This window comes from Mesoplodon bidens, assembly GCF_964165515.1.
Source record: "Mesoplodon bidens genome assembly, chromosome: 7".
NCBI lineage: Eukaryota > Metazoa > Chordata > Mammalia > Artiodactyla > Ziphiidae > Mesoplodon > Mesoplodon bidens.
The window spans coordinates 44,477,596-44,599,491 of record NC_138164.1 but is presented as its reverse complement, the minus strand read 5'-3'; the positions used below and the strand labels follow the sequence as shown (position 1 = coordinate 44,599,491).

General features: G+C 46.4%; 2 protein-coding genes across 2 annotated transcripts in view; both read left to right on the top strand.

Moving 5' to 3' along the window:
• Nucleotides 1–15,665: 15,665 nt before the first annotated feature.
• On the top strand, nucleotides 15,666–69,889 carry SLC6A5 (solute carrier family 6 member 5). The gene is made up of 15 exons (XM_081239866.1): nucleotides 15,666–16,286; nucleotides 18,871–19,009; nucleotides 21,568–21,699; nucleotides 22,047–22,220; nucleotides 30,324–30,465; nucleotides 33,587–33,719; nucleotides 41,852–41,986; nucleotides 43,775–43,878; nucleotides 47,320–47,444; nucleotides 53,192–53,304; nucleotides 54,042–54,173; nucleotides 55,130–55,229; nucleotides 62,378–62,478; nucleotides 66,945–67,112; nucleotides 69,598–69,889. The coding sequence occupies exons 1-15, from the start codon at nucleotides 15,771–15,773 to the stop codon at nucleotides 69,751–69,753; spliced, it is 2,370 nt and encodes a 789-aa protein (XP_081095992.1). The 5' UTR covers nucleotides 15,666–15,770; the 3' UTR covers nucleotides 69,754–69,889.
• A 17,953-nt stretch (nucleotides 69,890–87,842) lies between these two features.
• NELL1 (neural EGFL like 1) overlaps nucleotides 87,843–121,896 on the top strand; it is a gene marked incomplete at both ends in the record, with an annotated part of 833,612 nt that continues 799,558 nt past the window's right edge. Inside the window, 2 exons of the mRNA XM_081240682.1 lie at nucleotides 87,843–87,897; nucleotides 96,250–96,378. Of these exons, the coding sequence (XP_081096808.1) occupies nucleotides 87,843–87,897; nucleotides 96,250–96,378 (184 nt within the window). The remainder of the gene's footprint in view (nucleotides 87,898–96,249; nucleotides 96,379–121,896) is intronic.

Below are 121,896 nucleotides of genomic sequence, written 5' to 3'. Positions count from 1 at the left end.
CATGTTTTGAAGTAGGCAGCTTATTTGAAGGCAGTGCATGGGGTGGAGGAAGCACAGGCTGTAGAATGAGTCCAGTCTGCCTTGACATCACCTAGGCTGTGTTGCTTCAGGGAACTCACTCCACCTCTCTGAGACTGTTTGTTGGTCTAAAAAGTACCATGTACCCTAAGGCTGTGGATATAAAGTACCAAACTCAGAGTCTGGATCCTAGCAAACATGCAAAGACCCATTATCATTATGGGTGGGGTACAACTAATGAACAAATCTGCTGCTCTGCCTCTGGAAACCTAGCTCAACAGCAGCACAGAATAAAGGAGTAGTGGTGACTCACACTCTGCTTTCAATCTGAGACAGACCATGCTTGCCTCATGTACGTGACTTTGGCAGGCTGGGCTGACAGATATGGCTTTCAAGAAAATGGCTCATTGGTCTTCCAGTAAGTCAAGGAGGCAAGGAATCCTTTAGTCGGTTGCATGGGCACTGCCTCAGTTTGACAAAAGACTCTTGCTCCCACCTGGGGCAGGCTCAGGTTGATGTTGTATGGAATGTCCAGTGTGTTAGTTAGGGTAAAGTCTGAGCTGCTGTAACAAACAGCCCCAAATGTCATCAGCTTAAACCAGATAAGAACTTATTTGTCTTAATGTCATAGCAGAGAGATAAGAGGTGCTAGGTTGATAGGCTGCCTTGCCATTCTTAACATGTGGCTCTTCCTTGTAGGTACAAAGTGGTGGCTCTTCATCTCTTATCTAGCAGGGAGGGAGAGCATATGCTCAAGATTTTAAGAGAAGACCCTGAGGTCACACATCATTAGCTTATGTCCTATTTGGCCAGAAGTTAGAGACAAGGGCTCATCGAGCTATAAGAAAGGCTTGGATGCATCATCGTTAACTGGGTTGCCATGTGCCCAGCTAAACTTAATTATTATGGGAAAAGAAGAGAACTAAGAGTGGGGACTACAGCTAGCAGATTGCCTTATCTGGCTCATGGCATCTTTTTCTCATTCTGGGACTGTCCCTTCCTTAGGTAAGTGACCTTGATTATGCTCCTCTTTAAGAAACACCCTTCTCCTGCAACACACACACACACACACACACCCCTGTATGATTCAGCCCAGATGTGTGGGTATCAGGCCCATGAATATTGGAATACAGAAGTTCAAGTTCCCATGACTGCATGGTATTTTACAACCACCTAGCTCTCTCCATTCCATTATCTTATTTGATCTTCACCTCAGCTTTGAGAGTTAGGCACAGCAAGATTGATTATCTCCTTACAACTGCAGAAAGTGAGTCTCAGAGAAGCTAGTAATTTATCCAAGGCTGCACAATTCACTGGTTCTAGACTCAAGGCATCTGACACCTAATTTAGAGCATATCCATCTACAGCCAGGGAAAAAGATGGGAAATTGGAACTCAAGTCAATTGGAACAAATTCATTCATTCTTATTAGTGATTCTAGGGGAATGATGATGGAAAAACAAGAGAGAAAGTTTACGTTTCTCAGGCATCTTTGCACCTCCTGATACCTCTCTTCTGACAGCTCCCCCGTCCAGAATCATCATGTTCTCTTCTGGCAGCATAGATTTGTCTACTGTTGGGGGCCTCTACTACGATAGCTTGTGGTACAACACTGTCTATCTATCCACTCCTATCTTTGCTAACTAGGGTTTTCCTTTAAGGATACTTCATGTGTCAACTAGGTGTAAGGAGGAAAGCCATATAATAAAGTTTACACCAGCATGTAAATGTGTAATTAGTTGTTCTAGGAGCATGTTAAATTAAAAAAAAACTTGGTTATGATACTAAATGGACTTAGAATTGGTGGAATTTCAGGGGGGGTGGTGGCCAAGTAAAGATGGTTGAGTTTGGGAGGTTCTTTTGACATAAGGCGCCAAATCTTTGCCTGGCAGGAAAGTCTGCCTTAAAATAAGGTTAAGGGATCACAGCAACACGTTATCATTAATTAAGCACCTACTAAGTCTCTGGCTCTCTCCTGGGCATATTACCTGCATGACCTAATTCAAGTCTTATAACAATGCTGTCAGTAAGGTGTGATGGTCCTTATTTTACAGACGATAAGAGTAAGAGCTGCTATTTTGTTTAGCATTTACTACATGTAAGTTAAGATATGAGGTTTTGTAAGATTAAATACATTGACCAAGGTCAAATACCTAGTAATAAGAATTAGAATTCAAACCCCAAGCCCTATGACTCCAAAATTGGTGCTCTTTTTAACATTGTTTCCTCTGATGCCCGCAATTCTACTACTAACACTTTTTCCTCTCGGCAGAGAGGCTACTGGGGATTTCGTATATTCATCTTCCCAGTCCACTTTTTTTTTTTTTAATTTGGTTGTGTTGGGTCTTAGTTGTGGCAGGTGGGCTCCTTAGTTGCGGCTCGCCTGCTCCTTAGTTGTGGCATGTGTGCTTCTTAGTTGCTGCTGGCAGGCTCCTTAGTTGCAACTCACCAGCTTCTTAGTTTGGACACATGTGCTCCTTAGTTGCGGCCGGCGGTCTCCTTAGTTGCGACATGCGAACTCTTAGTTGTGGCATGCATGTGAGATCTAGTTCCCCGACCAGGGATTGAACCTGGGCCCCCTGAATTGGGAGCTCAGCGTCTTAACCACTGCACCACCAGAGAAGTCCCCCCAGTCCACTTTTAATCAAATCATTTAGCACAAAAAATTTTAAATATATTGACTGATATATTTGATATATTTCTACAATATATTCATATAAAGTGTTCACTATATATTGAAGTGATTACATATTATTAAGAAAAAAGTGAAAGTATACATAGATGGCATGTTTCCAGTTTGGAAGGAAAAATGTATAAATAGATATAATCTGGGGCTCTCCTGGTGGCGCAGTGGTTAAGAATCCGCCTGCCAATGCAGGAGACATGGGTTCGAGCCCTGGTCTGGGAAGATCTCACATGCTGTGGAGCAACTAAGCTGGTGCGCCACAACTACTGAGCCCACGCACCACAGCTACTGAGCCTGCACGCCTAGAGCCCGTGCTCCGCAACAGGAGAAGCCACCGCAATGAGAAGCCCGCGCACCGCAACAAAGAGTAGCCCCCGCTTGCCACAACTAGAGAAAGTCTGCGCGCAGCAATGAAGACCCAATGCAGCCAAAAATAAATAAAGAAAATAAATAAATTTTTAAAAATAGTTATAATCTGGAAGGATATTTACCGAAACATTCAATGGTTATAACCCTATAACAGAATTAAAGTTTGGAAGTGAATATCTTTTATAATTATGATGATGATGATGTCTATCATCTCTCCTGCACATATTCTGATATCTGTAATTGACTACCTCCCCCTTTGCTTTGGGAAATTTCTTCCCCCTCCACATGCTTTGGATGGAGCTTCCACTCACAGCACGCTGCCCCACTGTGCCTAAGAAATGGACACGAGCCTGGACTAATCAGTGTCCTGTGTGATTGGTCTCAGTGGGGAACAAACTAAAGTGCCGTTTTGATGCCCCATCCACACTGCTTTGTCCCATCTGAGTCTGCTGGCAGTAGTGCTGGAGAATTTCTGGGGTACTGACAGCTTCCCACCTCAGACATCCATGTCTCTCTGTTTCTCTATCTGAGAGTTTTCCCCAGTGCTATAGAAACTTGCCCAGCCCAAGTGCAGAGTGCTCACAAGAGCTGGGGATTAACACCCTCAGGGATCATCCTCAGCCAATTAGGGATGGAAGTCTGTGGACAAATCACCTCCTGGCTTCCCTATCCCCTGGTGGGAGAATTCTGACTTGTGTTCCACATGGTGCCTCTGAGGGACCCAGCAGGCCTGAATTCCAGTTGCCCACAGTGGTATCTCACTCACTAACACTATGCTGACTCTTCTCCCATCTGTTGAGCTTTCCTTTCTCCCTCACCTGTTTTCCCTAGTACCCTTTCCCAAATACTCTACCTGCATCAAAGGCCTTGTCTCAGGGTCTGGCCCTTTCCCCAAACTTCCCAAACTCATGTAGAGATGTAGCTATCTCTTTCTGCTTGGATGATAATCCATGAGCATTAAACCCAGAATTCTGGTGGCATGACTTCTACAACATGAGTCTGAAAACATGAGACAGATGGACCAACAGAGTCCAAGACTCAGAGAGAGGGTCCTCATGCTGTGGGCATCCTGGGATCCAGCCCACCTTGAGGTCAGCTCCCCTCTGACCTTGATCTAGCCATTACTTGTTACCTTGAGCTTCAGCTACTTTTGAATTGGGTTTCTGTCCCTTGCAAGCAAAAGGGGTCCTGGTAGGATGATGTTTATTTTCTTTTTTTTTTTTTTGCTTATATTTTTCTCTAATGTAACATACAGAAACTTTTTAATGCAAAAAATATGGCAGAATAGGGCAGCTCCCTGGTGGTCCAGTGGTTAGGATTCCACTCTTTCACTGCTGTGGCCTGGGTTCAATCCCTGGTCAGGGAACTGAGATCCTGCAAACTGTACGGTGCAGGGGGAAAAAAAAGGCAGAATGACATTCTAAAGGGGAAAAAAAAACACTGGAAATGTCATTTGACATTGTCACATAAATAGCACATGTGGGTGCACAGTTCACCTTCCTCTCTTAGTATCAGTGAAACCAGGCCTTCCTGAAACAATGGATTCATTGAACCATGAGTCTCCACAGGCAATCACACTCCCCAAATGCTCCCATGGTGCTGAATGTTCCTTTGTCAGCTCTACCAATCACCCCTTCTCTTAGAATGATTTGGATGTGGCTTCTCATTTGGCCCCAAAGCTGTGCCCAAGTTAATGACTTGGAAAAACATATCATCATCCATGTAATCTGCAGAAACCAGAGAGAGCCCTGAATCACGCATTTCCACTGCAGAGGAAGCATTCACAAATCCTGCACATTTTAACTATGTTTGTATTATTTCTCACAACTATTTAGTTAAATGCTGTATAAACAGATGGGCTTATTTGTTTGGTCCTAATAGATATAAAATTTGAATATTGTGCATATTGACAATTACAAATATTTGTGTTTGCCAAGTAATATTCTTTCCATTTAAAAATTCCTTTATGCTAAAGAGAAAGCTGGTTTAGTCTTTATAGAAACATACTATGGCTTTATGTTCCCATGACTTTTCTATAACCAGAGGTATTCACAGATTGCTGGGTATCACTGGGAAGAGGAATGGAAATAAACCACAGAACACTGTCACCCTGTACTCAGAGCTTGGTTACATCTTCATACACAGCTCCATGTCTATGTCTTGAGGCAAACATCAACAAAACAAAACAGGTGCAAATAAGATGGCTCTAATTCTCAAAAATGTGCAATTCCTTTAAACTATAATTCCATGTTTAGGAATCTGCACTAAGAATCCAAATTAGAGATGTGAGCAAAGACATATATAGATAGATATGTAATGCAGTAGTATTTATAATAAATATTGGAAACAATTCAAATGTACAATAATTATTAGTTAAATTGTGGTGTATTCATATCATGAAAATCTGTGCAACAATTAAAAACAATAATGTAGATTTCATGGCAGTGGGGCAGAGCTATATCAACAATATAAGTGAAAAAAGGCAGATTACAAAAGACTATGGGGACTTCTCTGGTGGGGCAGTGGTTAAGCATCTGCCTGCCAATGCAGGGGACATGGGTTCGAGCCCTGGTCTGGGAAGATCCCACATGCCACGGAGCAACTAAGCCCGTGCGCCACAACTACTGAGCCTGCATGCCATAGCTACTGAAGCCTGTGTGTCTAGAGCCTGTGCTCCACAAGAGAAGCCACCACAATGAGAAGCCTGCACACCACAATGAAGAGTAGACCCTGCTCTTCACAACTAGAGAAAGCCCGTGGGCAGCAACGAAGACCCAAGGTAGCCAAAAATAATTTAAAAAAAAAGACTATGAACAGCATGATCTCAATTTTATAAAAACAAAAACCATACCTTTATACACATGAAAGTCTAGAAGGTCTTACACCAAAATATTAATAGGATATATTTTGGAGTGTTGGGAATATATAATTTTATGTTCTTCTTTGGGCTTTTTCAAATTTTCTGTAATGAGCATGTATTATCTTTATAATCAGAAAAACAAAATGACAAAGAATAAAAAGGCAGAGTAATATGATTTAGAGAATGCAGTAAGGTGACATAAGAAACCAAGAGGTTATTCTATGACTTTTAAGTCGCTCATTCAAAAATACTAAGGGCCTACTGTATGTCAGTACAAGTAGAAATACAGAGGCTTTAAAAAAATCAAGCTCTTCTGCCTTTGAAGGCTTCACAATTTAGAACAGCACTGTCCAATAGAATGTTCTGGAATGATGTAAATGTTCAGTGCAAGTAGCTGTTGGGTAGTTAGTATGACTGAGGTATGGAATCTTACATTTAATTTAAATTAATTTAATCGTATGTAGCCACATGTGGCTAGTGGCTTCTATAGAAGAAAAGGCATACTAGGAAATAATTATAATACACTAGTGCTAGAGAAGCACGGAGCGTGGAGATATTAACTCTGTTCAGAAAAAGCCTCTGAGAGGAGATATTTGGGCAATGAGTCTAAAGGTGTAGTTAGGAATTCACTCTGTAGGGAGGAGAATTTCAGGCAAAGTATACTGCAGATGCAAAGGCAGAGTCATGACTGTGCCTGGCATTTTTAAGAAAGACAGAAAACAAAAAGCAAAGCAAACAAAAAAGGATACCAGAAAAAGCTCAGAAAACAGAAAAGGACACCAGGAAAAGCTCATGACCCATCAAGAAAGATGGGGAGAATGAAATTTGGCCAACAAATCCAGTAATATTAAGCTCTCGAGGAAGGAGTCATTTTGTTACATTGCTAGTGGAATGGTGTTAATCAAACGCACTAAAACCCACTGTCTCACAGTAGGAAGAGCTCTTACTCTGTGCCAAGCACTGTACTAGACGCTTTCAAATGCTTAATCTTATTTAATTACGACAGAAGCCCCATTTTACTGAAAAAGAAAGCGAGGCTCAGAGAAGTAACTGCCCAAGAACACACAGCTAGTAACTGAACTTGGATTCAAACCCCTGAGTCGTCTAACTCTAAAGCCCTATTTTCACCATATCATGTTACCCCCACCTAGGAATATGTTTAGAAAGAACATAGAAACACTCTGCAATGGAATGCAGACCCTAAGAGATTATTTTTAAACATATCATGGGTCATTTCTAAGCTCTCATGGCTCTAATGGTGACATCCCGGGGGCAACTACCATCATGATCAATGAACTCTGGGTTGTCTATCAAAGATAGTAGACTGAGCTGGACTCTTCCAGGTCATTGATATGATCTCATGCTATATTGAATGCTGAAGATTACTAGAGCTAACAGTACCAAATTTGGTGCCCATGTCCATGGCCCCCTAAGCCCAATTTACAAGGGCACCACCAAATGACAAAATTATAAGGCCCAGAAACCTATCTATGCTGCCTGGCAGCTCCCACTCACATAAAAGATCTTGAATTTTCAGTGTCCCACTTTCTGGACCACTGTCCTCACCATTGTGTCTTTCTGTACCTTGCTCAGATTTGACTCAATAGCCTTGAGTTAACTCCATCAACTGCCTATACAGTAAAGCTTCTATTCTGCTCTACTTGTGGGAATTCCTGCTAGGTTTGCATGACATTGAACTCAAATTTTTTCCTCCACTAACTAGGACAGCAACAGAAGGCCAAGGGAAACAGGCACATTCAAGAAAAAAAAAAAAAAAAAGACTCCTCTTTACTAACATTTAATAAAATGTCAATTCTCTTGTACCCCATGTATTAGAAATCTTCTATTTCTAATAATGAATATATTTGGGACCTGATCTCTCTTTCAAGGATGGTTTCCCCAACTTTGGGTTTGGGAACTTTGAGCAGAAGACTTAAACTTGGAAAGTGATTACTAGGTCGTTTTACCAAACACATGCAACCATTAAAGCAGGGCTACCAAAAGAATGATTAAAAAAAGGGGGGCGGGGAGCAAGGGAAAGAAGTGAATATGTTGTTGATCAGAAAAGTATCAATGTTGTCATTATGGAAAAAGTAGAAATCAGAAAAAATTTCAGTTTAGTGTTGTTTTAGTTTAAATTATTTTATAGTTTAATGGACATTGCAAAGATGGGGGTGGGGGGAGCAGAACATCATCATATTTTCCAAAACTATGTTCTCTAAAGGTTTTCATTAGGCCCTGGTTCCAGCTCAGCAGAGCTAGGAGGCAGAAACAGCAGGACTTTAGGAAGGAGGATTAGCCAAATATCGGTAGCTCTGATCCTTAATTAACTGAATTCATTTTTCTGAGTTCTACTTCTCAGAGAAAGACAGTCAAATAGATGTAGGCTTAATACTTCCTAATGAAAGTAGCTTGTTTGGTGACTATCCTCATTAGTTAAAGCAGTAGGTTCTAGTACTGAATTTATTTTTCTTTTAAAAATTGTTTATACACTTTTTAACAAATTTATACATATGACAATTAAAACCATTTTTTCTTCTTTTTTAATTAATTAATTAATTAATTTATTTATTTTTTTGCTTTATAACAAATTTAATCAGTTATACATATACATATGTTCCCATATCCCCTCCCTTTTGCGTCTCCCTCCCACCCTCCCTATCCCACCCCTCCAGGCGGTCACAAAGCACCGAGCTGATCTCCCTGTGCTATGCGGCTGCTTCCCACTAGCTACCTTACGTTTGGTAGTGTATATATGTCCATGCCGCTCTTTCACTTTGTCACAGCTTCCCCTTCCCCCTCCCCATATCCTCAAGTCCATTCTCTAGTAGGTCTGTGTCTTTATTCCTGTCTTACCCGTATGTTCTTCATGACATTTTTTTCCTTAAATTCCATATATATGTGTCAGCATACAGTATTTGTCTTTCTCTTTCTGACTTACTTCACTCTGTATGACAGACTCTAGGTCCATCCACCTCATTACAAATAGCTCAATTTCATTTCTTTTTATGGCTGAGTAATATTCCATTGTATATATGTGCCACATCTTCTTAAAACCATTTTTAAAACACCTTTATTGGGGTATAATTGCTTTACAATGGTGTGTTAGTTTCTGCTGTATAACAAAGTGAATCAGCTGTACGTATACATATGTTCCCATATCTCCTCCCTCTTGTGTCTCCCTCCCACTCTCCCTATCCCACCCCTCTAGGTGGTCACAAAGCACCGAGCTGATCTCCCTGTGCTATGTGGCTGCTTCCCACTAGCTATCTATTTTCCATTGTGTAGTGTATATATGTCCATGCCACTCTCTCACTTCGTCCCAGCTTACCCTTCCCCCTCCCCGTGTCCTCAAGTCCGTTCTCTATGTCTGCGTCTTTATTCCTGTCCTGCCCCTAGTTTCTACAGAACCATTTAAAACCAGTTTTTTTTTTTACAGTACAGCCTTTTCCTTCTCTTCCTTTTTTGTTTACCTCTTGCCCTCTCTCCTCTCCACTCACATCAATGCCCATGCTGCCCACCAGTAATCCTACATACTACCCAGTGTGTATGCTGGAAAACACACACACACACACACAAACACACATACACACACACACAGGAATGATATTATATACACTTTAGTGCATCTGCTGTTCTCATTCAATACCTCATGAATATCTGTCCAAGCCAACTGTATGGTTCTAAACCATTCTTTTTAAGGCTACAAAATCATTTCATGCTTTAGACGTAATATTGATCTAATGTGGATATTTTTTCCCCTAGACTTCATTTATCAACTGTGCTATAATAAGCATTCTTGCACTGTACTGTTGTTTCTTTGGGATAGATTTCTAAGAGTGAGGTTGCTGCATCAAAAAATAGTGTAGTTGCTCTTTTTTTCTCTCTCCTTCTAAAAAAAGAGATTATGCTAGACTTTCTTATTTTGCAAGTGACCTTGAGCACTCACTTCTCTTCCCTGGACCTCTGTTTTCTCACTGTAAAGCAGGCCTGTGGGACTATAGATGACCTTGAATGTCCTTTGCATCTTGTTTTAAACTTCTCTGCGTCTGCGCCTATGCCCACTGCTCTGTGTTTTGCTGCAGTGAAGTGAAAATCATCACTGCTGCTGACTCAAGAACAAGCGTCCTGCCTGTCTGAGTCTCAAGATTTTGGACCTACATTTTGCACACAGACTATTTACTTAGCTGAACCACTGATTTCCAAGTACAAACTCTTCTGAAATGTTATAGTGAGGGAAGATTTCCTTGATTAGTTTGTGTCTCCTTGACACCCGCGGTTCAAATGAGAGCTGGACAGTGAAGCTGATTGCAGAGTTCTAAGGTTCTGCTGTGTACGTTTCGATTTACCTTCATCTAAACAGGACACACTCCTAGCAGCCTCTTTGAATACTTTTTCAGGATGCTCCCAATTTTCTTTTAATGAGAATAAATACTTGATTGTTGGGTGACCACACCACTGAATGAGGAGGGGAAATGTTGCACAATGGTTATCTACTTTGTCAGGCTTTCTATTCTGTGCATGTCTACCCATAGTAAAGCTTCTGGACCAGGGAGAAAGAACTGTTTTATTTGCTAAATCTACGGGGCTTCAAACAGATAATTCTTGCAGTCTGAATAATAACAATTGCTTATTGCAAGAATACCACGCAGCCGGCCTCAGTGTAGGTACTTCATACGCATACTCTCATTTAATCCACAAACAACCCTTGAGGGAGGTTAATACATATTCTTATTATCCTCATTTTACAGATTGAGAATTTCCCCCCAAGGTCACAGAGCGAGGAGGTGGTGTAGTCTGTCTGCAGAGCCCACATTCTTAACACAGAACAACACGGCAGTGGAACCCGGCAGTAGCAGACAAGTGGGACAAAAATACTGCATGGCTTCTTGACTATCTTATCAATGTCACCTGAAACCCACACTGAGCACCCCTCACCCATCATCTATAGAAGTTTTAGATGTTTATGGCTCCCATAGCAAAATCATCTGAACACAGATACAGACTGTGGACCAGAGTCAACATAGACCGTGGGCTCAAATTCTGGCTCTGCCCTCTGACCTTAGGCAAGTTTCCTCACCTTTCTGTCAAATTGGCCAGGCAGCTGTTTCTCACCTGCCTCCCTGAGGACGAGAGGAAGCTGGCACCACAAGCGGCTGGCTAACACCAGAGCCAGGGCTTGTAAAACGCCGTTTCCTCTCCATTTCTCTCCTCCTCTAGTGCGGAGGAGGAGGGCAGCATCTTGAAGGCAAAAGGCTGCCCTCCAAGCCCTCTCCTGCCTGGGTTCCAGTTTGCCCCCTGTGTCTTGGCACAAACACTGGCGTCAGGGCTGCCACGGAATGGCCTCCTTTTCAGTAGACTCCCCTCCCCCTGCCCCCCATTCTGCTGGGCGGACAGGGGGTTTCAAAAATAGCTATTTATTTGCTTAACTGCGGGGCGGGGGGAGCAGAGAGATCAAGGGCAAAATCAATTACTATTTTTCATCTTTGACAAAGTAATTAAGGCCATAGTGACTGGCTAATTCCGACCGAATGGCTGCTCAGTGATGGATGCGGATTTACGGCCTGCTCGGCGACGGTGCTCAGAGCCCGATTATCACTCCAAACAGGCGGCGGCGTAGGGCGTGGGTGGAGGCCCGCAACCGGAGGACTTGAGCCTTGTCTTCTTGTTTTTCTAAATACTGCGGCTCACTCCTCGGCGCTTCCCGAGCGCTGACACCCAACGGGGCGCAAGGCCGCCCCTGGCCTCCTGCCCCCGCACGCTCTCTCTTGCCTTCGCCCCCTACCCGGCTGCCAGGCTGGTGCCCGCCACTCCGCATCCGCGTTGGCTTCAGAGCAACCCCCCTAGGTCTCCCCGCTCCGCACTCTCCCTCCCCTCTCCACGCGGCCCCTCCTCTGCAGAACCTTGCGGCTGGAAGTGGGGGGAAGGTGGGAAGCCAAAGCAGTGCCTCCGCCACCCCCCTGCAGCCTGCGCGTCAACCGCCTTCGAAGGACCTGACGCACGTCGGGCCCCAGGCGGGAACCGAGTGCGCACTTGGCGAGGGAGGGCCTGCGGGAGAAACGTCAGACCCGGGCGGGGGGGTGGGCTGAGCCGGGGCGCGGGGCGGCGAGGACAGCAGTACTCCACCGTCTCTTTGCACTCCTTCTCGCTCCAGCCCGGGCAGGGACGTCAGTGCGTCCCGGAGCATCGGTGCGCTGGCTGGACGCTCCGCTGGCGCCGGGCACTTGGCGCGGGTGGCTCAAATGCAAATTGCGAAAACTGACTTTCGAAGTCGCGACTCCCTCTTGGAAGTCGGCCCAGGGCCCGCCGAGGGAGGCCTACCCCGACCTAGGGGCGTGCCTCCTGGTGCGGAAGTCGGGGGTTTGCCAGGCCTGCCCTTTACAGTTCTCGCATCCTGGTTTGGCTCCTTGGAAACTGGGGACTGTTTCCGAAGAAGCGCCCAAGCAGAGCCCCTCGGCTTTCCCCGTGGCTCCCAGAGTCCAGGGTGTTCTCGAGCGCCCACCAGGGCCGAAGCAAGCGCCCCTGTAGGATTCCTGGCCCCGCCTTCTCTCCTGACCTCCCCCAGCGAGAGCCCACCGAAGTCCCACCCCATCGCCCTTCCTCCCCGCTCCCTACCTCGCTGGGTTTGCCTTAGAACGGTCCTCTAGGGAGAGCGCGATCGGTCCCCAGACCGCCCTGTGAGAGGGTTTGCGAGATTCTCCAGGGTTCGAACGCGACTTTCTGAGCCTCAGTTTCAAACTGGGAGTTTCTCAAAGGTTGTTGTTAAGGCAGATGGAGTAATTCATGGAAAGCCCTTGCACGATCGTTCAATCTTGAGAGATTAATAAATATTAAAGCTACAATAAAAAGCGGCCTGAAGCCCGCAAGGAAGCTCACAAGGAAGGTCTCTTCAGGGAACCTCCCCTCCTTCCATAATCATGCAGACCGTGGGTCCCTAGCCGGCTGCCCCTGGAGGGGCCAGAGTCAGTGAGCTGTGGCATCCGCGTGCGTTCGCGCGGCTCGGACGGAGGCGGGAGGGGCCTGGCAGCAGTGCTCTGGGCGCCCACCGCAATCTGCCGCCGCAGCCTCGCCTGCGGCCGCCGCAGCATTGTCCTCCCGCCGCGTGGGGACGGCCCAGTCGAGTGTGACGGAGCCGACCCCTAGGCAGTTGGCACGGCTGCGGGCAGCAGGGAAGGGACAAAGTGCTTTCCGTAGCTCCCCATGTCCGAGGCCTGGAGTCCCCTGAACGAGCCCGGCCAGAAAGGAGAGAAGGGAAGTGTTTTGATACGAATCCCCTACTAGTCTCCAAACTACACCTATGTAAAGGTGTTTTCCCTTTCTAATGATTATAGCCATTGCTTTGTACCAGCAGGAAAGTCCATCTTTCTATCGCCACGGCCACCTCCACTCCAGCCACAGAGCAGTAGAACGTCCTCTGGTGGCATCTCGGTGGGCCAGCCCTGCCGCCTGGTTGCAGCAGATGGTGATTTGGAGGGTCTATAACACCTTGTGCGTCCAAATCATTCCTGGCTCTGGTGAATTTTTATTGAGAGGGCTAGGAAGAAAGAATGGGTTTCCTTTGACTTTGAAAGTGACCTAAGAACCAGGTCAGTGTTGGAAATAATTTCCTTTTTATTTGTAATATTTTCAGAGGAGCTTAAAACATACAATGAGAATAGTCCTAATTTTACTCAGGGATTTCTCTTAATTGTATTAATGGAGATAAAATAGAAATGCAAACACTAGACCTCAATTTTTAAGCGAAAACGTAGGATCTCTCCGACACTGGTTGGCTGGGAGGGTGGGCTGTGGGAATCTGAAGTCCCACACGCGAGGCTGGTACAGCCTTATAAACGCAGGAACCGTGCGTACAGCCATTGCAGAACTGTGTCGCTTCGTGAGACCCTCGATCTCTTTATAGTAATATTGCGGAATCCGCTGCCTGCAGGTTTGGAGAGGTGGCAACAGGATCTAGCCGAAGAGAAAGAGGGAACCATGACAGTGATTTAACTCCTTCCTCTGCGCCCACCTCAGCAGCCCAAAGCGCTCCTTTGGCGGCTGCGCCTCAGCTTGGGTGCAGTGGGACGTGTCCCTCCCATGTTTCCCTTAATTAGGAGGAGGCAAACTTCTATCATTCCCTCCCGCCGGCTTCGGTTTAGTAATCAGACCCACATGAGTCACGCCAAACACGCAGCCCCCTCCCGACCGAGTGACAACTGGCCAGCGTACTCTCGGCTGTTGTCCCTTTAAAACTCGAATCCAAGGAGGTAATGATTTATCAAACTTGTCTTATCAAGAAAATGTCAAACGAAGGGCACCTTGCTTTGCGCTGACGCAAACCTGGCCTTTCCCAAGGAGATATAGAAAGCGCCTCTCTTGCTGGAGCCGAACCCAGTCTTGTCCATAGCTGGTTTCACTCTCTGCCTTCAATCTATTGCCCGTTTCAGACATGGTGAGTGTTTGCTTTTGTTCTTTTAAGAGGAGAGGGGGCTGCGAGGGTAGGAAAGGCAGATTCGTTTTGGACATTTCTTTTTGAAATGTTCTGTGCATTCTGGAAGGCGAAGGGGGCTCACATTGTACTTGTGAGCATCACCTGGGGTCGGAAAGAGGTTTCCGAGGCTGTGGAGCTGAGAGGTTGGAAGTGTCTCCCAACCCCGCTCTTCTGGGAACTGTCCTTGGTGCTGAAAAGCCAGGTGCCAGTACTGAGGAGAGCCGCTGTGGGTCCTAGAGGCTACTGAGATAAGAATGCTGGCTAGAACTGAGATACTTAGATTTGGAGCAGATTAATTTAGATTTGGTGCAGATTAAAGAGTTCCGATCTGTGCGTTTGTGAAAGAAGGTTAGATGGGAGGTGTGTGGTTGAGGTGAAGGTAATATGATTATTCTTACAGTATAATAGTAATTGTTGGAACTAATATTTACAAAGCCCTGAAAGATAACACGAGGGGAGAAAGTGGATGGAAAAAACACCGCTGGCAGTTATTTTCATTTGAACCTCAATTGGGAGAAAGCAAATGAAAATTAGTCGTGAGTTTTGGTTCCCAAGCCAGTGTAGGGGCATGGATATTAAACTCTTGTGAATAGTTATTCTTGGGGGGTGGATAAAAACTTCTCACGTTCTTTTACATATCTGGGAATCTAGAAATAAATGTAGGTTGTGTAAGATAAATCCAGTTACTACCTTGTGTTTGAAATCTGGTTTATTACTGTTCTTGTGGGGTTGTTGTTACTGTTATTTTGGTCGTTATCCTTATTCTTGCTTTTGCCACCTGGCGGGCGGGGGTGGGTTTTGGAGTGCTGGGATTCGCACAACCAATTTGGCCTCAAACACTCGCAGGTGCCAGGGCATCAGCTTTTGTGGCCGCAGCTTGTTTATCGCTTATTAAAAAAAAAAAAAAGCAATGTGCATTGTTGAATGACAAAGGAAATGGGGCGGAAAATTAAAGAATCTTTCTACAATGGTGATGGGAACGTGGGCACCCTACAGTCGTGATGTGAAATCCAAAGAGGGCAAGGACCTCATGGCTGTAGGGTTAATTCCACCCTCCACTTCTCCCCCCTCCAAAAAACATTTCTGCATCTTTTCTTAGTTCACCTATCAGGGAGGAGAATATTAGTTTCTTTATGTCATCCAGTTATCCACAAGACGGACAGACTGAGAAATAATGATTACAGTTTTTCTTGGAGAAGGAAAAAAAAATCCAGATTCCAATTTGTTCCCTAGATATTATGTCTGGACCTGAGTTGTGAACGTCTCTATATGTAGATACAGGTATTTTTAAAGCTGCCATGACTTTTTTTTTTTTTTTTTTGCACGAACTTCACATTATGTTTGCAGGATTGCGGTGCTCCCAAGGAAATGAATAAACAACCAGCCAACAGCCTGGAGGCGGCGGTGTCGCTGGGCCACCACGATGGCTCGTGCGCACCCAGGACGAGCCCGGAGCAGGGGCTTACCGCGGCCGCCGCCGCGCCGCCGCCGCGTGTGCCAAGGTCCTCTTCCACCGGCGCCCAAACTTTCCATTTCCCCGACGCGCGAGCCTGCGAGGCCGAGCGGCCGGGAGTAGGGGCTTGCAAACTCGGTAGCCCGCGGGCGCCGGCGGCCTCGGCGGCTCTGCGGGACTTGAGCGAGGTGCACGGAGCGCAGGCCGCCCCTCCTTCGGGGGGCGCCGGGCCCGGCAACGCGCTGCATTGTAAGATTCCGGCCCTGCGCGGCCTGGAGGGGGATGCGAACGTGAGCGTGGGCAAGGGCACCCTGGAGCGGAACAGTACCCCGGCCGTAGGCTGGGTGAATATGAGCCAGAGCACCGTGGTGCTGGGCACGGATGGAATCACGTCCGTGCTCCCGGGCAGCGTGGCCACCTCTGCCGCCCAGGTAAGCAGGTCGCGCTCGAGCCACGCCGCCTCCTGCTCCCCAGCCGCGCGAGAGGCGAGCCAGGCCGAAGCGGGTGCACGTGTGCTGATGGGGAGACCGGTTGGCAGTGCCAGGTGATGGATGCGGGGGACAGCTTTGGGGCTTCGGAAACTCGCACTGCGCTGGGGTCACTAGTTCAGGGCGCGAGGGCTGCAGCGAAGCTGCCAGAGGAATTGCGACCCAGGACCTGCCGCTACCTGCCCTTTCCCAGCCTCAGTGGTAGCGGAAATCCAGGTGCAGACTCATTAAGCAGTTGAGGCATTTAGATTCTTACCCCTTTCTGCAGACAGGACTCCCCCTCTTGCTAATGACTGGGTCTTTTTTTTTTTTTCCAAAACAATTCTTAATTTAAAAAGGGGGAAGAAAATACAGAGAAAAACCTGGGGGAATAATCACTTAATTCCTGTAGGCTTTGCACTGCGAATTACGTTTATCACATGAGAACTCACTTGATGAGAGGTGGCTTACATGAGGCCAGTACTGAAGTTTAAGCCTCAGAGCCTATATTTTCCAAAGCCTGGTACCTAATTTTGTATATATATATTTTTTTTCTTAGAGCACCTCTCTCAATTGTATGAGCCTCAGGCCCCAAAAACCTGGATTCACCTGTGCATTTGATCCTTTACGCTCAACCAGAGGCATGAAAAGCCCACAAAGGAAATCCCAGTCCTGAGTTAGGGATGAGGCAGCTATTCCTGGTGGCCCCCCTCCCATATAGACTTTTGTCTTCTTCCATCTCCCTCCAGTTTCTCTCCCTCCTTCCCTGATTTCTTTCCTCCATCCCCTTTCACATATTTTAGCTCTTCCTTTCCCATTGCCTGCCTCTACTGATATCTCCTCTCCTCCCCTGGGCTCCAGGGCTAAGCGTGTGTAGCCAGTGGTGGGCTCTTGAACCGGAACATCTGCCTGTGTGAGATCTAGGGTATGTAGGGCCCTTCTTAGTTACTCTAGTGCTTGTACACACACACACACACGCATGCCCACACAGCAAGAGCTCAGCTGTTAAAATAACTAGAAATGGACATAAACTTAGGCTTTCCCACTCGCCCTTGCTTTTGGGGTCCACCTCTGGAGCGTTTGGCTGTGTGCATTAGCAGCCAGTGACAGCATGTGCCCAAGAGTGTGACCTCAGGTAGAGGCGGAAAATTCGTTCCGCATGCCTTGCTTAACCTCCGCACTGCGGCAAAAGGAGCTGGAATCCCCACCCTTCGTAGCCCCGGAAGCATTGAAGTGGGGGGGTGGCTGGAGGTGGTCTGTGTGGGGGAGGAGTGTAGTGGGGATATTGAAGATGTTCACTATAGATCAAGCCCTGCCTTTGCCTATTTTCAGCTCTGCCCATCTTTCTGATTCTCGCCTTTCTGACACCCACCTCGACCCTCCTCCTCTCTCCCCAAGACTTCCTTCCCATTTTGGCAGCTGCTTCTTTACCCTCCATGGCCTGTGGAACAGTGTGGACGTGCCAGGTTGCTAGAATGAGGTGGAGGGTGACTGAGGAGGTGAAAGCTGTGCAGTGGCTCGGGTCCCTGGCAGTTTTGTGTGGTGTCCAGGTGTCCTGAACATTTCCTGAGTTTATTTGAAGTGGCTTCACCTACAGTTTTTTCTGCTTTCCAGTGAGGCATTCCAGAACCAGGGACTGCCCCAAGAAAGCATCTTAGTGTGAGCTTGGAGAGGTGAGCTCCAAAGATCCACAGACTGCGGGAGCTGGGGGGGGGTGCCTCAGGGGACAGTGATTCTGAGCCCCTCAGTTTACAGATGGGGACACAGAAGCTCAGCAAGGGCCAGTGGCTTGCCTGGGCTTCTCCAGCTGGGACGATAAAGTTTAGACCAGAACTCAAGGTTTTCAGTGTCCTGTCTCTTTGCATGTCTGTTTCTCCATTCTCCCTGTTGTTTCACCCCCGCATCTCTCTCCTTCCCACCTCCCTTGCCCCACTGCTGAAAGGCGCCCCCTTCAATGAGCTGACCAGGCAGGTCCTGCCCGTAGGCTTTAGAGAAAGTGAGGCAGGGGCTCTGGCTGGCTTCAGGCATTGCAGCTCTCCTTCTGGCCTTAGCATGGTGTCCAAAAAAAGACAGGGCTGAGTAAGGGGTGTGAGGAGTTTTGGGAGGAGGGGTTGGTTAGGGTCCTGCTTGCTGGGGACTCTAGGCATGATATTGGGGGCCTGCTTGCCAAATGAACTCTTGGTCATGGGTTGGGGATGGAGGGACCTGCTTGCAATCAACCTACAGTTCAAGGTTTGGGGAAAGCTGCTTGCTGGTGTGATTTGACTGCAGGGAAAGAGGGGTTCAGGAGTCTATTTAAGATGGCTCTTCAGATCAGAATTGGGAGCCTCCTGCTGAAAGACTCTCTGCAGGGTTGAAGGGTCAGGGCCCTGCTTGTAGATGCATCCTCTCTTCAGAATTGGGGTCCTGCTTGCCGATGCATCCTCGGTTGAAAAGTGGGGGCCTGCTTGCTGGGAAGGATCCTCAGCAGTGGGGGAGGGGCGGAATGGGGCCTGCTTGCGGACCTTCCCAGGGGCTGGTATCCGACCATGTGCTTTTCCGCCCCCAGGAGGACGAGCAAGGGGATGAGAATAAGGCCCGAGGGAACTGGTCCAGCAAACTGGACTTCATCCTGTCCATGGTGGGGTATGCAGTAGGGCTGGGCAATGTCTGGAGGTTTCCCTACCTGGCCTTCCAGAACGGGGGAGGTATGGCTTTTCCGCTCTTTCCGCCTGCGGCGTGGCGGGGCGGGCACTTGTGGGTTGGGGGGTGACGCAGAGCCCCCGGACGGGGATCGAGGCTGAGAGGGGAGGCTCAGAGCAGCCTCTTCACGTTCCGGTTCGTCCCCTGTGGGCATCCCTGTGAAGCCAGAGGGCAGAAGCTATTGAAAGAGGTTGGCAGTAGATCCAGGAGGCTTTTATCTGGAGACGGAGCTCAGAGAAGAGATGGGTCCCCAGGCTTCCTCACTGGTCCAGCTTGGGGGGCTGGGCCCTGAGTCAACTGAGCATTGATGCAGGGAAGTTCAAATCCTAATTTAGCCCACAGGTATTTCGGTACCCGACACACTCCCCGCGCTTAAACAACTTTAGAGCCAGGAGCTGTGCGATCCTGGACACTGAATTAAGGAGGTTTTAAGATCATAACCTGGAAATCCGAGCCTACATAGGAGACTTTGGGAATGGGCGCTTGGGTCGTGCAGAACGCAGGATGCAGGCAAACCAGGAGTGGGGAGAACAGAGGGGCTGGGGGTTGTGCTGTTGAAAATCTATTAGAAGCACCCCCCCACACACATCCTCATGGGCACAAGCAGGGCATATTCTGACTTTAGCAAAAATCGTTTTGCAAAAACGGTTTCCGTTTCATTTGTCCTCACTGGGTGGAAGGAAAACTGTTTCTAAAATGGGGAGGACGCCAGTTAGGCCTCTAGGATCCTCTCCTGTGCCCACCGAGGAGGGACCCGGCACATTTATGGTCCCCTTTGCAAGGCGGAGCTAAACTGACAAGTCAAACCCCCTCTAGGAATAGGAATTTGCACCTAAGATTCCCTTTCACAGCTTCTCAACTGGACCAAGGAGACCAGAGCTGCGCCCCTCACCCCACCGGGTTAGGCGGCTTAAGTTTTGTTTGTTTGTTTGTTTGGTTGGTTTTGATTTTTGATTTTGGTCTCTCGGTGCTCTCCAGGGACAGGGACAAGGGACAGATGCAGCACCACGTGATGATGAAAACGGGAAAATGTGTTAATACCCCTCCCCCTAATTCCAAATTAGGACACGTTGACAAGTATTTATGAGGAGCGCAGAGCGTTCGCAATCAGGGGTGCCCCGGAAACAGAAGAACGCATGCTGGCCACACACATACGGACGCCCCAGCCGTGTTACCCCTTGGTTCTCTGCAGGGAGTCCCCAGACCAGGGTGCCGTGTTAAGCTTTACAGTACCAGGAAAGGGGGCGGGCACTCAGGATGAGGGTGGGAAGGGAGTTCCAGTCCAGGGAGCGCAGCAACTTTGCAGCCCTGCTGCTCTCTCTGCTGGACAAGTCAAAAGGGTCCGTGCTTTGCTCGCCCGGGATCTGCGAAGTGTTGGGCTGCCCAGGAAGTCGGACGCTGGGAGGGTAGGCAACCTCTTCCGCACTGCGGCTCCGGCTCCGGGCCCCTTCGCGCGGGTGGAGAGCTCGCTTCCTCCCTCCCAGGAGCAAAAGAGAAAGATTGCACAATCTACATCTTTCTCGAAAACTCATTCAGGAGAGGATAAAGCAAGAGCCCTGGTTTAAAGCAAGAGCCCTGGTTTTGCCCCGACAGGAAAGGCCCTTCCAGCAGGAGGAAGAGACTAGAGAAAGATCTCCTTCAGTGGAGCCCAGTGTTCTGGGCTCTGGCATCTCGAGTCCTGAATTGGTTCTGACCCTGCAACAGCACTCACTTGTCCAAAGATCATGGCTATTCCCCAAGCCTCTACTAAACAACCTCAAAGAATCCTTGAGGATAAAGAACCCCAGAGAACCCTCAGGAAGTCTGTGGAGGCCTGCCAGCTACTGGTGCCCTAGACTGGGCGTTCTGGGGAATAGACATGAAGGATCAACATCAGGGGCCCTCAGTCTAGATAAGACACCCACATAAATAGTGTCAAGTGCTTAGTGCCTGGGGAGAGGTACTGTGGGAAGACAGAGAAAGGAGGCTTCCTGAAGGAGGAAGCATTTGAGTTGACCTTGAAGGATGGAAGGGACTTCTAATGTGGAGAAGGAAGTTGAGACGTGTGTGATGGCTGAGGCAGTGGGGAAGGGGATGTCCCTGCCACCTGTCTGACAGAGCAGGTCCAACCCTGGTTGGCAGAAGTATGCAGGTAACAGGTTGAGGGCTCCTGGAGTCCTAGCTTAGAAGATTTTAAGGTTTTGGAGGGCTGAGGTGCCAATGAGATTTCACCAAATCTGACTCCAGTAGTGAATCAAAGGTGTGGATTTGTTGAACATTAGAAGAGCTTAATTTGGAGACACTGAGGTACTAGAATAAGAAAGAGAAAAGAAGAGAAAATAAAACTCACCCAGTATGTAACCCCTAGCGACCCATCCAATGGGGAACTGAAAAAAAGAACGTGTTTGCAGGGTACCCTTGTACTTTTTAGAGGGGGGCTCTTAAATGTCCTGGGTACCTGTGGTTGAGATGGAATATCGAAAGCTTCCTAGAGAAGGCAAGGGAGCTTCCTCCCTGAGGGGGAAGGTGGAGCCAGCTGGCCTGGGCCTCCCTGGGCTCTCACCTCCCACTCTCTCTTTCCAAGGTGCTTTCCTCATCCCTTACCTGATGATGCTGGCTCTGGCAGGGTTGCCCATCTTCTTCCTAGAGGTGTCTCTGGGCCAGTTCGCCAGCCAGGGGCCGGTGTCTGTGTGGAAGGCCATCCCAGCCCTACAAGGTGAGTTCCCCCCTGCCTTCCAGCTCCCTCAGCCCTCCCCTACCCTCTATGGCACCACGTGGCCCCGGGGAGGGAGACCTGCTTCTGTGATCAGGAGAACCCACTCCTTCCTTCTCTGTTTGATCAGTTTCACCACTGGGGCCCTCTGGAGAATGGCCCAAGATCACCTCTGGCATTGTTCCATTCCTGGCAGAATGCCTCAGTGTCCCTGGTAGACAGAGTCTATTCCACTATTAGTGTATCCATCTGTAAGAGAGAGCCAAGACTTAGGTCCCCACCCTGTGCCCAACTGTAAGGATTCCACAGGATTTGGAGGAAATGAATCCCTGGAACTTTTGCTTCCACAGGCTGTGGCGTCGCAATGCTGATCATCTCCGTCCTAATAGCCATATATTACAATGTGATTATTTGCTACACACTTTTCTACCTGTTTGCCTCCTTTGTGTCTGTGCTGCCCTGGGGGTCCTGCAACAACCCTTGGAACACGCCAGAATGCAAAGATAAAACCAAACTTTTATTAGGTAAGTTTGGATATACCTACACTAGGTGAACTATTCATTCATTCAGTGAAGACGAATTGAGTACATATTATGTTTGCCAGGTTTTATGCTAGGTGCAGGGGGCACAGAGATTAAAACCATCATCAAATATACTTAATTCTAATATTTAAGGAACTCATGGCCTAGAGGAGGGGTAATCAAATTTTTGTTTGCTCATGAATAGCCGGAGTGTTTGTTTAAAATGTAGAATTACAAGTCCACCAAATAGTCTGATTTACTAGATTTGGCTGGGGTCAGGTCCCCAGGTGACTCATATGCACGGTACAACTTGTAAAGCAATGGGGTCTAGCGTCTAGGGGAGTGATGCTTGTGATCCTGGGTCCACACTTCACAAAATGCTGCCCAGTGCATGAGGTAAACATGAGAAGAGACACTTAAACTGAGGACCTGTGATAGAAAGGTGCATAATGCCGAAGACCTAACCTAGAAGAGGGGAAGGCTGCCCAGGGAGGCAAGGCGTGTGTCTGGGGGAAGGCTGGTTCGGGCCTGAAATCCACTGGGACTTGAGGACTTGGGGGAACTCTCAACTTGTTGGGTCAAGGGCAAGAGCGTGACGGTGAGGAGGAACAGGGCAGAGTGACTGGCAAGGCTCCTGGTCTGTAAGACGTTTTGCCCCTGATGGTACATGTGTTTGTGTCAGGTAACTTCTCCTCTCTGGATCTAACAACATTCTTCATCCTACTTACCTCTGTAAGGAGAAAAGAAACAGAGGATATGATCGTAGTTGGAAAAGCATACAAATAGAAGGTGCTAGTATCAGTTGCCTTTGAAGGTGCTGATCATTTTAATGGACACCAATAAGCAAGTAGTTTCTTCTCTCCCCAGCGGAGCTGTTATTCCCTTTAAGCTGGATCTGGCTGAAGTCAGAATCCTGTGGTCTCTGTATGATTGGCTTTTAGTGTTGGTCCCCCAAACCAGCACTTTTGCCCTGACAGCCTGCACACTGCAGAACTAGGAAGTTACTTAAATGCTTTGAGTGTGTCAGAGAGAAAGATGATCCATCCCTCCCACACCCCAGAGAGATGCACATTCCTAAAGGCAGTAATTCACACTGGAGTATTTTTACACACATGTGCCTGTATGCACACAACATGTCCAGCCTCCACCTTGAGAGGCTTTGAATGAGACTGCAGGAAAGCTAACACTGGAGACATACGCCCATCAGATTCAAACCCAGTGCACCTGAGTGCTCAGGAATGGGAGGATGGGGATTTGTGGGGTTCCCAGGTGTGCGGCCCACTAGTGGAATGACCAAGAGTAAGTGCCTCTAGACTCTCTGGGCCTCAGTGCCCTCATCTTTACAGTCTCCACATGGACGGATTCTTAACTTAGCGCAGTGTTTCTCAGCTCAAGCTGCTACACAGTAGAATCACCTGGGGAACTAGCAAATCAAGACATCACTTAGGGTCCAGCCCAGACCAGTTAAATTGGACTCTCTGGTGATGGAGCCTAGGGATTTATTTTTACAGTTCCCCAGCTGCACCCAAGGGTAAGAACCACCAGGTTGATGTTTGCCCACATCCCTTAATTAAGCTGCCCTTAACAACGTTTGGAATGGAGCGCCCGCCTTCTTTGCCCTGCAGTCCCTACCAACTCAGGGTCACCTCTGCAAAGCTGCTGTCTGAGAGAACCCCACTCAGATACCCCACTTAAAGTAGCTGTTCTCAGATTCACAACCAATAATCTGCTGCTGGAATGGATTCCCAAAAATGTCATTTTGGCAAAGTGCATTTTCTAGGATGTGGGGCTGGAATGGAGAAAAACCTCAAGGTCATCCCAGTGCCCTGCCTGTCCTTCCCAGATTGTGTCTGGGACGGAAGTTACTTTCCAAGGAAGTACGTCTTCCAAAGAGAGCTGTTGCCTTGATCCAGCCTCCAAGGAAGCTTCCCTGGGCACCTCCCTCAGGGGGATCATGTGTGTCCCACAGCTGTTCCTCGCGAGGGACAGGAGTTCAGAAACATGTTCTCCTCTGCTAACAATATCCACGAATATGTGTGCAGCACCTTAATAATAATAGCCAGCATTACTTACCACACACCAAGCACCATGTTAAACCCTTTAACTCATATTACCAATGTTAAGATGGACAACAAGCCAACATATGGTTTAATTATCATTTCCATTTTCCAGGTGAAAAATCTGGAGCTCAAGTTTAGAAAGCTAGCTCTGTGGTAGACCTTAGATTTGACCCCAAGTTTGCCTGCCTCCCAAGGCCATGGTCCTAACCACCATGTTAAATGCTCCTCAGTCTACAAAGCAGCTTCATAAATGATGTCTCTGCTGTTCCTAATAAGAGCTCTATATGTCCCAAGGGGCAGGTGACATGATCACTATTTCACAGGTGACAAAGTGGACTCTAAGCCTTAGAGGGTGGAAGTATCAGGCCACAAGTCTCAAGGTAGAGCCAGCACAAGGATTTGGGTCTCACGACCCCTGATTCTCTGCTCATCCAGGGTTCCTGAAGGTTCTATTCTATCAGCCCTGGCAGAGTGACATCTGTCCAGTTGTTCCCTAACTGATGTTTTTAGCTGAGATTCTGTGGGTTTAAAAGAAAGCTCGTGGGCTTCCCTGGTGGCGCAGTGGTTGAGGGTCCGCCTGCCGGCTCAGGGTACACAGGTTCGTGCCCTGGTCTGGGAGGATCCCACATGCTGCGGAGCGGCTGGGCCCGTGAGCTATGGCCGCTGAGCCTGCACGTCCGGAGCCTGGGCTCCGCAACAGGAGAGGCCACGGCAGTGAGAGGCCCACATACCGCAAAAAAAAAAAAAAGAAAAGAAAAGAAAGCTCTTTTAAACAGTAGTTTGACTTAGTAATTCCACTTCTGGGGATCTATTGTTAGAGGAAAATCAGAGACACAGGTAAGGACTATTCGAGATTGTTCATTGCAGTGACATTTACAATCTAGGAAAACACCGGAAACACTTAGACGTGTAACAAAAATTCAATAATTCCATGGTTCAAATAAATTGTAGTGCATCCATAGGATGAAGTATTCTATAGTCTTTAAAAGTGAATATTCATTAAACATAGGGAAATCATCAGCATATCATGTTAAATGTAAAAGCAGGATACCAATTTATAGTATAATTTCATTTTTACTAACAATATGTGCTGGCTAGAAAACATATAGGAAGGTGATACGCAAAATGTTAACTGGTAAACTTGGGGCCATTCTTTTTTTTCTGCATTTTCTATCAGGGATGTGTATTTATTTTATAGTCAGAATATATATGTATATATATGTATGTGTACATGTATATATATACACACACACATATATATAGTGTGTGTATTTTTTTTACAGCAAGCTGAGCAAAATGACTGGGCCAGGCGTGTGGGTGCAGGCCCCCCTGGTTTTGTGGAATTTTTTGCCTGGCTCACAATATCCCAGGGAACATGAAAGGCAGAGTGAAGACATTATATAGCTAAGCACCTTGTCGACTGGTATAAACCATAAAAACGATGCAAGCTCTGAGCAGAGAGACACAATGGACATTTTTCACTCTATTCCCTGGAAACCTATGGACAGGCTGGGCAGATCTTATTTCATTCTTAGCCAGTGCTTTAAATGTTTTTTGTTTGTTGAAAATGGAGGTATCAATCCTTTCCCCTCTCTTAGTGGAGCCCCTCCATCTGTCCTTCCCTGGGTTATCGGCACTTGACCGGGGCCAGGTATTCTTTGTGTAAGTATTGATCCTTTGGGGTCCTGGGGTGTCTTGGAAAAGGGGATGATGGCCTGACTTACAGAGACATGGGTAGCTTTGTAGCCCCACTGCTCTGCTGGACAAGACCAGAGAGTCCAGACAGTGATGTCCCAGGCTGCCTCCCAAGTGGCCATACTGAGAGGGGCTTGTTTAGGAAATGGAAAAACTCCGTCCCCCAGGGCAGTGTTCCACAAATGACCTTCCAGGCTCACCCTCCCCCTTACAACCCCATAACCAACCACCGTACCCTGTGACAGTGGGTAGCTTGTCCCAGAAGAGGGGGTGGATTCCCACGCCATTACGACCTTCACTCATAGCAGGGAGGGGTTTATCTCATGGCCCCTCAGCTCTGCTAGGGACATACTGCCTGGGAGCCCTACCTCATCATTCAGATGCCAGGACCCTGTACCTGCTCCGGCCATGGGCAAAAGCCCTGGCTCCGTCCACCGTGGAGGCTGAGCTTGCCACACATTTCTCAGGTGTAGATTGTGAGAGAGGCTGTCTTCCTTAGGGGCATTCAACCCTCCAGGTATTTGTAATGTTGAAGGGCTAATCCATGCCCTGCCAAGTAAGACCAAAAACTGTTCTTTGAAATTAGGAGCTAGCTGGGTCATTTAAAATGGGAAGTGCATAAATATCGTTTCTGTTTCTGGAATGGCTTAATTTTCATTAGAACCTTAATTCAGTGATTCCTTTTCTCCCTAGTCTTTCACGTGCTTTCATTTATTCATAATTGCTCGCGTAAAGAGAATCTCATTCGAACAGCTTCCAATTCAGCACGATCGTTATCGCTGTTCTTTGTTCAGGGTTGCTGGGCCGCAGAGCTAGCCGATGACACGGCCCATCGTTCTGTTGCTGGCCGACCTGAAGGCGCAGTGTGCTGGGAAGCACGCCTCTGCCGCCCAGTGGTGGGAAGGGATGTTGCAGGAGGCTTGAGGCTGCAGGGAGCCCTGCTGCAGTGCCTGAGGGACGCTGTGACCTTGCACTGCAGCGGAGAGCGGTGATCCAGAGATGCCCTGTAGGGAAGCTGCCCATGTACTTCTCAGTGCCAGTTTTGGAAGCAAGCGATTTGGCGTTTGCCCGTGTGTTAGCGATCTCTTCTGTCTTAGGGGACGTACTTTTGGGCAGGAGGGCGAGAAATAACTTCTGTGCTTACTTACAGAAAAGGGCTATGGATGGTGCTTTAATTGTCTTCATTCTGGTCCCTGCTGGGGGAAACAAATGCTTCCTCAGTAAATAGTTGATAATTATGAGGTGAGAATTCCCCTGAAAGTCTCTGTTATTTGATTAAAGAAGATAATTTTGAGTAAGAAGGTATTTTGAGGACTCTAATAGTGGTGGTTCTCAAACCTGGGAGATTTTGGCAGGAGACATTTGACAGTGTTCATAGACATTTTTGGTTGTCACAGCTGGGCAGGGGTGGGGTGGGGGTGGGGTGGATGTTCCTGGCATCCAGTGGGCAGAGGCCAGAGATGTTGCTAATACCCTGCAATGCATGGACAGCCTCCCACAGCAGAGAGTTTTCTCGTCCCAAGTGTCAGTAGTACTGCTGTTTAGTCTAAATTCTGGTCTAAAGGACTAATCAGAGGGAAGGGATTCTTTTAATTACTCTTTTCAATTTTATCCAGTATTCTGAGATATTCTGAGGGATGTGTGGGAGGTAGTAGATAATTTATGGCTGGCAAGTGGGATTGAGAGATGATGTTGAGAATTAGAGATGCTCACCCCATGCAAAGGTATAACGATGGCGATTGCATTACGCCTAAGTTTTACTGAATCCAGCTGTGTGCTAGGCATTGCATGAAATTTTTCCATTCATGATCTACCTCACTTAATTTAGTTCTTGAAACAACCTTCAAACTAGATACACTATTATCAGAAAATGGAGGCTTGGACAGATGAAGGAACTCATCCAATCTCGCAGGGCTAGTGGAACCCCCGAACCCACGGTTTTACCCACTTTGCTGTTCCACAGAGGGCATAAATTGGGAGTCCATGCACCAGATCTAGGCTGCATGTGCTTTTTTTTGGTTGGGTTTGGTTTCGTTTTGGCCCACAGTGCTTAAAGACAGTTTGGCCTTATTTCCAATGTTTCAAAATGGAGAGATTTCGTGTAAATATCTGGATTTTCTGCATCTTTTATCAGGACACCTAGAAAAGCATGGCACTGGTTGGCTGGTAAGTCGTCCCTCGGTATTAATGGGATTGGTTCCAGGAGCCCTTTCAGATACCAAAACCTGCAGATGTTCAAGTCCCTTATATAAAATGGTGTAGTACAATGAAAACAGTATTCAGCCAACCGCCATCGAAATTTCAATCCTTGGTTGATTGAATCCATGGATGTAAAACTGCGGATACGGAGGGCAGACCGTACTCTCTGTTTTGCCACCCACTTTTACCCTCCTTTTTTTTTTTTTTTTTTGCGGTACGCGGGCCTCTCCCCGTTGCGGCCTCTCCCGTTGCGGAGCACAGGCTCCGGACGCGCAGGTTCAGCAGCCATGGCTCACGGGCCCAGCCGCTCCGCGGCATGTGGGATCCTCCCGGACCGGGGCACGAACCCATGTCCCCTGCATCGGCAGGTGGACTCTCAACCACTGCGCCACCAGGGAAGCCCTACCCTCCATTTTATATCTTTCAAAGTGGTGTCACCAGCCTGGCTTCTGAAGGTGTTTGAGTTTATGTTCCCTGCTCTCTGCTTCCCAGTAAAGTGGTTAAGAGCATGGCCTCCAAAGAGAGAGTGACTGTTTGCCTCCTGATTCTGTTGTGTGACCTTGGCAAGCAACCGCACTTCTCTGGGCCCAGTTTCTTTACCTGTAACATACAGATAATAACAATACCTACCTCGCGGGCGTGATATGAGGCTCAAGTTAGTTAATGCATATAAGACATTTAAAATAGTACATAGTGGGCTTCTCTGGTGGCGCAGTGGTTGAGAGTCTGCCTGCCAATGCAAGGGACAAGGGTTCGTGCCCCGGTCCGGGAAGATCCCACATGCCGCGGAGCGGCTGGGCCCGTGAGCCACAACTACTGAGCCTGTGCGTCTGGAGCCTTGCTCTGCAACAAGAGAGGCCGCGATAGTGAGAGACCCGCACACCGCGATGAAGAGTGGCCCCCACTCGCCACAACTAGAGAAAGCCCTCGCGCAGAAACGAAGACCCAACACAGGCAAAAATAAATAAATAAATTAATTAATTAAAAAAAAATAGTACATAGTAAGTGCCCTATAAGTGTTAGTTATTGTTGTTATTGTTACTTTTCCTTTCTTTATAAATTAATTTGGCATTAATCCTGGTGGACTCTTTATCTAAAATATCCATCAAGTGATCATGGAAACATTGTAATGTGGTCAGAAAGACTTCAGTATCTTCCTATTTCAAATGAGGATAATCGCAGGCACCTCCCAGGTCTTCTGAGGTTTCCACAAGATAATAATTGGTAAAGCGTCCAGCACGGTACCTGACATGCTAAGACTCACCTGATTAGTTCCCTGTTCCCATCCCAGCCTAGGTCAGGCATTCTCAACCTCAGCACTATTGACATTTTGGGCTGGATAATTCTCTGTCGTAGGACTGTCCTGTGCATTGTTGGACGTTTAGCAGCATCCCTGGCCTCTGCCCACTAGTTGCCAGTACCACCCTTTTCCCCAAATATGGCAACTAAAAATGTCCCCCGACATTGCCAAGTGCCCCCTAGTGGACAAATTCATTCCCAGTTGAGAACCCCTTTGTTCAGTCCTGTTGCAGGCTCACGAGCACACGCGAGTGTGCAGAAAGCACATGGCACATATCTTAGGGAACTTCTGTATGTTGGCCGTTGTGCCAAGCAGTGGATTCAAGGTGGGCTTATTAGTAAGCCTTCTGTGGTAGAGCCCTTCGGAAGTTTTACTTATGTCTGATTAAAATTCATTTCTACAAGCCATTTATTTTTTGTGGAGTCGTAACGATCCGGCTTTGAATCCTGATTCTCTTCCTCATTAACTGTGTGATTTTGGTAGAATGACCTAACCTCTGAGCCTTTTTCCTCATCTGAAAGACGGAGGCAATAGTACCCACAGCAGAGGCTGTTGTGAGCCTTACGTGAGGTAATGCATGTAAAGCGCTTGGCGTGTAGAGCGCGCTCCAGAAATGAGAGCCATTGTTGCCAGGACCGGGCACTGCTGGGAGGTACTGGGGGCTCTGGGATGAATAGCACACAAGTTTGGGGTTCATCTGCATCTAGCTTTGCTCAGTTAATACCCTCGCAAAGTTACTCTCCAATATTTGGCAAATATGTTTGGCTTTTGTTTTTAAGTTGCTAGAGAGATACACTTGTCTATTTTCTGTACAGATTTAACTGTGTTTTCGTTCCATCCTCTCCTAAACAGATTCCTGTGTGATCAGTGACCATCCCAAAATACAGATCAAGAACTCAACTTTCTGCATGACGGCCTATCCCAACTTGACCATGGTTAATTTTACCAGCCAGGCCAATAAAACGTTTGTCAGTGGGAGTGAAGAGTATTTCAAGTAAGATTTAAAAAAAAACTTTTCTAAGAGAAACCCAGTGAATTAGTGACTATCCAACTTGTAGACTAGAGGGATGGGTTGCCTCCCTCTGTACTCTCCCTACCTACTCAGATGCTCAGGGAGGAAGATTTTTTTCCCTGGTCTGGCTTCTGGGAGCGGGTTATCGTGCCCTGTGGGCCTGGAGAGGAGACTTGGCTGAATGCTGGTGGGAACAGAATTGGTGCTGCTGTAGTTCATGATGCTGATGCCAAAAACATTGCAAAACCTTCCTCCGATGCCATCTAAGCAGACCTTCAGTTGACTAGGTTGTTTTTTGCTTTTATTGTTCTGTTTTTTTTCCTTCTGCACTTGTGAGGGGAAGAGAGACAAAAATTCAGGCAAGTCAGGAAACAAATCATGATCAGTGATTTGGTTTAAAGAAGAACTAATTCTTTCCTTTTTTTTTTTTTTAAACAGTTCTGCCTTAGTTTTATACTTTCTTCATCCATTTTACCAGACATTGAGGATTGAGGTTTAGGGATTTAGGAAATCCTCAGCCACCACAGGAAGATTTAATAACGTTCAGGGAATTATTTCATAAGGGAGGTAGATGGAGACAGAGTTCAACAGAGAGTAGATAATGTTCTCTAGCTAAGCCTTAAGTCGGGGGTTGTAAACTCAAATGTACTTGGGGGCTTGGCAGGGAGGGAGTGTTAAGACGATAGAGAATGGTGGGGACTGTGGCCAACGGGAGGGGAGGTCTGCCCAGTGTAAGGGAGGCTGCTGATGCTCAGCTCCAACTGGCCCCTGTCTTATGGGAATGTGGGCAGTGCTGCCAGAGCTTCCATTTTACAAGAGAAGTTGGAAATAAAATAGGAGTTTTTCTGTGTCTCTCCCACTTTAAATGTTAGCAAACTAATTCAGATGAAACACTGGGGTCACGTAAAATGCATGTGTCAGGGGACCCCTGGTTTGTGGCCTTTACTTAGATAATAGGAAGTGGTTACTACTGTTCCCACTAGTTCTTCCAAGCTTTCTCTCCTGTGGACTAAGAGGGCACATGGATGTTTCCTGTAGAACAGAAGGGGCACTTAGGCTGAATGAAGAAATAATCCCCTTTGAAGAAAACGTAGGACCAGTGAGGGTGGGCCTTGATTCACCCTGAACTCTGAGAAAGGAGTCTGACCTCGTGGTGGGCTGAAATCTGATCACATAATCCATGTGGTCAGGTGTGTTACGAAGTGTTTTGCAAATCTGCTTTTGGTGGCTTTGCTAATCCTCTGGGACCAGTCTTCGTTTCCAAGAGGGAATGTTATCAGGAGCTTCCTGGGGCCCATCCAATATCCCTTATTAAATCATGGAGTAGTTGAGATGGCCAAGGGACCATGGAATTGTTGGCTAGATGGCCTGCCCATTGTGGGGTTGGGGCTCCTTTTCAGTGCTTAGAAGTATGGTCCCTAAGGTTTGGTAGCCCAGGCTGGTTCCACCCTTGGTGACTTCTACTCTACTCTAGAGCCCAGGTTGCCCCAGGAGTTGAGACTAAAAGAGCTCCAGGTTGCTCTTGTGAACCGCAAAACAGCCTCTCACAGTGTCGCTGTCTAGCTGGCTGGAGGAGTGCTGCCCCCTTCACTTCCCTCAGCAGGTCAGGACACTCGGCTGTCATGTCTGCAGCTCAGTAGAGTCTGGATGCTGGCTGGCCCTTGATTCAGGTCACAGAAAGACACCCACCTACACGCACAGCACTTTCATCCAGGCTGTGTGACTTTATTACAGAGTTGAGGGGATTGTCCCATCTGGCGTCATGACTCACAGTCTCTGAAGCTGCTTCCTGTCCCCAGGGGTGAGGCTGCCTTCTCGCCCTCTAGCCAGGGATGTGGGCGTCGCCACCTTCAGCTTACACACAGGTGCCAGCAGTCGCTACAGATGAGCGCCATCCCCCTTCTGTTTGTGGCTGGTTGTCTGTCTTCGAATACGTTCCTTGAGTAAGGCCCAGCCAGCCCTGCTTTTACATTTCAGCCAACCTCAGCCCTGGGACATGCTCATCGGCATTTTTAATTCTTTTACCATAATGACTCTGTACTGATTTTTTTAAATTTAAAGTTGTACAAAAACTATTGGGATACATTCTCACAAAAGAGTAGAACAATACAGAAACACACAAAAATCATCCTTGACAGTTTAGAGTTTCTGTTAGTGATGTGTCCTTATGTAAAGACAACAACCTCCATAATGCCCATTCCGGGGGCTGCTACACCAGGACCCCCGACGCTGTTGGATTTGTTGCACTGCTCCTGGAGCAGCTCCAGATGACGGTAGAGCTGACATAGCCTTGTTCAGAGCCCGCCCAGGGCCATAATTAATTTTTTTTAAGTCGAAGTATAGTTGAATTACAATATTGTGTTAATTTCAGGTATATAGCAAAGTGATTCAGTTACACACACACACATATTCTTTTTTAGATTCTTTTCCCTTATAGGTTACTACAAAATATTGAGTATAGTTCCCTGTGCTAATACAGTAGGTCCTTTAGGGCCATAATTTTTTTTTGTAATTAATTTATTTTAATTTTTGGCTGCGTTGGGTCTTCATTGCTGTGCACGGGCTTTCTCTAGTTGCAGCGAGCAGGGGCTACTCTTCGTTGTGGTACGCGGGCTTATCATTGCGGTGGCTTCTCTTATTGCGGAGCGCAGGCTCTAGACGCGCAGGCTTCAGTAGTTGTGGCGCGCGGGCTCAGTAGTTGTGGCTCACGAGCTCTAGAGCGCAGGCTTAGTAGTTGTGGCACGTGGGCTTAGTTGCTCCGCGGCATGTGGGATTTTCCCGGACCAGGGCTCAAACCTGTGTCCCCTGCATCGGCAGGAGGATTCTCAACCACTGCACCACCAGGGAAGCCCCTTTAGGGCCATAATTAATTAAAAGCCGGGTAAATTCAGTGGGTCTCACCGCAGACAGCTGTGGGAGGGAGCCTGTGAGCCTAGAGCCAATCCCTCACAACCGGATCTGATCAGGTCCCTGATCTGGAGGGTGGGGATGCTGGGATTTTGTCTGAGGCTCTGCAGGAAGGTAAAGCCTGCAGACTGTCACCTCCGCCAGCTCATCCTTCCCTTCCTTCCTCCCCTCCCTCCTCTCTCCTTTCAACTCATAGGTACTTTGTGCTGAAGATTTCTGCAGGGATTGAACATCCTGGCGAGGTCAGGTGGCCACTAGCGTTCTGCCTCTTCCTGGCTTGGGTGATTGTGTATGCATCCCTGGCAAAAGGAATCAAGAGTTCAGGAAAAGTAAGAACTTGTATTTATCTGAGAGAAAACTCTGGGGCCCCCAGGGCTGTTTGTGTCATAGAGCAGCCAAAGGGCAGTGGGATGAGAGTCGGGAGGTGTGGGTGGAATTCTGATTCGTCCCTGAGTAGCTGTGAGGCCTTGGACAAGTGACTTCACTGCTGTCTGTAAAATGGGATAATAATGCCTTTCTCCCCGGGAGGTTTTAAGGGTTAACTGAGACAGATGTACTCAGGGCTCCTAGTGGGTGGCGGGGGCTCTGTGGTGAGTTTCCTTCCTTCCCTATCGGGGGCCCTTCATTCAGCAGATGGCACTCGCCGATATGATGCCATCTCTCCCGAAAGTCTAGAATTGGTGCTGCCAGCTTTTTGCTTCTTGGTCTGGCTGCCAGCTCAGTCACTGCTCCTCCCAGGAAGCTGGAAGAAGATCAAAGTTGTGAAGGGGATTCCTTCTCCTCACTCCTGACCACCCTGTTCTCCACCTTTCGTGCCCTTTCTCCAACCCCATCCCAACACTCTCCCACCCCACGTGCCCCCAGCATGACAGGGCGATAGTCCTGCCAGCGGGATTTTGGTCGAGCACGTGCTTGGCCCCTCTTGCTAGATAGTCACTTGGCAGGTCCTTTGGAGGTGGTGGGACACCCACCCCAAGCTCAGTTCCAAGGCACCGCAGGCACGGTGTGCAGGGTCCCTCAGGGCACGCTGGATGTTGTGGTAAAGGTCCCAGTGTTTTCCCCTCCTCTTCCTGCTGCTTTAGAAAACCCCCATGAAATGGTTAACCAACCACTTTGATGATAACCAGTACGAGGTCATCATCTGGAGAGTCATTTGCATGTCTCAGCATGAAACCCCACATGTCTTTAAGGCCCAAGGAATAGAATGTGATGGTGGACTCTGAGACCATAGGTTGTGGAGTTTGGCTTGGTCCAGTTGTCCAGGCCAGGGTTTACTGTGGTCACAATAGCAAACAACCCGTTTGGAAGTATCCGGCCTCACAGGGGTGAGGGTCCATGCCGCCTTCACCTCCCAGGCGTGCTTCACAGGCCCCACCAGGCACCCACACCTGGCATCCATCAGCCACAGAGAGCGGTCTGTCTTCTCCCCGGACGCATGGACAAGCTCACGAGGGCCTTCTGATAACAATTCTTTCTGGTGCTCTCCATGTAATCTGGTTCCACACAGGCTTGAATGGTGTATTCTGGCAGCTTGGTCAGGGTCACCTGAGCCAGTGGTGCCCTTAAATGACATCAGGTGGGGAGAGAGCCAGACTGGGGGTTAGGAGACCTGGGTTCTAGCCCCCCAGCCCTTCCGTGGTGTTTTCTGTGTAGGGACATCTCTGCTTGGACGATGAAACCTGGCTGAGCTTCGGATTTGCCCTTAGCTTTTATTTATTTAGCCAATAAGTGGAAAGCAGATTTTCTTTATCTTAGCTCTTTCAGGAGCCTTCGGTTGTCTCATTTCTAAAGTGAAGGCAATTGGATTGGGCGTTGTCTAAGATCTGCTGGCTCTAACACAATTCTGTTGGAACACTTGCTGGGTGAGCTGGGTGGGGATACTTTTCCTCTCTGACCTCTGTTTCCCCCTCTGTAAAATGAGAGCTGGGATTGAGGACCCTGCTAGCTCTGAATGAGTATTATGAGACTGGAACAATTGTTTTTCTAGGGCAGCAGGAAGATGAGGAAATGTTAACATGACCCTCACAGTAACGCCTGTGAGTCCTGAGGTTTCCTGGGCTCCTCACCTTCCGTGACTTGGAACTGAGCTTGGAGTGGCAGTAAAGGGCCAGCCAGGTGATTGTTTAGCAAGAGGGACCATGTCTTTGCTCAGCCAAAATGGGACTGCAGGACCATCACGTATAGCTAGAGATGGAGAGGGGGCACCTTCAACCACAATCGAAGTGGCCGGACAGGTCTCTAGCAGGATAGGCTAGAAGGTGTGATTGGCAGGAGAAGAGGTGTTAGGTGAGGAGGATCAGAACAGCAGCCTTGTTGGCGACATGAGGAAGGATGGCCTGGTGGCTTTAGAGTCAGACCAGTCTGAGTTCAAATCCCGTCTTGATCACTTTCTAGTTGTGTAACTCTGGACAAGCTATTTAACCATTGGAACCTCAGTTTCCTCATATGTAAAATGGGGATAATAGTACATCCCTCGTAGAGCTGTTCTAAGATTAGGTGAGAGAATATATATATATATAATACCTGGCATATGGTCAGTTCTTAATTGACATTAACTCTTTTCATTTTTGTCATAATGATTGACTGATGTATTGAGTGGATATTGTGCCGTGCTGACACCTTGAAAGCAGTGGCTCTGGTGGGAAAATGGAAAGAGTAAGGGAACTTGGTTGAACACTCTGTGTGCCAGGCACTCTGCTAACTACTTCACCTGCATTAGTGCATTCAATCTGCCCAAAAACCAGCTAGGTAAGGACATTTTTTCCCATTTTATAGATAGAGAAGCTGAGGCGCATCAAGGTAGAGTAAATTGCTGGAGGTCGCACAGCTTTTTTTTTTTTTTTTTTTTGCGGTACACGGGCCTCTCGCTGTTGTGGCCTCTCCCATTGCGGAGCACAGGCTCCAGACGCGCAGGCTCAGCGGCCACGGCTCACGGGCCTAGCTGCTCCGCGGCATGTGGGATCCTCCCGGACCGGGGCACGAACCCGCGTCCCCTGCATTGGCAGGCGGACTCCCAACCACTGCACCACCAGGGAAGCCCCAGCTTTTTTTTTTTTAACGGTGTAGTATTTACATATAACCTACTCACAAACTCCCGAATACTTTATTTTACTTTATTATTTTTATATTTATTTATTTATTTATTTATTTATTTGGCTGCGCTGGGTCTTAGTTGTGGCATGAGAACTCTTAGTTGCAGCATGTGGGATCTAGTTCCCTGACCAGAGATGGAACCCAGGCCCCCTGCATTGGGAGCGCAGAGTCTTAGCCACTGGACCACAAGGGAAGTCCTGGTCACACAGGTTTTAAGTGGCAGCGCTGGGATTTGAACCCAGGTCTGTCTCCCTTTAAAGCCTAGACTCTTTCCACTACATGACATCCTCTCCCAAGGAGGGGCTATTAGAAATAGATGGAAATGCAGAATTCTGGAGCCTTCATTTGCATCTGGGGGGATAAAAGTCCCCCCACTGTGAATCAGGACCCTTGCACTGCTACCCTGTCCTGCTGTCAATAGCTGTCATTGCCAGCTGGGCAAGTCCCAGGAGGCATCTGGGTCCCATCTTCCACATCTGCAAATTCAAGTGTTAAGATAAATATTCTCTAAGATCCTTCTTTGCTTATCAGTCTGCAATTTGGGGGGCATGGTGTTAGAATCAGTTCTTGGCATTGATTTAGAATTTAATCCTTGGTGCTAGATTTTATGGGCTCTCTCTCTTTGAAATGGGGATTTTTATTTTTTTTTTACATCTTTATTGGAGTATAATTGTTTTACAATGGTGTGTTAGTTTCTGCTTTATAACAAAGTGAATCAGTTATACATATACATAGCTCTTCCCTCTTGCGTCTCCCTCCCTCCCTCCCGCCCTCCCTATCCCACCCCTCTAGGTGGTCACAAAGCACCGAGCTGATCTCCCTGTGCTATGCGGCTGCTTCCCACTAGCTAGCTATTTTACGTTTGGTAATGTATATATGTCAAAATGGGGATTTTTGAGTAGCCCTGAGCAAGTAAGCTTTTCTTTTAGATCTGCTAAGTTATCTTTCTGCTTCATTGAGAAAGGTTTCCAATTAGGGATCAATGATTAATTTTCTTTTAATGAGGAATACCACCAGAAATAATGCATCCCAGTTTATTATCCTGCCCTGGCTTGTGCAGACATTAATCATGGAGCTTTGTTTGGAAGCACGGCTGCAGTACCTCATTATGACAGGCTCCTTTGTGATCGAAGTTCCACCAAGACTGTCATTTCTAAGCAACAGAGATGTCCTTCTTCTGTTGCAGCAAGATAAACTCAGTTCCTCTTGTTCAGGGCCCTAGGAGACAAGAGTGGCCGCTTACTTCCTATGAGACCTGAGTCTCCCTTTGAGCAGCTAGAATTCCAGAGGCAGGGGCGACCAGGAGGCAGCCTGAAGGTCAAATGCAGCCCATCTGACCTCAGGGGCCGCTCTGCCTGAGAGTTATGACAAGGACACAAAACTAGCTTAATTAGCTGGCACTGGCTGGGGTGGGGGCAGTGGCCTTACCACCTGTTCAGGGCTCCCGTTGTGAGGACTATGCTGCCAGGTGTCAGGCCAGCAGGCTCAGATCAACTCGTCATTGTCACTCCTGCCAAGTATAATTCATTACTGTTCAAGTTTAATTCCGCTGACAGTCCATCCTGAAACAGGTGCATTCTGAAGCCCCCGTGACACAGGAGAACTAGCTGTGAAGAAACCTCCCCAAACACCTGACTAACACTTGACTCACACTGGAGGCATCCCCAGGATTTTGAAATGAAACTGTGTGCCCTTTCAGTTCACCGCAAGCCCCATTGAGAAAGTGAGTGCATCATTCCACATACCAGGGCCGGACCTGGTGAGGCAAACAAGTGCCTAGGGTGTGAAATTTAAGGCGGCGCTCATTCTCAGGTTCCTGCATGTGCAGGCTCGGCCCCATGAGAGTGAGTGCTTCCTTAAATTGTGCACCCCGGGGTGTTCCCTTGCCTCACTCTAGTCCCCACCCTGCCTCACACATTTCTGATCATGTGGCCCAGTGAGTGGCATTAAAGGTATGGAAATAGGCTTTGTAGTTAGAAAGCTTCAAGTCTGGATCTTGGCTCCAGCTGGGAGACCTTGAGTGAGATATTTAACCCTTTGTGAGAGGCTTAACCTGAGCCTCAGTTTCCTCCTCTGTAAAATGGGACTGCAAAGAGCTGATCCATGGAGGTAACTCCAGAAATGGGCTGTCTCCCGCACTCAAACGGGGGCAACGTCTCAGCCAGTTAGACTGGTGCCACTCTTGGGGTCTTCTTCCTGCTGCACCCCACTATCTATGTCATCTCCTCTCCCTTGCCTCCTTCCATCCTCATCTCCCACCAGCTCCACATGGTCAGGAGGTGAAGAGGATATCCCTTAGTTGTCACCCTGCCCCTGCTGTCTTGGCGGGGCCCCGCCCGGCCCTGTAGCGTTCCTCTCCCCAGCCGCATCCGACAGCTGGGAGGACAACCCAGATCATCCTGTGGTGGGTGATTTTCTCCTGAGACGTCAGATGCCTTTGGGTTTCCTACCGTCTGTGTGTGGAAGGGTTTCACTTAAGGGGAAGGAGAGAAGCAGGTTTAGGGGTGGATAGGAGGGAGCAGGGAGCCCCCCCCCTCATGGTCCCTGGTAATTCCAGTGCCTCAGGGCAAAGAGTGAAGGGGGCTGCGTCCCGGGGAACGGGGAGGAGACTCCTGGTCGGCGGTGGTAGCAGTGTGGAGAAAAGGAGACCAGCCCGTCTCTGGTCTGTAGACAGGAAGACTTTGGCCTTGACGAGTAATTGGGTTTAGAGGAAGAAATAACTCCTTATCTTTCCTTGACCTGCAGCCTGTCCCATTTCAGCTGACGGAACCTCTGCCCACCAGCTGCTGAGGCCACAACCTTTGGGGTCACCCTTGACTCCTGCCTCCCGCCCCCCTCACTCCACATTAAATTGGTCAGGAAGTTCTGTTGCTCTTCCTGCACGGTGTATCCGGTGTCTGATCATTTCTCCTAGCTCCCCTGAAACACCCTGGATGAAGCCATTGCTGTCCCTTGCCTGGATTGCTGCTGTGGCCTCCTAACCGCTGCCCCTGCAGTGTAAACGTGACGCAGCAAGCCGGTAACAGCTAAAATGTTAGATCGTATCCCTCCTCTGCCCAAATCCCTACAGTCGTACCCCATCCCCTCCCCACCCACACGGGCCCACAAGGCTCTGCAGGATCTGTCCCTGCCTCCACCCCTACCCCTGCCTTCCTCTCCCCCCGTGCCCCTGCCCAGCCACAGTGGCTGCCTGGCTGCTCCTAGAAGGCTGGCACACTCCCTTCTTAGGGTCTTTATCCAGCGGTTCCCTCTGTCTGGAATGTTCTCCCGGATATCCAGTTGGCTTCATTCTCACTCCCTTCAAGTCCTGGGCAACTTCTCAGTGAGGGCTTCCCTGTCCTCCACTTTATTATGGCCATTGTCCCAGCCACCCTCCTCAGCATGTGCCTGGAACATATTAGATGCTCAAAAATATGTGTACCTATGTATGCATATGTGTGTATTTATTGGATTAATAAGAAGTAACCCCGAGAGATTTATCTTCATCTCAACCCTAACTTTCCCTCAATCCATCCTTTGCAAGTCCTTGAATCAGTTCTCATCTCTTAAAAATCCCAGTGCCTGCCAGTCGCTGCCAGGTTGGAGCCCCTGTCAGGCCATGGGGTCTGTGCAGCCAGTGTGTGATGGGGACTCTATCTCCCTCCCGGAGGCTGGTGTTCTGGGTTCTCCAGGATGGAAGGCTGTGGGTGAGCACAGAGGGGCTCTGAACCAGCAGTGCTCCGCTGGCTGTCTATGCCCATCCTGTGGATGAGGGAGGGTTTGGTGGTCCAGGACAGGAGCTTAGCCTTATCTTTCCAAGTGTCTCCTAATGTATTTTTGGGATGTAACTGGCTTATGAGCTGAGGGTTGCCAGGGTTATTAAATTTAGGACCGGTGAGTCATTGGCAAGACAGAAATGGCACTTCCCTTTCCAGGGTCCCTGACCTGTTCCATGTCGTATGCATTGTCCCATTGTGCTCTTCCAACAGCCCTGTGAGGAATATGCTTTTGTTATTGCCACTTTGCAGATGTGAACACTGAGACTCAGTGAGGTTAAGTCACTTCCCAAGGTGGCCCAGCTCATAAGTGATGGAGCTGGTATTTGAACTCAGGCCCATGGGAGTGCAGAGCCCAAGCTCTCCCAGTCTGCTCTTCTCTCTGTCTACTGAATCCTGGTCCCAAGCCCTTCCTCCACTCTGAGATTTGATTGACAGATAAGGAAGGTGCCTCTCACTCATCCCCATTCAACCACAGCCCCCAAGTTCTGCTGATGATATTTCCCAAATATTTCCCAGCTCTGGTCCTTCCCTCTCGTTCAGAATCTAGGAGCCTCCTTCAGCTGGTACTCAGGGCCTCCACGACCTGTCACCTCCCATGTCTCTAGTGCCCCATTACTCTTAGCCTCAACTGTGTGCTGTGCTCCTAGTGAATTTAGGGCCTTGCCCTCACCCCTGCCTTTCCCACTTTCTTCCCTCACCTTCCCACCTCACCTCACCTCCTCTGCGTTGCACTTGGCCTCTAAGATCTGACTCGCGCGTCATCGCCATGCATCTTTTTGTAATCTGGATTGAGCCCAGTGCCCTCCCCTGGACTTCACAGTGTCCTGTTTGGAACTGCTTAGCCCATTATTCAGACATTGTCTCTGGGTCTTCGAGGTCGAGTTCCTTCACCGTTATGCATCTAAGCCCTGGCACAGCTCCCAGGTCATAGTAGGCCATGATAGATGCTTGTTGAAGTTAACTGCATTGAATGACCATCTGGTACAAGTTAGGTGCTGTGCTAGGGGCCCATTTAATCCTCAATTTTTTTTTTTAAGAAACGTGCTATTATCCCCAGTTTACAGCTGCAGAAACTGAGATTCAGAGAGCTGATTAGCTTGACCTAAGTCTCATAGCTACTCAGGGCCAGAGATGTGATTTTATTTGAACCGAAATATGTCTAATTCTAAGACCATGGTCCTCTCATGTCACTGGGCTGCCTCACTTAGGGTGTGTGTATAAACAAGGATGGAAACCTTAAGCTAAAGAAATTAATCTCTAATGGTGGGTTTTGGGCCCTGAGGCAGAGGGTGGGCTAGGAGTTAAGGAGGAGGGGGGCACATAACCTTTCTCTTTCAGTTGGTCCTTAGGGAGTTGTCCACTTCTGCACCGCAGGCTGACTCAATCCACAGCCTTTGGTGTCCCCCTCGAGACTTCATTTCTGGCTCTCTCTGATTCACCTTTGGTCCCAGTGCCGTCCTTGTGTCCCCAGACCTGGAAGAGTTTGGGGAAAACTACCCTCTCAGGCACTTGTGTCCGGGTGGCAGATCACACTCTGCCTCTGTCGATGCTCCTTTGGTCACATCCTGTGTGTCTACTCATTCCTGCCCCCGTGTCGGTGGCTTTTCCAGGTGGTGTACTTCACGGCCACGTTCCCGTATGTTGTGCTAGTGATTCTTCTCATCCGAGGAGTTACCCTGCCTGGAGCTGGCGCTGGGATTTGGTACTTCATCACACCTAAGTGGGAGAAACTTACGGATGCTACGGTGGGCTTCTGATTTCATTTATGACGTGCCTGTGGGGGGAACGGCACATGGGGATGGGTCCCGCTCCGGGACACTGTTTAGCAGGAGGGGTCAGACCTCCGCCCACAGGGCATCTCACTGTTTGCCTTTACAAACTCCTGATAATCTTGAAATGTTACACACTCAGGAAGTTTTTAATGAGAAGTGAGCAGCTGGGGGTTTCAGATTCCTGGAATAGTTGTCCTACATCTGGGAGGCTGTGGAGGCTGAAATGAAGAGTGAAATTCCCTTAATAGCTTTGGGCCACCTCATGCCACTTATCTGTTGCTAATTATAGTGTGTTGGAAATGGAGTTTTGCTGGTTGGAAAATAATAGCACTTAGGCACACCACAAGCAATTATAATTTAAAGGGCTCAGACAGATTTGAATAATTCTGGCACACCGAGACACAGAGCCAGCACACACTTACACTTTCTCTTGGCATATTCTGTACAGGCATATCTTACTCTAAAATTCCCAACCCCCAGAACTTCACATGGGGGGGTGATTGTTTAATAAGAAATGCATTTTCTCACCTTAAAGAAAAATCTGCTTTTCCGGAAGATTTTAAGAAATCATAACTAGGATTGAGTTTGCACATAATGAAAAAGCTCCAGATAATGGCAGCTTTAACAAAAGTTTATTTCGCTTGCAGCCCAGTGGTAGATAGTCAAGCACTGGTTGGGTAGCTCCATAGTGTCCCAAGTTCCTGTCTTTCTGCCCCACCATCCTCAGTGAATAGCTGCCATGTAGCTGCCAGAGCTCCACCCATCATGTCAGCATTCCAGGTGGCACAAAGCAGTGAGGGAAGAGACAGAGATAGGCATTCTCCTTCTCTTTAAAAGAGGAGAAAGCCCAGAAATTCCACATAACACTTGATTTTCTCATCATTGGCCAGAAACTAAGTCATATGATGATTTCCTCTCAGCTGCACCTCTCCTTGATTCTGGAAGGTGGCCATTTGGCTGGACATATGGCTGCCTTTAAATAAAACCACAGCTTTGCTAGTAAGGAGCATGGGAGAATGGAGGTTGTGGTACAGACTTTGCCAGCACACACTTGAACTTTCTCTTTGCATATGTTAAGCACAATTTAAAAATGAGTTTTAATTAATAAAAATGATAGGAAGTCCATATCAAATCATATAAATCTATAGCTCAAACTCTTGAGTAGCTTTCTGGAGTTTAATGAGGACAATTAAAAGACATCGCCAAGATGACCAAGAGGTGTTGTCAGCCAAGTTCGAGAATGAGGTGGCACTGTAAAATCCACTCAGCTGTGGCACAGAGCTTGCTTTACTTTGATGAGGGGCTACAGAATTTCAGATTTTTAGTAAATTGTCGTAATCTTTAGGAATATCAATTTTATTTTTTACTTTTGGGGAGGGAATGTCAATTTTAAAAGGTTTTCGTTTTGTATCCATGAATATTTTTGCTGTTCCAAATTGTTTTTTTGAGTGTGTTTCCAGCTAAAGAAAGGGCTCTCCCCTTCTGTATAGTTTTACATTGTAGGGCTTGCAAGCATGAAATGTGTACATTGCTTATTGAGTTCCTCTCCTTTGATTAGAATGAAGTTAGAGTCTCCCAGGTCATTTACTGCCTTTTTGGCTTCCAGTGCAAATGATGTATGTTTCTCTTTTACGTTGGTGCCAAAGTCATCTTGTCCTGACTGCCTTTTCCCCGGGGGAGATGGTGTGGCTTTGGGAGACTCCCCTCCCCTGGGCCAGCCTCCTTCAGTGACCTTAAATCTTCCCCTCTTTTGCCTCCCAGGTGTGGAAAGATGCTGCCACTCAGATTTTCTTCTCTTTATCTGCCGCATGGGGAGGCCTGATCACTCTTTCTTCTTACAACAAATTCCACAACAACTGCTACAGGTATGTGGAGGAGGCACTTCAAGTCCCAGGGGTAGCAGGTGAATGGGACTAGGGCCTGGGGACAGAATCATGGGCTGTGTCATCAGACACCTGAGGCCATAGCCTCACACTTCACCCAAGGCAGAGCCAGACAGTTAGCTCTGGTGTAGGGGAAATCGCCTGCTAAGGCCTAGCTGCTGGCTTCTGGTGGCCTGGCTTGGACCCCAACTTGCACCCTGATTCTGACGCGTGGGATGGAATTGAGTTTCTCTGGAGGTGCCATGCAGCTGGTTGTGTCCTGGAATAGTCATTTGTGAGCTATCTAGTCCATGGATACAGTGGTATGGTAGTCGCTCATGAAGTATGGTCATTCAGTCACTTGACAAACACTTTTCTAGAGAGCCCTGTAAGAAAGGCAGCATGGTACAGTGGAAAGAATACCTTGGTGATGGATGGGTTAATTAACTCAGTGGTGAGGCTCCTGTTTCAATGCATATGTACATCAAATCATCACGTTGTGCACTTGAAATATGTTAAAATGTATTACAATTTTATCTGTCAGTTAAACCCAAAGTTATGCCAACTTTGAGTCCCCTCCCAGATTTAGGAAACAGAACATCAGGAGGTGGGCCGGGCCCGGGAATCTACATATCGAGACAGGATCCTCAGGTGATTCTGGTGCAGGGTGACATTTGGATAGTGTGATATTAGGGGACTCTGGAACCCCAAAGATGTGAGAGAGCCTGGACAGCTTCTGGAGGAGGTGACATCTGAAAGTTAAATCCATCTGTGACAAACAGTAAGAAAATACTGAGGGGCTGATTAAAAAAAAAAAAGAAAGAAAGAACCTTGGAGTCAGAGAGACTTGCATTTGTATTATGACTTCACCATTTTCTAAAACTCCAAGACATGGATGGGTAAGATACTTCACTTCTCTGGATCTCTGTTTTCTCATCTGTAAAATGCAGATTATAATATTTTGTTGAAGGGTAAGAGGTGATGTATGCAAACGTCTCACAGCAATATTTTGTACATAGTAGGTGCTCAGTAGACAGCAGTTGCCATTCTTATTATTTTTAATCATGCATGAGATATTTCGTGAACCAAAAGGAAGAAATTATAGTTAAACTGTGGCCTAGCCTGGCTGGGATGGCCTCACACAAGTGACATCTATGCTGGGCCAAATTTCAAAAGGGGAGGAAGGGAATGTTTTCAGGTGGGGATGAGTGTGGATGGGTGTGATGGAGACGTGGTGGGGAGCAGGTTGATGGGACTGGAGCAGGTGTGTGCTCACCGGGCAAGAAGGAAATGGGGCCTGAGAATTGGCTGAGGCCAGATTGGAGAGAGCCTTTGTGTTAGTCTCCTGGGGCTGCTGTAACAAATAGCACAGAGTGAGTGACCTGAACAACAGAAATTAATTTTCTCGCAGTTCTGGAGGCTAGAAGTCCAAGATCAAGGTGTCAACAGGGCTGGTTTCTTCTGAGCCCTCTCTGCATGGCTTGTAGCTGGCCGTCTTCTCCCTGTGTCTCTACATGGTCTTCCCTCTATGCGCCCTGATCTCCTCTTCTTATAAGGGCATCAGTCATATTGGATTAGCGCCCACTCTCATGATTTCCTCTTAACTTACTCACCTGTTTAAAGACCCTATTTTCAAATGCAGTCACATTCTGAGGAACTGGAGGTTGGGATTTCAACATTTACATTTTGGGGGCACACAATTCAGCCCGTAACAGCTAGAATGCCAGACTAAGGTGTCTGAACTTCTTTGGTCATAGTTGCTTATTAACTTATGACCCGCGTGAATCAGTCTGATCATCGTCCAAGGTGGAAGCATTGCTCTGTGCTTTGTTAGAAATGAGGCTGTGTGGTGTGGCTAATGGACAGGAAGTCTGGGTTCAAATCAGAACCTACCATTATGAGCCCATTACCTTCCCCTGGGCCTCAGTTTCCCCATCAGTAAACTAAGGTCCTGGACAAAGTGGGCTGTATCCTGAGCACTTGCTCTGTGCCAGGCTCTTTGCGGTGCAGGCCTCATCTGGTTCTGTCCTCACAACAACCTGTGAGGGAGGTGGAGTCACTGCCACCACTTAAAGTTGGAGTGGAAAGAAGGGAGGCCTCCTGAACTGGTGGTGGGAATGTAAGTTGATGCAGCCACTGTGGAGAACAGTGTGGAGGTTCCTTAAAAAACTACAAATAGAACTACCATACGACCCAGCAATCCCACTACTGGGCATATATCTGACGAAAACCATAATTCGAAAAGATACATGCACTGTTTACTGTGGCACTATTTACAATAGCCAGGACATGGAAGCAACCTAGATGTCCATCAACAGAGGAATGGATAAAGATGTGGCACATACATACAATGGAATATTACTCAGCCATAAAAAAGAACAAAATAATGCCATTTGCAACAGCATGGATGGACCTAGAGACTGTCATACTGAGTGAAGTAAGTCAGACAGAGAAAGACAAATATCATATGATATTGTTTGTATGTGGAATCTAAGAAAAGGGTATAAATGAACTTATCTTCAAAACAGAAGTTTTTGTAGAGTTACAGATGTAGGAAACAAACTTATGGTTACCAGGGGTTAAGAGGGGGAAGGGTAGATAGGGAGATTGGGATTGACATATACACACCACTATATATAAAATAGATGACTAATAAGGACCTACTGTATAGTACAGGGAACTCTACTCAATACTCTGTAATGACCTATATGGGAAAAGAATTTTAAAAAAGAGTGGATATGTGTAAAAAAATTAATAAATAAAGTCAGAGTGGAGAGGAGGTGACTTGGTCAAGGTCATGCCTCTAACATGTAAGAGAATTTGGCCTCATGGCTCCATCTAGCTGTGACCCCTCTCTTGTGTCTGGGATGGACAGGGCAGGCCGGGAACGGCAGCCATATGGCCAGCAGAGGGCGCCAGCACCGAGGTGCTGGTCTCTCTCCTCTCCCCGCCTCCCCTGCCCTTCTAGGCCCGTGTACCCCAACCCCAGGCTGTTCTCATGCTTGGTGGCATTTGTTGGTCCCACCGCCTTCTCTTCTCTCATACGTCGTTCCTGTCCCGGACTCTGCAAAAGGCCTCATCCGCTCAATTTCTGCTCTGATAGACAGACTTACCTCTGCGACTGTCAGGAGGGGAGATCCAGTTCTCGGGCAGGTGGAGCCAGAGCTCTGTCCCAGAGGCCCTGGAGCAGGGCAGTTAGGGGAGGGAGAGCTTTTTGAGTCTTTTGGTGCTTATCCACTTGGCCCAAGAGAGCCTGTGGTCAGGACTGGTGGTTCCTTTCCTTGTGAATGAGAGAGAACAAGACCAGCCTACAGTGAGTACCTATTTAGGAATGGGCCTGTGGACGCGGGCACACAAACACGCGAGCACACTTTCATGTGTCCCTCCCCTATCCCTTCCTCCTCACAAATCACGCCTATTGGCAAACTTGTCTCTTCCTCCCAGGGACACCCTAATTGTTACCTGCACCAACAGTGCCACGAGCATCTTCGCCGGCTTCGTCATCTTCTCAGTCATCGGCTTCATGGCCAATGAACGCAAGGTTAACATCGAGAACGTGGCAGACCAAGGTACAGTGTGCTGGTCACCCTGCTGTCGTAGGGCAGGTTCCAGGTTCACACCCTGAGCTCCTCATTTATGCTATGCTAGGAAGTTGGCCTTCTGGAACAGGCTGGAGAGGGGGACAGCCTAGGTCCCCCTTTGCAGAGGGACCCAGAGCAGCTGGAGTCTGAAGCTCATGCTTCAGCTCAGGGTTAGATCTGGCCGGTCCTTCCCCAGAGGTGTGGCTATAAAAGCCCCTTTCCTGCTTCCCTCTCCTTTCCTTCGTTTTCCCGTCCTCTCTTAAATCAAATCCAGCAGAAGTAAGGTCTCTACCTGTTGGGCACGGGGAGAGGATTCTCTAGGCAAACTAGTGCTCCTGCAGTGGATGTAGGCACAACCTGCTTCAGGGTGGCATTCCTTGCCGAGGGCTCTGTAGGCACCAAACGCTAATGCTTAGCAAGCGCAGCCTTTTCCTGATGAAGCACTTTCCTGGTTGTTAGGTCAGATGTGCTCTCAGGGTCTTCTGCTTAGTTCTCAATGCAGACCCTGCAAGTTGTTTCCCCAGTGGGTGGAAAGGTTGGACGGTGGTGGTGGGAGGGATGTAGAATAAATGTTTACCTTCTGCCCAAGTGATCCCTTTATTAATGGCTAACATTTGTGTGGTCCCTCTGGAGTGTACAGGGAGTGCTCCTTTTTTATCTCATTTAATCCATATTTCTAGCACAGAATCTTGTAGAGAGTGTGTAATACTTTTAGTTAACTTTTTACTTCCACCCAGCCTTATTCTACAGAGGATTTGGGTGCTGAGCAGGTCTCAGTGATTGAGGGATTTCATCATGGCATTGTCTATCATGACGGGCATTCTCTCATCAGGCATTTATGGGCTGCCTTGGTGTAGGGACTGTGCCAGGGACTGTGGGGACAGGGCTGTGGGGCCGGACGATCCAGAGTGTGGACCTGTCTGTGACTTCTCTGTGCAGTTATCTTTCTTCAAGGAGCTCACTGCAAGTCTCAGATAATGGCTCAGACGCCAGCACGAGAAAGAACTAGGCCCTAGCAATGTCACCTTCTTGGTGGGCTGCTGGCTGTCTTCTGGCTCCCTAAGGATAATTAATTACTGTTTCAGCGGCGCTGATGACGCACTGCAGGCCTCAAAGGGTTAAAGAGCCAGCTTGTTTGTGCGGGGGAGCTATCTCTCCCTGCAGAGGGTGCTGAACCCCCAGGGATTTTGGTTCTGCAGCAGTGCACTAAATTAGGAGTCCCAGAGCTGAGCAAATGCCCTTCCCTGGTTGAAAAATTTCAACCTTCTGGGGAGCAGGGAGGTGGTGAGGGGGAGGGAGAGAGTGGCGGAGGCTTTGTTTTCGGGGTGCCTGTACCACCGCGCTGTCCTCATTTCCTTCCAGCAGTGTAGCTGGAGCAGGTAGGCCCTGCTCCACCTGCCAGCAGATCTGAGGTGTTCTGTTATTTTTGTGACATTACTGAGCTCCTTGTGAACCAGTGGCCAAGTGGCCAGAGATAGTGATTCTTAAGATGTGGGACACATTTGTTAACTCTTCTGAGCATTTCCTGCCCCAGGAAAGGGATTTGGGGGCACAAGTTGCTAAAACCCAAATTAAATTTTGTTTCTCGTTGATATAAAAAACATCAGACAAATGGCCTGTGTTTCCCTCTGAAACTTCCTCTTTCCAGAATTTTTTCATTTCCTCTGATTTTAACAGGGAGAGAGGAGTACTTCTCACAGGTTCTAACGTGTTGTGTTCATACAGTTGACCCTTGAACAATGCAAGGGTTTAGGGGCACCGACCCTCCACACAGTCAAAAATCCGTGTTATAATTTAGAGTCAGCCCTTCGTAGATACACTTTCTCTGAATCTGCATTTCCTCTGCATCCATGGATTCGACCAACTGCAGATTGTGTTGTACTGTAGTATTTACGATTGAAAAAAATCTATGTCTGAGTGGACTCGTGCAGTTCAAAACTGTGTTGTTCAAGGGCCAACTGTACTTGGTAGTTTCTCATTGTCAGCAGCACAGGGACAGTGGGTCTCATCTCCCACAGGGGAGGAGCAATGGCCTGGGAAGTCTTCTCCCAGACCCGTGGGCAGCTAAACCTGCTCACCTGAATTCGCATACATTCTTTTTTTGGTTTTTTTTTTGCGGTACGCGGGCCTCTCACTGTTGTGGCCTCTCCCGTTGCGGAGCACAGGCTCCGGACGCGCAGGCTCAGCGGCCATGGCTCACGGGCCCAGCCGCTCTGCAGCATGTGGGATCTTCCTGGACCAGGGCATGAACCCGCGTCCCTTGCATCGGCAGGCGGACTCTCAACCACTGCGCCACCAGGGAAGCCCTCGCATACATTCTTATATATGATTAGCAGGCTTGTCTGATTTCCCCCGTTGTAATGGAGGCTCTGCAGAATACAGAGATTGGGGTCAGGCCTGCATTAGGTGCCGGCCCCAAGCTCTCCTAGCTGGGCGACATTGGCACGTAGACATTCAGTTCATTTTTGCTGACCCAACATTAGTAACTGTGCTTTGGTATTCAGTCAAAAACACGTTCTCTTTAATGACCTAACACTAGTCCATTTCGTTTACAGCTCCCTTGTAAGGGAGGCTCAAAGTCATTACCCCAAACCTTGGCTGTATCAGAGCTTCTGGGGGCTTGAGGGTGGGATTGGTGATGAGACCAAGCTGTCCTCTGCTTTTACGATGGGCACAGGGAAGGGGGTGTGGTCTTCTCAGGCATCTACTCCAGAGAAGGAGCTTGCTGTGAAGTCAACGTTTTAGAGTCATCTCCCAGCCAACTGCTGCCTGGGGAGCACTGACTCAGGGTCAGAATCCAACTCAGAGCCCTATCAAGATGCTCACCCACTAGCGGCAAGACTGGGTTACACCACAGCAGAGGAACACAGAGGTGTGTATAGCATATAGAGTCCCAGGTCTAGGTGGTAACTGTCAGGTAACCAGGCCACTAGGAAGTTCTGCCCTGGGTCCCTCACCCCCTCATAGTTCAGAGACCCCGCTGATGAAGATGAACGCTCTCAAACTGGACTGACCGTCCCACCAGCTGTCTGTCACCTGGATGCCAGTCCTTCCAAAGGCACAGGAAAGGGTTCCAGTGCTGCGTCCTCTGAGAACGCATCTGCATGTAGTAGGTTTCTCAGCAGAGTAACGACTCCCCGTGTGCTGCGGGTCGTGATGGGTCCATTGACCGGAGCCCCTGGTTGTGTCTTCAGTGGCTCTCTAGGACCAAGGAGGCTGTCACTGTAGGTCTCTGGGGGTTCCGCCCAAGATGCTGGCATGCAGAACCCCTTTGATCCCCTCTCATGGGAAGAGTAATAATGGTCTATGCTTACTGAGTTCTCGCCATGGCCAGGCATGGTTCTGAGCCCTTTACTTGTATCAACACACTTAATGCTCACAGAAACTCCCTGAGTGTAGGTGCTATTATTATCTCCATTGTACGGATAAGGAAACTGACGTTTGTCCAGAGTCTTACCTACAGTCCCGCAGCTAGTAAGAGGCAGAGCCAATTTTCTGGCCCATGGGGGAGCGAAGCCTGCAGTCCACCCGCGGGGACTTGCTGCCTCCCAGAGGGAGAGGAAAGAGGCAGGACTCAGCCTCCATCAGACACGAGGGCCTAGCCCGGGGAAAACTCCGCTGTGGCTCGGACAGTCCATCTTTCTGAACTCTACAAAATGTTCTAAAAATGTATTTAAAAAATCCACTCTCTAGCCATCTTGGATAAATGGAGTGTGCTGAAGATGATGCCTTTACCCTGCATACTTTAGGGAGGCCGCTGAAATGGAAACAGGCCGAATATTTTGAAATCATTCCCCTCCCCGAAAAAGCAGTAAAGCCCAAACAGCCAGAATCCTGTTAAAGCAATGAGCCGAGGTCCTCCGGCAGTGGCCATTTGAAGACCTTCTTGTCCACTTTATGGGCCTAAACTGAACTGGCTTTCTCGGTGTTCAGGGCACTGAACTGGCTTTTTCGGTGCATTGCATTTGAGACCTATTCTGAACTGTAGCTTAATACAGATTTTTCTTTTATGGTTCACTCAGGGAGACTTCAGAGGCTCTCTCTACTGTCTGTTCAATAAATGCATAGAGCAGGGGTGTCTTACGCATTCCAGGCTTTATGTTTTTAATACCCAAGGCCCTAGGCAACATTGGGAGCTAATAACCTGATGAATTCCAGTTTAAAAAAGTGTCATTATGCTTGAGTTATAAAAACTCCAGGAGCTACGATTTCTGGCTTCCAGACGTGTGCTGGCCGTGGATTACCCCGACGTTCCCTGGTCTCTGCCCCTTATCATCTAGGTTTTTACCTACAGGGGAATTCACAACTGCCAGGTCTTTAGCCATCTTCCCAGTGAGGCTGTGAGGAAGACAGGAACGGCTGGTGGGGCTTTATGTTAGCAGAGAAAACTGCAGCTCAGACATCCTCCACCAAGACCACACGCGATCTTCTTGGGAAAACCGGAATCAGAGCTGCTAATTTCCAAGTTCATTGTCCCCCCCTAAGAAAAGCTAATATTCTGTGAGTGCTGATGATGTGCAAGGCACTGGTCTCAGTGCTTTACGTGCGTTTCCTCATTTGTCCCTCATAACCGCCCTGTGAGGAACTATTATCTCCATTTTACAGATGAGCAAGATTGAGGCTTACAGAAATTAAAGAACTTCTCTAGGGTTGCACAGCTGGCAAGTCATGGAGTCTGAATTTGGACCCAGGTCTGTCTAACTATTAGAGACCAAACTCTCTTAACCCTTATATCATGCTTCCCTCTTCCCCACTTAATTACCTGTGGACTGATGTAGCCCCATTTTTACCAAGCCTTTATAGGGCAAGTTCCTAAAAGTGTTAGATTGATTCATGTTTTATGTCCATGGCTTCTCCTGGAGGAGTGACTAGGAAGAAGGGTAACAGAATGGGGAAACGATGTCATTCTGGGCATGTTTAACCCTTACAGCAGGGTTTCTCAACCTCAGCACTCTTGACATTTGGGTCAGATAATTCTTTGTTGTGGGGACTGTCCCATGCATTGAAGGATGTTTAGCAGCATCCCTGGCCTTTACATACTAGACACCAGTAATCATCCCCCATAACATCCCAGTTATGAGAATCAAAAATGTCTCCAGGGGCTTCCCTGGTGGTGCAGTCATTGGGAGTCCGCCTGCCGATGCAGGGGACACAGGTTCATGCCCTGGTCCGGGAAGATCCCACATGCCACGGAGTGGCTAGGCCCGTGAGCCATGGCCGTTGAGCCTGCGCGTCCGGAGCCTGTGCTCCGCAATGGAAGAGGCCACAACAGTGAGAGGCCCGCCTACCGCAAAAAAAAAAAAAAAAAAAAAAAAAAAGTCTCCAGACATTGCCATATGTGCCCAGGAGGGCAAAATCACCCACTGTTCTAGAGGGTAATTATTACATTCTCCCCCACCTTATAAATACAAAGATGGAGGTTTTCATGTTATTTGCATGGGATACAGCCTGGCCTTAGAGTCGCGTTGGCCCCGAGTCTCTGCTTTGGCACTCTTTTTGAGCATCTCCTCTGAGTTTCCTGAGGTGTGGACCTAATTCCCCTGGTCTTTCCCTGCCGGGAGCTTGAGGTCTAATTGGGGAAATGGATAGAGAGGAGTAAAAACATAGCAAATAACAGGAGCAGCATGTGATAGCTAACAACTCGGGGCTTCCATGGAGAGAGGACCCTGTGGGCTTCCAGGAAGAGGGGGCCTTGAGCTGGACCTGTTTGCAGCCATGTGTCTTGTTCCTTCCAGGGCCAGGCATTGCATTTGTGGTTTACCCGGAGGCCTTAACCAGGCTGCCCCTCTCTCCGTTCTGGGCCATCATCTTTTTCCTGATGCTCCTTACTCTCGGACTTGACACTATGGTGAGCCCCTCCCCGCTTCGATCCCTGCTTCTTCTGAAGACTCCTGTCCTGGGTCCTGCATCCAGCCTGCAATGGGGTTGAGCTTAGTGGTACTTAAACATTTCCCTGAGGGATGTAAGGATGGTGTGGTACCTGTCCAGGGCTCAGGATAACCTTGCATTTCTGGGTGACTCAGGTGATGGGGCAAAGGAGCCGTACTCTCTCCCTCTCTGTTCTCCATGCAAGTTTTAGCCTGTGTGCTTCCTGCTTTTGGTGTCATTTTGCCAAAGCAAGTCCTTTGGGGCTGAATAAGGGAAAATAATATGAGGTCAATTTTAGGGGAATTGCTCTGGGGCTGAGACTACTATAGATCATGGTGACAGGCACTCAGAGTTTAGTAGTTGGGTGCAAAGAGGGTTTTTCCTCAAGCAGAAGATCAAATGCGATTTAAACGGGAGGAGGGGAATTTACATCTCATGAACACAAAGTGAAGCTTAAAGTGTCCTGATGGATGGGTATGAGTGCAGCCTCTGGGGGCTGGAAACACTGCTCTAAGGCCCACATCCTGCTTGGGTTCCCCTCGCTGGCCTTGTGGGTTGGACCCCAGCAAAGTCTTTCAGGCCCATCGAGGGAATGCAACCCTAAAACCCAAACCTCATACAAATACCACTTTGCCTGGTGGGAAACACAAAGGGCTTTTTGGAGCCTTTGGGGTTGGGCAGTGTGTCTCAGGTGTCACTTTGCTGGCATCATTCCAGTTTGCCACCATCGAGACCATAGTGACCTCCATTTCGGACGAGTTTCCCAAGTACCTGCGCACACACAAGCCAGTCTTTACTCTGGGCTGCTGCATTTGTTTCTTCATCATGGGCTTCCCGATGATCACTCAGGTAAGCTGCCTGCTGGGCACAGGCTTGGAATGGGGGCAGGTTGCAGGGGCACAACCTGATGGCTCTCCAGCCTTTTACTCTTAGCTCCCGGACCTTATAACAACAGCCAAATCATTGCCATTTCCACGTAGATGGCATCAGTTCATTAGGGATTCTGACCACAGAGGGAAATATGTCACCTTGGCTACTAATGATACTTGTAGCATCTTAGTAATTGAGATGTAGCCTTCTTGAGCCAACGAGACAGGTGTGTCCTACTTTAAGAAAATGGAATACATGAAAATACTGACCAGAGAAATTGATTACCTGTAATATATGAGATTTGTAGCTACTTGAGTTCCTTCTAGTCCTGAGTGTCTGGTAAGTTGAGTATTAGCTTACCTGATATATATATATATATTGCTGTCCCTGTGACCTTGAGCGAGTCACTACTTTGGGCCTTGGTTTCTTCATCTGTAAAATGATAGATTGAAAGGAGATGGTCTCTAAGCCTCATCTATTGTAGAGAGACTTAAAGAGTGAGCTGAAAATGCAGGGGGTTGCTTGAGGAATGCCCAGAGACACCTAAAGGTCATATGAAGGTCAGTCACATGCAGGTATATGGGTAGAAATGGTCATCTATTGCTTAAAGCAAAAATGAAGCAATCTGGCTACTTTCACATATATATACGTCTTCAGATGCTGACCTTTGCCTTTCAAGAGTAAGATGTTAGATCACTTTTCTGGGCTTGTTCTATTGATTAGCTTGGAGTCTTTCCAGGGACTGCTTTGCTAACATGGCAAGGCCCCCAGCTTACATACCTGGCCAGTGTTAGGTTACTGATGTCAAGGGGAGGGGAGATCTTTTGACTCCTGTTTGCACCTGGCCCTGCTCAGGATGGAAGGATTGACTGCTAGAAGTGGGAGAGAGCCTAGATCCAGGCCTATTGATGTCGGTTGTTTCTCTCCCCTACCAGGGTGGAATTTACATGTTTCAGCTTGTGGACACGTATGCCGCCTCCTACGCCCTCGTCATCATTGCCATTTTTGAGCTCGTGGGGATCTCCTATGTGTACGGTAAGGGAACCACTGTGCCTGATGCTGAGGCAGAACTTAGTGTCTGTTGCCAAGTGTCCATGGCAAGCAGGTTTTCAATATTAAGTAAGGCAATGAAAGGGCTTCATTGCAGCTATTTAGGAAACATAAGAGAGCTGCACCTTTATTTCCAACTTGCCTCAGGACCGCTGGGGTCTAGATTTAATAGAGAAACAAAAGACAGCTGATGGTGAAACTCAGTAGTCTTTGTACCAGAAACTACTAGGACCAGGACATGCCTTTGGGTGTGGTCTGGCAAGTGAACTGTTGTTAAAGCCTGAGGACAATGGCCAGATTGGGTGGCGGGGGAAGGCTTCTTTTGTATTTTGAGGTCTTGGTAGCTGCAGTCTTCCTGTAGCTTGAGGTGAGGAGAAGCTTCATGGCTGGTTCCCGGATACTTTAGTGAGAAAAGAGAACACAGGCCTCACAGATCCTTAGGAGACTTTGTTAGCATCATGGGAGCCTGTGATACAAGATCTCAACCCCAGATTTTCCCAGGAAGAAACTGCCTGTTCCCTTACAGATTAGCCCTTCTTAATATCACCATAGCAACCTGCATCCCATAATCAGCAGGGCCATTATCTAGAAGAATAGGAATGGTAAGTCAGCAGATGCTATCTTTGCCCTTCACGTGGAGGTGTCTGTGCGTGCGGGGAGGGGTCTCACCGGGTGGTCTCCTGGGCTCCATGTGTGCCCCGACAGTCAGCACAAGCAAGTCCTATTGGGTTCAAGGCACTGCTGGCTTCCCTGTGTCTCGAAGTCTCAGAATCATTCCTAATATAGATAAGGCCTCCTTAGCAAATACCAGGAAGGTGAAAAATGCCAACTCAGATGATCCATCTGTACTTCAAAACCAAAAAGAGATGGTAAAAAGAAAGGCAGGGTATCACTTGGATGCAGGATGTCCTTGGTATGAGCATCTTGCTTTCAATGTAATTGTTAGCCTCCTGTCCATCAGGGTTCAGCAGCTTCTTGCTTGCCTGAAAAAGGAAACCTCTCATGTAAACGTTAGGTGCCCTAGAAAGAGGAAGATACTGTAGTTCATTGTTAGGTGTTAGCAGAAGGGAGCTTTGTCTCAGCTGGAGATTACATCCCCACTGCAGGGACAGTTTAGTTTCTGGCCAGAGAAGTGGGCAGGCCTGCCAGCTGTCGTCATGGGATCAGAGGCCAAACTGCCAACACTTTGGGCTGATGAGACAGCCTGGAGCCTGCAGTGACACTGTGACTGAGGACCTGCATTTAGGGTGAGGCTTCAAAGAGCTTCCTACCTGAGCAGAGAGTGGCAGAAACCCAGCCAATCTACCACAATCCTAACTTTCTGCCCAGATACCAAAGGCTTTGCCATGGAGAGGCCTCTGGGGCCCTCCTTTGGAAACTCAAGCCCTCATGGGTCTATATATAAGCTAAAGTCACCAGATAGTCTGTTGGCAAAGTCAGGAAAGCTCTTCCTTGCAGCTCTGGCCCAAGTGCAGGTGGCCATATCATTGACCTCCTCTGCGGTCGGTATCCTCGCTGCTATTTGCCACAAAAGACACATTTGCACAATTCTTTCCGATAAAACAGGGCTGTTCAGTGTGGTTTACAAGCATCATTAAAACAGAAACCTTTTAACATCTCTATTTTTAGAACTTAAGTAGCTCCCCCCAGCCTCCATATAAAACTGGTGGTAGGGCTTCCCTGGTGGCGCAGTGGTTGAGAGTCCGCCTGCCGAGGCAGGGGACACGGGTTCGTGCCCCGGTCCGGGAAGATCCCACATGCCGCGGAGCGGCTGGGCCCGTGAGCCATGGCCGCTGAGTCTGCGCGTCTGGAGCCTGTGCTCCGCAATGGGAGAGGCCACAACAGTGAGAGGCCCGCATACCGCAAAAAAAAAAAAAAAAAAAAAAAAAACTGGTGGTAGATTTTTTGGTTCTGAAGGAAAAAATAAGTCCTGAGCGCTTCAGTCCCTGGGCTCTGCTAATCTTCCTGGGGGACCACCCAGGAAATCGCCTGGCCTCTAGAGAGCTGGTGCTGGGCCAGCTTCCAGGTCCAGGTGGACTCTGTGCTGAGCTTAAGGTGAACTTGACTCCTACTGTGTTGGATGTGGGTGTGAACCTCTGATTTGGACCTGGATGGAATTCTAAGAAGGGACTCTTAGAAGAAATATTTGAAATAAGCTAACATAATTGTTAGAGGTGAAAGCAAAAGCCTGCACAAATATATAATGTACGCTCCAGAGGACACTGGATTCTTTATTGAGATAATGAGGCCTCAAACAAATGCAAGGTTAGTTTAAGGAAGTTGAACATGAACCTGTGAAGAGTGAAAATGAACCTGACTGATTTGATTCCCCCCATCCTGGCTGCTGAATTTGAAAAATAAATAGGTGGATTGCAGAGATTTGTGTTTTCTTCTTAGTTCTAATGATCTCTAGAGTCTAGATTCTAGAGGTTGCCATTCAAACATTTAAAATACAGTAGGTACAATTTTCAAGTTTTATCTTTAGATCAAAATATCTGATTCAGGTTCTCAAGGCAACACTCTTCAAAGGCCAATATTTGGGTTTGAGGTAGCTAGAAAAGTGGAACTCCCTGAGTTTGGTGTAGGAACAATCCCTTTAACAGACTGTTACCGAACAGAGTCGCTTTGAAGAAGTGATTTGTATTTTCCTAGGAGCCAATACAGGGACTTTCTGGCTGGGGGGACCATAGGATTGACCTGACACCACAGAGCCCTGCTGCCTGCTTATCTGTTGGCTCCACACTGTGCATTTCCCCCAAATCACTATATGCTCAGTTGTCTTGATCTGTTTTCTTCCATGTTGATCAGTTACTTGTTTCACATCCTACCCCACTCGTTCTCCACATCCTTGTGAGGGATGTTAGAGTCACACAGGCAATGACTTTTACAGGATGGAATATGTCATTCTCCAGTTCTGGTTGTACATCCTGCAGGCTGAACACCTCAAAGTTTTTTTGTTTTTGTTTTTAGTATAAAAGAAAACAAAACAAAACACGTGATCTCTCTGGAACCCCACAAATTCAAGCTTAATTTTGTTCCTCTCTGGTCCCCCTCCGTGAGCTCCATCTTCACATATGTTCTTGGCTGAAATGTCACTGTCTCATTCAGGGTGTAAGTTCCCCCAGCTCCATTTGCTGAGGTTCAGAAAACATTAGGAACAAGAGGTTTCAGTCCATTCATAACTCACATAGGTAAATGCCTGTGTTTAAACAATATTTTTTTAATTAATTAATTTATTTTTGGCTGCGTTGGTTCTTCATCGCTGCACGCAGGCTTTCTCTACTTGTGGTGAGTCGGGGGCTACTCTTCGTTGTGGTGCGCAGGCTTCTCATTGCGGTGGCTTCTCTTGCTGGGGAGCACGGGCTCTAGGCACACGGGCTTCAGTAGTTGTGGCACACGGGCTCAGTAGTCATGGCTCACGGGCTCTAGAGTGCAGACTCAGTAGTTGTGGTGCATGGGCTTAGTTGCTCTGTGGCATGTGGGATCTTCCCAGACCAGGGCTTGAACCTGTGTCCCCTGCATTGGCAGGCAGATTCTTAACCACTGTGCCACCAGGGGAGTCCTCAACAGGTATTTATTAAGTGTTCACTGTATGCCCTGCATGCTTCTAGGAAAGTGGAGAGGGCAGAGGTAGTTTTCTATATTCACGGATATTTCCAACTAGCTGCCAGGAAGAGCAAATCTACTTCGTATATTGAGAAGAAGGCCAGTACTAAGCTGTGCATCCCAGCTGTGCGCTTTTGCTGCCCAGAAATAAAGGAGGGCCAGGGTAGCCAGAAAAACTTTGAGAAGGTGGAGTTTTGGAGATCAAAGAATATAAAGACAAGACTTAGTGTTGAGTTTATTGCTAACCAAGGCAGGGAAAATCTGAGCCCACACATAGGGTTTTGGCTCCAAGAGATGCAGCCAAAACATTACATTAACTGTAAGAGAATAATATTTGAGATACACACAGGACAGGAGACCTAATTTGTGGGACCTAGTGCAAAATGAAAATGTGGAGCCCTGTGTTAAAAAATTATCAAGAGGGCTTCCCTGGTGGCGCAGTGGTTGAGAGTCCGCCTGCTGATGCAGGGGACACGGGTTCGTGCCCCGGTCCGGGAAGATTCCACATGCCGCGGAGTGGCTAGGCCCGTGAGCCATGGCCGTTGAGCCTGCGCATCCGGAGCCTGTGCCCCGCAACGGGAGAGGCCCCAACAGTGAGAGGCCCACATACCGCAAAAAAAAAAAAAAAAAATTGTCAAGAGTTTCAAGATGGCGACAGGAGAGATTAAGATTAATCCAGGGGTGGTGCCCTTTTGAGCACCAGGCCCTGTATGAGTACTTGGCTCACAGGCTAGGAGGCTGGCCCTGGACACACAGTGGGGAGAGCAGCCCCTGGAAGATCATACTCAGACCAAGGGCAAGGGTATGGTTCATAAAGACAAAAGCCACAAAGTTGCATGGGTGAAAGTGATCGGTTGGTTGAAGGAGGTCCTTGACTTACAGTTCAGGATTGGCTGGTTATATGGAGGTTGTGGTGGGCACATTTCTGGACACCAAATCTGTTGGTTTGAATCTAGAACAGTTGCTATGAGTTCACCACTTTTTTTTTTTTTTTTTTTTTTGCTTTTTTTGCTGCTATTTTTCTGCTAATTCAGTGAGACACAGTTGCTCTGATCCCTTTTGGAGCTCTCTTACCCCTCCAGGTTCAAGGTCATGTGGCAGGCAAGTCTCCATGCACATGCCCCAGGCCTCAAGGTCAAGTCCTCTGTCAAGAGTTAGCCTTCTAAATGGGAAGGAAATCCAAAAACGAGGGGCATGTGTATATGTTTAGCTGATTCACTTTGCTGTACAGCAGAAGCTAACACAACAAGGTAAAGCAGCTATACTCCAATAAAAAAATATAAAAAAAATAAAAAGAGTTAGCTTTGGGGCTTCCCTGGTGGCGCAGTGGTTGAGAGTCCGCCTGCCGATGCAGGGGACACGGGTTCGTGCCCCGGTCCGGGAAGATCCCACATGTCGCGGAGTGGCTGAGCCCGTGAGCCATGGCCGCTGAGCCTGCACGTCCGGAGCCTTGTGCTCCGCAACGGGCGAGGCCGCAACAGTGAGAGGCCCGCATACCGCAAAAAAAAAAAAAAAAAAAAAAAGAGTTAGCTTTGAAGAGGGATCTGGACCAGCAGGAAGGATAGAGCAGGCAGAGGAAGCCATATGAACGAAGGCCAGAGGGGAAGGTAGACACTGAAGCTGTAAGGGACTCAGGTGGGGACTCTGGAGTGAGTCAGGGCGTGGGCGGGCTGTGCTGGGTGGGGGCTGGAGCAGCCAGAGGATGGAGGGACGGGACAGCCTGACTCAGGAATGAGCAAGGGGCAGGAGGCTTGCCTGGTGGCTCCCCGCTGGTGTCCCTGGGCTGCGTCTGGGGGGCCACCTTTGTGGAACAAGCAGAGCAGTCAAGGGACCTGGAACCTGTTGAAGGCAGAGGCCTCTCGTCCAGAGCCCTCGCGGAGGCCCACGGGGAGAGCTGACTTCCAGGGCTGGAGCTGACTCTGGAAACCAAGCCATCTCCCCTTCAGTCCCAGCACTGCTCTTCAGCATCAAACTGCCTCTTGCTGCAACTGGGCCCCCATCATCCACCCCTTCCTACAGCTCTGGGTCCAGCTCTTGGTCCCCTCTGGGGGAGCTTGAGCACTCCTACTACCACCCCCCTCCTCCCATAGGAGGCTATCTGTATGTCTTCCTCTGTCTAACCTTGAACCCTGTCAAATTGATTTCCCCAGGTGAGCTGCGCACCGTCATCTCCTGGGGATGATTTAGTAGCCTGGTAACAGGATTGATACTGATAATAGACATTTTTAGAATCTTTTTTGTTTTTTGCGGTACGGGGGCCTCTCACTGTTGTGGCCTTTCCCATTGCGGAGCACAGGCTCCGAACGCGGAGGCTCAGCGGCCATGGCTCACGGGCCCAGCCACTCCGCAGCATGTGGGATCTTCCCGGACCGGGGCACGAACCCGTGTCCCCTGCATCGGCAGGTGGACTCTCAACCACTGCACCACCAGGGAAGCCCCATTTTTAGAATCTTTTAAGAACTGAGGCCTGCTTGCAGGATCTCATGTGTGTTTCTGAGGGCCTCATCTTTGACCTTTGTCTCTGTTTTTGTTCTCACCCCTCACTTATGCCCAGAGGGTCTACTGTCCAGAGGCCACTCGCTTGAAGGTGTTTGATGACATGAAAGGAGACAAACCAACTAACCCAAAGATGGTCAGTTCAGCTGCTCAAAGTGTGCAGTTCTTGCCTGTGGTGGCCCATGATTTGGGGCCACCAGTCAGAACCGCCGACTATGAAAGGGCTTGAACTTGGGGCCCTTTCAAGTGCCTTCAGCATAGCGATCCTGCAGTTCTGAGAAAGCCGTGCTTCTGATGAGCTCAGGAAACAATACAGGAAACCGTTCCCTCCTCAAACATCCTCTGTCGCTTTTCCTTTCAGAGAGTGGATTCCGGTTACGTGGGGTCCTGAGAATAACTCTCTTGTCTACTTTTTACTTTACGTAGTTATGTCGATCAGCAACCAAGAAGATCACAATCCTCTGAGTTCCAACAAAGTGGGTGATGGCCACGTGGCATTCACTTTGGTTCTTGCCTGCCTGTAGCATCTTACATAGAGCAGAGATGAACTGACTCATGGGAGAGTGTCCTTGTGAGGGTGAGGGGTAAAAAGCCACATACAGTGAGTCTCCCTCAAAATCCCAAGGCTTTCCTAACACACTGTGCTTATCGATCACAGTCTTAATTGGCTATGTCAGAGTTGGTTGCTGAGCCCATGAGCCTACCTCCAAAAGCAGCTGCATGGGTGACTATGCCAGGCTGTGGCAGTGTGGAGACTCCCGGGGCAGGCCGAGATGAAGCTTTTTAGCTGTCATGGTGGGATGACATCTCACTTTGAACATCACTGCAGAGGGTGTTTACTATCCATTTAAATGTCCCATTTGCCTTAATCTCCCCGGCAGCGAGTCATCTGTCTGATTGTTTCCTGCATAAATAGGGGTCACGTTGACACCAGGATGGGGCCGTCCCAGCCAACGGCCCTCGAGTGAGGGGCTCTCACGCCGTCCCCTGCCATGGCACCTCATGCTTGATCTCCGTTGGTCTCTTTGCAGGCTTGCAGAGGTTCTGTGAAGATATCGAGATGATGATTGGATTCCAGCCAAACATTTTCTGGAAAGTCTGCTGGGCATTTGTTACTCCAACCATTTTAACTGTAAGGACCGTGTGCTTTATTGCGTGGGTAGCACCTTGCATGCGTATGTGATGCTTTATGTTGAACAAGACCTGTGCCTACATTCAGATGAGCCTGCGGAGCTAGTAGGATGAGTATTACTCGTGTCTTTCAGCTGAGGAAATGCAGATTTGAAGAGGTGAAGCACCTTGCCTGAAGGTGCTTGACTGATTGGGTGCAGAGCTAGGATGCATGCACAGTTTGGAGCATCCCTATGGAACATTTCCCATTATATCGGTCTGCCTCACGTGATCCCATTTCCCATGTGCTAACTGGGGTCCACGCTCTGTGCACAGTGCTTTATATCAGGGGTTCCCAACCCCTGGGCCAAGGACTGGTAGCGGTCTGTGGCCTGTTAGGAACCGGGCCACACAGCAGGAGGTGAGTGGTGGGTGAGTGTGCGAAACTTCATCTGCCGCTCCGCATTACTCCCCATCGCTCACGTTACTGCCTGAACCATCACCCCCATCCGTGGAAAAATTGCTCTCCGTGAAACTGGTTCCTGGTGCCAAAAATGTTGGGGGCTGCTGATTTATATGTATCACCTCATCTCTCCCTCACAGCAGCTCTGAGGGGTTGGTATTATAATCATCTCCATTTTATAGACGGGGAAACTGACACCCAGAGGTTATGTGACTTGCCTAGGATTGTACAACTATAATTAGCAACAGCCTGGGTTCAAACCCAGGCAGTCTGGCTCCAGAACACTTAATCCTAAACACTGCTCAACACAGCTACTCTACAACTAATATGTATAGCAGAAGTTAGACTTTTATTGTTCATTTTTATTGCTTTTGAGGACTATCTTATCATCCTCAAGTGTGATGATGACATTTTGAGATCATCTGACATTCATCTTCTTAAAGATCAGAGCCCTTCATGTGCCAGTAAATCTGCATAGGGACTTACAAGCATATCCTGTCACCTCCTTTATTGTGCCCCAGCTCCTGGCTTTGCCTCCATCTACTCTCCAAGCACAGTAATTGACAGAGACCTTGCCTTTCCCTCTCTTCCTCCCTGGCTTGTGGTGTCATCTGGGCAAAGGCTGCAGGAAGCTGGCTGTAGTTCCTTCTGGGCCCAGCAGGTGACACTAGAAACCAGATTAAGACCCTTTTACTACACCGTACCAGCTTCTTTAAAGGAAAACAAGACAGTAAAATTGTAGAGAAAACATATATTTTCCTTAAAAAAAAACCAAAAAAACCCAAACTGTCACAGAGTGAGTTTTAATCAAAACATCTCAATTTCTTTCTGAAAAGACAGAAGTTTAGACAGAAAAAACATTCAGCGTTTACCTCCCTCCTCATCGACAGGAAGACATCATACAGAAGCCCACATCTGTACTCACATTTCAGAGGCTGTCATTTGTCTGAAAAGTCCCACCAGATTTGGGGCATGAGAGTTGAAAAGGACCAAGGTAGACTTTTCAGTTTCTTGAATCCAGGACTGAAGTGTGTGTGAAGGATGGAGGATTACCCATCTCCTGGGAGGAAGACGGGAGACCCCCTCCCCGCTGTTCCCCATCTCTGCTGAGCTTTGCCACGTCCCTCAGTTCCTACTACACACAATTTATTCTTGGGTGGAATCAAAGTTAGAATCTGTTCCAGATTCTACCGACCTTTCCCTCCTGTCTTGGAAGAGATTAAGCTTCAGAGAATCTTATTATATTCTGCAGATGCAGACCACATAATAATAATCAGCAGGATGACTTGTGGTAGCTGCTTTATTAACTATGCCTCTCAAGCTCCCAACCACTCTGATTGGTGGGTGATTCCTCCCCCATTTTACAGTTGCCTGTGCTGAGGCTTGGAGAAGCTAAGGAGCTTGCCCAAGGCCACAAAGCTTGCAGGGGGCAGAGTAAGAATGGAACCCAAGGCTACCTAGGCTTCAAGATAATACATTTCTAAATACATTTCTACTACAATTCTAAAAGCCTAGTTGCTTTCATCTCCAAGTGGAGTTTGGCCAATTCTGGATTAAAATAATCCTAATCTTTAGGAGCAGAATGTCAGGGGAAAGGGATTCTAGGGACTTGCTGTGTTTTTTTGAGAAAGTTCCTCAACTGTGCTGTGCTTTACTCGATTTCCATTATAAAACTCACCTCAGAAACCTGTGGAGAGGGCCCTGGCTCGGTGGCTAAATTATCCTTTCTCATGGCCAGGTTCATCTGAGGGCAGGGTTTTTGTCAAACCTGACTTGGCAGAGGGAAATTGATGGCAAGACCAAGTTTGCACAGATAAATTTGATGTGATATTTGTGTAATAGGAAATGGGTATCAAAGGACCAAGGCTAACCCTTCTTTTTTGCCATTTGCCCTTCTGTAACACGACTATCTTGTAGTAGGCTAGAATGAGCTGAGATTATGGGTTTAAATGACTTCAAAAACCCTGAAATAGGGGGCTTCCCTGGTGGTGCAGTGGTTGAGAGTCCGCCTGCCGATGCAGAGGACACGGGTTCGTGCCCCGCTCCAGGAAGATCCCACATGCCGCGGAGCAGCTAGGCCCGTGAGCCATGGCCACTGAACCTGCGTGTCCGGAGCCTGTGCTCCACAACGGAAGAGGCCACAACAGTGAGAGGCACGCATACCGCAAAACAAACAAACAAACAAACAAAAAACCCTGAAATAAAATTGATCATTATGTGCCTTCGTGGATTTATAGAGCTATAAATATTCTGCATGCAATTATTTTATACATAGGCAGATCACGTTACTGAATTATGCACACACATAAGCAGATGTATTGCTATTTATATAGTAAATGAAATGGAGCAATTTACCATAATTACATTAGGCCATACTTCCAATAGACTGGTTAATAAAGCTTATAACTCTAGGGGCAAATATTTAAAAGGGGGCCTAGAGTAGATATCTCGTATAGGAGCAGTTTTCTCAACCACTGTCTTCAGTCTCATGTTGCTTCGAATCCATATAGTGAACTGCTGTTGCATTGAAATAATCACTTGCCCCGGCAGCCTGGGCTTTACAGCAATCATACAGATGCCTTACATTTGTCTAATGCTTCACACTTTCGCAAAACACTTCCATATATGATCTTGCCTGACATAATTCCCTCTAATCATTTTCAGGCAGTTCTTTTACTGCTTAAGATAGAATGAGGGAGCTGAGGAGGAGGAAAGTACTCAGGCAGGTACATTGCTCTAGGCGGAGGCCGCCATAGGCGGGAAGAACTCAGTTTTCTGAGGGCAGTGCCCCCTCCCCCAACAGAGGCTGAGCTAGAGCGTTAGGACGCCTCTTCTGTCCTTTTCAGTGCCTCTTTTTCCAGCATATCTGTCGCCTTGTTCCTCCTCAGCTGCACTAACCAAGACTTCAGAGGGTTCGCATCACTGTTGCCAGCCAAAGTGTGCGGTGATGGGGGAAAACAGGCAGACGATGCATCATCACCTCTCTTAAAAGTGGGGGGGAGGGCTTCCCTGGTGGCGCAGTGGTTGAGAGTCCGCCTGCCGATGCAGGGGACACGGGTTCGTGCCCCGGTCCGGGAAGATCCCACATGCCGTGGAGTGGCTGGGCCCGTGAGCCATGGCCGCTGAGCCTGCACATCCGGAGCCTGTGCTCCGCAACGGGAGAGGCCACAACAGTGAGAGGCCCGTGTACTGAAAAAAAAAAAAAAAAAAAAAAAAGTGAGGGGGTGCTCTTGAGTAAATACCAGACTGTTGTTCCCAGAAAATCCCTGTGTTGTATACCTGGTGTGAAGTGGATCTGTTATATAGCAGAGAAGTCTGAGACATACAGGTCCCTCAGCCAATTAGTGGTAGAGCTGGGATTAGCCTGCCCTTCCCCGGCCTCTCGGCTCATGGGTTGCTGACGAGGCCCGTTCACCTTGCATCAGCTGAGGGGTGGGCTGGGCCTCCACTCTCTTTGTCCCACAGCTGATTATAGGACCAAACTTCCTGCTCAGCCACTGCTTGGGGACCTCTCAGCCGGCTTTAGAGGCAGCTCCTGCAGATGGGCTCTTCCCCATTCAAGGTGAAAGCAAAGTAGATTTTATTCATTTTTCACATTAATCTAATGGATTTTTTCCTTATAACAAAAGCTTGATTATCCATTATAGACAGTAGAGACACCCCTCTCCTTAAACACACCCACCATCCCCTCTCCTGCCTCCACCCCTCCGTCACCTCGGTGTATAGCCTTTAAAATCGTCCTCTCAGCCAGTCTGTGTGTATAGACACCCATATGCATTGCTCAGCTTTTATGGGATGGCAAATTAAGCATCAGTGGCTCAGTGTGTGTCACGTTCATCTCTGTGAAATCCAGTTTCTTCATTTAGAAAATGAAGTAATAATACTTCCCTTTCAGGGTCGTTATTGGGGTAAAATGAGATAATAGACAAAAAAGCAGCCAACTCACAGCAGCCATCCAGTACATGACTGTTGAAGGAATACTTCACGTCCCCACCCTAACGCGTGTGTTTCTCTTTTCTTCCCAGTTTATCCTTTGCTTCAGCTTTTACCAGTGGGAGCCCATGACCTATGGCTCTTACCGCTACCCTAACTGGTCCATGGTGCTCGGATGGCTAATGCTCGCCTGCTCCGTTATCTGGATCCCGATTATGTTTGTGATAAAAATGCATCTGGCTCCTGGCAGATTTATTGAGGTAATTGTATCAGCTCCCTCTCCTGCCGTCCCCTCCCAGGGCAGAAGCTCTGAGAGCTCTGTGCTTTAAAAAAAACAAAAGATTTGGTGCACTTATTCTAAGGGGAGACATGGCGATTAAGTGGTTACAGTTGCTACCGTTTCTATTAAACCCATTTTTATTATGTATTACTCCTCTAATGTAGGGACTCAGCCAGCCCACAGGCCAAGCTGTTATTATGCTCTTCCTCAGAGCAGTGACGGCTCTGGGGGATAAACGATCAGAGTGTCTCCTCTCTCCTGGTGCTTCCCCCTCCTCTCCCCTCATCCAAAGCTTAAATCCCAGTGTTTGGTTTTTAACCACACATCAGATTCCCCCTTTCCTGACGTTCCTCTCTGTCCGAGGTGCCTCCCCGCAAACACCTATTACGATTACGTTTAAAATCACCCCCCCTTCCTGCTTTGCCTGTGTTAGGCATGGCTGAGGGGTCCAAGCTGATTAAAATGTCACCCTCCCCGAAGGATGTAATGAAAGGTCCAGGGCATGCCTGGTATAAGGCATGTTGGTTGTCTTTGTCGGTTAGTCCCTTGCTGGACCCATTTCCCATTTCTAATGCAAAAAACTCCCCACCCTCCGGAGAGGATGGTAAGGGGATTGCCACTTGCTGAGCCACCAGTGAAGTGTGCTCAGGCTTTTGTTATTCATGAGAAATCACGTGCTCAGATGTGTTAGGAAGAGATCAGCACTGCCTTGTCTTGGCGGTCCAGAGGGCTGCCGTTTAGGACCAGACCGGTGCTGCTCAAGGTCTGGCCCAGGGACTAGCAACATCAGCACCACCTGGGGGCTTGTTGGAAATGCAAATGACAGGGCTCCAACTCTGCCCCACTGAACTCGACTCTCAGAGAAGTAGGACTCTGGTGTCCCTTGTTTAACGAGCCCCCAGGTGATTCTGATGCAAATTCAAGCTTGAGAGGCATTGGATGAGACTCAGGCAAAGAAACACCTACTGATGAGGGTAATGAAGAACAGCTGGGTGGGTTTTGCTCTTGGTCAGCCATATTGAGGAGGAGAGGGCCCCGGAGCATCTCTCGCAGCCTTGGGAGGGGAGAAGCCGATGGGAATAGAGCATGTGAGTAAACGCCTTACACGAATGTCCACGCGATGAGGAGGTGGCCTTTGTTTTTATTGGACTAAAGATGGAGGCAGAGTTGACAAAGGGAGATGCAGGAGTCTTCTTACTGAAGCAGTGTTCCAGTTTCCATCCTTAGGAAATTGTCTGTTATCTCCTTAAGGTAAATGGACTCAGCCCCCTTACCGCCAGGGATAGCTTGCCCGAGCCTCAGATGGACCTCCTCCTACCCACTGACCCAGAAATCTCTTTCCCTCTGAGCAGAAGCTGCTTTAGCCTCTGCTACTTTTGTCTTAGGCTGAAATCCTCTAAACTGATGAGTCAGCAATATACATTTATTATGGTTGTTTCGGGACACAAAGGTTGCAAACTGATGATTAAGGGGAGATTAAACTAACAGTTAGGGCTTCCCTGGTGGCGCAGTGGTTGAGAGTCCACCTGCCGATGCAGGGGACACGGGTTCGTGCCCCGGTCCTGGAAGATCCCACATGCTGCGGAGCGGCTGGGCCCGTGAGCCATGGCCGCTGAGCCTGCGCGTCTGGAGCCTGTGCTCCACAATGGGAGAGGCCACAACTGTGAGAAGCCCACGTAATGCCAAAAAAACCCCACAAAAACAGCTATAAGAAGCAGCTTCACTTTAATAGGTAATAAACACATACTTGTTCCCTCTTATGTAGTCAGAAATATGTTTTCTTTCCTTTTTCTAGAAAATGCTCCAGTCAAATTATGTTTTCCATGAAAGGTTCAGTTGATGAATTAGAGACATTCCCATTATTTTTAGCTTGCCTGCAAGAACCCACACTTCTGAACCAAGTCAGAAGCGTATATTTTTGTCAACAGATAATTAAAATCTTTGCTCACTCTTGGCAATGTATCTTTGTGGTTGACGGTTTTTTTTTCCGGCCATTTATATACTTTGGGGAAATATGCTAAACAAAATCCAATTATTTTGATGTAACAACTCACTGTTGAGGCTACAGAACAAAAGTGAGTACATGTCCTTTGCAGACTGCATTTGGCAGTGGAGAGAGCAGCTTGTAGATCTCCATTTGGAGGGAAAAAATGTATAATTAAAATCTGGGCCCTTTATTCTCTATTAATCTTGTGCAAGGCAAACCCTGGGCAACTCTAATATTGCTTGCAGGGTGATGTAAATAATTTCCAATGAACTAAACTAAGTCTCCTCTTAACTGCATCCCTGGCCCTGTTAATTAATGGGGCTGATCTTCCTAACTGCTTCTCTTGGTGGGGGACCTCTTGGTTCCAGGAGGCGTTCTGGCGAATGTGGTCACACGCAGTTTGGGGATGGGTGGGTGGTGCCTGGGGGAAGAGGGTGCTTTGCTTCTGTGACCCTGTGTGTCTTTGGCTTCTTTGCAGAGGCTGAAGTTGGTGTGCTCGCCGCAGCCGGACTGGGGCCCCTTCTTAGCTCAGCACCGTGGGGAGCGTTACAAGAACATGATCGACCCCTTGGGAACCTCTTCCCTGGGACTCAAACTGCCAGTGAAGGATTTGGAACTGGGTACCCAGTGCTAGTCCAATGGCATGGGGCGGCCCAGACTTGATTCCGTTTCTCCTCTCTGCCTTCCCCTAGCGTTTTCCCCAGCTTTCTTCCCATTTTTCTTCTTCTCTCTCCCCACATCTCGGTTCATACCCGTGCACAAGTGGTGACTTAGAAGTAGGACATAGTGTCGCATGCTGTAGCCAGGAGCTAGATGGACCACTTGAAGAATGGTTTGCCTGTGTCCATGCTGTCAGTTTCTGGTGGGGTTTACCCCGCAGGCTCGAATCAACTAGGGGAGCGCTTTCCAGCGAAGTCACAAGTAGATGTGCGTGCATTGGTCAATAGAGAAGCATCCTCTGTGGTTGTCACTGGTGGTGCCAGTCAGGCTTATGCAGCAGAATGGCAGGATAACCAGGCTGTTAGTTTGGACTTACCTGAGCAATGTAGTGATTTCATTCTGACACACAAAGTTCAGGACTGGGTACCTTTGGAGGGTCAGCAGTGGTCAGAAAATGGTTTTGAGTAAGACGAGCCGGTGGATTTGGACACCCCCGAGGTGGTGAAGTTCCCATTTCCATTCATGACTGGGGCTCTGTTTCCTTCATCTGGACCAACTGCCTCAAGTGTACCAAGGACTCAGATGCTTTCTCTCTGCAAATTGCAAATCTCAGTGAAGAGTTGGTTCTCTCCCCTCAGTTGTCTTTTTTTTTTTGAATAACTGTATTTGTGAATTCTTTGGATCCTTTCCTCCACCTCTGCATCGTATTATTTGTGCCCAAAGTTGTACATTCATAGCAGAGTGCCCTTTTTGTTTCTCCATGATGTCTAGCACTGTGGTTCAATGTCACCATTCCATGTTTCTTCTCTTCTAAATGTCTTTGTATGAGCTGTAGCTACCTTGTCTTTCAGCCTCTGGGAAAACAAGACTTACCCTGGTTCTGTCTATATATTATATATATAAGACACAAACTCTTAAAAAACATAATGTCTCGGTTTTTGCTCTTCATTTTTTCATTCACAGTCAATGCCGATTGTGGCCATAGAATCAAAGAAATGGAGAGTTGAAGAGAAAGCAACCACAATATTCACTGCACTGGTAGTACATTATAGGTCACTGTATTTACAGAGATTTCTGATAAGTACAGGTTAGGTCAGTAGCAAGTGAGCTAATTAAAGCTATAGCTTTTAAGACTACATTTAGCTAATTCAATTTTAAGAGTCCCCAATTCACAGTACTCATAACCACACTCTAATGAGAGCGAATCATATGTCTGCAGAGGTTGGTGAAGCCGTAACCTTTATTACCTTCTTGTATCCTGAACATACATATATGAGATTTCTATAATGTGATACGTGTTCACGTAGTGTGTACTCGTAGTGGTGTTTTCTGTCTTTATAAATATCTTATTAATCACTGTAGAGATGGTGAGTATAGGATAGCGTAGTCTGGGTTTTGTTTTGTTTTTTTCCCTTACAGTGATAATATCTAAACCTAAAATTGTTTCCTTAGGGGAGACCATTTCAATCATTTTCTTATTTGTTTGTCTTCATATTACAGGGTCTCAGGCAAAGTTTTCAGTTCAAATCTTGTACATTGATGTGACATTTTCATCCTGTTGGACAGTAATGAAACCCAACAACAGACCTTAAAATAACACTTTTTAAAAAATGACTTCATTTGTTAAGGAAAAAGGAAAATCTCAGCTCATCTTACTGAGCTCTCCCTTTTCTGGGGCAAATATTGTTGTCATTTGCCAACACCGACATGAACCTCCGGTTTTCAAGAGTAGCCTGTGGAAACTTCAGAAAAGGAAACAAAGATGGGTTTTGAACTTTAGGTTTTTCATCTCTTTTGTCTGCAGGGCACGTTTGTTCTTCCCCCTCCTCGTTCTCTTCTTCCGCTTACCTCCCAAAGCTAGAACTTACTAGAATCCATCACAGAGACTAAATCCTAAGCTTCCCCTAGACTTAGCTTTAGGAAGCTGAGTTGTGGCTTCCCCTGTCCCAGTGTTTCCCATAGTGACCTGTCCGCCATTAACACTGGTTTCCCCAAGAAAGCCATATTGTAGAGAAGCTCCCTTTGTTGTAGCAGATTCTGCATAGTGGTACCAAAAATTAGCCTCTCCAGTTGATATCTGATGAGGTGGGAGAGGAAGGAAGGACTAACTTAGGTCTGGAAATGTTCTGCAGCCTTTCCAATTTGAAGGTTGAAGAAGAGAGCTGAAATCAATTAGCATTCTCCCATAGGACTGGTATGTTTGTGTCAGGATGAGTGGTTTTTGGCTTTCCTCTCTTGCCTCTTGGCTAAAACTCGAGTCTGATGCTGGATGCCAACCCAGTTTCTGTTAATTATTGCTGTTGTGATTAAAAGAAAGGGGGAAAAACTCATGGATGCTGCCAGATTTGTTTTGTACGCACTGCAAGTTAACTTAATTGTCAGAATGGGGACAGCCTCACTAGCTAGTGTGTTTTGCATTTGGGGGCAGCGACATTTGTATTCATTACAATTTGTCCAGTTAAGACCCAGGACCTGTTCCCTGAGCAGCTGGGTTTTTGTTTGTTTGTTTTTCCTTTTTCCTACAACTTTCAAGTTTTATGTACAGTTTCCTTAAAGGTGGAAGGTTCTAAGGTTATCTGGAAATAGTTACCTTGTGAGTTTAGTTTTGCCAGTTTCTACAGTCATGTTTAACTTTTGAGGCTTTCCTTGCCAGAGATGTGTTCAGTATCTGAGCTGTTTCTAGTCATCACCAATCTACTCGCGCTGCACCTCCCCTAGACTTGGCTGGGATGCTAAGAGCTGAGATGCATATGACCAGATGGATGTTTCCATGCTATTAAAATGCACAGTCAAGTGGAAGGGAAAAAAATGAACAAATAAAAATAAAATGAGCAGCATTGTCATAAAGTGCCACTTGAGAGTTCCCCTTCAAACTGAGGCAAAAACCGAGTTGCTGAGGAAAGACTTTCATTGGTTCACTGTGCAGAATGGCGGGGTATTTTCCACTTGTGAGATTATTTCCTAATACCAACAAATACCAGAAACCCATCCAGAGAAAAAAAAAAAAGCCATATGTTAACAACAGTAACGCTGTAATATCCTTAAAGGAGAAAAAAAAAATGTATATGTCTTAACAGTTGGTGTTGTGGCTTCTTATGCAAATATTTCTCTTGCATATTAGTAACTTTTAATCTCTTTAAGGCTGTGTGTTTGCCATGTACAAATGTGTCCAGTCTGGTCTTTTTTCTCTTTTTCTTTTATATTTATTTATTGCATGAAATCTGTGGTCAATGCAAAATCTCGACGACCTCAACGTCTTTGAAATTTCCAAGGTGTTTTTAATATGTCGGAAATGGAATCAACTTGTTTTTCAGTGAGCGGCACTTTAAAAGGACACTGAACACAATGACCCGGAAATGGATAAGACTTGGGTTGTCTTTGCTAATGTTGCACTGGAGTGGGGTTTTCCTTTAATTAAGTTCTAATTTTGTTATCTACATGTGCCTCAGTGCTTCCTGATAACCTTAACCTGTCAGCATGGTTTTCCCATGCCTAAAAGTAAGATATTTTTCTTTCCTCTTTTTTCCCTTGGCTATCGGTCATCATTCTCTTCTCAGAGACTTGCACAATAACTATTGCTTAAAGTAAGCGTGAGGGCAAGATCATACTGCTGCTGCACTTGGATTTGGGTCTGTGACACACTTCTTTGAGGCAGATGACTCGAGGAAGGGCAGGCTGGGTGGTAGGTTATCTTGCAGAGAAATAAAGACCAAGGCCAACGAATGGAATGAGCGTTACCTATGTTTCATACCAGGCATCATGCAGAAAACCTCCAGGCTGGGAGCAAAGGTTTGGGTGATTTAATCTTGATACTAATTTCTCTGCAAAGTGACCCTAGGATTTGCAAAAGTGAAGCTTCCTGTCTTTCCTGGATTTTGCTTCAACTGTACAGAAAGGCCAAGTAATTTTGAATTGTGGTCTCTGCTCGGGTCACCTCTGAGCAGCCTGCAGCGAAAGAGAAAGTGTTCTCAGATTGGGCATTCATCGCCTCTGAAGAGCAAGCAGTGGTTAGATTTGCCTGCTATGGATTAAATACATCTTCAGGTAACCATTTGCCTTATAGGTGTATTTTATTGTTAGGGTGATACCTAGTAACTGACTAGGAACTGTTTTTTCTTTCATTTTTTTGGTCTTTTTTTGCACTTTATATGGACCTATCATGGAATAGGTTTATTCTTAAATTGTGTACTTGGCTAATGTCCTAAATGCAGGCATCTTACATGGTCCTGTTGCCTATGAATAAAGATATGTTCCCTAATCAGGTCCTTATATTTTTTCATTAACTGTACTTGAAGAAAATATATTACATTATAAATGATGCATCATATATATATCTTATAGAGTACATATTATATACTGTGCATTATTCATTTAAGAAGTCATTATTCTTGAGGCCCTACCTCAAATTTTGTATTTATGTGTACAAATGCAATTTATGGTATTATATATTTGCCTATTATATACTGATATAAATTAGAATTTATCCTAATAATGTATGAGTTCACAAAACCCTAAATAAATGTCAGTGTTTAACCTGATGATTATAGAATTGTGTCTATTTCAAACCCGTTACCCACATTCTTTCTTTCTTAACAAATGGCCTTCAGGTATTCCCAAGAGTGATCTGTTTTGTTGGGAGAAACCTGGAACAGAAATGGAAAACTGCCTTCTTGGGAAAATGAGATATTGCACTGCTGCAGAAACAAATATCAATTAAATTGTTATATTCTTAGCCATCGGAATACACTATTGTTTGCTGATTTATTAATCAGCCCTCCTGGAGAAGGAGAGAGAGGGGGAGGGAGAGAGGATCTGAGTGAATCTGAACAGAAGGATTGGGCAAGTTAAATCCTTGGGTGTGTTTTAATGACCATTTTTGTCAGTCTTCAATTCAACTTTATTTCAGTTCTGCAAACATTTACGTTGCTCCTCCACTGAGTCGGACCCCAGGCAACACTGAATAAAATATAAAACAGTCCCAGAGCTCATGGAACACAGAGCTTAGCAGAAAGACTACTCATATTAAACCGACACACAAGCAAATAAATAAATGTCATTCCTCTCCTTTTAAGTGTGTGGAGCCCGCACATTCCCTGCCCAGAGAGGGGCCCTGAGCTCTGGTGTCATGTGTAGAGACTGGCAGCTGGGCACTCCTGTCTGATCATGTTAACCCGGAAGCTTGACCCTGTCCTCCTCCAATAAACACAGACACTCGCATTCCACCTCCAACTTCAGCTGCCACGTGGGCAGGCTATGGGCATGAGCTCTTGCTGGGAAAAAAAGATGCCCTCAGAAGCTGATGCTGCAAACCCCAGGCCATGAGCATAGGTGTCCATCCTGTGGTAAGGAGACTTCCACCCATCCCCTCAGGCTTGTCCATAATACTCTGCTTCAGCAGGCAGATGGAGCCTCAAATACCAAACTCAGTGAAGACCTCATCTTGAAAGAAGAACGCTCCATGGCATCAGAATTTGGTGCTGGCTTGTCATCCTTGATTTCCTTCCTGTGATGTATTTGCTCAGTTGTGTTTTAACTTTTTCTGGAAAATTCTCAAGCATATATAAAAGTGGAGAGTGTGGAATAATGAACTCCCATGTCCATATCACTCAGTTTCAACAATTATCAACCCATGTCCAAGTTTATTTCATGTATCCCTCTCCCCAGTCTGAAATGAAACTTTATTTCTTTGGTGTATTTCAAAGTAGAGCCCAGACACCATGGAATTTCACTTGGAAATGCGCTGTTGTGTTTTTATAGCCCTATATTATTTATTTTTTAATGGAAGTATGGTTGATTTACAATGATGTGTTAGTTTCAGGTGTACAGCAAAGTGATTCAGTTATACGAATGTGTATGTTTATATATATTCTTTTTCAGATTCTTTTCCGTTATAGGTTATTAGAAAATGTTGAGTTCAGTTCCCTGTGCTATACAGTGGGTCCTTGTTGGTTATCTAGTTTATATATAGTAGTAGCGTATATATATGTATGTACCCCTTTAAACAGTCTTTCCCTAAATGGGGATGATGATGATGAAGTGTGGGAAGCTTAGCGCCCACACATCTGGAGCAGGTTGATCTACTCTGGGCTGTTAAAGAGGGTACAAGGATCTGTCTGGATGGAGCTAACAGTGTTTGCTCTGATACCTCCCCTGGCTTCCCGCGTCCAGTCTTTCATCTTGTTTTCATTTGTTTGGCAACTATTCCTCCCCCTGGACTTTGTGGCTATTTTCCTAAGGAGCTCACTCCTGCCCCTTTGTTCTCTGCTTTTGTTCATGCCTCCTTCCTCCGTCTCCCCAGATGTCTCTCCTGGAACCAGACATTCAGAATCTCACAGCTGCATAGAAGTCCAAGGTCATTTATTCCAGCATCTCTGATACACAGATTCTTCTATGACAGTCTGTTTTGTGGGAACTGGATTTACAAGGCAATGCAAGGAGGGTGGGTAGTCGCTGTCTGAAAGGTTCACCATAGGAGCCTTTTATAGGAGAAAGCTCCTCCAGTGCCTTTCTCAACTTGACAAAAGTGGATTTACTTCTCTGAGTTACACATTCTACTGCATAAACTGAGGCTGTGTGTGGTTTGGGCTGCTCCTTTCTTGCCTTTTAGTGTAATCTGTAATTTTATGAGAATTTTCATATTGTAAGTCATTGAACCCAGCCCCATTCCCTTTTGCAGAAAACTTCTGTTGCTTGTAGGATGAGGAGAAAATAACATCTGGAATATAGTGTGGATCGGCATTGAAACAATCACATTTTCATCATTATTGATCCATTCACTCATGTATTTATTTTTACCCTCTACTCAATGTCTTAATTATGTTAAGATGGTAATATAGTTCCAGTACCTAATAATTTGTGACACAGTAGGTAATAAATACATTTTTTAATCAAACGAGCAAATACTCAGTACTGGCTCTGTACAAGGAACAGAGCTCAGTGTTATAACATGTAGGAAAAACACGAGTAAGACTTGGTCTCTCCCTCCAGGTTACTCAGAGTGAGTGGGGCTTTAAGACAGGTACACACGTTGCCATGACACACAGTGGCAAGTACCAAGTGTGGCCACAGGATTTAGGACAAGAACATACTGAGGGGATGCAGAGGAAGAAATGCCTTCTGGCTGAGAGGATTAGACAGGACTTCAGGAGATAGGGCCATGGGGAGGGCTTTGACCATGAGGAAGGTATTAGGATGAGCTTCCCAGGTGGATGAAAGCAAGTGAGTGATGGTATGAGGATAGGACTCTTTCAAGGAAGAGTGGTGGGCGAAATTGGAAAGTATCACATATGCTTGTGGAAGTGAGAACTAAGGCTGAAAATAGAGTGTAGGGCTTGACAGTCAGGTGCCTTCAGTGGCAACAAGAAGAGTTCAGAGGCTACCAGGGACGGTTATTGAATCATGGAGAGATATTTCCCAGCAGAGGCATCCATGATGCCAGAGACAAAGCACTGTCCTGAGTTCGAGTGCCAGCTCTATATCTTATTAGCACAGTCTCAGTTTTCTTACTGGTACATTTGGAAAAGTTATACCCATCTCACATAATGCTATGAGCATTAAGTTAAAATCTGTATGTGCAAATTTAACACCACAGATAAATGTTGGATATTTACTGTTAGAGTCAGATCTGTGCATTCGGAATATTGGCCTGGTCACAGTGTCAAGGATGGGTGGAAGTGGGGAGAGACCTGGGGCAAGAACACTGGTTTGGGCAAGAAACCAGCCTTTTCAAAATGTTAGAAGGAACACCAAGACACCAGGTCATAAACCTAGAAACATAGGGGTCTGTTTACAGGTAATCTCCTTTCTGACTCATGTGACGGGGGCCATCAGGGGTTATATTTAAAAATGTGAGCAATCAGCATGGAGATGACACGAGCCAATAGGGACAGAGGCTGGAGCATGGTCCTGGAGACTCTTGCCCTGCCAGGTGCTGCCATGTTAGTTTCTGGATCTTGGCAAATTCTCAGAGTCCAGGGGAGGTGCTGGGACAGGTGGGGCCTTGAGGTGGGACTCAGGATTCTCAGGACAGCCTGGATATTCTTATCCCATTACTCGGTTCCTCCTGCTTTCTCCTCTCACTCAGGAAGGGGAGGCTAAGGCATTCTGTGGTTATTTATGAGGGATACTCACTTGTACCATTTGCATCTAGACTGCATGCCATCTGCATCCCATGCTGGTGTTGGGGAGAGATGCACCGAGAGAGCTTTGGGTGCTACCTTCCACGGTTGTATGAATTTGATCTTTCTTGGCTGTGGGTTTTTTTTTTTTTTTTTTTTTTTTTGCGGTATGCAGGCCTCTCACCGTTGTGGCCTCTCCCGTTGCGGAGCACAGGCTCCGGACGCACAGGCCCAGCAGCCATGGCTCACGGGCCCAGCCGCTCCGCGGCATGTGGGATGTTCCCGGACCGGGGCACGAACCCGTGTCCCCTGCATCGGCAGGCGGACTCTCAACCACTGCGCCACCAGGGAAGCCCTGGCTGTGGGTTTTGAGAAAAGACCATAATAAAAAAAAAAAATCGCTCTGCCCTACCTGCTTGAAAGTGGAGAGCACTGCTAAGCATAGGCTTGTGACAATCTCGGTGTGCGGTCCTTCTCTTCTCCTGCCTTCCGGTGAGTGCTTCTTATACACCCTGTGTCTTGGGGTGAGGGTAAGAATGATGATGAACTTGCACTAGACCGGTATTGGTATTTTGCAAAGCTGGAACAATGTGAGGGAGTGCCATAGAGACTGAATTTCTCTGAACTTCTTTCTTGCCTTCCTCAGTAACATTTCTGACTTTAGCTAGGCTTGTTGTCACCCATTCAAAACATGACGTTCCCTAGTTCCCTTGCAGCCAGGTATGGTAGATGGACTACTGGCTCTACTTGTTCTCACCCCAATCTGAATCACATCCGGGTTATGTCCTCATTGTGGACAGATTGTACTTGTCCCTTGACTTTACTAGCATGTAAGCAGAAGTGAGAGTGTTCCAGGTTTGAGTCTAGACCTTAGGAGACCTGGCCTGTTTCCACCTCCTCTTTGTGCTTTGAGAAGGACATGTCCTGGCTAGCCCAGTGGTCCAAGGAAGATGCAAGACGTGGGACAGAGTCATTTAGCTGACACACAGATCTGCTGTGAGAAGTGGGATCAGCTCAGCCACTGTAGCCTGAAGCACACATGCCTGAATGAGACTGAATGAGCTGAATCCTCGCCAACCTGCAGATGTGTGGGAGTAAATGCTTAGTGTTGGATGCCACTGAAATTTAGTGGTTGTTTGTTATGTTGCAGCAGCTAACAGATACATAGGGAGTGACCATGTGACTAGGTTCTGCCCAAGTTTGAGTGGAAGTGATACATGGGGCTCCTAGGCATACCCTTCTCCTTATTCTCTTCCATATTTGCTGTCTGGAATATGGATATAATGGCTGGAGTACCAGTAGCCATACTGAATCATGAGGACAAGAACTGCATTCTAGGAATGATGGAGCAGAGATCTGGGAAGAGCCTGGCTCCCTGTGGACTTCATAGAGCCACTAAATTAAACCTGGTTCACTCAACTCTAGGATATTCTTTTTTGCCTGAGAGAGTCTTAAACGTCTCTTATGTAAGTTATTACTGGGGAGTTTTTCCTGTTATATGAAGGCAGATAGAATCCTTACTGATAATAGGTAATAAAATGAACTGGGCTGACTAGAAGGAGACCCAGGGAACCGCTGGGAGATGTGGGAGAGTTTAATGTTACTTTGTTGGCGAGGAGAATTTTCATGGCCTGTGACTCTGGAAAGCAGTCTTAAAAGTGTTGGAAATGACCATTTCTGTTTTATGTATTGTAGATGGGCAGAGCCAGGCTCAGGAACTGATGTGATAGGTTGTTGCCTAAAGTACCTATAGAGCAGGTTATCCCTGTTCAAAAATACCTCTCCAGGGGCCTCCCTGGTGGCGCAGTGGTTGAGAGTCCGCCTGCCGATGCAGGGGATACGGGTTCGTGCCCCGGTCCGGGAGGATCCCATATGCCGCGGAGCGGCTGGGCCCGTGAGCCATGGCCGCTGAGCCTGCGCGTCCGGAGCCTGTGCTCCACAATGGGAGAGGCCACAACAGTGAGAGGCCCGCGTACCGCAAAAAAAAAAAAAAACCTCTCCCACTATAGTATCCCATGGCCTGAATTTCCTCCAGTAGATATTCATTGCTTTGTGTCAACAGGCCGGCTCATTGATGTGGTACTTTCGTGAGGGATGCTCCATCTTCCCTAATTCAGCGTAAGTACCAAAGGATGCCTTCCTCCTAATTTTCCTGCAGAGTGACGGAAACACTGTTGAGAACATGGGCCTTCTACCAGGAATAAAGGCTCATTTTCAGTCCTGGAAAAGAAGGCTGGTGAGAACTTTGTGGGCAGCTCAGGGCCACGGGACAATAGAAGGAGGCTTTATGGAGGAAAGTTTGAGAGTTGATCAAGGGGATCATTTCTTCCCCAACCTTTTGGTTTCCAAGTGAGGGATTTTCCTTAGACCCTCCTGGCCCTTTACTATACTCCCTACTCTCTCCACTTTTATAGAGGAGGCAGATGGCCACTGGTCCTCATTTCTCAATGAGCTCTCTTTCACTTTCTCTCTCCACCCTGATCAGTGAGAGCAGACGGCTGTGCCAAGGTCCAGCCTGGAGGGAAGGCAGATGGCCAGTCCATTCTGGCTTTCACACGAGGCTGTGCTCTCCCAACACTGTCTCTATATTCACAAAGGCCATGTTTGGCCTCCTGCTAACTCTTTTATTTCTCAGTTTGTCAGAACTCATGCAGGAGATAGGGTTGCTGTGTATTATTAGTCTCCCACAAGACCTCAACGAGGAGACTGAATCCACAGGCTTTAGCCCAGGAGAAGTGGTATAGCTCAACTGTTAAGTGCACAGATTCTGCAGTCCTACTGTCTGGGTTTGAAGCTTTGCTCGGGCACACATTTGACAAATGGCTCAGTTTCCATATCTGTAAAATGGGTATAATAATCCCACCTACTTAATTGAGCTGCTTTGAGGAATAAATCCATAGAAAGCACTTGGCTCAGTAACCCACACCTACTTACACTTAATAAATGGAGCCATTATCATTCTGGTTAGTGTTGGGGCAAGGTCTGCTTCTAGGGCCTGTTAGAGGATAGGGTTTCTGCTCTCCCCTGGTTATAGGAATGGACATGTACTTATATCACACTTAAAACCTGGATATTATGTACACCTTGGTCCTTATCCTTAGAAACTCAAAACTCAGATTATTGATTTTATGGATTAGGAGAGTTTCATCCAAAAGAATTATGAGATGCCTTTATCTATATGTCTATGTACAGATTTTTCTATGTCTTCCTACGGACTTACACCTAGCTTTGTTCTAAAATGTCTTTGAAGCTGCAAGACAGAAGGACAATAGTTATCTTCACAAAATATGGGTCCCTCTAATCTGGATGTCATTGAAATTGATTGTAGTAATTGGAGTAGGGAATACATTTTTTGTGTGTAGAATCCTTATATCCATATTGAAACAGAGGTATGGGTGTGAATATATTCATTTACCCCTCTTTACGATTGCATGTGCATTTCAGGAAATGAAAATACCCACCCAGGCCCAGGCGTGCATAGTTCTAGAGAGTTTGGGGCTTGCTGGGTTTGTGAAGGAAACTTGGGAGTTTTTGCACTTCCCTGGGCTCTGTCAGCAAATTGGCACTTGTGTTAGTTTCCTAAGGCTGCTACAAAGCACTGTAAACCGGAAGGCTTAAAAATAACAGACATTTGGTCTCTCTCAGTTCTGGAGGCTAGAAGTCTGAAATCAAGGTGTTGGCAGGTCCACGCTCTCTCCAAAGCCTCTAGGGGGAGGATCCTTCCCTGCCTCTTCCAGCTTCTGGTGGCCCCAGGCACTCTCTGGCTCGCAGCCCTTCAGTGTCTGCCTGTCACATGCTGACATCTGTTACGTCTCTGTCTTCACATGGCATTTTCCTCTTCCTATAAGGACACCAGTCACATTGAATTAGGACCCACTAATGACCTCATCTTCACCTGATGACATCTGTAAAGACTCAATTTCCAAATAAGGTCACATTCATAGGCACTGGGAATTAGGACTTCAACATATCTTTTTGGGGGGACACAATCCTATCCATAACAGCACTATCCTCTATTCTCTCCAGTTTTACAAGGAAATGTGTTGTGCACCCATAAATATGAAGGTAGTTGGAAGGCTGTCTGGACAAAGGAGAGTGACTTATGGAGGGGGACTGGAGGGCAGTATATGAGATGGAGAGTTTCTCAGCCTTGGATACTAAGAAGGAGTCTCCCTCATTCTTCCTCTGTGGAATCCGCTGCCCTCCATAGAGTCAGCAGTGGAGCAGCTCTGAGGGCCAGTGGGACATGGCAGTCTTACTGTTGCCTTGATGATGGTCAATGAGAAATGTCAGTTCTCTATGCTGCTTCCTGGGAGAACATCCATTGATTCATTCAACAAAGGTTTATTGAGCTCCTAAAATGTGCCAGGCACTGTTCTAGGTAGAGAGATATGGCGGTGAACAAGGAAGACGAAAATCCTACTCTTGTGGCATTCTCTGGGGGGAGACAGAATAAAGGTCAACAAATCAATTGATATTTCAGATAGTAGTAAGCACTATAAAAAAATAAAGCAGGGTTAGGAGACAGAGAGCCATGGGCGTGAAGTGAGAAGCTTCTTTAGGCAGGTCTCCCCGAGGAGTTGACATCTGAGCAGAGATTTAAGTCAGGTAAAAAGTGAACCACATGGGGCTTCCCTGGTGGCGCAGTGGTTGACAGTCCGCCTGCCGATGCAGGGGACACGGGTTCATGCCCCGGTCCAGGAAGATCCCACATGCCGTGGAGTGGCTGGGCCCGTGAGCAATGGCTGCTGAGCCTGTGCGTCCGGAGCCTGTGCTCTGCAACGGGAGAGGCCACAGCAGTGAGAGGCCTGCGTAATGCAAAAAAAAAGAAAAGTGAACCACACAAAGATTTATGGAAAGAATGTTCCAGGCAGAGGAAGCAGCACATACAAAGACCATGAGGAGGGTGTGAAGTTGGAATGTTTGAGGAATAGCAAGATTCTGGAGTGCATGAAGGGGAGAGGGAGAGAGAGCTGGGAAGGTGGGCAGAGACCTTGTAACATGTTTGGATTTGTTCAAGATATGATGGAAAAATGCAGGGGATTTTTGAGCAAGGAAACGTGATCTGATACATGTTTTAAAAAGCAGACTATGCCTGCTGGGGGATGGCTGAATTGTCAGGGGCAAGAGTGGAGGCTGAGAGAATGATTGAGAGTCTAGGGCAGTAGCCGAGGGAAGGGGTAGTCATGGATTGGAGGAAGGTGGGAGGAGTGAAGGGTGGTGAGAAGTAGTTGATTTGGGATTTTTCTCTAGGTCTAAGGGAAAGCAAGTCAAGGATGACCCCACGTCATTTGGTTGGAACACCTGATGAAGGCTGGTGCCATCTCCTTAGTAGGCAGTGGGAAGGGAGTTTGGGGGGTGGAATCAAAAGTCCTCATTTGGCCATATTACAATCTTTTTCATGATCATTAATGAAGTTTTTTGTTTTTTTTTTTTCTTTTTGCGGTAAGCGGGCCTCTCACTGCCGTGGCCTCTCCTGCCACGGAGCACAGGCTCCGGACGTGCAGGCCCAGCGGCCATGGCCCACGGGCCCAGCCGCTCCGCGGCACGCGGGATCCTCCCGGACCAGGGCACGAACCCGTGTCCCCTGCATCGGCAGGCGGACTCCCAACCACTGCGCCACCAGGGAAGCCCATTAATGAAGTTTTTTAAAAACAGGTTTATTGATATACAATTCACATATTATACAACTCACCCATTTAAAGTGTACAGGTCAGTGGCCTTTAGAATATTGTGAATATCTGTGAGAGTTTTGTGTCCATCACCACAATGAATTTTAGGACATTTTCATTACCCCCCAAATAAACCCTGCATTCCTTAGCTGGCACCTGCCAACCCTTCCCCTTCCCCCTGCCTTAGGCAACCAAGCATCTACTTTCTGTCTCTATGGATTTGCCTATTCTGGACATTTTATATAAATGGAGTAATGTGACATGTGGTTCTTTGTGACTGGCTTCTTTCACTTGGCATAATATTTTCAAGATTCATCCCTGTTTTAGCATGTATCAGTACTTCATTTCTCTTTATTGCTGAATAATATTCCATTACATAAATATACTGCATTTTACTTATCCACTCATCAGCTGATGGGTATTTGGGCTGTTTCTACTTTTTGGCTATTATGAATAATGCTGTTATGAACATTTGTGCACAACTTAGTGTGTGGCCATATGTTTTCTGTTCTTGTGTATGTACCCATGGGTAGAATTGCTGGATCACATGGTAACTTTATGTTTAACTGTTCGAAGAACAATTTTACATTCTTGCTGACCAGCAGTACATGAAGGTTCTAATTCCTCCACTTCCTTGTCAATATTTATTACTGGCTTTGTCATTTTAGCCATCCTAGTGGGTGTGAAGTGATGTCTCATTGTGGTTTTGATCTGCATTTCCCAGCTGGCTAATGATGCTGAGCATCTTTTCATGTGTTTACTGGCTGATTGTATATCTTCTTTGGAGAAATGTCTATTCAGATCCTTTGCCCATTTCAAAATTGGGTTATCTGTCTTTTACTATTGAGTTATAATAGTTTGTTTTTTTTTTGCGGTACGCGGGCCCCTCACTGTTGTGGCCTCTCCCATTGTGGAGCACAGGCTCTGAACGCGCAGGCTCAGCGGCCACGGCTCACGGGCCCAGCCGCTCCGCAGCATGTGGGATCTTCCCGGACCAGGGCATGAACCTGTGTCCCCTCCATCGGCAGGCGGACTCTCAACCACTGCGCCACCAGGGAAGCCCTATAATAATTTTTAATAAATACAAGTTTCAATCAGATATAGGACTTGAAAATTTGTTTCCCATTCTGTGGGTTGTCTTTTCACCTGTCATGATGTCCTTTGAAGCACAAATATTTTTAATTTTGATGATGTGGCCATATTACAATTAAGGCACCTGATAGGTAGTTGGGTATGTAAGCCTGGGGTTCAAAGGAGAGGTGGGGACTGGAGATATGCATGTGAGAATTATCCATGTGTAGATAGTAGTTAAAGCCAGGAGGCTGGATGACAACACATAGGAGTAAGTGTGGCTGGAAGAGAAGAGGACTGGGGACTGAGCCCTGAGTCTCCCCAATATTTAGGGGTCAGGAAGAAGAGGCAGAGGGATGATCAAAGGAAGTCTCTGGTTCTTGGAGAAACCATGGAGGGAGGCCATTCAGATGGGCAGGGTGGACTTGGGACATGGTATTGGGTAAACCAAGCCTCATCACTGCTTTCACTGAGCATGGATCCCATTGCAATATCCCAACATCACAGCCACGTGGTCCCTTAATTGACACCACAGAAATTTTTTTTTTTTTTTTTTGCTGTATGCGGGCCTCTCACTGTTGTGGCCTCTCCCGTTGCGAAGCACAGGCTCCGGACGCGCAGGCCCAACGGCCATGGCTCACGGGCCCAACCGCTCCGCGGCATGTGGGATCTTCCCAGACCGGGGCACGAACCCGTGTCCCCTGCATCGGCAGGCGGACTCTCAACCACTGCGCCACCAGGGAAGCCCAACACCACAGAAATTTGATAGACGAATTCTGTAAAGGTTACCTTAGGCTACACACTCCAAATCCCTACTCAAATGCATTTATAGGAGGAGATTGAAGTACTTAGTCATCTAGGAAGATTTATGACCTTGTTAAGATTAACACTTGTTACTGCTAATGGATGTGATGCTGCAAAGCTTTGACAGAACATATGCCTTGCTTTATTTTTTAATGGAACATGCTAAAAGCTCCATCCCACAGGACCAACTAATTACACAGAAGCTTTAAGAGAGGGAAAGCTCTAAAGGTCTGACTCAGACTACCTTTTCCCTTTGTTGGGGTCCCTGTGACTTCTAGGATTTCTGAGATCAATAAAAGGGCCTTTAAAACAACAGTTCAAAGCCACAAAGGGCTGCTCCTGCTGAGGTGTATTTAAAATCCGTGGAGAGACAGGGGGCATGGGTCTCACAACACAACGTGGTGTAGGGGAGTTCTCATTCATTAGGCCCAACTAAACTTGGGGAATCCAATTTTCTGAAAGATGTGTGATTTTAATGTTAGCTTTAAATGTAACATGCTCCAGGTAGAAGGAAAAAGTCCTGACTCTGTAATGAAAACACACAGAGAGAGTCAAGGCAGACAGATCCCCTCTGGGCTGGAGATGAATCCCAGAAGAGATGGAGAATCAGTTCAGCCTTGACGTCAGTTTACCTCTTAGTCTTTCAACTCCGCTTTGCAGTGGCAGAACGCTTCCTTGTTGGCTTCCCTTCCTCTACCTCAGCTGTTAGGAGCTGGAATTTATCTCTTGTTCATTTGCCTTTTCATCTGCTAAGGGACCACAATGCAAAGGGCCTAGTGGGACAGTGGCTTGCATACAGAAATATCCAGAAAAATAGGGCAGAGGTCAGAAGAGTATGTAGATAAAACCTTCTCTTCATAAACTGTGTTGCTAGTTTGGTGACCTTCAGTGGCAGATCCTGGGATCATAGCGATGTAGGGGTTAGCAGTACAGGGAGTGAGAGGGGGCGCGAGAGGTGAGAAGAGCAGATCCTTCTTAGTGAAGAGGATTCTGGAACGTTGGAATTGTCTCCTGGGAAATGAGGGAGGGTTGTGTTCAGAGAAGTTTCCCTTTCCTTCTCTGGGATCCCTGTTGCCAGTATCAGAGGTGTGGGGTGGACTCGGAGAGGGGACCAGTGTGGGCAAGCTGAGGAGTTTTAAATCACGTGGGGCTCTTTTGGTACAAATCAAAGGTTCTGTCATGTCTGTTTTCAGGACTCTGCATCCTGGTTATAAATAACATTCCTGGATGGAAGTGCGACAAACCTGGGAGCTATTTCTAGGGAAGGCTCGGTTCCAGAAGGGGGTCACATAGAAGGAGGAGGACTTGACTTCTTTCCCACACTCCTAAAACAAAGCCCAGCTTTTCTCTCCCGGGAATGGTGTTCACTAGGGTCCCAGAGGGACTGCGGGACAGGCCTAAAAGTGACTATGATGGCTTTTGACAAAACCATCAAGAAAGTCACTCAAGGAAAAAAAATAAAAAAGGTTAGGAATTTCCCCTAAGTGGCAGCATCTGACCTGCGGAACCGGAAGGCTTACAAGTAGACCCCCCAAACCCCACCGTGGCTCGCTCGGGCTCAGCGACCCTTCTTCTGGGCCCCCTGCCTCAGCGCCCTCTCCCTGAACCTCCAAAGCGTGTACCCAGTCAGAGGGAACCACCGGGGAGAGGGGACAGGAGGTGCAGGTGGCGAGCCGCGACTCGGCCGTCATTCCCCTCAGGGCCCTACTCGCCCCTCGCCAACCAGTTGCCTAAGCAAATCCCGAGTAATTGTTTTCCGGGGAGGGGCTGGGCGCGCTCTTTGGCGCCACCTGGGTCGGGATTCCCTCTGGAAAAAAACCCACCCGCGGGGGCTCCGCGGTTCTTAGTCTCGACCAAGATGAACTGGGGCAACTTCTGCAGTCTCCAGCGCGGCACGGAGGCAGAGACAGCGGCGGTGGCGAGGCCGGCTCGTCTGGGCTGGAGAGCGTGAAGCCGAAGGGGTGCTTCCGCCTCCAGCTCCTCCCTTTTGCCCGCGGGTCCTGGGACTCCAGCTTCGGTGCTCCGAGTGGTAGCGGCTGCTGCGCCGTCCGCCCGGGTCTTTGCAGCGGAGGGGAAGCCGCTCCCAGCGCCGAGCGCAACCTGCCGGAGTGGCCGAGCCCCGCGCTCCCGCTCCAGCTCCGAGGAGAGCGCAGCCGCAGCGGGGCCCGGGGCCCGAGCAGGGTGCCGCCGCCCGCTCTGGGGGACGGGCTGGGGGCGGGGCGGCCGGGGCCGCCTTCCTGGGCGCGATCCCCGAGCGCAGCACCCGGCGCTGCTGAGCCACCTCCCCCGCCGCCCGCTAGCAAGTTTGGCGGCTGCGAGCCCGGCGCGCCTCGGGATCGAGGCGCATTTGTTTCCTCCTGGCTTCCGCGCGCCCAGTTCGGCGGGGACCCTTGGGAGCGATGCCGAAAGATGTGATCTTAATTGTGTGGTTTTGTGTGTGCACCGCCAGGACAGGTAAGCACGGCTGGGGCTGTCGGAGGGATCCAGGGATGGGGGGAGCCCCGCCGCTGTGCCCGGCGCCCACCTAGGCGTGAGGAGAGCTGGAGCTGAGCTCCGCGCTGGCCCGGGGAAGGGCGTGGATGGGTCCCTCGAACCTCTCTGCCCCGGTCCAGGTGAAAGGGCGAAAAGTGGGACTCACAGGCTGGAAGATGCCCCCCGAGGAGTGCCCCCTTCCCGGAGGACACGGCCTGGCGGACGCAGGAGTGAGGGGCGCGGCCATTCGGGCGCACCCTCCTGCTGCTAGTAACCGGCTTCCGGGTCGAAACCCACAGTAGGGCGGGCCCGCGAGCCCCACACCCGTGAACTGGACAGGTGCGGTGGAAACCGCTCTCCCTGCGCCCCGCCTGGCCGGGAAGGGGCAGCGGCGGGAGGCGCACCCGCAGAGGGAGCGCTTCCTGCCGGCGGGCGCTGCGAGGGCCGGGAGGACGCGGCGCGGGGTGAGGGCTGCGGGCGATCCTGGGATTCCGCGATCTCTTCCTCGTCCCCTCCTGACTCTTCTCCAGGGGAACTCCAGGAGTGGTCTCTCTTGCCACCCCTATTATCCCCCCCCACCAGAGGGCAGGACAAACTGGGGGGAACTGGAACTGTGGGAGCAATCCCGGGGAGATTCTCTCAAGCTCCGCACTAGTTTTCCCGTGCTATACCTGCACATTGGGGGTTGTGAAGGGGAGGCAAGGATAATTGGCGTAATATTCTGAAGTCCCCACTTCTTTCTGCCACCAGAGACGCAGTTGTGAGGACTCTAAGCGCGCCTCCTTCCTTCAGCTTCTACTCGCCCCCAGCCCCCATGTCCCCTGGGGTTTGGAGACCCTCTCTCAGCCGCCTTCTCCAGGGGACTAGTAGTAGATTTGGGAAGGTGGGGGTGGGGTGGGATGGAGGAGGAAATTGGCAAAAATAGGACCCTCCCCCGCGAGGTGGGGTGGGGCGTCGCGAGGTTTCATCCCTACGCTAGCCATCCTCGCCACGCGCGGCCGACTTTGCACCCCAGAATCGGTGTGTAGTCATTCCCTCTGCTCTTCTCTTTTTCTCTTTTATCACTCTCATTTCCCTTCTCTAGAGGCATAGCCTCCTTCCCATGCAGGGTTTATCTGTAGAGGGCTGGGGAGGGATGCCCGGCCTTGGTCCGCTCAAAAGTTCCCTCCGCTGGCCCTTTCCATTTTCCCCAGGACTGAGCGGGAAGCAGCTTTTCCTTTGCTTAATGAAAGAGCGGCGGGTGTGGATTTCTCCGCGGACAAAAGGAATCCCCATCCCTTTCCTATCTCCATCCGAGCTCCCCAGGCTGCCGAGATGCCAAGACTCGGTCCAGCCTAGAATAGGTGCTTCTTGAGTTCCAGCCCATCTAGATGGGTTAGTCTTTTAAAACCGAGAACACACTGGAAAAAACGCGCCCCCGGAAGATCAGGGCAGGCGAGGCTAGTGCAGAGCCTGGGCTAGCAGCCCTGCGTGCAGAGAATTTGGTGCTGGTGGGCATCTTACAGTGGAACCAAAGAGAGAGAAACTAGGTGGGGGAGAGGGCAGCGCATCGGGCATTTCACGTCTCAAGTGCGCGTCACTACCAAGTATACTTAACGCCCTTTGTTCTCATTACTCTTTTGAAAAGTCGGCAAAAAGTGCTTCCCCCAGAAGTGGACTGTGTCTCCAGGGCGCGTTGCTTTTGGAGATCTTTAACGACACTGTCTTTTCCCCTTCCCCACATCAAGCCCCTTTAAAACTTGTAAACATTCTCTTGTAGGGAAGATTTACTCCTGTATCCATTCATTCAGCGAAGAGTTGAGTGTCTTGCTGGGTGCCAGGATTGCTTATACAAAGAGGAACCGGCTTGCTTGACTTCCAGAAACTTACAGCTTAGCTGAGAATCTAGATAGAAACCGAAGAGCATTTTTATTGTACCGCTTGATGGGGGTGGGGGTACAGGAGTTTGTATTGAGGAAACAGAGGAGGGGCGGTAGGAGTGAATTCTGGGGAGGGGTGGTCGGTAGTCAGGGAAGGCTTTAATCAGGAGGTGATGTTTGAAAATTGTGTCTGGAAGGCTTTGTAGGGAGTTTTCCAGGTGCACAGAGTAGGGAAAGCATTCCAGGCAGAGGGCACAGCTTGTCCAAAGTCAAGGAAGCGTGGAAGGATCTGCCCATTGGTTGTGGCAGTTGCTTAGGGAGCTTGAGTTTTCCATGCCACTTGGTACTTTTTGAACATCAGAGGCTACCTATTTCTTCTACAAAAATTATCAGAAGAATGAGAAAGACGGGGGGAATTATATCTCACTTCTTTCACTTACAATTTCTTGCAGCTTGAGGTGGTCTGATGAGCAATTTTTTTCTTTGATTTTGCCCAGGAACCATCATACCAGCATCACACATCCATCCTCTGAGGTAGCTAAGCCTGGCTCTCAATTAGTTTATCAGGATCCAAACAGCCACTTGGAAAGTTTATTTGTCAAGTGGGACAATTGCTGTCTGGGCTGTTAACAGTCCAAGATGAAATAAACACGTGGTTCACTGAGTGAGCTGCTCAGATATCACTGCCTTTTAATGGAAATGAACAGATGGTATCAGGCACATTTTAATTAAAGCAGCACTGCAGTGCAGTAGCAGTTACATATGAAAAGATCTAATGATAGGTGTCACAGGAAGCTGCTTAAATTACTCATTGTTCAGAGAATTTGTTTTAAAGAGTAAAGTGGAGTCAAGAATAGGTCCTGTTCTCCAGTTCTGGTTATTTCTGGGTGAAAAAAATCTGAGATTTCCAGGTACATCACTAATAATGAAAATTTAGAAGGCTACAATAACAACAGTAATAATACATTATGTCCCTGAGTTTTCTCCAGTAACCTGAAGTGTGAATAATGTAAAACTCAGTGATTACTCCCCCATGGCTTTCAAGTGTGGTTTGGTCACCAGGGCAATGGTTAGAGGGAGCCCCTGGGGCTGAGCGAATGCCGTTTGCTGCCACCTTCTGGAAAGGAGAGCTTTTCTTTTAGAAGCACCTCCCAGGCAGTTCATTAACTATGAATTGAATAATAGAGCTGTGAACAAAAGCCCCCAGCCTCCAGTGATCATGTGAAACTTTGGCTGATTTGGAACAGGCATAGAGCATATTCTTTAAGGATGTTGCTTTTGGGGTAGTAAGAAACTTTGTAGGAGTCCAGAGGCCCAAATCCGATCAAATGGTTGTGAAATCCTGCTGGTAAATGAGGTCTTGGAGCATCTCTCCAGCATCGTATTCCCCTGCATGGGCCAGAGGAAAACAGCTGCCATCACGGACAGTGAGCTGGATTAGATTTGAAGTGCGCCAGATCCAGGAGGATTTGCTTGGGAGCTTAGGCCTGGGACCCTGAAGGTGGATTGAGTGGGCTTTGGGCCTCAACGCTCTCTGGGCTAGACCGAGGAGTGGCCAGCAGCAGGTGTCCTGGGAGATTAGGGTGGAGATTCTGAAGCTCAGAGCCAGGCCTCAAGTGCCTCTGCGACATTGACATGCTGCCTTTCAGGTTTTTAAAAATATTTTTTTTCCCCAGAAGCTTTTTATCCTGCTTAATTCCAATACCCAGCTTCAGCCATTTGAGAGCAGTTATGGCCAAAGTAGAAAACTTCAGTAGAGTTTCCTTGGAAAGGGCAAGAGCTCCATGCTTGGATAAGAAGCAGAAACATTAAAATACAAAAAATATTTTTATGGAACCAACACTTTCATACTGTATAAGGTTCAGGTGAAGCCTTGCAAATGCTGCCTTATTAATAGATTTTCTGATTTTTTAGGCAGTGGGCAAAGTGCTGTCTTTTACTCATCCAGCTATTGGCACCAGGTATTTTCATCTTGAAGGGGACCACTTAGAGAAAAGAATACAGTTCTGTTTCTGGAAGCCTAATTGATTTCTCTTGTTCTGTTTTAATGGGATGTTTTCATGACTAGAGCAATACAGTTATCTTAAAGCCAGGGAAGCCCCTTAGCTTGCAGGATATAGGGGGAGGGGTTAATATAGATTTAATATATAGACTTCACAAAGCACAGCCAGGGACTTCCCTGGTGGTGCAGTGGTTAAGAATCCGCCTGCCGATGCAGGGGACACGGGTTTGATCCCTGGTCGGGGAAGATCCCACATGCTGCGGAGCAACTAAGCCCGTGCACCACAACTACTGAGCCTGCGCTCTAGAGCCCGCGAGCCACAACTACTGAAGCCCACGTGCCTAGAGCCCATGCTCTGCAACAAGAGAAGCCACTGCAATGGGAAGCCCGCGCACCGCAATGCAGAGTAGCCCCCGCTCGCCGCAACTAGAGAAAGCCCACGCACAGCAACGAAGACCCGACGCAGCCAAAAAATAAATTAAAGAAAAAAAAAAAGCACGGCCAGAGTGAGAAGCCCTTCTAGGTCATCTGGGCATGTGGAGGGGTTGGGAAAATGGGAGCCACCTGTACCGTTTGTATGATTCCAGTGGAGTTGACCAGGGAGCTGGAATGGTCTGGAGAGCTGGTCCTATGAAAGACAGATGCAGCAGACCCCAGCTGGGCACCAGATATGTGCTAGAAGTGTTCATACAGTTATCACTGAAACCTCACGAGGCTGGGGGGCGGGTATTATCCCCATTTTACAGTTAAGGGAAATGAAGCTCGGAGAAGTGAAGTGATTTTTCCAAGGGCACAAATTTAGTAGGGAGAAGAGACAGGACTGAAAGTGGCTCTTAGTTTAGTGTTGTTTCCAGATTGAGATGTTCTCGCATGAAGATGGGAATCCAAGGGCACCATTGGGGTGTTCTGCCAGTTCTACAGAATCTGTGTGGGAGCCTTTTAGGCTTGTCCGGTTGCAGGGCTCCAAGTTTGGGAGATTCAAACATCTTAGGGATAACCATTATCGTGGGTCTTTAGTCCCCGCATTGGTCAATTACTGCCACAATAATATTGTATAACAAGCCACCCTAAACTCAAAGCAACATTTCTTTTGGTTCATGTGTCTGTCGGTTGGTTTGGTATTAGCTCACTGGGGCCAGGTTTGGCTGGGAGTCGTTCCAAACCCAGGTAGGGTGTCTGCTCCGTGTGTCTTAGTCTCCTTGGAGCAGTGGCCCAGTAGGGCCATGTTTTTCTCACTGTGATGCAGAGGTACAAGAGAACAGGCCCCACCACACAGGCACATCCAAGCCTCTGCTTGTGTGACATTGCTAACATCCTAATGACCCAAACTAGTTACATGGCTGGGCTCAAAGTCAAGGGATGGGGAGGTTTACTCCCATCCCTTGGAAGGACATGCAAAGCCACATAGCAAAGGGTGTGGCTATGGGAATAATAAAAAAAATCTTTAGATTTTTTTTAAAAATTTATTTTTGGCTGCACTGGATCTTCGTTGCTGCGAGCAGTCTTTCTCTAGTTGCCCTGAGTGGGGACCACTCTTGAGGCGCGCGTTTTGCGGTGGCTTCTCTTGGTGGAGAGCATGGGCTTTAGGCGCACGGGCTTCAGTAGTTGTGGCACACCGGCTCAGTAGTTGTGACTCGTGGGCTCTAGAGCGCAGGCTCAGTGGTTGTGGTGCATGGGTTGTGGTGCGTGCGCTCTGCAGCGTGTGGGATCTTCCCGGACCAAGGATGGAACCCGTGTCCTCTGCATTGGCAGGTGGATTCTTAACCACTGCGCCACCAGGGAAATCCAGGGGTAAAGATTTGAAGCCAAGAATTCAGTCAACCATATTCCTTTTAGAAAGTTTCCTGGGCTTGAATGCCCTCCTGTCCTCTCGTGGTATTCCCCAGGTATGCATATTGCCCTGAGATCACTGCCCCCAAAGCAATGATCATACATCCACTCATCAATTAATTAATCAGGTCCTAAATTCAGGGCCTGACATATATGAAGCCTTGTGCAAGACACTGAGGCTACAGGGATGCTTCCTTCCTCTTGTGTCCAGCTAAGGGCACATTTCCCAAACCACGTTTCAAATTCCTGGCCAGAGATAGACTAGTGTGGAGGTCCTCTGAGATCACTCTTCATTTAATTTCTGCCATGCACTATAGATCAAACTGAAATATTAGTTCCTTTCCTGCCTTTTCAAGGTGATCATAGAACTGCTGGTATCTGAGCTCACTTGGAGAAAAACATTCCCAGTCTCAACAAGAGGCTCATGGTGCTGTGACCTGGGCTGATACATGCCTGTTAGCGCAGTACTTCTTTGCACAGAGTAGGTACTCGGTCAGTCATCAGTCTTTGTGAATGGAGTCTGTGTCAAGCAAGTAGGATGTAACCTTAAGTGAGATCATAATCAGAGCACATAAATCAGAGCACATCCCACTCTTCCTCCCCTTAAACACATACCTTAAAGCCCTCCAGTGATACTCCATTGCAATTAGAATACCGTCCCTCTCCTTGTTGCGGCTCACAAGGCAGGGCCTACTCTGGGGCCTCATTTTCTACCACTCTCCCCCGGGCTCACTCTGCTCTGGCCACACTAGCCTTTTCAGTGTTTCCTCTACACGCCAAGTTTGTTCCTGGTTTGCATTTGCATTTTCTGTTCTCTAAACCTGGAAAGCTTTCCCCTCCAGATCTTCCCTTCCGGAATAACTGCACTATCGCCAGCTGCTATAGTCATCAGGTGTCTGCTCAGAGGAACCTTCCTCTACCACCCTTTTCAGCCTCCATCCAAGCTGCTTTCTGTTTCATAATTCTGTTTTATTTTCTTCGTGGCATTTATTGCCATCTCAAGCTATCTTATTTATGTATTTGTTTATTTTTTGCCATCTCCTCACCCGCTGCCCTAGGAATGCATGCCCAGGGAGGCCATCTCCAGTGCCTCGCAAGGCAGTGTGTGTGTTACATAAAAAGCACTCAGTCATATCTGTTGAAAAATGACTGAATGAATGAGTTGTCTTTGGGTAAACTGGTCTCGCATCTGGCTGCATTTCAGAGGACAAGGGGAAGCCTGACAAAAATTGAGAAGGCAGCTCTATGCACTGTGCCTTTAATTTAACCCTTTGTCCACCTTCGGCTCCAGAGACCCTTCCCAGAGCCACCTTCTGTTGACAGAAGCCTAGATTGCTGCAGCAGCCCCTGTTTCCTAACAGGAAAAGAGTGAGGAGAGGGTACATTTCCTTCTCCAGACCTGTGGGGAAAAGGGTGAGGGCAGGACAGATGAGATTGTCACAGCGCTTGATGCCCTGATGAAATGCACTCCATCTCTCTGGAACAAATTGGGTGTAAGCTCTCCAAATCTTGCCTCAGTGACTGCATTACCACCAGACAAACGTTGACAGTTGTTGCTGATTAAAAAATGTCCAACTGTGCAATCAGAATTGCACTACTGAGGTGCTAAGTGTAGACAGGCACAGCCTTTAGGAATGGCATAAACATAGTCCCTTGGAGTGATCGCTAGCCTTATTAATATATATAATTGGAAGCCACTTTGCAGTCATGAGTGAATCATTCTGCGGAACACCCTGTAGATGAGAGACAGGCTTAAGGATTTGCCTTTTTCAGATGAGGCAAGGGGGGCTCAGGGCCCTGTTTCTCTGTGCTAAGGTTCTCCAACAAGAGTTGTCAGGGTGTCTAACTTTTCATGAATCCCCTTGAAATCTGCATCCATTGTTCTGGGGATTCTCTTTCCTGGCCAGTCCCTCTGCCACCCTTATCCATCAGGGACAGGATCCCTCCCGTTTTCTTCCTCTTCATCGCAGGTGGTGTTGCCTCGTTCATAGTGCTCTGTGGAGGTGTTTCCTGGTGACGATGGTGTCAGATTTAACTACTCTATCAGTCTCTGAAGCAGGTAGATCAGGGCCACAATCCTGTATCCACAGTTCCCAAATCTAAAAAAGCTCAGAAACCCAAAGTTTCTTCTTAACTCACCTGACAGCAAAACCTACCCTGAGCTGAACTCCTTTGGTGGCAAAACCTGACCTGAACAGATATGAGGCTATTTATAGTCTTTATGTACACCAATTAGAGGACAATATCAGACTTTTTGCTCTACAAATATCGTGTTTGGTTATGGGGTACTGATGCAGACTTTGCTGAGGGTGTTACATAAAATGTAGTATATGGGCCATATTAGCTTTCCAACAGATGATCCAGTCTGAGTTCTGAAATATATTTGGCCCCTAGGGTTTTGCATAGGGATTATCAACCTATAATGGGGAATGGGAGAGGGGGAAGGGATGAAAAACCACAATATCAGTGGGGTTGATGGAGCAAAGAGTTGCCTTCATTTTCCATCCAGGGAAAGAGCATCTCTAAGCACTCATCACTGGGTTCCTTGTATTCCCTGCCACGCCTGGCCTCTGTCATTTCTGTTCCGTGTTGCCGCAAGCAAGTCAGCGTTTTAAGCCAAGATGGCTCTTTGTTCCTTTTCAGTGGTGGGCTTCGGGATGGATCCCCACCTTCAGATGGAGATTATCACTGAGCTCGACCTCGTGAACACCACCCTTGGAGTCACTCAGGTGTCTGGACTGCACAATACCAGCAAAGCATTTTTATTTAAAGGTAAAGGCATTTTTCTCCTTCGCATGGGGGCAGAACCTGGGGAGGAGGGTCTGTCTGGGGACTGTTCCTCTGGTGTGTATTTGTCGGAGGATCATCTCTGCTATTTCTCTTGTGTTACCGTCACGAGGAATGTTCAGAAATGCCGAGGGTGTTTAGATATTTGGGGGGTGTTCTGAGGGTGTGGGAGGGGGCAGTCGGGGGCGTGGTGATGAAATGTTTGGCTTGGCAGTGACATATTTCCCAGGGGATTTTGGTGGGGATCTGAAGTGGAATGAATTTGTAAAGTCCTTGAAAGCCATTGGCCAGCCACATTATTTTTACAGGATATTCCTTCTACTGTTATTCATATCTTTACCTATACCTATGCCCATTCCTGTTCCTATATCTTTATCTCTCATTTAATGGGTGGACCATGCACAAAGAGGATGTTTCATGGCTGCATTTTCTTAGAGGTACAGCTTACTTGTTTCTGCCCACTATAAACTTGACTATAATTCATTAAATTGTTCAACAAGCATTCATAAAGGCAGTATAGTGTGCTTCTTAAAAGCCTGGGCTCTGGAGCCTGACTGCCTGGGATTAAATTCCAACCCTACCACTTATTGACATTGCGACTTTGGGCGATTCCTTAGGCTGACTCTGCCTGTGTCTTCATCTGAAATAATAGTACCTAATGGGGCAGTTGCAAGGATTAGAGGAGCTAATCCATTAAAGTGGTTCAAACAGTGCCTGATAACATACTAAACCCCTGGTAAGTATTAGCTATTATTATGGAACTCCTATTGTGTACCAGGCAACATGCTAATAGTAGGATTATTAGTAAGAGTAAATAAATGTAGTGAGAGAAACAGTCATTACACAAGTAATTATTGACTTCCAATGGCTATACTAACCATGAACGGGGTGTATAGGTTGCCAAATAAGAGTATACAGGGAGATCTGAGTTATTGAGAGTGGGGAGATGGTGGTGGTCAGGAAAAGGCTACCCTGAAAAAGTGATATGTCAGCAGAAAAGTGAAAAATGAATAGAAAGCTTGGTGTGGGAAGAGGTGGCGGCTCAGAGCATTCTGGGCAGAGAAAGTAGTATGTAGGAAGGTCTTAAGGCAGAAACAAATGGAAAGACATTTAGCATGGCTGAAAGGTGGTGAGTGGCTGGAGAGGTAGGCAAGGGCTAGGTCACACTGGGCCCTGAAGGCAGAATTGATCTTTAGCTTATATGCGGGGGCTTGGGTGTACTGATGCTTTATGGCCAGTGTCTATTTTGATAGGTGGGAGGCCATGTACTTGTTAACTATTGCAAATATTACCCTTGCCCATAGGCCATGTTAGTTTTTTACTTTACTCTCAGATTAGTGGGGGCCTTTGATGAGTTGAAGAAGGGGAGTGATCTGATCAGATATGGCAGCCTAGCTATTCCTCTATGAAAATGCCTGGCAGGCTTCTTTTAACCCAGTCTTTTGTGAAGATAACAAAAGGATTATTTTAGAATGACTGAACCAACATTATGGGATGAGATATATATATTTCCTGTGCAGAGAATTTAAGCCTTCTTAATAATATACAGCACATCTACAGATATTATATAATAATATATAACAAAACTACGGATATGTTAATTTCCGCTTACTCTTACTAAGGAATTGGTGAAGTAAGTAAACTGGGCATGGTTAAGAGAATACAAACAGTAGATTAGTTTTCTCTTTGCATTGTGCAAGGTCTCTTCAGTTACTGTTGAGAGGCCATCCCATTCTTTTTTTTTTTTAACATCTTTATTGGAGTATAATTGCTTTACAATGATATGTTAGTTTCTGCTTTATAACGAAGTGAATCAGTTATACATATACATATATCCCTATATCTCTTCCCTGTTGCGTCTCCCTCCCTCCCACCCTCCCTATCCCACCCTTCTAGCTGGTCACAAAGCACCGAGCTGATCTCCCTGTGCTATGCGACTGTTCCCCACTAGCTATCTATTTTACATTTGGTAGTGTATATATGTCCATATATACACTACCACTCTCTCACTTTGTCCCAGCTTACCCTTCCCCCTCCCTGTGTCCTCAAGTCCGTTTTCTAGTAGGTTTGCATCTTTACTCCCGTCTTGCCCCTAGGTTCTTCATGACCATTTTTTTTTTTAGATTCCATATATATGTGTTAGCATACGGTATTTGTTTTTCTCTTTCTGACTTAACTTCACTCTGTATGACAGACTCTAGGTCCATCCACCTCACTACAAATAACTCAATTTCATTCCTTTTTATGGCTGAATAATATTCCATTGTATATATGTGCCACATCTTCTTTATCCATTCATCTGTCGATGGACACTTAGGTTGCTTCCATGTCCTAGCTATTGTAAATAGAGCTGCAATGAACATTGTGGTACATGACTCGTTTTGAATTATGGTTTTCTCAGGGTATATGCCCAGTAGTGGGATTGCTGGCTCGTATGGTAGTTCTATTTGTAGTTTTTTAAGGAACCTCCATACTGTTCTCCATAGTAGCTGTATCAATTTACATTCCCACCAACAGTGTATGAGGGTTCCCTCTTCTCCACACCCTCTCCAGCATTTACTGTTTGTAGATTTTTTGATGATGGCCATTCTGACCGGTGTGAGATGATATCTCATTGTAGTTTTGATTTGCATTTCTCTAATAATTAGTGATGTTGAGCATCCTTTCATGTGTTTGTTGGCAATCTGTTTATATCTCTCCCCAGTAAGTGGAGAGATATACCATGTTCTTGGATTGGAAGAATCAACATTGTGAAAATGACTATACTACCCAAAGCAATCTACAGATTCAGTGCAATCCCTATCAAACTACCACTGGTGGGGCTTCCCTGGTGGCGCAGTGGTTGAGAGTCCGCCTGCCAATGCAGGCAACATGGGTTCGTGACCCGGTCCAGGAGGATCCCACATGCCGTGGAGTGGCTGGGCCGTGAGCCATGGCCACTGAGCCTGCACATCCGGAGCCTGTGCTCCGCAACGGGAGAGGTCACAACAGTGAGAGGCCTGTGTACCACAAAAAAACCCCAAAAAACAAAAAAAAAACAAAAATGGATTAAAGACCTAAATATAAGGCCAGACGCTAAAACTCTTACAGGAAAACATAGGCAGAACACTCTATGACATATATCACAGCAAGATCCTTTTTGACCCACCTCCTAGAGAAATGGAAATCAAAACAAAAATAAACACATGGGACCTAATGAAACTTCAAAGCTTTTGCACAGCAAAGGAAACCATAAACAAGATGAAAAGACAACTCTCAGAATGGGAGGAAGTATTTGCAAATGAAGCAACTGACAAAGGATTAATTTCCAAAATTTACAAGCAGCTCATGCAGCTCAATATCAAGAAAACAAACAACCCGATCCAAAAATAGGCAGAAGACCTAAATAGACATTTCACCATCCCATTCTTGATTTGAGAAGTGCTGCTGACACTGTGCCAACAGAGTTGCTATGGAAGCCTGGCTCATCTGTAAGCTTCATGAAAGCAGAAGTCTTCCTGTCTAAATACCCCTACATCTCTAAGGCCAAGTATTGTGCATGGCACACAGTAGGTGACACGTAAACATTTTGAATTGAATTAAAATTTTCTCTGTCCAATGTGCTCTATGAAAGGCTTGTTGCCTACTTTATATGCTGGTCATTCACTCATTTATTTATTCCCTGGGCTAGATCTCTGCTTTCTAATTTGTGTGTTCTCTGCTTTAGCAGCTGCTTTTGGGATGTCTACCATCCCAAATCTCTCCAACAATAGGGAGAGCTTTTCAACTTCTTTGCTGGGAAGAGTAACTTTATTATGGGACTTTGAGGAGGGTTTTCCCTTTCAAGGTCTCTTGTGATTACCTTACCTGGATAATCTCTCCATCTCTGGATCTGTAATTTAATCACATCTGCAAAGTCCATCTGCCATGTAAGGTAACATATTTCATAGGTTTTGGCAATTAGGACATTGACATTTTTGGGGAGCCATTATTCTGCTTACCACAAAGTCTGCCCACTGGCCCCCAAAGATTCATGTCTGCCCCACATGCAAAATACATTCACCCCATTCCAATATCTCCAAAGGTCTTAACCAATTATAATATCAGCTCAGAGTCTAAAATCTCATCCACTCATCAGTTGAAAAATTCCACTATCTAAATAATCTAAATCAGGTATGAGTGGGACTCTGAGTATTTGCCATTTTGGAGCAAAATTACTCTTTATCTGTGGATCTGTGAAACTAGAAAACAAGTAATCTGCTTGCAAAATATAATACTGGGACAGGTATAGGATGCCTGTTATAGAAAGGGAAAATTGGAAAGAAGAAAGGGGTCACCAGGCTCAAGACAATGTGAAATCCAGCAGGGCAAACTCCACTGGGTTCAGGGCCTGAGGATCATTCTCTATGGTCCTTGGCTCTGCCTTCTGGGCTTGTGACTCATTCCTCTGAATCATTCTTTTTCACGAACAGTAGCATAGGTTTGTAGTTGAATAGTTTTATCAACCTGTTTCTTGCTTATTGAATTTTGGGAGTCGATCAGCCTTCTTTCATTTCATGTTCTTTCTGTCCCCTTCAGTCCAAATTGGCAGTGTTTCTGCTGGTATAACATTCTCACGAGCCCGGAGGGTCTGCTGTCCATTAGACAAAAGGCTCATTTACAGATCTTTCCGAGATAATCTAATCTCTGTTTCTGACTTCTGCTGGGATGGCTGAGGGGATCCATGAATTCCAACCATGATCTCTTCAAAGAACCCTCTGTGTGATTGAATATTCTGACACTTTGGTCCTTCAGAGTCACTAGCAAAAGGTGGTTCAGCCACACCCTTGGCTTTGTTCCAGAGTAGACTTTGCTGACAGTGAATCTCCTAATTTTATTGTCTTTTCCCATCTGGATAGGCTGGGAATTCTGCATATAATCAGTCCTGGTTCCTTTTTGCTCAACAGCTCTTCCCTCAATCTGTCTTTTTCTTCTTACCTTTTACTATAAGCAGCAAAGAGAAACCAGGCTGAAACTTCAACACTTTGCTTGGAAATCAGAGTCAAAAGTGGGCTTTAAAAAGGGCTGAAATCAAGGTGTTGGCAGAGCTGTGTTCCTTCTAGAGCCTCTATAGGATAATCCGTTTATTGTTTTTCCAGCTTCTAGAGGCTGCTACATTCCTTGGCTTGTGGGCGCATCACTTCAACCTCTGCTTCTGAGGTGACATTTCCTTCTCTATGTTTCTGTCATGTTTTCTTCTCTGGTACTGACTCTTCTGCCCCCTTTTTCCCTTATAAGGACCCTTATGGGTCCTTTTCCCTATATTGGGTCCACCTGGATAATCCAGGATAATTTCTTCATATTAAGATCCATAACTCAGTCACATCTGCAGTGTCTCTTTTGCTGTGTAAAGTAATGTATTTATAGATTTTGGGGATAAAGATGCAGACATCTTTTGGGGGTAGGGCAGAAATGTGAGCAATATGATATTTCCGGTTTCCTCCAGATAAGTACTCCTTTCCAGTGCAGCACTGCCCCACAAAAATATAAGTAAGTGAGCCATATCTGTAATTTTAATTTTTGTCGTAGCTGCATTAAACATGTAAAAAGAAACAAATGAAATTAATTTTAACTATACATTTTATTTAACCCAATATATGAAAAATATTATCATTTCAACATATGGTCAATACAAAAAAATTATTAATGAAATATTTTACATTTTTTTCAAAGTCTTCAAAATCTAGTCTATAATTTATAGTTACAGTTACAGTATACAGTAGATTTGCCAAGTTATTCCATACATAGTTTTAAGTATCATTAAAAAATTTAACAGCTTTGTTAATGTGTAATTGCTTATAATAAGCTGTGCATATTCAGACTGTATCGATTGTTAATTCTGATATGTGATTGCACCGGTGAAACCATCATCACAATCAAGATAATGAGCATACCTATCACCCCCAAAGTTTCCTCTTTTTAAAATGATCCCTCCGTCCTATATTTCCCAACCCCCATCTGCAGGCAACTACTAATCTGCTTTCTGTCACTATACAGTAGTTTGCATTTTCTAGACATTTTATATAAATAGAATTATACAGTGTCTACTATTTTTTTTGTTTTTGGATCTGAATTCTTTCACCTATCATAGTTATTTCGAGATTAATCATATAATAACATGTAAAGTGCTTTTCTTGTAGCCAGTATATAGATGGGGTCTTACTTTTTTTTAAAAACCAGTATGATAATTTCTGTTCATCGAGGTATTTAGATCATTTATATTAATGTGATTATTGACACTGTCATATTTAAATCTATGTTTTTGTTGTTTGCTTTCTATCTGTCTATCTATTCTTTGTTTCCTTTTTTCCCTCTTTCTGGCTTCTTTTAGATTAATTGAACTTTTTAACTGATTTTTTAAAAACTCTTTTGTTGGCTTACTCATTGTTTCATTATTTTAGTGGTTGTCTTAGGGTTTATAGTATACATCTTTAAATGGCAACAGTGTACCTTCAGGTGATACAACTTTATGTATATAATAAGTATATTTCAAGAGTATACGTCTCTCCCCCGACATTGTACTATTGTTGTCATACATTTTACTTTTAATTCTGTTATAAACTCCATATTACATTGTTGTTATTTTTATTAATTAATCAATTACCTTTTGAACATATTTAGATAATAAAAAAATCAATCACATGTTTACTCTTTTTTTTTTTTTTTGTGGTATGTGGGCCTCTCACTGTTGTGGCCTCTCCCGTTGCGGAGCACAGGCTCCGGACACGCAGGCCCAGTGGCCACGGCCCACGGGCCCAGCCGCTCCGTGGCACGCGGGACCCTCCCAATCCGGGGCACGAACCCGCGTCCCCTGCATCGGCAGGCGGACTCCCAACCACTGTGCCACCAGGGAAGCCCGTGGATCCTACTTATAAGATTTGTTAGATGGCTCAGAGCAGTGCTAGTGCTAGTATATAGAATAGAATTAATTATTTCCCATCACTGAGGCAAGACCTTCTGTGTACTCTACCCAGTGCCCCATGAATCATGGGGTTTTCCAGTTTGAGTGGTGAGAATAGGTACTCTTCTTGGCCCTGTGTGTATGCCAGGCACTGTTGCCTTTTGGGCAGTTTTTCTATGTCAGCTGAGAGAGTTCCATATTTTTCTCTCTGCCGTTATCTCTCATGTGTGCTGTCCTGTGAAATCTAGGTGCCTTGGTCTCCCCACACTCTCAGCTTCTTCACCTCAATTTGAGTGAAGACTGCTGGGCTTTGCCCGCATTTCTCTTCCCTATGGCACAGCCTGGAAACTCTCTCAGAGGGGTAAACTTGGGTAATTGTAGGGCTCATCTCTTTTGTTTTCCATCTCTTGAGGGTCACTGTTCTTCATTGACTGATGTCCAGTGTCTTGAAAACTTCCATTGCATTGAATATTCATTTAAATTCAAACTAATTCAAATTAAATAAAATTAAAAATTAATTTCCTCCACCACACTAGTCATATTTCAAGTGCTCTAATGCCATATGTGGCTTGGGGTTACTATATTGGACAGTGCAGGTCTAGAGAGGCTCAGAGATGTTAGCGTTTCACCACAGTTCAGTTAATATGAGCAAGTTAAGAAATTCTATCTTTCAAGTTTAATACATGATAGTAAGTAGCAAACTACTTAATCATTCCTCTATCTCAAAGTGCCTCCATTTACTCACTGATAAAATGGGGTAGTAATAATACTTACTATATATGGTTGTAGTGAGGATGAAGTAAATTAATACACATAATAAATGAATACACATTAATACACACAATACACTGTATTTGGTACATGGCAAACTCTTGTTAAATGTGAGTCCATGCATTTTTAAGTAATAGGGTATAACTTTGGTCTTCTTCTCCTATGTGTATCATCTGTCTTGTGTGTTATTAATGTCAGATTTTTAAAAAAATTTATTTATTTTATTTATTTATTTTTGGCTGTGTTGGGTCTTCACTGCTGCATGTGGGCTTTCTCTAGTTGCAGCAAGTGGGGGCTACTCTTTGTTGCGGTGCGTGGCCTTCTCATTGCAGTGGCTTCTTTTTTTGCGGAGCATGGGTTCTAAGCACATGGGCTTCAGTAGTTGTGGCACGCGGGCTCAGTAGTTCTGGCGCATGGGCTTAGTTGCTCTGCGGCATGTGGGAACTTCCTGGACCAGGGCTCGAACCCATGTCCACTGTAGTGGCAGGTGGATCGTTAACCACTGCACCACCAGGAAGTCCCTTAATGTCAGATTTTAACTTGCAGAGGTAACTTGGGATAGTGGGAAAAGCAGAGGATTGGGGAGGAGGCAGGAGATCAGGGGTTAGCACTTTCTATGTATTAATTTATTTTACCTTACTACAACCATATAAGGTAATTATTATCATGCTTCCATTTTAACAGTAAGTAAATGGAAGTACCTTGAGGCAGTACTTAGGGGGACCAGTGGATATGTCTCTTAATGTCTTCCAGCCTCAGTTTCCTCATCTGGAAATGGGATTGATTGTAAGAATTAAATGACAATGTGTGAGAAAGTACTTTGAAAAATAAGTATAACTGATGCTGCCTGGGTGGGAGCTAAGCCAGAGCCAGAGCCCCAGAGACACGGAAACATGGAAGTCTGAGGCGACATGTATCACCCTGGCTGTCCTGCTACTGTGGCTTGTTCTGTTCCCCTCTGCCACGCACTCATTTTCCCATGAGCTGGAAGTGGATCTCCCCACTGCCTGAGACAGGTTGCCTTGTGGAAATGAAAAAAAAACCTATTATATATAGTATGGATAAACAATCAGGTCCTACTGTATAGCACAGGGAACTATATTCAATATCCTGTAATAAACCATAATGGAAAAGAATATGAAAAATAATATATATAGATATATAACTGAATCACTTTGCTGTATACCAGAAAATAAGACAACATTGTAAATCAACCATACTTCAATAAAATAAATTAAAAAAAAAGAAAAAAGAGAAAAATAGAAAGTATAAAAAACAAATTCATTCTTCTTTCCTTCCTTTATTTTTATTTCTTCTCCTATTTTACCATCCTAAGTCCAGCTCTGAGTTGATGTGTATTGAGGGAGTGAAAACCTTCATTTCAATGCTAGCCTCTTAATATTGATAAATTTAAGTAGAAAGCTCAGTTAACTGGAAGCACTCCTATCATACCAGCTCCAAAGCCTGATAGGATTTATTTTCTGGCTACTCAGCTTTTTAAGGTTATCTTTGTCACTGCTGTCCTTGTAGAGTGTAAAGGCTTGAATGAGGAAGATTTTTATTGTCTTCTTACCTGAAATAAATCATATTTTAATAGGGATTGGTGATGGGGGTGGGGAGAATAAATGGCTATGTGTAAGACTGTCATAGATCTTCTCTAAGCTGAAAAACATCCTAAATATTGAATACCAGAATCAGAGTTTCAAAAATCATTCTGGAATATTTTGCTTTGCTTTGAGTGGGACTCAGAGAAGCTCTGATGGTTTGGGACTGTACTTCTCCCTGGCTGGCCATGTCTTAGCGTTGAGTAGTTGGGAGGATTTGTCTGTCTATTGGTGTTTCATTTATAAAAGTGAATTAGAATATACATGAGTGCAAATTCTTTAATGCGTTACTTTCTTTTTCCTGTCAGGAAAGTGCTACCTTTTAGGAGTCCTACATTAGGAGAATTTCTAAAGAAAAAGTAGTATCTTTCCAGTAGCTTGTTCTATGTGACAAGATAGAACAAAGGCTAATGTGGGATACTTTGAGGAGAAGATTGAGGCTTTTAGCACCTATTTGCATTCTAGGCTTTGAGCTAGATGTTGGGGAAGACACAGATGAATAAGGCAAAGATCCTGGCTGCAAGAGGGTACAGGCTAGAAGGCAAACACAGCATGTCGTCAGACATTGTAACGTAGAGGACAAGAGGATTGGCTTGCAGCGGGGTGTGGATAAAGTATGTTGAAGAGAGAAATTTCTTCTCACTGGCTAACCTGGGGAAGGCTCCCTGGGGAAGGTGGCACCTGAACAAGAACTTGAAAGATGGATAGGAAGTAAATCCGTTTCTGTTTCATAGGAGCACTGCCTATGTATAATCATTTTTACAAGATGGTGCTTGAAGTTTGAGCCATAGCTCTTAATACTTAGAAAATCTGAGTAAGATGGAGTTACCCAAAGGGTCTGTTTAATGCTGATCTTCCAGATTTCCTGCCACCCACTATTGCCCAAGTCTAAATTGTTTTTTCTGTTGATTGGATGCGCCTAGTCGCTAATTACCTCTGAGAGCATTTCCGAGTCAACCGCACTTTGAGTGGAGTGATTTAGTATAACTTTGCATTTAATCAATTAGTGGAGTGATTCAATTCACATGCCAACGTCTCCCAAATATAGGTATTTTTTTGCTCTTGCCAAAAAACAAAAAGCAAAAACAAACAAACCCTCAAGCAAGCTGTAGGAGTGGAGTGGGTTTACAAGTTCCTCTCTGGGGCAAATTAACACCTGCACTGGCATATTCTGCAAAATCATTCAATGGCTATGTGAGTAAATGGATGTCATAGATCAAATAAGCTCTGTCTTTGTTTCCCAAAACTGCCCACTTCTAACATCTGCACTAAAATCTATTTTCTCAGTCATGCTCCTTTTCCTATCAAATTGTACATTAAGGAAAGCAGAGATAGAGAGAGACAGCATAGAATGTAAAAAGATAATAATTCTTTTAGAAACTATTAGGTATAAGAGCCAATTCCATACTAACAAATTGACCTTGGTCAAATTACCTCTTAGGATTTGTTTCTTCTCTGGACATTAAGTAATAATGGTAGTGTCTATGATACAAGATATTTTTAAGGGTTAATTTAGATAGTATAAATTTATTGTAAGCCATAAAAAGAAATTGAAAATGTTAGTCAATATTATTATTAAGAGTATTTATTCAGAAAAATATACTTTTAAAAATTAAATAAATATTTAACAGGTACCTACTATGTTTTAGGCACTCTTTCAAACACCAGGAATATAGCAGTGAGCAAATCAGAAGTCTGGCTCTTAAGGGTAAACAGACAACAAGCAAATAAATAGGTATAAAGTAAGTTCAGATAACTTTAAACAATTAATGTATTTACAGTCAGAAAAATATTTCTGTTTCATTTTCTCTCAAGGAGTATATATTTGCAGTTACCTACTTACTTAATTCCTAATAAGGATGGATAACTGTTGTCTGACCTCCATTTTTTTTTTAAAAGAAGGGTTATCTCAACTCCTAAAATTTATCTGCCTTTTAATCCTTCCACCAACATTCTTGTATATGTACTGTTTTCATGTCCATTATACAGATGAAGAAACTGAGACCCAGAGAGTTCCAGTAACTGACATTAGTTGTAGTGACAGACATAGGATTTAAATTCAGGAGTCTATACCTGCAGAGTTTGTGCAGGTCCCAATCTGTCTCATGGCTGTTTTTCCCTACTTCATGATGGTGGGAAAGACAAAATAGGTGCAATATGCTAGAGATATATCTTCTTCTAAGAGACACCAAAGGACAATCTGCCAAAATATATTTTGGCAGGTATTTTATTTATTTATTTATTTATTTATTTAACATCTTTATTGGAGTATAATTGCTTTACAATGGTGTGTTAGTTTCTGTTTTATAACACAGTGAATCAGCTATACATATACATATATCCCCATATCTCCTCCCTCTTGCATCTCCCTCCCACCCTCCCTATCCCACCCCTCTAGGTGGTCACAAAGCACCGAGCTGATCTCCCTGTGCTATGCGGCTGCTTCCCACTAGTTATCTATTTTGCATTTGGTAGTGTATATATGGCCATGCCACTCTCTCACTTCGTACCAGCTTACCCTTCCCCCTCCCCATGTCCACAAGTCCATTCTCTACATCTGCGTCTTTATTCCTTGGCAGGTATTTTAAATCAACCAGGACAGATGGTTGTTTTGTAAGCTGATGAATTTCATTTAATAGAGTTTTTAATAATTCCTTCACTTGGAGGGTCCTGCTGAATATCTGGAGATGAATACCTGGTAATCTGTTTGGCTGCTTAAAGAGAACATGCAAGAAAATCAGAATTAACCATGGAGCTACAGTTTAATATGTGTCCATTTAAAATGTAGTAGTCTCTGTGGCCATTTGACCAGCGCTTTCTTGAGAGGGCATTGTGGGAGAATTAGCTCCACCTTAACTGCTGTGCTCTTTAATGAATGCTGTGATTCTTAATTGGGGTTTATTTTAACATATTGGGACTAAATTCTTTTCTGTGGGAACACATCTCCAAAATTAGAATGTAAATCAGTGGAGAAAATATGATTTGATATGCAAATATTTTATTTAAATACAACTTTTCAGGGATGCAGCCAGTGTATGAAGGGGAGCCAAGATGTTCTGATAAGCTAGGCTTGCTCAGCCCTCATGCTTACAGTCTGTGAAAAAATAAGGCACACACACCATCTGGCAGCATGGGGTCGCAGAGCATGCACTGCCCCGGGAGCCTGGGAACCCAGGGTGTAGCTTGGCTCTTTCACTGTTGATTCCTGGGTATATCCCTTGACTTCTCTGGACCTCAGGTCTTTAAAGTCATAGAATATTTAGCTTGACAAGGAATTATTTTGCAAAAGAAAAGAAAAATGTGGACAAGCACAAGGCGACAACACTGTAGCTGTTTTCTAGAATCAACAAATGTTAATATTTTGTCATATTGTTTAGAGACTTACAAAACATTAGACTAAGTTGAAGTCTATATTCCCCTCCCTGTTCTTTCTCTCTCTCAACCTCCTTAAAGGCCATCACTAACATGGTTGATTAGTATTTAGTCCATTTGTGTATATGTAGGTGTGTATGTATGTGTTTGCACGTTTATATATTGCCACATTTATGTTTTTGTATGTGTCCATACACAAAATACATAACAGAGGGGGTGTAAGTGTAGGGGCTAACTACAGCCTTTGGAACCAGATGGCCTAGATTCAAATCCCAGATATGACTCTCAATAGCTGTATCACCTTGGGGAAGTTCTTTAACCTCTCTTTGCCTCATTTTGCCCAGGTGTAATATGGGGATAATAAAGCATCTATCTTCAGATTGTTCTGTGGGTTGACTTGATTCATGTAATATATTAGAATATTATTGGGCATATAGTAAACATTTGGCAAATGTTAGCTGTTGCTTTGTGTGGCTTAAGACATATAAATGGCATCATATAGTATGGACCTTTCTGAAACTTTTTATAGTCACCATTATTCTTTTGAGGATGAATAGATCTAGTTCATTAGTTTGAACTGGTGTATAACCCCACAATGTATTCATTCGCCTATTGGTGGAAACTTGGCTTGATTCAGATTTCTGACAAACAATACTTAAAGGTACATCTTTGTGCATGCTTCCTTGCCCATGGTTCTTAAATTCTTGAAATACATACCTCACTATAGAGAGGCTTCTTTAAGGGAATCCTTAATTGTCCAATAATCCATTAGTCCAATCCTATGGTTGGTCGCCTGGTGATGGAAGTAACACCACATCGTGATGCAGCTCATATTACTTTTGGAATTCTCTGTTAGAAATAATTTAAAGGAAGACCAATTTTGGTTTAATGCTGTGCCCTTGCATTGATCCCATCTAAATCACTTTAGTCACATTGGCCACCTCTTGGTTCCTTGACTCCCCCAAGATTTTCCCTGACCCACGCCATCATTCCTGCTTGCCTTTTGCCTGGAAGACCACCTTATAGCTGCATTTTCTCTGTCTGGCTCCTACTCTTATATATCACTTCCTCAAGGAGGTCTTCCCTGACCATCTTACATATGAGGGTTCCCCATTTTGTTATGACTCATCACTTCCTGGTGTTTAGTCCCTCAGAGTTCTTTTCATAAGTTGAAAGTATGTATATATATACACACACACACATATATTTTTTTGTTTGTTTCCTATGTATGTTTTTGTCTCCCAGAAGATCATAGGTAACTCCATGACTCCACTGTTTTTTTCCGTCGTAAGTCAGTGCCTAACACAATGCTTAGCACTTAGAGTTGGTACTTAAGAAAGAGTTGTTTAGGCAGTGAATAAAGAAATGATTTAATGAGGCACTATGACCACAGAGATAAAGTCTAAATCCCTTTCTCATGAGACATCCTCTCAGATATTTGCAGACAGCTTTCAAGGACTCCCTCCTTTCCTTTCTCCAGGGTTGACGTTTCTGGTTGCTCCCGCAGTTCCTGATGGGGCATCATTTTTTAAAAATTTATTCATTATTATTTTTTTATTTTTGGGGGGGACATCATTTTGAATTTCCCCATCATTTTCTCTTTTTCAACTACCTGGCTAATTGTCTCTGCTCCTAATGATGTCTGATGTCTTGAATTGAACATGGTGTTTACAATCTAGTCTGACCAGGACACAGCAGAGCATCCCTCTTTGTTCAAGTTTATATTCAAGTTCATATCAAGTTTCTATTACTGCAGCCCCATCACAGAATTAATTCATAATAAACTTATTGTGGACCAAGACCCCATAGAGATTGGTTTGTTTGCTGTTTCACTTGCTAAGCTCTGACTTTTCCCTTCTTGATCTTATGCAGTTGGTTTTTTGGACCCATGTTTATGTCCTTATGTTCATTATGATTAAATTTCATTACTATTTATAGAGGGAGAGGGTTGGATTAAACCACCAAGGTCACTCACAGCTCTTAAAAATGGAATTGGTTGTTACAGAACAGCATTGTCCAATAGAACTTTCTGTAGTGATGGAAATGCTCCATATTGATGCTGTCCAGTATTGCAGCCACAAGCCACATGTGGCTACTGAGCCCTTGAATTATGGCTAGTGTAACTGAGAAATTTTAAATTTCATTTAGTCTTAAGCATTTTAAATTTAAATTTAAGTAGCCGCATGTGGCTAGTGGTTACTGTATTGGACAGTGCAGTTCTAGAGAAAAAGTTTCAAATTTTGAAAAGATGAAATGGTATGTATAACATTTAGGGAGAAACCAGTGTGGGATCGAATGGTCTGTTCAGGGTCAAGATTCATTTATTCAGTGTTCTTTTATTTTATTTAATAGATTTGTTTTCTTTCTTTACTGAGCGTTAGAAAAGTGCCAGGCACAATACTAGATGCTGGAGATACAGCTTTGAAGAAAGTAGTTATGACCCCTGCTCTCAACGAACTTCCTGTCTGGTACAGTGTTTTCAGCCCTGGTTTCATACTAGAATCACTTAGGGAACTTGAAAAATTCAGATGCTGAGGACCTACCTTTAAGAGATTATGATTTATTTCATCAAATGTGAGGTTCATGTTAGACTTTGATAGTCTTGTAAAAACTCTCTGGGTGACTCTAATTGGCTGTTGGGGTTAAAAATCTTTGGTCCAGGGGAAAGTAACTGCCCTTCGCGGTAAATAGCTGGAGAGAGTCCTATTTAAAGTTACACTTTGGTGGGTAGGTTTTCTGCATATTCTAAAGTCCTCTACTTGATACTCTGATGTGACCTAATCGTCCCTCCCCAAGTAAGAAAGACTGCCTGAAACACGATGGTCCTCGGAATCGATTACATGGTCTTGTTTGTTGTGTAGTGATGTCAAACATGCAAGTATATCCTCAAGATAAGCTCTGAACTCCATCTCTTGACAAAATGTATTATTAGTCTTCAAACTGGATTTCTCTGCCCGTGCTTTTTTCATCTATAGTCTTGACCAGGTCTCCAGATTCTAGAACTTGATACTTTAGAATTCAGCCCCAGTAGAATGAGAGGAATGAGGAGACAAATGTTCATGAGGTGGAAGGAATATTGGCTTGGACTCTTCAAGCAGGAGGATATTTATGATTGTGTCACTCAATCTAGGCTGGGTTTTACTGTGTCTCATAACAAGGGCTGGTTTCTCTCTCCATGATCATCGTGGGACATCTGGGGCCTCTGGAACAAGCAGACAGAGCATTCTTTATGTAGAACTTTGCTGATTATTGTGACAGAGGGAAAAGAGAACATGGCAAAGCATAAGCTGACCTTTAAAACTTCTGCCTAGAAATATGTCACTTTTGCTCAAGGCAAGTTCCATGACAAAGCAAAGAAGTGGCCTTCCCCAGGGAAAGGCAGCAAATATTTGTGAATGATAATATAGTTTATTATAGTCTTCCCTTCTCATCACAAATATTTGGTTCAATTTCCTTTCAGCTTGCAAAACACACCCTTCGCCTGCCTCCCTCTTGGGAGACCATACGGAAAGTCTATCCAGTCATGCCGGTCCACTCAAAGCCCAGGACCCTGTGATGGACTTTACATCCGTTATTTATTTGTCCTCTCTTGCTTCTGATACCCATGCACTAAAAATTCTGCTTCCCATATACCCAATATATAATGTTAGAACAGGGCTAGAATAACTTAAATAAATACTTCTTTTTGGAAAGGGAAAGACTGATAGATACACAATTATAGCAATTTTGGGATTTAATGGGAGAGATGCTACAAAGGCCTCTTACCTTAGGGATTGGGCATGTTCTGTGGCTCCCCAGAAGTGGATCTCCTGTCTGTTGTTTTCCATGGCTCTTGCTTTCACTTTCTTGGGAGTCTCTCTTCTTCCATTATCTTTTTTGGCAGCTGAAAAACTCTGTCAATCCACTTCCTCCCCATAGAAGGTTGGGGGCCCAAGTGTTGTTTTGTTTCCTAAATGGTCACCGTCTCTCTTAGTTTAAGATAGTATTCGTTTAATTCCAGTCAGTTTTATGTACCAAGGGCCACATTCACAATTACTTTTCATTACCTTGAACATATCAGGCTTTCATGGAAGAAGAGCCAGACCCTTAGCCATTTTGTCCAGCTGAAGGGATTCACTGGAACTACTTTAATTTGTTCAGATGTTTTAACAAAGGGTGGATGTCCAAACCCTTGATGCAATCCTTGCCTCAAGGCTGAGTTTTGTTTTTTTTTTTTTAAACTGAGTTTTGATTGGCTCGCTCAAAGTATTTCTCAGTTGTATCTTTTTTTACAGTTTGGAGATGAAAAAAAGTCTCTTTCAACAATACAAGTCCTGGAATTTCTAGACTATGTTCCCTTTCATTTCCATCCACAAGGTGGCCAATTCTTTTGTCTCTCATCTTGTATTAGTTTGCCAGTGTTGCCATAATAAAATACCACAGACTGAGTGGCTTCAATAACAGAAATGTATTGTCTCATAATTCTGGAGGCTAGAAGTTCAAAATCAAGGTGTTGGCAGGGTGAGTTCCTCCTGAGGACTGTGAGGGAAGGATCTGTTTCAGGCCTCCCTTTTTGGCTTGTAGATGGTTGTCTTCTCTCTATGTCTCATCATATCATTTTTGTTCTATCTACATTTGTGTGTCCAAATTTCCCCTTTTTATAAGGGCACTAATCATATTGGATTAGGGTCCACCCTAAAGACCACGTATTAACTTGTTACCTTTGTAAAGACCCTATCTCCAAATATGGTCACATTTTGAGGTATGGGGTATTAGCACTTCAATGTAGGAATTTTGGGGGGACACATTTCAATGCATAACACATCTCTTTCCCCTAGTCCTTGTCAAATGCAGCCAATAGTAATTGAGACATATACTAACTTTCGGATCAGTGTACCTGAACTCACCCTGCCAACCTTGATTTTGAACTTCTAGCTTCCAGAATTGTGAGACATATATATACTCACCAGGTACATTTATGTCTTCCAGTTTATTTCAGATGACAGCTTTACCAAATATTCCATCACTGTATAATAGAAATAAACATCTTTCCAGTCTCCAATAATACAGTTTCTTTCTGCCCACTGCCAGAAGCCAATGCCACATATTTTTAGTTTATCTCTTGTTGTTGTGTTGTTACAGCAACACCTCATTTCTTGTACCAGTTCATGTATTGACAGGAAGGCTAGGTGTTGTTGCAATAAACACCTAGTGATTTACAAGATCAAGAGTTTATTTCTTGCTCATGCCATGTGTTCTTCATGAATCGGCTACCTCTCTCCTTCATATTTTTCGCTCTCTGAGATCTAGTGCAACCTCTGTCAATAGCCTGGCCATTGCTGTGGCAAAGGGAAAAAGAAAGGTGAAGTGTCCACTGGCTCTTAAAGCTACTGGTCTGAAGTGATATGTGTCACTTCTGCTCAAATTTCATTGGCTGAAGCAAGGGGTATTGCCAAGCTTTAAATGAAAGGAGGTGGGGAGTACAATTCTCTTCTAGCGACGGGCAGGAAATATTTGTGAGCATGTTTACAGTCTAGAACAACGGACTGAATATTTTTAGAAAAGTTCAGAGAGATAGAGGACAGAGTTTGACACCTTGGGACTAAGCAGGTGGGAAAACTAGAGCAGTTGGTGAAGAGAAGGACTTTGGCCTTGGGAATGAGAGGAGCACCAGAAGATTCTATCTTTCATCAGAGACTTAACAGGTTAATATGTCAGAGCTGAAAGAATCCTTGGAGGGGGCATAGTAGGCTGTATACTCCAGAATTTCAAGTTGCAGCTCTACCACTTAATTACTGTGTGACTTTTGTCAACTGACTTGACCTCTCTCAGGCTCTGTTTCTCACTTGTCAAAGAAGATAGTGGTATCATTCATCCCATAGGAATGTTTTGAGTATGTCACTTCCCCTGTGTAGTAACTGTGTAACCTTGGATAAGGTACTTGACTTAGATATACCTCAGTTTCTTCATCTGTAAAATGGAGATGATAACCGTAAGTGTTTTGGGGGGTGGATAAAGGATTTACTGGTTTAAGACATTTACGCCAGTACCTGGCTGGTAGTACATGCCCAATAAATGCTAATTATTGTTGTCGTAGCTGCAGTTAGCCCAGGTGATACACAGTGCTAGACACACAGTGGACAGTGGGCACCTGGTATTACGAGATCAACACTTTCTGCACCAACACTTTATTGAGGAGTGCGAGTCTTAAAAGATGAAGCAGAGGAGGAGGGAGTATAAGAGAGAGTGTCACCAAGCAGGCCATGGGCTCCTGGCAAGCTGATTGTTCCGTCTCTCAGGATGTTCTCATAGAGGTCATGTATTGTCACCGCCTCTCCAAATAGTCCATACAGTAAGGGGGGATGGGAGAAGAATGTACCTGTTGACTCCTAACTCCCATGGGTCCAAATTCCTACCACGAAGCATCTATGTTTCAAGACATCTGGGCTGCATGTGCGTGGATGCCATATGAGTCCTGAGGTGTCTCCTGCCTCTGTGGCATCAGGGAGGTCCCAGAGCATGAGATGAAGGTGAGTGGTCTGCTGAGAGGGGAGGAATTGTTTGAGCATGCATCTGGGCGACAGGAGTAACTGGAAGCATCTCCATGGCAGATGTGTTGGGGGCAGCAGTCGTCTGGCTGCATCACCATGGGACTAGTGTAAATGGCTGCCAGGGCCCTCTCTGGCTTGAAAGCAAAGCAAGCTCATGAATCTGGGTGTCCTATAAACATAATCACCTTTTTAGCCCCGTTTTCTCACTTTACAGGTGAGGAAACAGATATCCAGAGTGGGCAAAGGATTTATAGAAGGTGATACTGCTTGTTAGTTGCAGAGTAAAAATTAGAATCCAGGTCTTATGAAGAGTTAGTTCTGAGATTTCCTGATCTCTGGTTCAGGCCTTGCTCATCTCCATCCATCCACCCATCCTCCATCCATCCATCCATCCATCATCTCTGTGCTTGACATTTACTGAAGTTCTCCCTTGTATCTGGTGCTGTGCTGTGCTGGGCACTTCTCACAAGAGAATGCAGTCACCTCTTTCTCCTAACTTTATGTCCTCTTCTGCCATGGTGGTGGAGAAGGCAAGCCAACAGGGAGGAAGTTGGATGCACTCCGGATGCCTGGTAGATGGAATGACTGAGGTTGTCCGGGCCAAGGGAAAAGGAAAGGAGCTGTTCCATCTCTGGCTTGAGCTCCAGTGTAGTGGCAGCAACTCCCAAATGTAGGGAGAAGATGGATTTCCAAGGAGGATACCCAGCTTCTCTGAATTTCACAGGACCTTAAGACATACAGCCTCCCCATTGGACCAAATCATCAAAGGGCCTAGTGGCTCACTAACTGCAAGGCACTGTGTAGGAATTGTGAATTACAGGCAGGTCCATGTTATGATTCCTATCCTTTAGCAAATGAAAATGTAGTTGGGAGATAAGCAAATATATAAAATATTATTAATAGTACTATGTTATTAATATTAATAACTAACAGTTACTGTGCTTGGCTAGGAGGCATCTGTTGTATCTCAGTGATCTCAACTTGGAGTTCATGGACAAGCCTGGTGAATCTGTGGACCCCCTGAAGTTGCATGCAAATCTATGTATTTTTCTGGGGAAAGGGTCTACTGCTTCCATCATATTCCCAAAGATGTGTGTAGTCCCTTACAAGTAGAATTCACTCTATTGAATTCATTTTCATAGCAGCCCTAATTTTTCAGATGAGAAAACCAAGGCCCAGAGAGGTTAAGAGGCAGAGTCAGTACTTGGACCCAGAGCTCTTTGACCCCAGACCCTGTGCTTGACCCACTTTGCCGTGGTGTATTCCTACAGCATTAATAAGGGGAAAATGAGGCAAGCACCTCTGATTTGTGCCTGGGAATGGTGTGTGATTGCTGCTTTGAACAGAAAGTACATGCTTTGGGGCAAGGCCCTGAGACTTGGGATCATTCATCTTGGAGAGCGGGGGTCCGAGGGTAGCACGCCTTCCATTGGGTTCCTGGATGTGCACAATAAGGGTGGTGGCAGCCAGCTGTCCCCATCCCCACAGAGGTCAGGGCCAGTGCCTGGCTGCATGAGGAGTGTAGTTTATACCCAAGGAGGAACTTCCTGACTATAAGTGGTTGATTGAAGGAGGAATTAAGTCTCCTGAGTGGTCAGAGTTGGCTCTGTCTTGAATAGTTTTATTTAAATTTAGGGGAAGGATACATCATCTTTGAAGGCTTCCTATGATCACCATTTTTCTTTGTGGTTCTAAATCCACTATAATTTCCTGACATCAAGTGGCCACTGGTGAGTTCATTGGTATGTCCAGGCCCGGGTTCTCTGGTATCTTCAAGCTACAGCCCCAGCAGGGGCATTCACACCCACATCCCTTAACTCTGCTCTTCACCTTGAGAAATGCAGTTCTGCAGATACCCGGGGAGGTCTGCACCTGCATGAGGCACTAGGGGCTTCAGATGCTTTGTGAGAACTTTCACAGCTTGGCAAATTGCAAGACTTTGGAGATGACCTGGTGAGTTTCTGTTGCATGACTTGAGACCACGCTGGGAAATCATTCTGTTGGGTTTAACGGGCTAATGGTTGTGGCCAGATGAAAGAGGAGGAGAAAGCTGGAGCTTCTGGAATTCATGGCTGAAAGAACCTTCTAGAACTACAGAACTGCAGGTGAGCTAGGCCAGAAAGGGGTTCACCATGAGGGTGTGCATAAGAGGTGTAGAGTGGTGTGTGTGAAGTTATGTGTGTGAATGTACTCCTATGGCTTTGGGAGTGTGATGTGGGCATGGGTGTGAGTGTGAGTATGTGCTTGAGGAGGGGCTGTGTGTGTATGTGGTAACGAAGACCTGGGTTTAAATTCCAGACCCACCGTTTACAAGTGGGGGGGGGTTAGTTAATTTACCTCTCTGCATGTCAGTTTTCTCACCTGTCAAATAAGAAGAATAATAACCACCTCACAGTTACTATGAGAATCAAAACAAAAAGCATGCATGAAAAATGCTAAGTACATGCCTGGCATTAGTAAGTGTTGAGTCAATGGCAGATGTTAGTGTCTGTAATGGGAGTAGGTGTGTGCATACGTGTGTGGTAAGCTGTGCATATGTGCATGCACACACATTGGGTTTGTCCCCGGCTGTCTTAACAGACTCTCTTTAACTAAGGGGCTTCCCTCATCCAAAATCACTGGTGTACTCTCCGAAGCTCCTTTTCTAGAGAAACATTTCACAGTGAATCTCTACTGGGACCCATCCTTCCTAGGATTTGCCCTGATTTCCCACTAGGATTGTTCACAGTTTTTGTGCTGCCTTTTTGAGTCCTTTTCTCACCAGCTGTCATTTCCCAAGTTCTTTCCCTGTCGTTGGTGGAGGGAGGAGGTGATGGGGGTGCTTAGGTGATCTTAGGTACATCGGGCTCACTTACGTCCACTTGAGACCTACCTACAGTGTGCCCTTTCCTCCTGCCTGTTCCCTCTTGGTTCTCGTGCTTTGTGGATCTTAGTGAGTGGAAGATGGTACTTGGGTTCCTCTTGTGTTAAGTTCCCCCTTCAATCCTCATCAGCTTTTTGTGGTCGGTATTACCATATTTTCTCTATTTTGAGGTTCACATTTTACCTTTTAACATGGTGTGTCTTACAGTCAAGGTATACATATCGTCACTGAAGGTGATATTGCTTGTTTCTAAAGCTTTTACTAAAATAATAATGCAACTTAGAGGGGATGGCTTCTTTGACCTTCATCTCAGCACTTGTAACCTTACATTTCAATGATCTGTTTCTAGGACTGGTTCCCCAACTACATCGGGAGCAACTGTGGGGCAGGAGGGACTGAGTCTGGCTTCTGAGCAGTGTCAGGCACATTGTGGATGCTCTGCTCAGGCTGGTTTGAATGAGTGTGTTGATAAGGTGTGAATCCTCCCTGGAGGAGCCCGCAGGCTGGTGGGTCTTAGTTGCTCCCTTTACTATGGCTTTTGTCCTTTTATTCTGCATTAAAAGTTTGGGGTACTCCTGGTAGTTTTGCTGCCAAGGTCACTACCAGAAGAGTCTAGTTAGGGAGGCAATACAGGTGTGTGTGAAAAGATGATGAGCCATATGGGGCATCACTGGTGTTCCTGAATGGCTCCCCGATGGTGGGTGCTGTTGGAGGGGTGAGGTTCAGAGATGCTTCAGGGCTGGCGGGATCCGGCAGGACTTGCAGCAGGAGCGGAAGGATGAGTAGGGCTGGGTTAGGCTGAGAGGGGGAGGAAGAGGCATAGGATGCTGGGGGAATGGCATGAGCAAAGGGACGGGGACCATGATCAAGGGACAGTGAGAGGACAGTTCAGCTTGAATAAAGAGTTCATGTGAGAATACATGGGAGAGAAACCTGGAAAGGCAGGTTAGGGCTTGGCTGTGAGAAGCTTGGAATGCCAGGCTCAGGAAGTTATGGTGGAGAAGGCATGGACTTTGGTATCATTTAGACCTGGGTTCATTCGTTCTTTCTTTCAGTAAGACATTAACTGAAATGCCAAGTCTCTTCCAAGTGCTGGGAACACAGTGGAGAACATGAAGACCAGCCCCTACCCTTGCAGAACTTACATTCTAGTAGATTCAAGTCCTAGTTTTGTTAGTTACTTCCTGGGTAAACATCAAGAAGTTCCTTAAACTTTCCAGGTCTCAGTTCTTCATCTGTAGGATAGGGATAGCCGTCACTAAATGAAATCATGTAAAAAAAATAACAGCTCTGTATCCAAGTGGTGTTAGCTCCTCCCTTCCTCTTCCTTCTTGCCATTTCCCTTTCCTCACTTCTCTCCATAGGTTCTGGGGAGCCATTGGCTCCGCTCTATGCCTGCTGCTCTGAGAGAAGGACATTGCACCTTTTCAACTGCCCCTGCGACGGCCAACTACAGTTTAGCGCTCTCCATAGGCTCTTGGCCTCATGCATTTACCTCCTGGGAGTGACTGTAAATTGTCATAGACTGAGGTAGTTCATCAGCAGTAGAAATTAACCTACACGTGCCTTGGGAGTTTCTCCAGGATGACTGCAATTTCAGGGTGTGGTCTGAGCTCAAGCTGAGGCATACCTAGAAAAAACTAGATTGGGAGCACAGGCCAGAAGGGGCAGGAACAGGTGGAGGTACGAAGCAGAGTTGGAGGAGGGGAGAATGGGAGATGAGAAGAGATAAAGGGCCCTAGGTGTAGGGCGAGACTCTACTGGGGAGGGGTGGACCCCATGCAAAAGTGTAACTCCTGTTAAGTATTTGTTGAGTGCCTGCCACTGTCCAGCTGCTGAGGCTACAGCAGTGAATAAGAAAACAAATTCCCTGCCCTCATGGAGCTTGTGTAGATCAGAAGAGACAGATCATAAGCACACTAACAAAGAAATTACAAGATAATTTTGAACAGAGATGAGGACCATTCATTCATCAACAAAATTTTGAGTGTATTCTATTTGCTAGCTATTATTCGAGGTGCTGAGAATACAGCAAGGAAGGGGACAGTCTTTACCCTCATGGACTTTGCATTCTAGTGGAGACAAGCCAATCAGTAGACAAATATATAGTAAGGCTCAGTTAGTGATAAGTACTATGAAAAAAAGGAAGATAACAGAGTACAGGTGACAAGGGTGCTTTTCAGATCAAGTGCTTATAAAAGGTCTGAAGAAAGAGATGATATTAGAGCTGAGACTTGTGAAGTAATGGAAGAAGCTATACCATAACCTGGGGGAAAAGCATACTGGGTAGATGGAACTGCAAGTACAGAGGCTCCAAGCTTGGTGAGTTTGAGGAAAATCTAGGAGGTCAAGGTGACTAAAGTGAAGAGGGTGAGGATGAGAGTAGTAGGAGTTCAGATCAGAGAGGTAAGCAAAGGCCAGATCATATTTGGACTTTATTTTCCATGGGTGAGAGCAGTTGGAGGATTTTGAGTGGGGCAATGATGTATGATTTGAGTTTTTGAAATATGACTGGTGCTCTGTGGAGGATAGAATGCAGAGGGCCAAGGGTATACTAGAGAGATCAGACAGGAGGCTTATAGGCAGGGGTCCAGGGGAGAGGATTGCTTTGACTAAGAATGTTGTGGTCAGAAGTGTTCAGGTTTGGGATGTATTTTGCAGGTAGAGACAACAGGATTTGTGAATTTGTGATGAACTGAATATGGGGCTTGAGGGATCTGGTGGAATCAAGGCTGCCTTCTCCTTATTGCTACTGGGAAGACTAGTGGGGATACTGCTATCATTCAGTCCTATTAGGTCATGTTGTGTTTGGGGAGCCTATTTAATGTCCACAGGAGAAGTGAGGAGGCATTGGGTCCTACAAGTCCAGAGTTAAGGGGAGAGGCATTGGGTCCTACAAGTCCAGAGTTAAGGGGAGAGGCACTGGGTCCTACAAGTCCAGAGTTAAGGGGAGAGGCACTGGGTCCTACAAGTCCAGAGTTAAGGGGAGAGGCACTGGGTCCTACAAGTCCAGAGTTAAGGGGAGAGGCATTGAGTCCTACAAGTCCAGAGTTAAGGAGAGAGGTGGGGCTGGAGGTATATTTCTGGGTGTCATCAGCACGAGTGTGGTATTTGAGGCCAAGGGAGTGATGAAATCATGTAGGGCAGCGGCTTTCAAAATGTTGTCCATGGATGAGTAGCAGTGGCAGTAGCACCTGGTGAGTTGATAGAAATCCAGATTTTCAAGCTCTTCCCTAGACTGACTGAATCAGAAACTCTGGGTGTGGAGTTCAGTGATGTGTGTTTTAACAAGCCCTCCAGATAATTCTGGTACAAACTCATATTGAGTGTTGGGGGGTGAGTGTAGACAGAGAGGAGGTCCAAAGATTGATCCATGGGTCCCTCAACAATTAAAATCTGGATTAGAAGGAGCCAGCAATGGGAACTGAGAAGGACCAACCTGGA

Excerpts from the sequence above, each read along its gene's own strand:
- SLC6A5 (XM_081239866.1), top strand. The coding sequence starts at position 15,771 with ATGAATAAACAACCAGCCAACAGCCTGGAGGCGGCGGTGTCGCTGGGC. Across the intron at positions 43,879-47,319 it reads TTCCACAACAACTGCTACAG|GGACACCCTAATTGTTACCT; the intron begins GTATGTGGAGGA and ends TCTTCCTCCCAG. Across the intron at positions 55,230-62,377 it reads GGGGATCTCCTATGTGTACG|GCTTGCAGAGGTTCTGTGAA; the intron begins GTAAGGGAACCA and ends GTCTCTTTGCAG.